We start from the raw sequence: 144,179 nt of genomic DNA, 5'->3' as shown, positions 1-144,179 counted from the left end.
GAAATTTTGCATATATGCCTATACACACGTAGAAATTTTTAAACATACTCAACAGTGATTGTCTCTCAGAAGAGCAATGCAAAAGTTATAAATGAAAAGACCTTGATTTCATTTATGGTTTTAAAATATCTGAATGCTTTTTGTATTTGTATTTTTCATGCCTGGCATGAAAAATATTATTTGGCATAATGTTTTAAAATATTTTCACTGAGGTCTGATTTAGTCACAGTATAATTTGCTCATTTTAAGTATACAGTTTGGTGACTTAATAAATATGTTTGTGCTCTTAATAAAATTTGTAATTAGAAGAGTGCCAGCCATGCATGGTGGAACATGTCTGTAATCCCAGTACTTGGGAGGCTGAGACAGGAGGTTTGCAGGTTTAAGGATAGCCTCAGCAAGTAGTAAGACCCTAATCAACCTAGTGAGACCTGTTTTTAAAAAATGTAAACAGCAAAGAAAAGGTTGTGGGTATAGCTCAAAGACAGAATGCAACTGGGTTCAGTCCCCAGTAAAACACACATGTGCGTACACACACACACACACACACACACACACACACACACACACACAACCATTCTCTCCCATATACAACAACTTGAGTTAAACGCCTGGGACAAGTGGAGATCACAGACTCCCAACTTCTCCACCCCAAGTGGGAATTGGAGATTCTTCTTACTACCCTAAACATGCATGAGTCTGAGTAAAGGGGTTTCTTTCCGTCACCCAGACGCTGCGACAGCACCTTGCACCTATAAACTACTCAGATCATCACATTAGGATGCCATCTCCCCCTCTCCCCAGGCCCCCGCCCCAGAACCGGCTTTTGGAGAAAGAAAACTCATGGAGAACTTTCATCTGACTCTTGTGAAATGCAGCGTCATAAAAGCACTATGCCTACCTAGGAAAATGAAGGGAAGAGCAGGCAGAAAACCTCAGGCCAGGAATGTCCTTCCTTTTACACTGGGACCTGGGAGGACGGCAGCATGCTCTGCACAGCAACAGCTAAAGAGACACAGGCTAAGGATGAGACGATGTGAAACAAACCCAAACCAGTGATCCTTCTCACTTTTAGAATGAGGGACCAAGATTACATATTAAAATAGTGCCTTCTATAGGGCCTTATTGGTGTCTATGCTCATGCATGTCAATTTGAGAATGCTCTAGGTTTTATCTAAATCTTTCCTGGGGAAGACAGGCTTATACCCATAATTAGCGACGAAAAGTCATCTCTTGTAAGTTCTTGGAGGACTGGGGGTGTGGCTCAGGGGCAGAGATCTTGCTGCTACACATAAGGTCCTGAGTTCCAACCCCAGCTCTGCCCCCCCCCAAATGCCTACTGTCAGCACTGTGGGAAAACTGATGATTTTTATACGTAGGGGTAAAAGTAGAAGTAGAAAGAGAAAAAAAAAAAGAATTAGATCTGGTACAAGTAATAGAAATAGGTGCATGAGGCAAATTGAGTAAAAGTAAAAGTAGAAGTGGTTGAAAACAGAGTAAATGTACAGCCAGGTGTGGTACATGCCTGTAATCCCAGTACTTGGGAAGCCGAGACAGGAAGATTGCAGGTTCAAGGTCAGCCTCAGAAACTTAGCAAGATCCAGTTTCAAAATAAAAAGGGCTGGGGGTATAGCAGAGGTAACATGCAAAGTAGTCGAAAAAAAAGTGATACCAGTAGGAGGAACAAGAGGAGAAGGAATAGTAGTAGAAATAGTAAAGTTATGATCAAAAGCTTGAAATTTAAAGCCACATAGACCTAAGTTCAAGTACCCGCTACAAAGCTGATCTCAATGAAGATTCTAACTCTGCCAGGCCGAACGTCCCTCATCTCACTGGGTGTCATGAAGATAAATACAACAGACTGCACATGGAAAGCACTTAGGACACTGCCTAGTCCATCACAAGCACTCCATGAATGCAGTCATGCTGGTAGCACAGGTATTACTGTTTCTTAAAATTGCCTAAAACTAAAACTCTTCTCCCAGCTTGGGTTCTCCAGCATCCGGCCCCTGCTTGTTCTCCCAGCATCATCCCAGGCCACACCCCACCTCATCCAGTGTCTCCAACCACTCTCACTGGCCATCATTGGCTTCTTGAACACACCAAGCTCCTGCCAGGCATCCACCCTGAGGCTTCCTCTGGGCAGAAGCGTTTCATGTGCCTGCTTTGTTTGCCAACTTCTCCTAGTTCTCTGAATCCCAGGAGATATGTTACCACTTCAAATATCCTTACTAAGTCAGGCATGGTGGCAGCTGCCTATAATCCTAGCACTTGGGAGGCTGAGACAGAAGGATTTCAGGTTCAAGACCAGCCACAGCAAGTTAGTGAGACCCTGTTTCAAAATAAATAAAAAAAGAAAGGGTTGAGAGTATAACTCAGAGTTAGAATTCCCCCAGGTTCAATCCACAGTAGCACAATAAATGAAAAGATAAATAAAAATAAATGAATAAAAATAAATGAATAAAAATAAATGAAAAGATAAATAAATAAATAAATAGGCCTGAGAGTGTAACTCATAAGTTGAATACCCCTAAGTTCAGTTCCCAGTACTCAGTTCCCCAAAAAATATCCTTACCATGTGTGCTCTGGTCTCACACCATATTATTCCCATGTATCACTTATCGTGAGTACAATTAATTGGTTATTTATGAATACCTCCTCTTTCCCTTAAATCATGAGTTTCTTGAGAACAGGGACCTTTGTTTCTTGTTCTCTGCTCTATCCCCAACAACAAACACTATTTTTTAAATTTCATAACCAGTCTCCAAATTGTGTTTTTCATACACACACACACACACACACACACACACACACACACACCTTTGAAATAGCTGCATATATAAGCATCAAAATTATTTCCATTTGAATTAAATTCAAATGTTGGTTCTGTATCTGCAACAGTCATATTCAATAGCCAGAGGTGGGTAGAGCTCATGTATTGATGTTATTAAGTTATTAATGTAATTAAGTTAGGAGGGTTGTAATCATATCAGTAAATAAATTAATTATAATGTACTCCCTGGATGGTAACTGAGACAGGTGGAGTGTGGCTGGAGAAGGTGGGTCCTTGGGGTGTGATCTTGGGGATTGTGCTTTCGTCTTTGAATCCCCTCACTTGCTTTCTTGCCTCCAGCCTCCATGATGTGAGAGCAGAGCCTTGCTCTTTCCCTCTCGCTGCATCCTTCTGCCATACCCTGAGCTCCACAGACCCAGCCTAACATGGACTGAACCTCCAAATCTCCAAAATTGTGAGCAAATAAATCTTCCTCTAAGTTGTATGGTCAGTTGTTTTGAATTATAGCAGTAAGAATGTTAGCCAAGACGAATGCTTTAGATGTCTCAGAGTGTAACCTCTCTACATATGACATGAGTTTGTCCCACTTCTGAAAGGCAATGTCTCCTCTTTCTGTATTAAAAGTTAATAAAAGAAAAAAGTCAATAAAGGAACCTTCAGAAGGTATCATCATGTACTTTAAAGTGTGCCTTTTCAATTTTTCAATAAATGAAACAATAACAAAAAGTCCCAGCAGGTTAGTCCAGCAGAACCCAGAGTACAAGAACAAGAACAGAGAATTATAATTTATTATCTGTAGCCTTTGGAAGCCAGTCATGTGGAGCTCCCTCCTAATGCAGGAATCTTCTCTAAGATGCCTCAGAAAAATAACAATTAAGCTGCTGTTTATTTAGCAACTACTATCTCCAGGGCCTGAATTACAACATTCTATTCCCCATGAAGCATCCAGAGCAATCTTATGAAGCTCAAACCCTCCCACCCCAGAAAGCCATGGTAAAAAGTCCTGAGAGGCAACAGATGCTAACTGAATTCCAAAACTGCTAAAAGTACCAGACTTCCTGAATGTCAATTGCTAACAAGATCAAAAGCCTCCTGAGAGTTACCATATATTTACAAAACTCCAGTAGTTCCTGCTGATAAGTGATCCCAGGAGATTCCAGGAAATGGTTTCTGGGACCCCAACCACAAGGAGACACAAAAAGAGCACAAAGTCCCAGAAAACAGCCTCTGAGATCCTGGATGGGAAAGGAAACTCAAAGAAGCACATAAACTCTCAGAAAAGCCACTCTAAATGGTTACCCACTTGGGAACCCTCCCTCTGGAGCCTCTTTTTTCCATCTCACAGGTCATGTTGGCTTTGAGAAAAAGTGGCATGTAACTATCAGCATGTGGCCTGGGCAATTTCTGGGTAGTGTCCCAAAGACGCCCACTGGACATCGCGGCCTGCCAAAGCCCCTAAGGGTGGCCCGCAACTCTCTGTATTATCGTGTGGACTTTGGGAGAAAGTGATCTGCAAATGATAGCCTGTGGCTTGGGCAACTTCCAAGCAGTGTCCAGAAGGCAGGTAGACACCAGGATCTTCACGGCCTGAAAAGGTGATCTGTCTCTTTTTCTCTTCTAATCTCTTTACAACAAACTCTCTGCTCACTTTCTATTGTTTGTGAGTATCATTCTTCCTACTTCATAGACAAGAACCTTCCTTGGTAAGGAAAAAGGTCTGTTTCACCATCACATCTGGAACACAATAGAAATCCTTTCCCAGGCTCACAGAGCAGGGCACAGGCCTCCGCTTTGCCCAGTGCACCTCTTTCATCTCTTCTTGCCACCTACACTCCACACTGTGGTCCTCCAGACCTTCAGAGATGCCCAGCTCATTCCCTCAATGCCTCTATATTAGCTGTCCTCTCTTCTGAAATGCTTCTCAGGCCTGCACATGGACAGCTCAACATTCAAATCCTCTTTGCTCAAATGTCCCTTCGTACGAGTGATCACCCTTGACACTGACCTCCTTCCCTGACCACCCTGAGTCACACATCCTCTGTGCAGTTCCCGTTCTGTCCCCAGTTACTACCCAGAATTATCTTATACAACTCCAGTTGTTCCTTCTGATAAGCCATCCCAGGAGATCCCAGGAAATAGCTTCTGGGACCCCAACCACAAGAAGGAGACACAAATACTAAGTCCCAGGAAACAGGTTAGTTTCCCTAGGAGAGCTTGGGGACTCTTGTACAGTTGACAAACTTACCAAGAGACTGAGAGGAAGTAGGCTAGGACACGAAACAGAAGAGGAAAATGCAGTTGAGAGGACAACTAGCCACCTTCAGCCCTCTGGGAACTTAGGAGCATGAAGTGCTTCACAAGGCTGTCCTGCCACGTGCGAGGGAGCCGGTCTCTCGTATCCCCACAGCAGTCAGCCCAGTGACTGAGGGCTACCCTGGGGTGAGGGACAAAAACTTTGAAGCAACTCTAATTGGCCAATGGTGAGCTTCTGTACAAGAATGCAGGCCTGAGCTATGAGGCAGGCAACAGCTGGGGGCTGAATATGCCAACTGAGAGACTCCAGGCAGGACGCCCACAGCATCTGTCACATCTTTAATTGATTCATGTCTGTCTACATTGCTAGATTTTAAGTTCCATGGGGGCAAGGATTCTATCTACTTTATTCACTGGGCACTATTCCTTAGCACATAAGTACTCCGTACATATTGGCCACATGTTTAAAGAATTAATTAATAAGCTCAGACACTTTACTGATTCAATCTAGATAATCCATCAGCCTTACGATCGCCCTGGGAGGTGGGACCTTCAAGTCAGAGTTCTTTCTAGGCTCAGATCCAAGAATGTCCATCTGAGAGCCAATTAACCAGACAGGTTGGATAAAAATAAATCACAAGGGCAAATTTTTCTGTCGTCTCTACCTCAAGCCTTTATCCCAACTCTCCATGCCTTCTGATGCGCACGCAAAGGCTTTGTTTTATATTTCAAAATACTTATTCCTCAAACTCCAGAACCAAGAAACCAAAGAATCGATGCAGGAATTGTTTCCTTGATGCTTCCGTTTGTTTCCTTGTATGATAATATTTTATAAACAAACACAGTTGAGCCAAGCATGGTGGTGCATACCTGTAATCCTAGTACTTGGGAGTCTGAGACAGGAGGACTGTAGATTTGCAGCAAGCCTCGGCAAGTTAGTAAGGCCCTCTGCAACTTAGTGAGACCCTGATTAAAATTAAAAAAAAAAATAGGACTGCAGGTGTAGCTGAGAGGTACAACACCTAGGTTCAATTCCCAGTAACACACACACACACACACACACACACACACACATACACACACACACACACACACACACACTAGTTGGCCACAGCATAGCTGACCCAGGCTTTATATGCTGGTTCTAAGAGTATGAGGTAACATGCGTTAAGGTTACATACTATTTTAATATTAAAATTCGCATGGAATAAATTATAGGGCCAATAGGCATATCTGAGAATTCTGTATCCCTATCCATTACTAGGGAATTGGTCGGCTATCTTAAAGCAGAAGGCTTTCAGACTTTCACCCCAAAGTTGCTGAGCATAATCTGCATTTTAATCTGGTCCCCAGATGACTCATGTGTTAGAAAGGTGTAAGTGTTGTATAGCACCCCTGTTCATTCCCTAGACACCTCTTGCTTGGAAGTGTGAAAATCACAATAAAAACCAGATCCCTCCCCCGATGAGGAAAGGTCCGTCCACTCGGATCTTCAACAGCAAGGCCCTTACTGCTATGCGTGGATGTGGGTTGTCCCCCGGGGCTTCCTATGCTGGGAGCTTGGGTCCTTGGTGTGGTGCTGAGATGTGGTGTGGAGCTTTAAGAGAAGGGGCTTGGTGGGAAGCAACTGGGTTAGTAAGTGTACCATGTTCCGAAAGAATTGCAGTAGTTCTTGAGGTTAGACTTAGTTCATTCCCACCAGAGCAGCTGATAGAAAAGAATGCAGATCTCAACTACTGGGGAGGCTGACACATGTGAGTTGACAGGAGGAACTTGAGATGAAGAAGGAGAAACCATAGATGAGCAAATAAGGTGAGCTCCCTGAGAGGAATGGGAGGGAGAAGAGGGAACTTCCCTAATGGGCATGATGTACATGCACAGACATATCAAGGTCAATCACTAAGCCAAAATATGAGCAGGAGGGAGGGAGAGGGAATGGGGTGGGAATTGGGCAAGGGCTAAATGAGTGATGTGTGCATGTATGCCTCTACCATCTTGTACCCCATTAAGATGTATGACTACGCCCCGGGCGTGGTGGCGCACTCTTGTAATCCCTGTGCTTGGGAGGCGGAGATAGGAGGATCGCACAGGTTCAAAGCCAGCCTTTCTGGCTTAAAAGACCCTGTTTCCAAAAATAAAATAGGTCTGGGAGTATAGCACAGAGGTAGAAGGGCTTCCAGGAACCCCAGTACCATAAAGAAAAAAACAGATGTATGACTACAATGCAGCAAATAAAAAAGAAACAAAGAAAAAAGAAAGTTCGAGGTCAGCCTGGGCCACTAGCAAGACACTAAATTAAATTTAAAAAAAAAAAATTTTAGCTGGGTGCAGTGGTGCACGCTTGTAATCCCCATGCTTGGGAGGTGGAGACAGGAAGATTGCGCAGGTTAGAAGCCAGCTGCACTGGCTTAAGAGACCCTGTTTCCAAATAAAAAAATATAAAAATAGGTCTGGAAGTGTAGCCTGAAAGTAGAAGGGTTTTTAGGAACCCCAGTACCACCAAAAAAAAATTTTTTTTAAAGGGTTGAAGGTGTAGTTTGGTGGTAGAGCACTTGCCTGGCATGTACTAATCCCTAAATTCCATCCCCGGTACTGAAAAAAAAAAAAAACAGGCTGGCCTTTCCCCATGCTTCTCTCTGCCTTTGTGATCTCTGCTTATCATACACATTCCTGCCTCCATGATGAGCCTGCCCTGAGGTCCTCACCAGAGCCAGCCCAGGCAGCTGCCATATCCTTGAACTTCCACAGCTATGAGCTAAATAAACATCTCCTCTGTATGTATTGCCCAGCCTTGGGTATTTTGTTATATCAGTAGAAAATGGGCTGATATACTTGCCTTGGACCCGAGTTATTAGAAAAGGACCATAAAGACTAGCTGATTTTGGAAAGATGCCCATCAATGCATGTCACAACCTCTACCTTCTCCCTTCTCTTGAACTTCAGACAGGGAAACTTGTCTTTTTCCTTTTTCTGGCGACACAGTGGCCCTCCAGAGGCCAGCGGGCTAGACACAAATTTTGAGTCTTGTAATCAGAAAGGAAAGGGCTGGCTGGCTCTTGCTGTGTGCCTGAGGGGACAGGGACAGTGCCCACATCAGTCATCAGAGTGAGTACTTTCAAAGTCAGTACAGCATCCAGACAGCCCACACAAAGGATTTCAAAGTGTCCCCTTCCTTAGGGACGTGGCCAGAGCAAAGCCTTGGAATATGAATTTTTTCTTGTTTTTTTTTTTTTTTGTGTGTGTGTGTGTTTGTATGTGTGGCGGGGATTGAACCCAGGGGCATCCTGCCTCCAATCTACACCCCCAGCTTTATTTTATTTTTTTATATGAAAGCAGTGTCTTACTAAGTTGCTGACAGCCTTGCTAAATTACTGAGACTAGCTTCAAACTTGAGATCCTCCTGTCTCTGTAACATCTTTAAGTAGGATTATATGTATGTACCACCATGTCCAGCTGGAGTCTAAATATTTTTAAACAAGTTCCACATTCATATTGAAAACCAGTGAGCTTGGTAAATAATGGGAACTAGAACTTTTAAAACAACTTGTGGGGTGTGTGTGTGTGTGTGTGTGTGTGTGTGTGTGTGTGTGTATTTTATTGGAGATGAAACCCAGGGGCATTCTACATTTGATTTACATCCTCAGACCTGTCCAGGCCAGCCTCAGCAATTTAGTGAAACCCCCTTTCAATACAAAAATAATAATAAAGTAGGACTAAGGGTGTATCTCAGAGGTAGTATGCTCTTGAGTTCAATCTGTAGTAAAAAAAAAAAAAATCTAATTTTCAACCAGCTTCATTGTTATGTCTCTTTACTCATATCCTGAATCAATTAAATTGTTTTCAGGGTCCAGACCACAGTGTAAATGTGGGGTTCCTTTTTGAAAACTTATTAATAATTCAAAGATGGTAACAGCAAGTTATTAAACCAGGTATGTGCCCCTTGTAAGCCAGGGGTCTTGTACACATCACAGATTCATGGAGTTGGCCCTGCTTATATAATCTGACTTTGGAAATCGATCCCGCCAAACATGCTAGTTAGTGAGAATACAACAATCACGGGAGATCGGCTTTCAAGTAGCTCTTGGAAGCTCACAAAGCTGTTCTGGACTCTGGCTCAGTGTGTCTCTGACCAGCCTGGTTGTCAGACCCACCCAGGGAGCTTGCTAAACACCTGTCTTCCAGGGCCGGGATACAGTTCAGTGTTAGAGCACTTGAATAGCATGTGTGAGGCCCTGGGTTCCATTCCAGGGCCACTAAACAAAAGGATTCCATATTAATGTCCTCTTCTCCTGAAGTCTTCAGTCTGGGATGAGGGCTAAGAATTGACATTTTTAATATCAGTTTCTTTAACACATCTTTAAGACTAAGAAATTCTAGAACACTTTCAGTCACCCATGTGCTTCTCACATGACCCTGTGAGGTGAGGTGGGCACCATTAGCTCTACTCTTGGAGGGAGGACACAGATTCAGAGCCTCCATGCTGGAAAAGGTCAAAACTAGGATGACAACCAAGTCATCAAACGAAAAACACCAGCCAATAGTCTCAGTACTTGGGAGGCTGAGATAGGAGGTCTGGAGGGTAGAGGCCAGCCTAAATTTAGTGAGACTCTGTTTCAAAATAAAATTATAAAGGGTTAAGAAGAAAACTCTATTATGTTTTTTTTTTTTTATATCATGATGTGACATACAGAGAGACGACCAAAAGAGTAAAGATTCCCACATACCATCTAGAGGTACACCCTCTAGGGGAGCCTTCGTGCTTCTCAGAAGCCAGTGTTTCCTTCAGAAGACTTCCTTGATGGTTTCTGGTCAAGATCATATTCTTTTAATCTCTTGCTTCTTTATGTCATGAAGGAAGAAACGCAACCTGACTCACCTCCTCTGTATGTGTGCATGGTGTGTTTGTGGCACTAGAGATTGAACTCTGGGGTATTCTTATTCTGAGATACACCCCTCCTCCTTTTTATTTTTATTTTTTGTTTTGAAACAGTGTCTGGCTTTCTCTTTGAGGGAAAGAGGAGGAGCCCTTCCCATAAGAGAAGGACCAGAAACTCCAAAACACAGAAGATGCACATTGCATTCAGCAGAACAAAGCATGTGAGTTGGCCATAGTGGTAAAAGCAGGGACCTGGAAGTCCGCTTGACCAGGGTGAAAACCTCAGCTCAGCCCATCTCACCTCTGGCTGAGTTCCCTACAAGACTCTCCCTTCCATTATGTCTTCTCCCAGGATCCTTTGCCTGTAGACCTTCCCCGGTTTGACAGAGGAATTTGGCCTTAGGCTTATCTTCATATTCAGAAATGGGAAAAATTCTCTGTTGAAACCAAATGCTGGATATCATGAGATTATACCTCCAAGAGGGATGGGATAAAAGCTTTACATTTTCATATACCTCCTTTGGCCTGCTACACCAGTCTATCTAAATGGAAGAGGTTTCTTCCACGCTTCCTACAACATAGGGAGCCACCTTATCCCCATCTTTCAGGAGGCTAAGTAGTGATTGTCAGCCTGAGTATGTAGGTTTCATAGTATTTTTCATGGTATGCCCTAGGTTGTTTTTCTGCATCTTCAATGCACCATATAAAAACAGGGATTATTATCCCATTTTTCAGAAGAGGAAGCTAAAACCTATCACAAAGAACCCAAGTTGCAGGGCTGGAACTAAAGCTCAGGTCTGTCTGGGTCCCAGGACAAAACTGTTCTTGCCCCACATGAATGAGAAGTAGAAGAGGGTTGTGTCTATCTCATAATCAAGAGATTAAATGTTGATATCTTAAGACTATTGAAGATGCAAAACCACAGCAGTGGATAATGGATTCTTCACTCTCTCCTCCCCCTCTAGACACATTAATTATTAATTTCCTTTGTCTTGGCAAATTCAAAAGTTGACTGAGACACACATCATAAAAAATGCAAGGTAAAGTTTCTCTCTAATTTCAGGTTTTGGATTGGAAAGGCATTTGGATAACCTTGCCTGCTGCTGCACTGCACATTTGATTCTCTTTGACCTTGGTCACTGTCCTCTAGAAGAACGTGGGTGTCCATGGGCAAGCGAGAGATCAAGGACAAATTCCCATCAGGAGCCTGATGATCCCAGCTCTGGGCATCAACAAACAGTGCCTTAAATATTTTTAGGAAAAAAGAGGGCCTGAAGGGGAGTTCTTCCTGGCCAAGGGTATCTAGATCTGGGGATAAAGGTCAGAAGGGACAACTGGGACCCCTGGAGTCAGAGGACCCACCAGGTCAAAGGAAGATCACTGGCTGTAAGTTCCTGAAGGGGCCTTGATTTCAACATCTCTTTGGGGTTTTAAAATAATATCTTCCCTGTTCTATTTTTTTCTCGAAAGGAATACATGCTCAGGGCAGGATATTTCAAAGAAATAGGCATGCAAGAAGAAGATAAAAATTAACTGGGATCCCAAAAATGCAAATAAATGATCAACACCCACGTTACAGCAGTATTTATCCCTAAGGGGAAGAGAGAAGAGGTAAAGAGGAAGTGGTACATAGACTTTCAACTCCTATAGTGATGATTAATTTCTTTGGCTAAGTGCTGGGTACCTGGACATTAATTATACTTTTTTCTTACTACTTTGTTAGTATGTTGGAGATCATTCAGGATACATATTTTAATGACATCTGTTTTATCCAACCTTGAAAACTCGGTGTCTTGAACAGCCCCTGCTGCATAGAAGATTCCTAATAGAAATTTCTTGAATGAATATATGATTGGCTTAATTGGCCTCTGAGTTTCAGTTTTCTCTCATCTGGAAGATAGGACTGGCAGTATCTACCCTCAAAATGATCATGAGAGTTATCTACACTGGCTCCTGTAGCCTGTCTTTGGGCATCTACCTGAGCATACTTAAGACATGAACAATGGCCGCCTCTAGCATAGCTGTTCCCCTCATCCCCAGTCTTAGTCTATCAAGTGGGCTACCTTCTGCCCTACTTGACTTAAAAGCTTTTTCTTTGCTCTTTTGAAGGCAAGTACAAATGAGAGCACTGGAATATTTATTTTAATATAATCCCTTTGAACCTCAAAACAAGTATGATAGAAAACAGGAATGACACATGCAATTTTCCCTTTTCTTCCATCTAACTACTGTTTACGAAAGTTGGTGACTCTGGTTTTAGCACGGAGAACCTTTTCAAGGCTCTGGCAGTTAATTATAGCTACCTGTGGGGCTGTGGAACCTGAGCCCCACGCGGATCAATAGCTTCGACTAGACTGAGAGGGAAGAAGTGTCGCTCAGGCAGGAACAGCCAAATGCTAGCCACCCCAGGAACTGCCTCTCTAAGCCAGTGGTCTTCTCCCCACCTTCTGTTTGCTATAGCTTGTACAAACAATAGTCAGGGCAAACAGGTCTTGTACTTCCCAAAGAAAATCCGCCTTAGTAGTTACAACTCTCCAGAGAAGCAGAAATAGTGTGAGTGTGTGGGTGTGGGTGAGTGTGTGTGTGTGTGTGTGTAACATTATTAGAGAGTCCATTATAAATACTATAAATATGTAAATATAAGGTATTGGCTCAGAGATTACAGAGGCTGAAAAGTCCCAGGATCTGCCCTCTGTCAGCTGGAGAGTCAAGGTACAGATTCCAGCCTGAGTCTGATGTTCTGAGATCAGGAGCACCAAGTGCAGGAGAAGGTCAAAGTTCCAACTAAAGAAGTCAGGTCAGAGAGGACTATTCCTCTCCTCTTCCACTTTCTATTCAGAGAAAGAATAGAATCTTCCCCTTTGGGAATGACCTGTTTCTCTTGAATCTTCCAATTCTAACATTAACTCTCCCAGAAAGACACACTCAGGAATAATGGTAAACCTGACACCTGAGCAGCCCATGGTCAGTCCTGCTAACACATAAAATTAACCAGCACACCTCGTCTCCCATCTCAGGACAGAGGAAACATAATATACATGAAAGGGATGTCAAGCTTTGTCCTGCTTTTATTTACCCATAAGACATCTGCAGGTTCAAATTAAGAGTCAGTGCTTTTTATAAAAAGCACCTGTTAATTCCCTGCTGTACTAACAGTTATCTGAGACTCAGAGTTGTCAGATAAGTCGATGCAGTGTGAGGTAAGCACTCAATAAACAAGAAGCGCACTTATGCAAAAAGATCAGTTTCCTACTGCAGACCAACTTTCCCTTACAGTAGGAAGGTTATTAAGATATGTTCTCTGGGAAGCTAAGACTGGAGGGTGGCAAATGCATGCAGATAGTTTGCAAATCCTTTCTCACAATCCTTACGTTCTTTCTCTACTCTGTGGATTATTTCCTTTGCTTCTGAGTTAAACGGAGTCCCATTTGTCTCTTTGGGCTTTGGTTACCTATGCTTTTGATGTCAAACCCGTGAATTCATTGATGAGACCAATGTCATGAAGACTTCTCCCCATTTATTCTTCTAGGAGTTTTATTTTTAAAAAAAAAAAACCTGAAATCAAAATCTTGAAGAGCTCTTAGCACACCAAAGTCCAGAGAACACTTATTATCCAGAACTACTGCTTGCATGAGGATTTCTTTCTCTAGCATCACAATGGTCAAATTAGATTAATTAGTTTTTTATTATTTGTCCTACAGCTGCTTTAATGGACTTTAAGAGAAACTGAAAAGAAATCCCCAAACAGTTGATTTTCTATTAAGTAGCTACAGCCTTGGTTTTATTTAGTAAGAAATAGCCCAACTGAGACCTGGAGAATATTATTATTTTATCAATGCATCTAATACCCTAAATAGTTCACTACTGACTTGGGGAAGTTATTTTCATGTGATAAAGAAGGGGGCGATTCAAGTTCTAGATGACTTGTATCCAAGCATTTCTTGTCAGAGTTAAAATTAATATTTTACTTATATCCAGATGAAATAATATAACACCCTTATCTTTTCAATGCTTTCATTTGGTCCCCTTTACTTTTGATAGCAGACCCATAAAACACAGTTTTTTTAAACTGAGTTTAGTATTAATTCCACTGGAAGTTTTCTATTGGTAAATACCATAAAAAAAATTCCCTTCCATGTCAGCTAACATAAAGTACAAGAACATCAACCTGTTGAAACAAAAGTTCTGTGTGTGTGTGTATGTGTGTGTGTGTGTGTGTGTGTGTGTGTGTGTGTGTGTTACTGGGGATTCTTTAATATTACTTTATTTTTAATTTTGAAAGAGGGTCTTATGAGGTTGTGGAGGGCTTCACTAAGTTGCCTAGGCTGGCTGTGAACCACAATCTTCCTGCCTTGGCCTCCCAAGTACTGGGATTATAGCCATGTACCATCATTCCTGGCTTGAAGCACAAGTTCTTAATCTTGAGCAAATAAAGGTGGTAGTCCACGAATGTTTCAGAAGTCTGAGAATGTTCTGAAAAAATGTGATGCACTTTCACTGAAAATTTGCCTCTTAAACCCTTCCAGGAGCAAAAGCTCACAGTTTAAATAAAATCTTTAAAAATTTTTAGAAACTGATATAGTATTTTTTATTCTACTGATTCAAATGTTTTCATTCATGCATATTGATTATATAGAATAATAGGTTTCATGTGGTATATTCATATAAGATACCTTGGTCATATCTCTCGAACCAATATTCTCCTCTCCCTTTCCCCTCAGCTACTCCTCTAACCTAAGTCTTGCTTCTCCTTTCATGTCAATTTTTTCCTTCTAATTCTATATATATCAGAGAAAAGATGCAATACTTTTCTTCCCAAGACTGGTTTATTTCACTTAACATTATGGCTTCCAATCCCATCCATTTTTCTGCAAATGGTAAATATGTCATCCTAGCTAATTGAATCATTTTAAGTGGACGCGGGATTCCTGATTCTAACAACAGAATCTTGAAGTCGTTTACAGTAAATCAGTCCTTTAAGGGGAAGATGGCACGTGAACCAATGATTTATAAAAATTATAGTCAGTGATGAGCTAAACATTTCTCAGAACTAAAGATGAAAAGTCTCAAGGAGAAGATTTTACTTGGTTGAGAAGATCTTGGGTAACTTTTGGAAGTAAATTTGAAGATTTACAGTAGATTTGAGTCTGTGGACAAATGATGGGAAAGCAAATTTAAAAATAAAATAAGGGTCTAACAAGAGTCATGAAGGCAGGAAAACAAGTCACCTTGGGTAGATGGTTGGATTTGGAATGCCCCCGAAACAGGCTTATGTGTTAAAAGCCTTGCTTCCCGGTGCAGTAAGAATCAGAAGGTTCTTTAATCCATTTGATGGATTAATCCACTGATAGCTGAATGGACTTATCAGAGGCAGGATTTGGTTAGAGGAAGCAGGTCACTGGGAGCCACTACTCCCCAGCCCTCTCTTCCTCTCTCTCTTCCTCTCTCTCTCTCTCTCTCTCTCTCTCTCTCTTCCTCTCTTTCTCTTCCTCACTCTCTTCCTCTCTCTCTCTTCCTCTCTCTCTCTTTCTCTCTCTCTCTCTTCCTCTCTCTCTCTTCCTCTCTCTCTCTCTCTCTCTCTCTCTCTCTCTCTCTCTCTCTCTCTCTCTCTCTCTGCTCTCAGTTGCCATGAGCTGAGCAGCTTTCCCCTGCCAACCCCTTCTGCTACAATGTCTCTGGAGCCAGCAGAGTCTGGACTGAACCTCTGAAACCATAACCCATAGTAAACCTTTCTTCTAAGCTGTTCTTGTCAGGTATTTTTAGTTTACAGCTATGAGAAGATGACTAACACAACCTTCAGTAGTAGCCGAAACCTCCAGGCAAAAGTGGAAAATAAGACAAGAAATGTAACTCTGGATCTGTTAAAGATGGGATGGGTCCTATTCACTGAGGAACATAAGACAAGGGTAGCTATTGAATATCAAAGGATGATGTGGAATAGTCAGATCCTTCCAGTATGGAGGCAAATGAAGGATTAGAAGTGGGAGGGCCTTTCTTTGTAGAATAACTAGGGCAGGGGTGAGAGCGTTAGCCCTTAGAGCCAGCTGAGGCAAGTGGAACATCACTGAGGGACACAAAGGACCTTGGAGTTACACAGGACAACTGTCCTGTGGTCAGAATTTCTGTCCAATATGATTTCCTTTTTAAAATCTTTTGTCAACATGTTAATAAAAAGACACATCATTGGACACTTGCTGTATTGATTTCTAGAAGGATGCATCTGCAGTATTACATCTCCCAGTAGATTAGTCTTTCTTCTGGTTTGTTCTGGTTTTCAGTCCAAAAATATGTGGTTTTAGCGCAAATACCAAAAGCATTATCTTCCTAGACTCTATTTCTTGGTTATATTCTTGGCTTTTTGCCTCCTTCACCAACATGGGACATCGGTAAATGTTGCCCTTGGAGATACAATGCTATGTTTCCGAGCTTGTGTGGCCCTTTCTGTCTTTACCACCCATTTCCCTCTGGGTCTCATTCAAAAAATTAATATCACACGCTCAGAGGTACACCCTGAGGGTGTAGAGAGGAAGCTGTCCAGCTGTAGATGATCAGCACCTGCTCTGAGCTGGTCACCCACAGGGGCATTTGAATCCAGAGGTGAGATGGAGACGCAGAAGAATCCAATACAATGACTAAAAACAAATGACATGATGGAAAGGGGGATCCATCCGGATACCCCAGAAGGAAGCAAGCCGGCCCTCCCGGTGTGGTCACTACCAGGTGTTGTCAATGGTGACAGAAGATCCTGGTCACCAGTTTCCCCATTTCTAATAACCAGAACGAGATGGAATGGCAAGTGGTAGATCTTCAGAGAATTTTGTTTATAACTTGAATTGAATTAGGTTCTGCTGCTCTCTCCCCTAGTATTCCAAGGGCTGCCATAACAAATGGCCTTCAATTTAGTAACTCAAGACAGCAGAAATATATTATCTTACAGTTACTGGAGGTCAGTAGTCTGAAATCAATTTCCCTGAGCCAAAATCAGGACTCTGCTCCACCTGGAGACGCTAGGGAAGATACTTTCTTTTTCTTTCTTTCTTTTTTTTTTTCTTGTCTTGCTTCTGGTGGCTCTTAGTATTCTATAGTTTAGGGCTATCACACTAATTTCTGCCTCTGTGTTCACATGACCTCTTCTCTGTATTTTGGACCTTTCTTCTTCCTATAATGATACAAGTCACTGGGGTTAGACCCACCCTGTATCCAGGATTTCATCTCAAGATCCTTAACTTATTACATCTTCAAAGACCTTATTTCCAAACTAGGTCATATGGTGAGGCTCTGGATAAACATGAATTTGGAATCAAGAACTATTGAACCCTACATTCTCCCCTCATCCTCAAAGGAACAGTAAACCAGAATCAGTCTAGGGGTACAACGGGAGGGCTGAGATTAGGGAAACTCAGGGGATGATTGAAGAAGAGGCATTGAAAACCTAAACTAGGTGAGAGGCAGGTGAGGGAACATGAGCGTTAGGTTTCAAGAAGCACTACAGAAGCCAGGCATGGTGGTGCACACTGTAATCCCAGCATTTGGGAGGTGGGGACAGGAGGATGGTGGTTCCCGGACAGCATCAGCTGCTTAGTGAGGCCCTTTGCAACTTAGTAAGACCTTGTTTCAAAATAAAGAATACAAGCCAGGCATGGTGGCACACCTTTGTAATCCTCGCGCTTGGGAGGCGAAGACAGGAGGATCACGCAGATTCAAAACCAGCCATGCTGGCTTAAGAGACCATTTCCAAATAAAAATATAAAAAATATAAAAATTCTGGGAGTGTAGCCTGGAGGTAGAAGGGTTTCCAGGAACCCCAGGACAAAAAGAAAGAAAAAGAAAGAAAGAAAGAAAGAAAGAAAGAAAGAAAGAAAGAAAGGGAGGAAAGGGAGGGAGAGAAGAAAGGAAGGAAGGAAGCAAGCAAGCAAGCAAGCAAGCAAGCAAGCAAAATAGGGCTAGGGTATAGCTCCAAGGTAGAATGCCCCTGGGTTCCATCTCCAGAACTGGGGAAAAAAATTTAAAAAGAAGCACTACACAGAAGGGAAATAAAAAGTGACCCTGAGCCTCTAAACTCAAGTGAGCAGGGAGGTGGAGACAGGACCATTTGTGCTCCAATGAAATTACATCCTCTTAAGAGCACACTTTGCAGGTGCTATGAGTCTGCAGAACTAGTTTACAATCATGAAAGTTGTAGATAACTGATAATAATGAGAATAATCCTAGTTTATAGACATGCAAATGAATTATGTCCAAAAAAGGAACAACCATAGACACACACACCCTGTAAGAAAGGCACATTCATTTCAACCTTCCTTTGCTGCTTACAAATGGGTGCTTCTTTGACTTCTGCTTTGAACTTTTTACTGCCTGGTTACCTCATTTGATTAATAAACAAAATCTTTAAAACATTGGTATTGAGCCTGGCCTGGTGGTGCATGTTTGTAATCCCAGCATTTGGGAGACTGAGACCAGAGGATCATGGTTCGCAGACAGCCTCAACTACTTAGTGGGGCCTGCTGCAACTTAGTGAGACCCTGTTTCAAAATAGAGAATAAAAAATAGGGCTGGGGGTGTAGCTGGGAGTTCGATTGCCCCTGGGTTCCATCCCTAGACCTGCAAAATAAATACATAAATAAATAAAATATCAGTATTAGTTTGCTAAAACTACTCTACCACAAACTGAATGGTTTAAGATAACAAAAATGTATTATCTGGCAGTTCTGGAGAATTGCAGATGGAATCAGGGTGTGAGACTGAAGGCCATATTTTCTCTAAAATTCTAGGGAGGGAACCTCCTTTGCCTCTTCCCCAGGCACAATGGTTGCCACCAGTCTTGGGCTTGTAGGCACATGACTCTAATCTCTGCTGCCAGCTCCACATGACTTTATCACTCTGCGTTTATCTTCAAATTTCCCTCTTCTTATAAAGACACTAATCTTGGATTTAAGACCCATCCTAATCAAGTATGTTCTCACTTTAGTTTGGCTATATCAGCAAAGACTATCTCTAAGCAAGGATATATTCACAAGTTCCAGGTAAACATAAATTTTGTGGGCACAGTATTCAACTCAAAACACATGTTTATTTTGTGTCAATATGGGAGCTATAATTTTACTCTTTTTTGATTTTCTATAACAATAGTGATGCTATTAAAAGTAAAGTTAGGCCTTGTGTGGTGGCACAAGCTGATAATCCCAGTACTTAAGAGGCTGAGACAAAGAATTACAGTCTGGAGACAAGTCTCAGCAACTTACTGAGACTTTCAGGAACCTAGTGAGACTGTGTTTCAATACAAAACACTAAAAGGGTTGAAGTTGTAGTTTGGAGGTAATATGTCCTGGGTTTAATTACGGAATTAAATAAAAATAAAAAGAGCTGGGCGTGGTGGCGCACACTTGTAATCCCCACGCTTGGGAGGCAGAGACAGGAGGATCGCACAGGTTCGAAGCCAGCCGCGCGCGCTGGCTTAGGAGACCCTGTTTCCAAATAAAAATGTAAAAATAGGTCTGGGAGTGTAGCCCAGAGGTAGAAGGGCTTCCAGGAACCCCAGTACCATCAAAAAATAAAAAATATAAAAAATATAAATAATAAAAATAATAAAAAGAAAGGTTAGCAGAATTGATGAGTTAAAATAGGAGTGGAAAAAGAGAAGGTATTTGTAGTTGACCATGTTGACTTGGTCTAAATTCAACTAGAGATGGAAGGCACAGAAGCAGGGACCAGATGGAAAGGAGGGTGGGCAGCTCAGTATGGAAGGCTCTGTCCATTCAACATGTTACAGGTGAAAAAACTAAGGTCACTTGCCCATTTTTGTATTGGGTTATTTGTTTTCTTAGTGTTGAGTTTCTTGAGTTCTCTGTATATTCTAGATTAAGTCTTCTATTGGAGGAATAGTTGGCAAAAATTTTCTCCCATTCTGTTGGCTCTCTTTTGAGGTTCTTGATAGTTTCTTTTTCTGTACAGAAGCTCTTAAGTTTAATGCAATCCCATGTATTAATCCTTCCTTTTAATTTCTTGTGCCTTTGCGGTTTTGTTGAGAAAGATTTTACCTGTGTTGCAGTGTTGGACTTATTCCCTCTTCAAGAAGCTGCAAGGTCTCTGGTTTGATTTCTAAGTCTTTGATCCATCTTGAATCGATTCTTGTGCAGGGTAAGGAAGTGGGGTTTATTTCTATTTTTCTGCATATGGTTAACCAGTTTTTCCAACACCATTTGTTGAAGAGGCTATCTCTTTTCCAGTGTTTTGGCCCCTTGGTCAAAAATCAATTGGCTGCAAGTCTGCAAATTTGTTTCTGAGTCTTCTATTCTGCTCCATTGGTCTGTGTGTCCGTTTTTGTGTCAATACCATGCTGTTTTTATTACCATTCCTCCAATAGAGGACTAGAATATACAGAGAGCTCAAGAAACTCACCACTAAGAAAACAAATAACCCAATCAAAATATGGACAAGTGAAGTAAATACACTTCACAAAAGAGGAAATTCAAATGTATAAAAAAGTTCAACATCATTGGCAAACAGAGAGATTCAAATGAAAACTACCCTGAGATTTTATCTAACTCTAGCTAGAATGGCAGTAATTCAAAACACAAACAACAACAAATGCTGGCCATGATGTGGAGAAATGGTAACTCTAATACATTGTTGTTGGGATTGAAAATTACTGCAATCACTTTGGAAAAGAGTATGAAGAATCCTTAGAAGAATGGGAATGAGCCTACCATATGACGCACCAATGCCACTTTCGGATATCTACCCTAGAATAAAACCAAACTACCAAACTAAAGCATGAGTATCTATGTTCATAGCCACAATTCACAATTGCCAAACTATGGAACCAGCCAAGATGTCTATTAACAAAACTATGGTATGGACACAATGGAATTTTACTCAGCCATAAAAAAAACAAAATTACATAATTTGCAGGGAAATGGGTGTAACTGGAGAACATTATGCTAAGTGAGATTAGTCAGTCACAAAAAGTAAGAAATTAGATGCTCTCCCTAATATGTAGAAGCTAGGGAAAAAAAGGGTCATGGGAGAAACTCAAGATGGAGGAGAAACCATAGATGAGAAAATAAGGAGATATAATTGAGGAAAATGTGAGGGGGAAGAGGGAAGTTCCCTAATGTACATAATGTACATTCACAAACATATCAGAGTCAATCACTAAGCCAAACATGAGAAAGCAGGGGGGAGATTGGGGAAAGGCTAAATGAGTGATTTGTGCATGTATTTTTCTACCATTTTGTATTCCATTAAAAGGTATGACTACAATGCACCAAAAAATTATATAAAAAGTAAAGTAAAAAAAAAATACTAAGGCCCAGAAAGAGCTAACTCTCCCAAGGGCATGCTGAATAATTTGACACAGAATACAACTTGGACTTTTGGACTTACAGCCCAGAATCTACAAACTCATTGAAAAGCTTTTCAAGAGTTTCAGCATTTGGACAGAGACCTTTCACAGTTTCCCTGGATAGCTCTGCACGCAAAATATCCTTCACATTTCCACCTGCACACACATGTACATAGACATATGTGAAAAAAGTTCCACCCACTCAGTGTTACAAAGCCTCTTCATAAAAGCTCTTATTAGAAAGCTGAATCTGAATGAAGACTCAACCACAGATAATTAGCTTACATGCCTTCCTGATTACACCATTGTGTAATCTTTTGGCTGCAAGGAAATGTCTAAACTGGAGACAACACTACAGCGATGCGTACAATGAAACAGATTTTGAGACAAGGATTTCAGTCCTCGATAATGGTGCAGGTACAGAGGATCTCGAGATTCTTAGAATTTACAAAAGCAGGAGAAATTGTGAAAATGGAAAGTGTCACAGTCTCGATGTGGTTTTTTTCTCCTTAATTATTGTACTGACACTAGAGGCCTGGAAATATCATAATCGAGCATCATTTTCTTGTCTAACCCTACAGTGATATTCCAGCTCCCAGGAGTTTATAATCACCAGAGCATAAAATGTAACATGTTTCTGACTTTCTTTTACTCTATATCCTTGTGTGCATGAGTCACATAACGATATTTCTCTAGCAGCCAAAGAGGCTTGCAAAAATTTTGTCATTTGTTTCATAAACTTGCTCAAAACTTTAGTGCTCCACAGAGGTGTTCTTCCTATTCTGCACAAGAATTTAAAGTTGCACCAAGATGATGTGCATGCCCAACTGTCATCGAACACTTTGAGAACACATATAAAAATAGCATCAATGTAATTTTTTATATTCCTATACTATGTTATACCATGATCCTCACTACTACTCACTCAGCTATCATCTTTCCTATTTCAGAGATGAGAAAACTGAGGTTTCAGCTGGATATGATGGTGCAAAATTGTCATCCCAGTACTTGGGAGACGGACAGGAGGATTGCAGGTTCAAGATCAGCCTCAGCAACTTAGTGAGACCCTTAGCAACCTATGGAGACCCTGTTTTAAATTAAAAATTAAAAAGGTAGGAGTTGGGGTATAGTTTGGAGGCAGAAAGCCCCTGGATTCAATCAATACAAAAAAAGGAAAAAAAAAGAAAACTTAAAGTCAAAAAATTTAATGAACTTGTCCATTGTCCAAATAGTGCAATGCTGTGTAATTATCTGATCTGGAATTTCAATATCAAACCATTTCTTTCTCCAACCTATCACCTTACTTGAGGTCAAAAACATGTTCTACAATAACATAGAATTTCTCTAAAAATGAAAACATACTGGTAAAATGACATACTTAGAGTTGCTTAGAACTCATAAATGATACATCCAGCGAAAAAGATAATGTCATAAACCACAGAGTCATGTGTATAATAGAAAACTAGTGAGTATATACTATAAAAAAAATCCATTGACTGCCTCATTAAAATGAGTATCAAAATGATACACATTTAGATCACTGTATCTGAAAAGGATACAACTATCTCCATCAGTGGTTCTCCACTGGGGTGAGGGCTGACAGCCATAGGAAGGGGGGGGGGTTGCTGTTGGCAGCCATGAGTGTAGGCTAGGAATGCCGCTAACAATCCTTCCACCAGCTGGGTCTGGTTGGGGATTGGTGGTCCATACCTTTAGTCTCAGTACTTGGAAGGCTGAGACAAGAGGATTGCAGGTTCAAGGTCAGCCTCAGCTATTTAGTGAGGGCTCCAGCAACTTAGTGAGACAACTCTGTTTCAAAATTTAAAAATAAAATAGGGCTTGAGGGTGTAGCTCTGAGGTAGAATGTGCCTGAGTTCAGTACAGAGGGAGAGCGGGAAAGAGGAAAAGAGGAAGAGAGAGACTATATATATATATATATATATATATATATATATATATATATATATATATATAAAATTAGATTCCAACTATAGAAAATTATGAAACCCCAAATATCAATATTACTCAGATTGAGAAACCCTGATCTAGACCAAGGTCTGCAAAGATTTATGGGAAGGACAGAGAATAAATGTTTTAGCTTTGTAGTTTGTAGCAAAAGAAACCATATGCCATGCACACCTGAAGAGGTATGGCTGCAAGTTAGCAAATCTGTGTTTATGAAAATAGGCAACAGCCAAGCATGGTGGTGCATGCTCGTAATCCCAGTACTTGGGAGGCAGAGACAGACAGGAAGATTTTAGGTTCATTGCCAGCCTCTGCCACTAATAGGCTCTCTGCAACTTAGTGAGACCCTGTTTCCAAATAAATAATTTTAAAAAATAGTTCTTAGAGGGTGTATTCATTTCGAGTCACCCCTCCATGCCAGTCTGGTATGGACCTGTATTTCTATTTTCTGTATTTCTATCTTTCTAATAAACTTCTTTAAATCTTAAAAAAATAGTTTTTAAAGTATAGCTCAGAGGTAGAATGCCCCTGGGTTCAAACCCCAGTATTACAATATATATATATATGAAAGAAAATAAGCAGCTGTCTGGATTTGGCATATAGATTGTAGTCTTCTAACCCCAGTTCAGAATAAAGGCTTCCTACCCCCCCCAGTGGTAAAAGGTTTCATTTATCTAGATATAATAGTATATGGAATCCAAGATGTAAAATAGATTCAAGGGATGCTTCTTTGGCTGCAGCAAAGGTGCACTGGAGGTGATCCTCATTACCTGTAATAGCCAGGACAAGCCTGCTCCAGGTAGAGTTGGGAACACTCTAATTTCACTCAAATGCTTTTCAGAACAATCGAGTCATCCTCTGCTCAAAATCCTTCCATAGCTTCCCATGGTTCCTGGGATAAGTACTTCCCCACTTCCCCCAGATTTGACCTCACATGGCAGTGTAGCTCAATGGCTCCAGACCCTGATGGAGAAGCTTCCAGGTCTGACTACAGCGCTTACCAGCTTTGTGCCCACCAGCAACTGACTTCACCTCTCAGATCCTCCATTTCCTCATCTGTGTACAAATAGTTATTTATAAAACCTACCTGATAGGATTGTTTTGAGGAGATACAAGAATGAAATGATAACACAGCCTTTGCTCGATATCTAGTATATCATTGCACTGAATAAATAAATGTGATCGTCACGGGAATACATCCTTTTTATTGGGCAGCTGAATCTCTCTAGAAACAATATGTAGGTATAAGCTGGTTGGTATTCTAGGCCTAAGTAGACAGGAGGTGGCCTGTGGGTGGAGAGAGTTTCCAAGGAAGACCTTTATTCAGGTTCTAGATTGTCACTGTCCTTATTTTATCCAAACAGCAATCATGGGAGAAGGTACAATTGGGCTCCTGTTGCAAGCCCTGTTGAGCCCCAGGTGGCTGAGGGTATGGGCAAGTTTATCAGTTAAGCCTTCTGAGATGACCTGTCCTCTGTCCTCTGCTTCTTGGACATTGGGTATGGACCCAACGGGAAAAAGAAATGAATAGAAGTAAAATACCTCTTTGTGGCCTTATATCATCTTCTACTAGGATGGGATAAAGGCTACAATGATTTCTGGAAGACACCGTTAGTTACTTCCCTAACAGCTGTGACGATTCCTTTCTTTCCTCCGCACAGCAATATCAGGAATGGTGGGCCATGTGTTCCAGGAGAGGCTGGCCTCCTTCCCCAGCCCAGAGGCTACGTCTTGATCTGCCCAACCCATTCATTGGAAGTTCTGCTCACCAGCGATTGGTTGAGATGTGAGCATGTAACTAATACACCTCTGACCAATGAGATGCGAAGAGAAGGAGATGGTAGTTGAGGAGTCTAGGACACTGTCTTCATTTTCTATGAGAACTGTATGACTGGGAGCCTCCAAGACCACCCCAAACTTCAATTATTGAGGAAGCACAGACCCCAACAAAGTGGCAATCCTCACAGTGGTAGCTTAAGACAAGAAAGGGACTCAGGCTGCAATCAGCCAACGGAAGAGCACATAGGCAGGGGCCTGCAGACAACGCAGGGCACTTCTATTCTTACTGTCCTCTCCAGATGCAGTCCTCAGGGTACCGCCTGCTTCTTCCAGCAGGGGAGTGTGATGAAACACCTGGAATATTACCAACCAGGGACCTGGAACTCGGCACCCAAAGCTGGAACTGAGGTTTAGTCACAGAGACATGGTATGGTGTGGATATAGAATGCCCCTTGGAAGAACCAATGTATTGGTAGTGCAAAAATGTTCAGAGGTGATATCATTGGATCATGAGGGTTGTAATATCATTGGTGGATAGATACATCATTGATGAGTTAGTGGATTTGTTGGGTGGTAAGGCAGGCAGGGTGTGTCTGGAGGAAGTAGATCATGGGCGTGTAGCATGTGCATGTATGATAGGTCTGGGATGGCGCTAGACAGGTGAGCAGGTCTGCCTCCTGTAGGGAATTTCTATGCCGTGCTGAGACTTTTAACTTTGTAGCATCCCTTTTGCTGCAGAAGAAGAGAGAAAAAACTCCCCTTCTGCAGATTTTTAAGCCGATTTGGCACATAAATGAACAAAAGCTGCTGTCATTCTCCTTTCTATGCTTAAGGCTCCCACGATTTCCCTTCAATTTCACTCTACTTTCTTTGACTGTATCCCCATTCAGCAGGTAAGTACCTTTTATATATACTTTATTGGATTTTCCTTTCAAGCTACAAAATGCATGCTTATAGCAAGAAGTCAAAAACAGAGATCTACAAAGAAAAAGGGAACCCATTCCTCCCTTCTCGCTCAACCTATCACTCTTCTACCAGAGAAACAAGGCTCACTTTGACATTTGAGCTACTCCACTCTCTCTATGTTTATCCAACCACATGAAAAAAAAATCTATCACCACACAGGTAAAGGCTTTGTCTTTGTTTTTCTACTTTAAAAAAAATGTTAGTCTTATTACAGTATGCAGTGTGCTTAGATTTATACATAATACATTCAACTTTCTAAGGTGATGGGATGTAATTCATCTTTATAAAAGCTGTATAATATTCCACAGAATGAGCAAACCACTCCATTAATTCAACCATCTCAATCAGTGGACAGGATGAGTCTGCTTGTACCATTCTTAAATAATAGTGGAACAAACATGCTAGTACATCTGTCTTTATGTGTTAGTATTTAAGTTTTTATGAAATAGATTCCTCAAAGTTGGACTCATGGATGGAGGGTATTTATCTTACTTAAAAGACATGCCAGATTCACTTCTTTTTAAAAAAAAAACAGCATTATGTTTGAATTGCAGCACTGTACCCATTTTCCAAGTGAGTAGTCAACTAGCAGACAGTATTTTTGATTCACCAAGTTAGTGAGCACCACGCAGGTGAAGGTTGATCTTAGGCAGAAGATGGCAGTGTAAAGGCCCCTGGGGACAAATGGAGGACTCCCTGGTGCTGGGCTTTCTTGGCTCTGCCCGGCAGTCTGGATGCTCAACAACTGGGCTAGAGCCTCATTTTAAGCAGGTGAGAAGAGTTGATGGCTCATTCAGTGAGCAGGAAGACCAAAGGAATCACTGCAAAAAGTGGTCCTGAAATTTTCACTAGCTCAAGGCTCTTCCCAGTTCCCTCTTCCTGCTCACTGAATGAGCCATAAACTCTTCCTACCTGCAGATCTGTGTCTGTTCTCTTCCAGGATGCCTTTCTCCTCCACCCACACATATGTCCATCCATTGCTCCTGGTTCAAGGAAGCACAACCTCTGCCTGTTCCAAGAAGCCTCTGGATGTCATCCTTGCAAGTCACTGTTACCTCTAACATTTCCTTTAAGGAAAATGATCAATACCGCCCTGATTTATGATGCCAGGCACCACGCTATGCACTTTATACGCACCTTCTTACAAAACTATGGGGTATACTCACAGTGAAATTCTACTCAGCAATAAAGAAAAACAAAATGATGTCATTTGCAGGAGAATGGGTGGACCTGGGGAACACTATGCTAAGTGAGATTAGCCAGTCACAGAAAGGGAAGGGTGCTAAGTTTTCTCTTCTTTGTGGATGCTGGGGGTAATTGGGATACAAGAGGGACTTTGGATACTGGCGGAGAAACCCCAATGGAGAGAAGGAGGTGGTATAGAGAAGGGTGAAAGGGGGAGAGGAAGAATTAATGAAGGAAACACTTCCATTGACATTACCTTTTTACATTACCCATGTAAAACTAACAATGCCAACCTCAATCTCTAGTATGGGGAAGGGGAGAGAGTGGGGAGGAGACCAGAAGCAGCTCACCAAGTGCTGTGTGCATGTATGCCCCTCTCACTCTGAACTACATTATGACATGAAACAACAATGCACCAATAAAGATATATTTAGAAAAACCCCTATTTAGATAGGTCACATTAGGGCTGGGTGTACAGCTCGGTGGTAGAGCACTTGTCTAGCATGTGCAGAGCTCTGGGTTCCATCCTCAGCACTGAAAAAAAAAGTCATATTAGAATCCACATTTTTGAAGGCGAGAGAACTAGAGATCAGAAAGGTTAAGTCACTATCCCAAGGGCACACAGCCCATATGTACTGAGGCTGAGCTTTCCTTTCTAGTCTGTGGGACTTCAAAGCCCAGACTCCAGTCATCATCCAAAGCTGTGTAACAAAAGGATTCTGTTGAGCAAGCTCCTGCGTCCGTGGCAATCAGATGGTCAGACCATTCATTCGTAAACACTGCCTGCTACAGGTGAATTCACTTGCTCCATTTTTCCAAGCAGCCTCACCCTTCAGTGGATATTATGAACAGAAGAAAGTTGTCAAGTTCTACAATAATTGGCATGCGATGTGATGTTACCAGAATCCTAGCTTTCTGCTGCTAATTTTTCACTGGGCTGCAAGCTTTAATTTAACTGTCAGACCCTGGGTCCTTTGCCAGTGCTAATGGAGGACCGTGGCAGGGATGATAATTATTTCTAGAGTTTAGTACCTCCTTCGTTTACCTTCTGGTCGCAAATACTCAGCAGCTTCAAACTAATTTCCTTTCTTATTTTCTTTATTAGTTTGCAAACTCCCGCTGCCAACAAAAACAACCCATCTGATAAAAATGTCAACATGGAGTGCTCCAAATATTAAAACTGTCAAATAAAAATTGTGTTTTTACAAGGCAGTCCAAATATGTCACACATGTGGAAACCACTTTCCCAAGATAAATTGCCTAGGTCAAAAAGTTGTTGGGATTTTTTTTTAACCCACCAAAACAAACCCCACTATGACAGGTGCTTGTTGATATTGGTTTGGTGTCTTCAAAATCAGCTTCCCCTCTCCTCTGGACAACTTTGATAAAAATTCTAACATCAAATCTCCTTTCCTGAAATAAAGACTACAGGTTTTCTGCTCCCTGGTGAAATTAATAGGAGAATTACCCGAAAGAAGATACTAGGATTTCGCTGTTTATTATTTCATCCTTCCTACCATTAAACAATGCAGACAGAAAAATGGGGCCTGTCAAGGAAAGCTTATTATCAGAGGTGCTATTCTTCTGAAAAATCTCAGAGGCTGAACACCCTGATTCAAATTGCTAGGTAGCAAGTGAAATTGTAGATGGGAATAAAAGCACGGAAGATAATTGAAAAGCAGAGAAGAAAGGTGGCTGACCTTGGGTAGGGCTGAGTCACAAAAAGAGACAAAGAGTGGGGTACAAATAGATAATTGTAAATGAGGTCTCAAGGAGGGGGAAGAACCTTCCCAAACAGAACACCGTTCCAAATAAACACCAGCATGTTTACAAGGTGGATCTACCGAAGAGAAGCCTTGGAGAGGAGCCCTTATTTTCCACTTGGATCAATTCAAAGGAAACTCAGGAGGAAAGGACAAGGGACGGATGTGTAGGAATTACTGAATCCCACCTCCTCATGAGAAAAGGAGAGATGAGCTAGGATAAGATAAAAGAAGCAGGCCGGGCATGGCGGCGCACGCTTGTAATCCCCACGCTTGGGAGGCTGAGACAGGAGGATCGCACAGGTTCGAAGCCAGCCTCAGCTACTGAGGGAGGCTCTCGGAAACTTAGTGAGACCCTGTTTCCAAATAAATTATAAAGTAGGTCTGGGAATGTAGCCTGGAGGTAGAAAGCCTCTGGGTTCAACCCCCAGCACCACAAAAAAATAAAATAAAAAGAAGCAGGCTCAGTCGTGTCTATCGTGTACACACACACACACACACACACACACACACACACACACACACTGTATGCATTGTTGTTGAGTCTGTACAAGAGACAAAAAAGAAAGAGGCAAAGAAAGTCAGACAGACAAGGGACAAATTACAAAGACAGACAGAGGTCAAATACAACGAGAGGCAGAGAAAGAAAAAGAGAATATATTCTGCTTCTAAATAACAATTTCACATTTACGGAACCAGGGCTTAATGGTTATTTTGCATATTTTTTAAAGTTTCAGTACTGTTCAGCAGGAAGGAATAAAGAAACAAAGGTCTGGCTGGGTCACTCATGTGTTCACGGAAATGAACAAGAGAGATTTCAAAGCCACCCAAGAACACTTCCTGGGAAGGAGATCAGAACTCCTGTTTGCTGCCACCAGGTTGAGCCCCATTGCTTTTTAAAGTTGCCAGGGTTGAAGGAATTTGAACATCAAAGTTCTATTCTGTCACTTATTTTTTAATTGAAAAACACAAGCATGCAACCACAACTAACAGCTACTGAGCCCTTAATGTGAGTCAGACTTCTCATGTAGAGATATTTATAGATTGGCCCATTTAATAGATGAAACATTTAATATTCATGATAACTGCATGATATAGGACCTGCTGTTATCATTTTCATTTTCTACATGAGGAAACTTAGTCCCAGAAGGATTAAATAGCTCGCCCAAAGTTACACAGCTGGAAGCCAAAAGGCCAGGACATATTTGAGGTAGACCTGGCCTCAGAGTATAGATACCTACAAGATCACATGGATTCCCTGCTCTGCTGTATTGCATATTTGCGTATTCCTATTTATTCCATTAAAATCAAGTGCCATGAGGATTTCCAAAGCAAAGCATGAAAATCAGAAAATTATTAAGCCATGTAAAACTGTTTTATGGTAGATTTTACTTACCCTATTCTACTATGCATTATAATTCCCAGAGGCGTTCTCTTCAAAGTCCTTCCATTCCCTTTCCATGCTAAGTTCCCAATTCATTCAAGAAATCTCAGGGCTGGACTCAACCAGGCAATCTGACCATTATGTCTGCCAGTCCAATGTCCTGGCTGGGATATGAGAGGATGTCTGTGTGGTCTCAGGCAGGTGTGAGTGAGGTGACTGGAATAGAGAAGAATATTACTGTGCTGTTTATCTCAATGTGACCATAAAGTTTTGAATTTTTATTGCCTGAACCCTTGCAAGGATACTGCAAAATGGGCAGCTGTATTGAGAAATTAAAGGAGGACTCTTGGCTCCAAGCTTTAAAGCATTCAGAATTACTAATGACTTCTCAGTGCCAACAATAAGAAAACATCAACAACACTTTAATACAAAAATTTACTAATTAAGGGCAATCTTTAAGTAGAGACAGCCTCCAGTCCTTGGGCTGTACTTTATCCTCTAAATTCAAGACCCTGAGAATGTCAAAAAAAAAAAAACACTATTCCAGTACCATTAAAAAATGGGTAGTTTTTCTTTTAATTACTGCAGTTTGCAGCTTCCTTCATTTATATGCATTATTTGAGAATTTTCTCTAGAACATGTGAAGATCAAAGAGGGTCTCTGAGCTTGATCAGAATTTATTCCCTTCCACTGTTAACAACAGTGCCGAGCTTCTCTACAGGAAATCATCCAGCTCTTGTTTTGTCAACCAAGTTCAGAGAAACTTGAGTTTGTTCATTTTAATGTCAAATGTAGATAGATAGGAAGATAAATGATGTAAAGATAGGTGTACAGAGAGGTGACAGTAGTTAGAGATAGACACGCAAACATCTGGTTCCAAGCCTAAAGGAAAACACACGGTATCACTTTGTTTAATCCCCACGGTGACTATGCATAGACCATACGTTCTGACCCCCTCTCCACCTGAACAAACTGAAGCTAGGGATGTTATCTGTTGCAGGTTCCCTCAGCTTGAAAATGAAGGAGGCACTGAAGATGATAATGACGACAAATATGATGATGAACCGTGAGAGCAATCATCATTTTTCAAACTTCCCATGTGCTAGGCGCCATATTTGTTATTTATAAGCATCGTGTCACTTATGAAACGCAGTGCATCTTTAATCATCCCTATTTAAAGTAGGTAGTGTAGAGACCAGCGCAGTTAAGTAGCATGGCCCAAGCCACAAAGCTGTGAATGATGGAACCATAATTAGACTCCAGGTCTGTCTGATATCAACAGCCAACATCCTTCCATCGTGCCAGGTTCCTCCCTGCTTGTGTGGTCTCTTGAAATTTTAATTAAACATTTGAGCCAAAAGCCATCAACTCTGCCTAGGCAGACCTCAGAAGTCTACAGGGGACTTCCGGGAAGATGGCAACCGAGAAGAGCGGGGCTTAAGAGCCCCGCTAACAACCGATCTCCATTACCACAAAATCAGCGCCTTTCATAGCCAGAAAACACCATCACCAGAGAAACAAAAAAATCACCAGGCTCCAGAGAGAAAGCTGACTGAGAACAGAGCTCAGAGCCACAGAGGAGATACACCGAGGACATGGCAGCAGCACCATACTGCCAGCGGCAGCGGCAAATTCACCGGACGGCTACAGCAAGCCGAGGTGAGCCGCAGCGGAACAGCCAGGCGGGATTTCTCGCCTCAGGTAAAATCTAAAGCTCCCAGTGGCTGAGCTCAGCACATGCTGCAGGGATTCAGAGTGGAAATCAAAACCAACAAGAAATACGCCAGCCTCACGGCCGAAGGTGTAGCAGCGGCGCCATATTGCCACCAGCGGCAGCAGCAGAGAATTCACCGAATCCAGTACAGCTACATCTGTGTACTCAAGAACAGTGAGTCAAATTGCGGGCCACAGAGGAGAAATCCCAGTACTGTACTCCCTGGGACTTGACCCAGTGGGGAAGGGGCGGTGGCAGAGATATCAGACCATAGGAGAACGTGCAACCTGGCACCCCCCATAGTCTAAAGCAGCCTCTATCGACTCTCTGGGTCGGAGACTCTGTGATACAACCCAGTAAAGGAGTAGTGGGGTCAGAGATACTACAGACTCGAGATCCAGAGCACCTTAAGCGAAGTCATAGTGACCCAAGGGAAGAACCCAGAGAAAAGAGAAACTTCCGAAATCATGGGAAAGAGGAATAAAAAAAAAATAATAATACTGGAGCAATGAATGCCCACAACCCCACAACATCAGAACCCGATAAAACAGAAAATCAGAGATTTCTAGAAGATCAAATCAGGAAAATAACTGTAGAAATAATAGAGGTGCTTCAAAAAGAACTCAGAGAGAGCCAAAAAGAGATAAAGGATGCAATTAATGAAGTAAAGGCCTCAATTCAAAGCACAAACAACCGATTAGACCACATGTAGAAAAGAATCTCTCTCTTAGAAGATGATCATTCCAAAAATGAACGCATAGTTTCTAATCTAGGAAAAGATATCCGACAGCAGGAATCTGATATTGAAGAAATATGGGCCCATTTTAAGAGAGCTAACCTAAGAATAATTGGAATAGAGGAGGGAAAAGAAAGTGAAACCAAAAGGGATCAACAATCTCTTCAAGGAAGTAATAGCAGAAAATTTTCCAAACAGAGAGCAAGAGGTTGATACACAGGTCCAGGAAACTTATAGAACTCCCTTTAGACATGATCGGAGAAGAGGATCCCCACGCCACATAATTGTCAAAATGACCAATGTGGAAGCCAAGCAGAGAATCTTAAAGGCAACAAAAACAAAGGGCCAAGTGACATTCAGAGGCAAACCAATTAGAATCACTCCAGACTTCCCAAACCAAGTCATGAGAGCCAGAAGGGCTTGGAGTAACATATTCCAAACTCTGAAAGAAAACAACTTCCAGCCAAAAATTTCCTACCCAGCAAAACTTTCTATCAAATTAGATAGAGAAATAAGAAGCTTCCATGACAAACAGAAACTGAAGGAATTTATGTCTTCAAAACCAGCGCTAGAGAAAATACTCAAAGAGATTAACTACAAAGAAGAAATAGGTAACACACACCAGAACCAGAGAAACAAAAGTTTCCATCCAACAGTCAACTAAGATTGGTTATCTGTGGAGATTCATTACTTATGTTAGTCTTTTACCTATCTCTAAATGGTATTGTTTGCCTTTATAGTTGTTAATTTTTAGGATTTCTAGTTGGAATATTAATATACCTTCAGATATAGCATTTGGAAATATTTTATCCCATTCTATTAGTAACTGTTAACTCTGTTTACATTGTCTTTGGATATACAATTTTTTTAGGGAGTTTGTATACTCTTCTGTTGCCTGTGCCATTGAAATCATATCCAAGAAATCACTGCCAATTTCAATGTTGTGAAGTTTTATGACCCAGATTTTCTCCTAAAAGTTTATAGTCTTAAGATTATATTTAGGTCTTTTATCTATTTTGAGTTAATATTTGTATATGGGATTAGGTAAGGGTCCAACTTTATTCTTTTCCATATAATTATTATGTTTCAACAATATTTAGTTAAAAGATTATTATTTCCACCACCAAATGTTCGTGGAAACCTTGTCAAAAATAACTTGACATTATAGGGAAGAATTTAGCTCTAGGCTTTTATTTAATTCCAATGGTTTATATATCTGCCTTTAGAATAGTACTACACTGTTTCAATTATTGTAGCTTTATATAGTTTGAAATCAGAAAATATATATCTTCTAGCTTTGTTCTTTTTCAAGATCATTTTGGGTATCTACAGTCCATATTCCATATTAGGATAGATTTTTTTTCCTGAAAAATAAATATATAAATATATGATAGTTTCACCTAAAAAAAACAGAAAAAAATATTCTCTGGTAAGAAAGAAAGTAAAAAGAAATATTGAAATGTTATCTTTAAGTCATCAAAAGCTTGGTATCAGACAAATGAAACTGTTATGTGAGATTATCATTTTTAATTTTGGATAAATTGCTATAATACTAGATGTCAACCACTAAGCCAAGCATGGGAGGGAGGGATGGGGAGAGAATGGGGTGGGGATCGGGTGGGGGCTGACTGGGCGATGTGTGCATGTATGTCTACAAAAGTTTGTATCCCACTATGATGTATGAATACAGTGCACCAATAATTATATATATATATATGAAGTCTACAGGGAAGTGTGTGAGACTATCCCTGTGTTGTTTCTCTTTGTGTGGATTGCTGATAGAACACAGGAACCGCATCAAAAAAGACTCTGCTCAGAAGTATCTCCTGGGCATTCTATTTTGAGATTTGAGTAAATAAGAGCTTCTTTTAAAATGTAAATACCACCTGAAAATGTTAAGCCTATTAGAAAGTCACACCTTAGTTTTAACAGTTAGATAATCCAATTTATACTTGAGCAGCATACTGAATGGGCACTGAAACTGTGGAAGAATGAATCAGCTCCCTTTTCTTTAGTCTGGGACATTGCAAAAGAGAGGAGGGATTTTTTAAGATAAGTTTTTAATTTTTAAGTAATTTGATATTTACAAAATAAAATGTGAAAGTAGGATAGAATCCCTGTCAACCCCACACCAGGTCCTATAAAATGTTTTTATTAATATCTTACATTAGTAAGTTGCATCTGCCACAATTAATGAACCAATATTGACACATTCTAATGATCAATAGACTGTCATTCGTTCTGGTTATCTTAGTAGTCACCTAAAGTCCCTTTCTTGTCCCAGGTTCCCATCCAGAGAACCACAGGCACCGTTAGTCATAGTGTCTCCTTGGGATTCTCTGGCCTGTGATAGTTTCTCAGACTTAACTTGCTTTCAGTCACCTTAAGAGTTCTAGGAGTACTAGATAAGACTTTCATAGAATGCCCCTCAATTGCGACACCTTCATGATTCTACTGGGATAATAAAGGGAAGAACCTTGAAGTAAAGTACCATGATATCAAGGGTACCTGCTATCAACACCACTCACCACTGTTGATGTTGACCTTGATCATGAGGCCAAGGACTATTTTCCACATTTTCTACTGTGAAGTCACTCTTTTTCTCCCATTCGCTGCTATGGTATTCTTTGTAAGAAGTCTCCACATGTAGCCCACACTTAAGGAGTGGGGACTGATGGGCCTGTCCTTGAACAAGAAGTCTCTATAGAAATTATTTGGACTTCTTCTATATGAGAGATTTGTTTGTCTTCCTTCCCTCCCTCATTTATTTATTGAATTATTTATCTATATAAGTATGGACTCATGGGTATTTAGTTTACACCTTGGGCTTTATTCTTTTTTCTTTTTTTCTTTGCGGTACTGGGGATGGAACCCGCAGGGCATTCTACCTCCAAGCTACACCCTCAGCCCTATTTTTTTTTAATTCTTTATTTTGAATCAGGTCTCACTGAGTTGCAAAGTGCCTCACTAAGTAGCTAAGGCTGTCTGCAAACTGTGATTCTTCTGTCTCAGCCTCCCAAGTGCTGGGATTACAAGCGTGAGCCACCACGCCAGCTCATTTTATTCTTTTGTTGCTCATACTGTTTTAAGTTAGGGCATTGGGAGCTCTTTCAATTGACTCCTGTTTGCCTTCCCCCTGCCCCTACAGAAAGTGCAGTAGGGATGCACACTGTAAGGTTCCCCATGTTTATCCTAGGGCATCTTATAGTCAATCATTCACCTCTTCAAGGACCCCTGTCCTTTATTAGAGAATGACAATTACTAAAAATAGTATTAGAGGATAGAATATTGGCTCTTAGAGTGTTTGTTTTTATTGAAGTGTTATTGCTTCTAGGTCATCTCAACTGAGTTGAATTAATTCAGAGGGTTGTAATCTCATCACCGGATAAGTCCTAGTGGTAACCTAGGCAAGTTGGGTGTGGCTGGAGAAGGTGGGTCACATGGGGATGTGGCCTTGGGGATTCCTTATTGAGCTCTATTGCCTTGGGCCTCTGTGATGTGAGAACAGAGTCACTGTGCTACTATCTCTCTGCCTCCTGAAACCATGCCCTGAGCTCTACTAATATAACCTGGCCTAACACAGTCTGAACCCTTGAAATCTCTAGAACTGTGAGCAAATAAATCTCCTTCCCCTAAGCAGTGGTGGTCAGGTATTTTTGGATTATAGCAATGAGAATGCTGACAGAAACATATATGAACCATGTTTATACACTTCTCTGTAAACACTTCTATAAGTAGATAGCCATCTGCATCTATATTAAGTTAAACATAAGTTCATACAAATGGCTGGGTCTATTTTTAATAATACCAATGCTCAAAGCCCAGCCAAGATCAGTTGAATTGGAATCAGTTCAGTTTGAATCTAGGCAGGTGGGAGAAGATACAGAGCCCAAACCCTAATAATTCTATTAAAACTCTGCAAGAGACTGAAATATTCCACTAGAAATGAGCATCCCTGATAGAAACAAAACAGCAAATGTTAAAATGATGTGAGAGTTTCCTGGGAAATCACTTACCAAAATTACTGACAGATGAAAGAATTAGTGAGAACATTTACCCAATACTTCACACCTTTATTTTTTTAATTTTTTGGCAGTACTTTGGATTGAACCCAGGGGCATTCTGCCTCCAAGCTACACCCCCAGCCTAATTTAAAAAAAAAAAAAAAAACAGGGTCTCACTAAGTTGCATAGGGCCTCACTAAGTAGCTGAGGCTGGCCACAAACCTGCAATCCTCCTATCTGAGCCTCCCAAGTACTGGGATTAAAAGCATGTCCCAACATGCCTGGCAACTCACACCTTTATATCCTCAGAGTTTTCCTAAAATATTTAGCTCAATTCGATATTAACTTATTGAATCCAGCTGCAGCAACATTGATATATTATGAACAAGGAGAAACGGAGTTGTCTTAATCTGTCTTAAAAACCAGGTAAGAAGAAAAGTCCACATGCACAAATAATGTGGAGACATAATTTTATTCATAAATTCCCATGAGATTGAGAATAATCAAGGTAAAAATATGTCCTGGAATGTCCGTGATGTGCCAAATACTATTATAGATGCTTATCTTAGAACAATGTCATAACAAGCAAAAACTCACCATTAATGTGGTGTATATAGCAGTTTTTTGTCCTTTGTGCCCTATCAGCCTAGAGCTTCAAAATCCCTTGAACTCTTAAGTGACAGGGTTGCCTTTGAAACGTAAATGAGTTGTCCTACTAGGATCCTCTAGAGGCCTTCAGGGCCAAAGGCCTGAAAAAACAACCAGGTGACTAGAAGGCTGGGACTTTGAGCCACCAGACTTACTAGAAAGGGAAGGAGCCTGGAGGTTGGACTCAGTCAGATTTAATCAGTCATGCCTATGTAATGAAACCTCAGTATGAATTCTGAACACGAGGTTCAAGGGAGCACCATGACTGGTGAGCATACACTGATGTTGCAGGTGGCCGGTGCACCCCAACTAGCGGGTCAGAAACTCCTGTACTAGATCCCCCTCAAACTCCACCCCACACTTCTCATCATCTGACTGCTTATCTGTGTCCTTCATAGTCAAAGGGTAACATTAACAATAGTACTTCACCAATTTCTGTGTAGTGATTCTAACAAACTATTGAACACGGTGTGGAGAGGACCCTAGGTGTGGTCAGCTGGGCAGAAATGCAGGGGGTCTGGGGACCCCACCTGTGACTGGAATTGGGGGTAGTCATGTTGGAGACCTTACCACTTAGCTTACTAGAGTCTCTGTGCTTGTAGGTCACCTCACCTGGCAGAGAAGGAGGTATATAAATGTAAACTATTAGAGTTTAGATACAGAATTTCCCCTGAAAGAGCTCATGTTTTGATGTTCAGTTAGTATCAGAACTGAATGAAACTGTAGAATACCTAGTTGGTGTCAGAGAACTGGCTACAGAACACAGAGTTAAACAGAGAAACCTAACTGCATATCAAGTTGCTGGCATAATCATACAGAGCTATTTTAGGTGACTTTGATAGAATATTTTGACTTTCCATTTCAAGTAGCATGTACCTGAAAGCCAAAAAAAGATTTTTAGCTTTAAATTATTTATATACAAACATGTATAGACACACACATACACACACATGCATGCTCATGCATGACTGATTTCATTTGATACCTAAGTTTTCAGCATAAGAAAAAAGGAAGCTGAATGAGTAATGTGTGCGTGTATGCCACTATCATCTTCTACTCCATTAAGATGTGTGACTACAATGCACCAAAAAAATTTTTAAAAGAAAACTTTCCCCAAAAAAGAAAAAGATGCATATAAAATCAAGATAATCAAGTAAAATGATCAGTAACTTTTACTTGAATTGGGAATATCAGTATGAATTTAAGAATTCAGCATTCATTTCTTTCTTCCTAGAAATGTGTATTTCATAGCTCTGAGTAGTCCAAAGACATTGCCAGTCCATTAGCCATTAGTAACCTAGGTCCAGATTTTTTTTTTTTTGGTGGTACTGGGGTTCCTGGAAGCCCTTCCACCTCCGGGCTACACTCCCAGACCTATTTTTATATTTTTATTTGGAAACAGGGTCTCTTAAGCCAGCATGGCTGGCTTTGAACCTGCGCGATCCTCCTGTCTCCGCCTCCCAAGCGCGGGGATTACAAGCTTGCACCACCACGCCCAGCCAGATTTTGGTGTCTAAATACCATGTCTTATGAAAAGAAATTAAAGCTTATTGGGGATGTGATTAACTCCAGAACAAAGTAGGAAATGAACAAGAGGAATTTTCAAACACCATTTGTAGCTGCAAGCAAGGAAGATAGCAAAAATAAACATCTATTTTGAAAGAAAACTAAAGTTCATATGAAGAGGCTTCCACTGACCAGAGGCAGAACGGTTTGAGGATACAATATAACTACAAAAACAGAATTATAAAAACTCATAATTTCTTATTTATATTAAACCCAAAATATAAGTAGTTACATTTGGCAGTTGCTAGGGCACAAGATGTTTTTTACACTAAAAATAATATTAAAATAAATCAACCATTTATTCTTTTTGCAAATAGTCTCTACTTCAAAGTCACCAAATATTTATTACAGAGTTTTAGCTAATACATATAAAATTGAGATTACCTGAAAAATCATTATTTCAACTGCAAAAAAAATGTAGGACAACTAGTGCCTCCCTATGTACACAATATGAAACACAGAGTATTATCCAAGAGATCTTTTTTTCCAATATATGAACAAAAAAATAAGGTCTCTAGCTCTGGTAGTTAGAAAATAAACTGGGCGTATGACACATGACCATAATCCCAATACTTGAGAGGCTGAGAGAGGAGGATCACTGGTTTAAGGACAGCCTCAGCAAGGTAGCGAAACTCTCAGCAACATAGTGAGATCCTGTCTCACAATAAAAAAGTAAAATAAGGGCTGGGGATGTAGCTCAGAGATAGAATGCCCCTGGTTTCAACCCCAAAAGTACCACACAAAAAAACCAAGCAAATAAATAAGAATTAAGAAAGAAAATAGAAGAAGGTATTAAAGAACCTCAAGATTATTATTAGCCAAATCTACAACTTTATATGACAAACGAGAAATTCTACCTAACAAATGACTTACATTTTTCCCCATAAATAACACATCAAAGCAAGGTGACTAGAACCTGGAAGTTTATTATATAGAGATATAGATAGATTTATAAACATATTTACATAATCACTCATTTTTTACATATGTCAGAAATCTTCTGTTAAAAGATTTTGAAAATTGAAAAATCCTTATTCAGAGATGCATCCAACTAACTCTTCCTGAGCCCCCGCCCCTGGTCCGAGTCCTGTGCTAGAATTAGACATATATAGACAAGCAACCTATGTATTCTAACCTCAAACACTTTATGCTGGAGGACTGGAGCCCAGGAGGTAAAGAGGTAAGTGCCTTAAAAGTACACGCCAGTGACCGTCTCACAAGAAGGGCTCCAGAAAGTGATGTCCTACTTGTGGGTATCCTCCCCACTATCAAAAAAAATTCAGCCAGGAGCCTCTAATGGTCTCAAATTCCACAGTAGAGAAGCCTTGGAGGCCACATATGGGCCAAGTAGTGAGTGGAAGGCAAGCCTGCGTTGCCCAGAGTGGACCATCTCAGCTTCGAGGCTGTTGCTTCTCTAAGTCATCCGGAGAGTATCAAGCTGTAATGGCAGCTGGCAGTGGGCATCCTGGGGTAGTACGTGACTGTTAGGTAGACTGGATATGCCATCAGCAACACTTCCAAACTAATCAAGGTAGAGACTGATTCACTGTGAATCAGTCACGGGAAAGACTCCAACACACTCAATAGTGGAAAACACAGGATTCATTAGTGCGTTTGCTCTCTTTATTAGTGGAAGCCATGGAACACTTAGGCTGCTCCCTGTTTTGTGCCTGGCCAATGTGATGTGATCTCATTTAGTGCACATTACAGATCAGCAAGTGTTTAAACCTTCTTTTTTTTTTTTTTTTTTTTTTGCAGGTCTGGGGATGGAACCGAGGGTCATTCGACCCCCGAGCTACACCCCCTGCCCTATTTTTAGTCGTTTTATTTATTTATTTATTTATTTATTTATTTATTTATGGTACTGGGGATGGAACCCAGGGGCCTTCTACCTCCGGGCTACACTCCCAGACCTATTTTATATTTTTATTTGGAAACAGGGTCTCTTAAGCCAGCAAGGCTGGCTTCCAACCTGTGTGACCCTCCTGTCTCCGTCCCCCAAGTGCGGGTATTACAAGCGTGCGCCACCACGCCCGGATTTTATTTTGAAACAGGGTCTCACTAAGTTGTTTCAGAGGGCCTCACCAAGTAGCGGAAGCTGTCCGTGAAACACGATCCTCCAGTTTCAGCCTCCCGAACGCTGGGATTACAAGCGTGCGCCACCATGCCCGGCTCAACCTTCATCTTATGGATGAGAAAACTGAGATTCAGAGAAGTGATATGTCCAAGGTTAAACACTATTTAGAATTTTTTAATCAACCAAAAGATTTATAAAATTGCACAGATCAAACAAAGCACATATCTATAGGCTAGTTCAGCCCTTTAGTTTCCTATGAGACACCTGCTCTATTTCACATTACGGCCAAATGTACCTCTTACTAAAGTTAGTTCTGAGTCAGTAGCTAAATTGTTAAGGGCTCTAAGGGTCCTGCATCCTAGAGCAATGGACATAAACTCACTCTATAACATTGTGATTAAAAAAAATGGCCAAGTTATGTATGGTCATACATATTTCTTGGGGAATTAATATATAATATATAAACACATGCATATATATATAAATGCTTTGTATTTTGCTATCTGCAAATATATCTACGAGTTGAGAAAAGCATTACAAGGTCAAAAAAACGCAATGTCAGTTGTTCACGAAAATTTTCCAACACATCTAAAAGTTGGGAGAGTTTGTACTGATGGTTCTTTTAAGTAATCTTCTAAAAATATAAGCCAAGCTGGGCATGGTGGCTCATGCTTGTAATCCCCGCGCTTGGGAGGCTGAGACAGGAGGATCGCACAGGTCCGAAGCCAGCCTCAGCTACTCAGTGAGGCTCTCAGTAACTTAGTGAGACCCTGTTTCCAAATAAAGTATAAAATAGGTCTGGGAGTGTAGCCCGGAGGTAGGAAAGCCCTTAGGTTCTACCAACCAGTACCACCAAATAAATAAATAAATAATATAAGCCAAGCAGATGATTTTTAAAATAAAAAGTACAAAAGGATATAATGCATAGCTTAATAATACAAATGGCAGTTAATAATCGTCACACACAATTCTATGTCTAGGACTTTGTTCTGAGTACTTTTCACGCATTAATTCATTCATTCCCACTACATACATCCCTTAGGCAGGTTGTGTTATTGCTACCTCTTAACAGGTATCATGGGAAGGCGGACCATAAAGAGCTTCCCAAGTTCAGCTGAAATGACTTTCTTTCCCACCTTAGGCAGCCCCTATTAGACACCAAAATTCTTCCCCCAAACACTTACTATGGCCCATTTCTTCAGCTTTCCAGAAATATTCCATGTATATCTAGGCATTACTTTAGACGAAAATGTACAGAAAATATAGTTAATAATGTAGCCAACATACTACACTTGACATCTAAAATTAATGAAAGTGAATGTTTAATTATCTGTGAGCCAAATTGTACTTAAATACTTTTTTTTTGGTGGTGCTGGGGTTTCTGGAAGCCCTTCTACCTCCAGGATACACTCCCAAACCTATTTTATACTTTTTTATTTGGAAACAAGGTCTCTTAAGCCAGCCGCGCTGGCTTCGAATCTGCGCAATCCTCCTGTCTCCGCCTCCCAAGCGCGGGGATTACAAGCGTGCGCCACCACGCCCGGCTGTTAAATATTTTTTAACAGAACTCAGTATCATTAAAGCCTCCCTTTTAATCCTTTCTCAATTCCATTCGCTCTTTCCAGACAACTATCATCTTGATCAATGAACATCCTTCTAATCCAAGTTTTTATTCTAGATCTCACTAAAGTCATGTGAAATACCCATTACTGATGAGTAATTTTCTACCACTTTTATTTTTCCTCATCAGTGTGGGGGGGGGCTACTGGGGATTTAATGCAGGGGCATTCTACCTCTGAGCTATACCCCCAGCCTTTTTATTTTTTTTATTTTGAAACAGAATCTCACTAAGTTGCTGAGGCTGCCCTCAACCTGTGATCCTCCTGTCTCAGTCCCCCTCCCCAAGTTCTGGGATTATAGGAGCAGGCCACTGTGCTCAGCTATTTTTCTTTGACATTTTTTTGAAGATCTGCTTCTGTTTATACAGACCAGTATCTCATCCATTTATCATCACAGGTGTACAGGATTCGATTCTATAAAGTCATGTTTTATTAATTTACAGTCTTACTTTGAAGTGTGATGTCAATATGCTTTTTAAAAATTTTAAGGTAAAACTCATATAACATAAAATTCACCATTTTAAAGTACACCGCTTTTAAAAAGGACTAATTCTGAAGTAAGTGAAGGACTTCTGATTTGACTTACAATGAGCCTGCCAGGCCTTTTCCTTTCAATGACTTTCCTTTCCTTCAAGGTTATCTTCTCAAACTCCCCAAGCCAGTGCCTCCCGGCCACCTCTAGCCATCGACTGCTCCATCCCCTCAACTCTGCTCAGGTCAGTCACTGTACAACCACCTTTGCAAAGTCCAAATGGATCTGTGCATCTGGGCTGGCTTATCTGCCCAAAGAGTAGTGCAGCTCCCAGCTTAATCTGCTTGGGGTGACACAGTAGAATGCCTTGATTGGCTGGCATAAACCAGAGATTCAGGGCTTAGTTCTGGCTTCCAGAAATCTGAGATCAGGAGCCAGCATGACGGGTTCTACTGAAGGCTTGCGTCCTGGCTGACAGACCGCAGTTACTTGTTCTGTCCTCCAGTGGCAAAGGGGGGCCTCTGGTCTCTCTTCGTCTTTTACAAGGACACTGATCCTATCGGCATGGGTTACTCTTATGGCTTATTTAACCTCAATTAACTTCATCAAAGCCCTGTCTCCAAACATCACCCCAGAGTGAGTTAGGTCTCCAACACCTGACTGTTGGATGAAGGAGGGGATACAAAATTTAATCATAGCATCCTCTATACGTGTGATTGTCACAGCTGAGCCCGATGGGTATGCAAACCCACTGGCACGGATGCCAATTATGGGGTTAATATCCACATATTATGCAAATCCTGCACCTGGACACCTATATGGATACAGAGGAGCCAAGCCATTGCTGTGTCAGGCCCATGAAGAACATCAAGCATCTGCCGATTGAGACACAAAACCTGGTTTCTCTAGTTGTCTCTGAAAGCTGCCTCATATAAATAAGAGGTCAAACGAGAAATGCACATCAAACTTGATGCAGCAGGAGCTGAACCAGCTAGGAAGGAAGATGGTGAACTATAAAATCTCCAGGACAAAAGGATGCCAGCTCTCTTGAGCTAAGGAAGGAAGACACCGAACCATCAAAACACCTGAGCCATGTGCTGCCCAGAGGCTGGACCATCCAGTTCAGTTCAGTAGCTCCTTTGAACAAGGGAACTTCTGAAACGCCCTTCCGGAATACCACCTACTTGGCTCCCTTTCTCCTTCGCTGCACAGATGAGATAAGGGATGGACAAAGGAATTAAAGTTTTATAGTCAGTGGAGACTTAAGTTTTGAATTCCACTTTTGCCACTTACAAATTACCTATAAAACACACCTTGGCACCAAGCGTGGTGGCGCGCGCTTGTCATCCCCACGCTTGGGAGGCGGAGACAGGAGGATCGTGCAGGTTCGAAGCCAGCTGCGCTGGTTTAAGAGACCCTGTTTCCAAATAAAAATGTATAAAAATAGGTCTGGGAGTGTAGCCCGGAGGTAGAAGGGTTTCCAGGAACCCCAGCACCACACCCCCCCCAAAAAAAACTCCTTGGCAATGGATTTCACCCATACAAATATACTTTCCATATCTGTAAAATGGAGATACTAGTGTATTTTTTCTAGAGTCCAATGGAAAGAACCTGTGTTGTAGCTGGGCATGGTAATCCCAGTACTTAGGAGGTGGAGACAGAAGGATCCCATGTTCCAGACCAACTTCTTCAGCCTAGTGAGACCCTGTTCCAAAAAATAAAAAGTAAAAAGTGCTGGGACCATAGCTTGGAGGCACCTTTTTGGTACTGGGTTCCATCCCCAGTACCCCAAAATTAACTAATTAGATAAACAGATTATACCTTGTGTTTACTATGGACAGGGGATTAAACGAAGCTTGTATAACTTTATCAGTAATCAGTGACATTAGTACTATGCTTACCTCATGTTACAGACAAGGGAATTGAGTCATGGAGAAGGTAAATACCTTGCCTGCCCAAGATCACACTACCAGTGAAAGAAAACTGAGCTGTAACAGTTAGTACTTCCCAGACACTAGGAAGGCTCTTGGTAATTGTTCCCTACTCACCCTATCTATCTTCACTCACACTAATACATGTAGAGTCCTTAGCAATTGAGGCGCCTTTAAAATGTAAATATTTTAACTAGGACAGATAACACATCAAAGCATTTCAGCCATGAAATCCAATTAGCTCAGCATCATGTTTACCAAATTTCCCTGAAGATAAAAATCACCTGGGGCACTTGAAGTCTCTCCCTTTTTCCCAGGACCCTGCCCTGGAGATGCTGAAGCCCTGGGTATGGATCAGGCTGAGAATTCCTCTTGTTAACAAGCATTGAGAAAATATGGGGGAAACACACAATGGAATTCTACTCAGCCATAAAGAAGAACAAAACTATGTCACCTGCAAGAAAATGCATGGAACTAGTATGCTAAGCGAGACCCGCCAGTAACAAAAGATGAAGGGCTGTATGTTTTCCCTCATAGGTGGATGCTGGGGAGAAACTGGGATGCCAAGGGGACTGCAGACAAAGGAGGAAAAACCCAGTGAAGAGATGGAGGGGGTGAAGGGGAGGGAGATGTTTTAATTTTTTTTATTGGTGCATTGTAGTCATACATCTTAATGGAGCACAAGATGGTAGAGGCACACATGCACACATCATTAGATTAGCCCTTACCCAGTTCCCACCCCGTTCCCTCTCCCTCCCTCCCTCCTTCTCATGTTTGGGGGAGGGAGATTTGCTGAAGAAAACATTCAATCGACACGATGTATGTATACAGAATCATCAGTGCCAGTCTCAGTACCCTGTACTGGGAGTGGGAGGAAGCAGGGGGACAGTCACCAAGTGTTGTGTGCATGTGTGTCCCCATTACTCTAGATTTCATTATAATATGTGATTACAGTGCACTGATACAAAAAATAAAAAAACAAACATCTCTGGCAGTTCAGAAACCCAATAAAGCTGAGGAAGGCACGTCCATCTCACGCCTCGCCAACAGGGAGAAGAGGCCTGTGGGGCTACAGGTCCATTTACATAGCACCAGTCCTGGGGAGGAAGAACTCCAGGCTTAGTTTAACTCTGCTCCTTCCTTCTACTGATGGAAACTTAAGTGCCAGTGAGGGAGGGTGGGCTGCCCAAGGTCACACAGCCTAGGTACCAGCAGGTTTGGGATTTTAATGAACATTTTCTGACTTCCAAGCCACTTTCTTTTATTCCAGTATCTTCAGGAAACCACCATGGTTAGTGGGGTACAGAGGGGGAAGCCACTGAGAACACTGAGAAATTCCCAGGTAGAATACGTGTGGACAAAACAACAAGACAACTCTAGTTGATACCAACGTGCTTACACTTGAAATTTGCTAACAGAGTGTATTTTTCATATACTTTTGCTTGGGCCTGGTGGCACACACCTGTAATCCCAGTACTTGGGAGGCTGAGATGGGAGGATTGCAGGTTTGAAGCCAGCCTAAACAATGTAGTGAAACCCTGTTTCAAAATAAAAACTGAGGGTAGAATGCCCCGAGGTGCAGTCCCCAGTAACGATACATATACACACATACACATTTTTTTTTGTTTTGTTTCTTTGGATTTTTGTTGTTGTTTTGGTGCCGGGGATTAAATCCTAGAGCATTCTATCTTTGAGCAACACCATTAGCCCTATTTTTTTTTTTTTGGTGGAACTGGGGATTAAACCCAGGAGCATATTACCTCTAAGCTACACCTCCATCCCTATTTTTTATTCTTTTTATTTTTAAACAAGAGTCCCAGTAAGTTGCGGAGGGCATCAGTAAATAGCTGACGCTGGCCAAAAACCTGTGACCCTCCTGTCTCAGCCTCCCAAGTGGTGGGGTTATAAGTGTGCATCACCATGCCCAGCTGCATATACTTTTATTGGTGTATAGAAACCATACATCATTTTGAGATTTAGTGCCCTAGAAACATCACACATGCACACAGTGCCCAGTGCATTTCTCTCCGGATCCCACCCCATTCCTGCCTGTTCCCATTCAGAATATTGAAGTTGGTATTAACAGCTTCATCCATGTAGGTAGGATTGTTTGAACTGTCTCCTTCATCAGGTCTCCCCATGCCCCATCCCTCCTTCCTCCCCAAATCACCTTCCACTATTTTACTGGTATCTCTGCCCATTTATTTGAAGAAAGAGTATATTTTAGGTGCCCCCACTTGAATATACTGATTGATGTTAAGTCAGAGGATGCATATGCTAATTGGCTTGATTTAGTCACTCCACAATATATACGTATCTCAGAGCAGATTGAAGCTGGGCATAATGGTTCACGCCTCTAATCCCATGACTCGTGAAGCGGAGGCAGGAGGAGTGCAGGCTGGAAGCCAGTCTCAGCAACTTAGCAAGGTCCTTAGCAACTCAGTGAGAGCTTGTTTCAAAATAATTAAAAAATAGGGCTAGAAGTGTAGCTTATAGAGTGCCCCTAAGTTCAATCCCCAAGCAAAAGACCAAGAGCAAAAAACAACAACAACAAAAATTGAAAACCATAAATGTATGATTTTTGTCAGCTTAAAAATAAAAACAAGCCAGGCTGGAACACCTGTGTGGACGACCCTCGGCATTTCACAAGGAAATGAAGACAGATAAAAAGAGAGAGAGAAAGAGGCAGAAAAAAACCATCTCTGACATGTTCCTTAAGACCTGGCTCTCCTGTATTCATTCATATGCATAGCTTCTCTTTCCCTGTCCTCCCTCCACTTTTGTCTTTCATCCTTTCTTTTCCTTTTTGTTCTCTCTGTGCCTTTTTTCAGATATATTTCCAGCAAACTACAAAGATACTTCACTTTTTTTTTTCTTTTGGCTTTCAGGAAATCTAGGTTTCTCATTCAGTCGATGCCTAGAAAGGGTCAGATTTTTCTTTCCCTCAGTGGTGACATCTCTGCTCAGGAAAACCAAAAAACAAATAAGAACACTCTCCCCCTTCCCCACAGTGGCCTCTCATTCTTCACTCTACCCACATGTGTCTTTAGGAAATCTGCAAGAGCAGCCAGCCTTTGTGGAGAAGATCAGAACCGCTCATGAAGCCTGCATGTGAGGCCAGGGAAACCCACTCCTCGTTTGCCGGGCAGACTTTGGGTTGCACAAGAGGCCTGTTCCCCCATAGGGATTTCCTTGTGGTAGGGCATTTCTTGGCCTCAGTGAGGAAAGTGTGTTGGAGGAAGGTTCACACTAAAGTAAAACACCTTAGCTTGGTTTTAACCTGTTCAGGACACACGAAGAAAATAATTTCTAGGCTTTAGAAAGAGATGGCTTCTACCAGGCTGGGTGAGGAGCAGTCACTGTGGGTTTGTAACAGTGTATTAAACCCTTGGATGGCCACCCATAGCATAGGATAGCACCACAGACAGTATCTCCTGAAGCCACAATCCTGCTGACCCTGAGGATAAATATCCATTTCCCCAGCACCCACATGACCCTCTGGTCCCCTGGATTGGAGGTTCCCAAAGAGTGGGGACTGTGATGTCCCATCCCACTGAGGCACTCTGATCTGAACACATGAATGATAGGACGAGACAGAAACTGCACTTTCACTTTTAATCTCCTGCAAATAATCTTTAGTTTTTAGTTAGCATGATCATATTAAAGGCAGAGGACCTCTTTCCATTAGAGAAAGATGGAGGAACATTTGCTAAGCTCTGGTGTAAAACTCGCTGAGATTCAAATCTGGCTCCATTGTGTATCAGCTGTATGGCTGGAGGAATTCACTCACCCTTCCTGGGCCAGAAGGTCTCATCTGTGTGGGAGAATGGTGCTAATCAGAACTATGTTAGCTAGGTGTGGGGGCACAAGCCGGTAGTCCCAATACTTGGGAGGCTGAGACAGGAGGATCTCAGGATCACAGGTTCGAGACCAGCCTTAGCAACATGGTGAGCCCCTTTGCAACTTAGTGAGACCCTGGTTCAAAATAAAACAGGGCTGGGGGTGTAGCTCAGAGATGGAATTCCTCTAGATTCAATTCTCAGTACCAGAAGAAGGAGGAGAAGGAGGAGAAGGAGGAGGAGGAGGAGGGAGGAGGGAGGAGGAGGGAGGAGGGGGAGGAGGAGGACGACGACGAGGACGACTAATTCAGAGGAATTGGGAGGATTAAATGAGTTGGTGAATGGAAAGCACTTTGTACACTGGACAGAAATTAATAGGCCAGTTTGTCTATTATTATAGATATATCTAATTGGATCCAATTATTCAAATCAGTTACATTACATTACTTTGCAGTAAGGAAAAATATTCAAAGATCCAAATCATGGACCATGAGGGCTAAAGATTCTTTGCAACCATTTGCCAAATTAAGTAACCCAGATAATAGACCAAATATTTCCAATGCATGTGTGATGTGTGTGTGTGTGTGTGTGTGTGTGTGTGTGTGTGTGTGTGTGTGTATAGAAACTGAACCCAGGGACACTCTACCACTGAACTACACCCCCAGCCCTATATTTTTAAACAGGCTCTCATTAAGTTGCTGAGGCTGGCCTTGACCCTGCAACCTTCTCACCTCAGCCTTCCAAGTGCTGAGATTACGAGTGTGTGCCACCACATCTGGCATTCCTAATGCCATTTCATTGTGACTCTGATGTTTATTTTCACATGCACAGTGGCAGGTTTACCCTCTTTACTATATTTGGCTTAGTTAACATTAAAGCGAGTTCTTATTCCCAAACATGTGTGAATGACTTCTGTTTGTAGTGGCTCTTAGAGGGAAACCAACCCAAGAAACCTGAACTGGTAGATAAATTTAGGAATGGTTACAGAACATTCATCCAGCCATGGATTCCTTAGGTAATAAAATAAGAATGACCTAGATGAGAATTGTATTTGTTTTCTTTTTCTATTTTGCAAGCAATATTGAACAATTACCTAAACTTTCTGACCCCTTCTTACTTTCCCTACAGTGAAGCAAAGCCTTTCACAAAATGTGCTCCTGCTCTACCTTTTCTTGTAGCTCTACCTAGCCCAGGCTGTATCTACACAATTTCACCACCTGAATGCTTGGTAGAGTCATAAAGGCAGGGAAGATTTCCATCTTTTTCACCATTATGGCCCCAGTGCCTGGCATGGAGGAGCTCAATAAATATTTATAGAATGAATGAATGATTGGATAACCACCGGTGAAAGTCCTAAAGGAATTAAGAGCCCATTTTCACCCCTTCCTCCCCACCTCCCTCCTGATTCGATTCCCACCCCTTCCTTCAGCTGCAGTCATCTGAACAATATGCTGACAGTGGATATTTCTGGATAAAGATGCAGGGTTTTGAGCTCTTTCTCCATCTGCCTTTATTCCTGTGCTACTAATAGCTTCATGGATTTTTTTTCTCCATTAGATGAATGGCAGTTTTGGCTAGGAACAGCTTCTAAAGTGACCCTGGTGATATGAAGCTATTTTAAACCTGTAATATCACATCTATTGAGCAAAGATGAGCTCTATATGCTATCACAGAATCATACCAGAGACTAGCTGTTTGAGGAGCACAAAGTAACAGGCCCTATCTTCCATTCCAAAATGTGTCATACCAGGTCAAAAGGAAAAGATGATGTGCTCAGGTACAATGGGAAAAACTTAGTTCATGGTTGGCATTGGGTATCCAGGTCTGTGGACCCAACGATGGTAGAAAAATTAGCAAGAACTAATTTGTGCGTATCAACCATGTTATTCTAGCTTATAGATTCAGCCTCACTGACCCCCTCAAAATATCTAGAGTTCCCCAAAATAAATCCCATTTCATAACCCTATATCTCACTCCAGAGTGCTCCTAGATTTCATTTTGCTACTTCAATTTAATTTTATTTTTGATGTTTCTTTTTGTGCTTTTATTGGTGCATTATAGTCTCACATCATAATATAAATCATGTTGACAATGATATACATGCACACGTCCTTGGTGCCCCCACTCACTCCCTATTTCCCTCCTTTCCAATACAAACTACCCAGATTGATGTCGGTATATATCCACATGTATACACAGTCTATGGTAGTATATCTATTAATGAACCTAAGTCTTTCTCCATCCCTACCTATCTTCTCCCTATCTCCCCAAGGTTACTTCTCATCATCTGGAGTCTTTCCTGTATCCCAATTACTCCATATCCTGCACATATTAAAGAAAACATATGACCCTTCACTTTGTAATTAGCTAATCTCACCTAACATATTGTTATCCAGGCTCTTCCATTTTCTTGCAAATGATGTAATTTTATTTTTCTTTATTGCTGAGTAAAATTCCATTTTGTGTATTTCCCATAATTTGGCAATCCATCCATCTGTTGATGGCCAATAGATACATGAAAAAGTGTTCAGCATTATTAGCAATCAGGGAGATGGAGATCAAAACTATACTGAGATTCCATATAACCCCAATCAGAATGGCAATCATAAAGAAGTCAAATAACAATAAATGTTGGGGAAGCTGTGGGAAAATAGGCACTCTTCTGCATTGTTGGTGGGATTGCAAACTAGTCCAGCCACTATGGAGATCAGTGTGGAGAGTCCTTAGAAAAGTGGGAATGGGTCCACCATACATCTTGCCATACCACTACTGGGCATCTTTACAAAGGGGTTGAAACAAGAGAACTACATTAATGTATGCATACCCATGCTCATAGCAGCACAATTCACAATAGCCAAACTATGGAACTAATCTAATTTTAAAATTCACTTATAACTTGGTTCATGAATGAATTCCTTAAAAACCTGTTTTTTTTATATTTCCCAATGGGCAATTCCACTGAATGTGTTTATTATTCATCCCCCTTCTATCCCTGGAAAGTAGCACAGTACTAAGCATGGATCACTTTCTCAATAAATCTTTGTGGAAAGAGTAAACTCAAGAAGTTTCCTGAGATAAAAGGGCTAAAAACTCATTTTGACTAAAACAGAACCCTTAAATATCAATGGTTGAACCCAAATGACATGCTTCCTTTCACATAATTGTCTAAAGGTCAGAGTTTCAGGGATGATATGGTGGTTCTATTTCATCAGAAAATAGGAAAGAAAATAATTCCTAATAGAAAAAATGGAGGAGCCAGTACCTGTAGAAGTTATAAGTACTATTAAATTACTTACTCCAATAACCAAACTGCAGGCCCTTTAATCAGATGGAATCAAATTCAGGCCCATAACTTAGATAATGTATACCCATAAGTTCGTTAACTTGTATGAATGTGGGTAATTGATTTAGCTTACTATGCCTAAAGAAAGAGGAGAAAGAAGGGGAGGACTCTGTGGACATGAAGAAGGACTCATAAAAACATCTTGGGTGAAGATAAGGTCTGCATTCCATGACTTCCTAATAAAAATTATGATCTCCCAGACTATCTTTCTAATTTGTCTTTCTTCTGTACTCTCCTACCACTGCCTCTTTTCTACCACCATTCAGAATTCCTAAAAAAAGGTAATTCATCATCTCCAGAGTTGTAAAAACCAACAACATAACCACAACACAAGGATTTGGAGAAAGATCCTCAAATCTCTCCATTATTTCTATAAGCATATACTCATGAGGATGTACAAAGTTGACATGCTGAGCACAGGACCTGATTACATATCAGTAATCAACACACCCATGCTTTCTTCTCTTCTATTTTTAGAAATGAGTGCTGTATTTTAGACTTATTTCTTTTATAAAAGCTTGGTGAGCATTATATCTTCAGACTCAAATCCAGCATAATCCAAAATTCACTCATTTTATTCTCAAGAGTATGACTTCTTGATCTCTATAATACCTTTAAATGAATACGGGATGTTGCTAATTCCTGTGTATTTTAATAGTTAAGTGTTATTTTAGCATTGTGTCTTAATGATAGATCTCTAAATTGTGAGTTTAGCGGGACTCCATGGATCTGGATGCCTACAATAATGAAATGTTTTAATCCCCTGTATCTTAAATTCCCAATCTATAATGTAAAAGAGAATAGGTCAGTCAGGGTCAGAATTTCTGGTCTACTCTAATCTTTTTCTTTCCCAGAGTGGGGGAGAGAATAAATAAGAACATAAATCAGGAAAATTTAGAGAGATTTTCTTATTTCATTATATTTAATAAAGACAACCCTCCAATTATAACCTTCTATCTCTAGTTATAAGCTAAAATTGTCAAGGTTTTGGTATTTAAGAATCTTAGAAATCATTTTTTATTAACCTTTTCTTCTCTTCCTAAGATGGAGACTGTGTTTCCTGAATTCAATTTTTTTATTAGTTTACTCTTTGGATTTAGAAGAACACATTCTCATTACTTTCAAGGAAAGATGCTTCTGAAATAAATTTAATTAAAACGTATGTCTGAAGATTTTTCTTCTGCAATAAAATTTAATGGATCATTCAGCTTGGTATATATTTTAGAATAAAAATTACTTCTCCCTCATAATTGTGAAGACATCCTACATTGTCTGCAATATCCAATGTTTAGACTGAAGCTTTCATGCTGAGAAGCCCACATTCATCATGTGGATACTCAATGGGCCTTTATTTTTAATTCATGTTATGAAAGTCTGATAGTTTAGAAACTTAATCCCTTTCCCCTAACTTTTTAATATTCTTGTCTTCCTCACTTCCATTTTTCTATCACTTTAAAAATATTTTGTGTTGATTGCTTCAACTTTCATTTCAAATCCCTATACTAAAATTTGACATATCTTTTCATGTTTAATTTCCAAAAAATCTTTCTTAATATTTTTCTGTGACTTTTTAAAGTATCCTGTACTTATTTTATAACTTTAATAGTTATACTCCATTATCTCTCTAGGGATATTAATTGTTGCTCATGTGATATAGGAACTATATATTTCCTCTGCATTTTTCTCTGTTTATTTGAGTCATTGGATTTATGTAGTGTGAAAAAACTTTTCTTAAGTGTCTAGAAATCTGAAGATTTTTTTTCTGTTTAGTATTAAGAAACTAAAATGATAATTTAGAGTGCTTTAGAAATTGTATATATAAATGGTATACAAAATGATATTTTGGACTTCTGGGAAGATGGTGACTGAGGAAAGCAGCACATCTAAGTGTGCTGGCACTCAATCTCTATCGCTGTGAAAACAGTATCTTGACAAAAAAAGCAGCAAAAATTGAATAAAGCAAAAAAGTTTAAAAGCAGTTGGAACAAAGCTAGAAGACAGAACTAAAAACAGCAAATTATACTGTGTTATTTTTTTTTTTATCTTGGGAAAGGCTGTGGCTACAGGGGCTATGGCAGCACCATCTTGCCTAACACATCAGGACTGCGGTACTGCGGCCTTCAGAGACCTCCGGCAAAAAAGCCATCAAATTGATGCAAAGTAAGTGGCTGAGGATCATCAAAAACAATTTTTTTTGTGTGGTACTGGGGTTCCTGGAAGCTCTTCTACCTCTGGGATACACTCCCAAACCTATTTTATATTTTTATTTGGAAACAGGGTCTCTTAAGCCAGCACAGCTGACTTCAAACCTGCGCGATCCTCCTGTCTCCACCTCCCAAGTGTGGGATTACAAGTGTGCACCACAACGTCCAGCAGATCATCAAAATTTTAAGTGTTTGGCATCTCACTCCACAGAGATCCTACTGCCTAGATGCCTGGCTAGAACCTGGGCAGTGGCAGCCCAAAGCAGCAGTCAACAACACTGTAAGTGAATTAACCATCCCCACTGGAGACCACCCAGTGCAGCCACAAGGAAGGGCACAGAAAACAATAGAATTGTATGGTTGAAGACTTTGACTCACCCTGGTGAAGGTGGTGGTGTGGTCTTTTGTCAAACACACCAGAGGTATGAATTAGCAGACATCCCCCAGGGCCAATCAAGCACAGAGGCCTGCAGTCTGCAGAGCAGAGTGCCCTAGTATAGAAAGTAAACCTTTTTAGAAAATATCCATGCAGACTTAGGAGGACTGCAGAAGCCAAGTCTGTTCAATATTCATATATTTGTAGGGTTTTTTTATTTTTTTATTTTTTTTATTTTTTTTATTTATTTTTTATTGGTGCAATGTATTCATACCTCATAGTGGTATAAAGAAAATACTTTTGTAGACATACATGCACATCTCGCCCAGTTAGCCCCTACCACGATCCCCACCCCATTCCCTCCCCATCCCTCCTTCCCACGCTTGGCTTACTGGTTGACATCTAGTATTATAGCAATTTACACAATATTAACATTGATAATCTCACATAACAGTTTCATTTGTCTGGTACCAAACTTTTGATGACTTAAAGATAATATTTCAATATTTCTTTTTGCTTTCTTTCTTACCAGAGAATATTTTTTTCTTTTTTTTTTTAGGTGAAACTATCATACATTTATTTATTTATTTTTCAGAAAAAATCTATCCTGATATGGAATATGGACTCTAGATACCAAAAACAGTCTCAAAGAAGAACAAAGCTAGAAGATGTATATTTTCTGATTTCAAACCATATAAAGCTACAATAATTGAAACAGTGTAGTACTGTTCTAAAGGCAGATATATAAACCATTGGAGCTAAATAAAAACCTAGAGATAAATTCTTCCATACATTGTCAAGTTATTTTTTGACAAGGTTTCCATGAACTTTTGGTGGAGGAAATACTAGTCTTTTAACTAAATACTGTTGAAAAATAATAATAAATGAAAAAGAATAAAATTGGACCCTTACCTAACACATATACAAATATTAACTCAAAATAGATAAAAGACCTAACTATAAATCTTAATACTATAAGCTTTTAGAAGAAAATCTGGGTCATAAAACCTCACAACATTGAAATTGGAAGTGATTTCCTGGATATGATTTCAATTGCACAGGCAACAAAAGAGTAAATAAACTCCCTAAAAAATAAAAAAATATTGTATATCCAAAGACAATGTAAACAGAGTTAAAAGTTACTGATCCTCTTCCAAGAGTTCCTCCTATGACCCATTTCTCCCTAACTCTCACATATTAGGGAAAGCATCTGATTTCTTATTTTTTGTGCCTGACTAATCTCACTTAGCATAATGTCCTCCAGTTCCATCCATTTCCCTGAAAATGATGTAATTGAGTTTTTTTTGATGGCTGAGTAAAATTCCATTGTGTACATATCCCACAGTTTTGTAATCCATTCATCTGTTGATGGACATCTTGGCTGGTTCCATAGTTTGGCTATGGTGAATTGTGCAGCTATGAACATAGATACACATGCATTAGTTTGGTAGTTTGGTTTCTTTTCTTTTGGGTAGATACCCAACAGTGGTATTGCTGGATCAAATGGAAGATTTGTTCCCATTCTTCTGAGGATTCTCCATACTGTTTTCCAAAGTGGTTGCACTAATTTGCAATCCCACCGACAATGTCTTAGAGTTCCCACTTCTCCACATCCTCGCCAGCATCTGTTGTTGTTTGTGTTTTGAATGATGGCCATTCTAGTTGGAGTTAGGTGAAATCTCAGGGTAGTTTTGATTTGCATCTCTCTGATTGCCAGTGATGTTGAGCATTTTTTCATGCATTTATTGGCCATTTGAATTTCTTCTTTTGTGAAGTGTCTATTTAGTTCATTTGCCCATTTTGTTATTGGATGCTTTGTTTTCTTAGTGTTGAGTTTCTTGAGTTCTCTGTATATTCTAGATATTAGTCCTCTATCAGTGGTATAGGTGGCAAAAATCTTCTCCCATTCTGTTGGCTCTCGATTGAGGTTCTTGATAGTTTCCTTTGCTGAACAGAAGCTCTTCAGTTTCATGCAATCCCATGTATTGATTCTCCTTTTAATTTGTTGTGCCTTTGGGGTCTTGTTGAGGAAATGTTTGTCTGTGCCTATGTGTTGTAGTGTTGGACCTATGCCCTCTTCAAGGAGCTTCAAGGTCTCTGGTTTAATTTCCAAGTCTTTGATCCATCGTGAGTTGACTTTTGTACAGGGTGAAAAAGTGGGATTAACATCCAATTTTCTGCATATGGTTAACCAGTTTTGCCAACACCATTTGTTGAAGAGGCTATCTTTTTTCCAGTGTATGTTTTTGACCCCTTTGTCAAAAATCAATTGGCTGAAAGTGTGTGGACTTGTTTCTGGGTCTTCTATTCTGCTCCATTGGTCTATATATCTGTTCTTTTGCCAGTACCATGCTGTTTTTATTACAATGGCTTTGTAGTATAGTTTAAAGTCAGGTATTGTGATTCCTCCTGCGTGGTTTTTGTTGCTGAGAACTACCTTGGCTATTCTGGGCTTTTTGTTATTCCAGATAAATTTAAGGACTGATTTTTCTATGTCTGTGAGGAATGATCTTGGTAGTTTAATGGGCATTGCATTAAATCTGTAGATCACTTTTGGGAGGATGGCCATTTTAATGATATTAATTCTGCCAATCCATGAACATGGAAGGTCTTTCCATCTTCTAAGATCTTCTTCGATTTCTTTTTTCAGTGTTTTATAATTTTCTTTGTAGAGATCTTTTACTTCCTTGGTCAAGTTTATTCCTAGGTATTTTATTTTTTTGTGGGAGATCCTGAGTGGAAGTGTTTTCTGAATTTCTTTTTCAGTGGATTTATGGTTGGTGTACAGGAAAGCTTCTGATTTTTTAAGATTGATTTTGTATCCAGATACCTTGCTGAATTTGTTGATCAGTTCTATAAGCCTTTTGGTTGAGTTTGTTGGGTTTTCTAAATATAGTATCATGTCATCTGCAAATAGTGAAAGCTTAAGTTCTTCTTTTCCTATTTGTACTCCTTTGATTTCCTTTTCTTGCCTTACTGCTCTGGCTAGAGTCTCTAATACTATATTGAAGAGAAGTGGTTATAGTGGACATCCTTGTCTCGTTCCAGTTTTTAGGGGGAATTCTTGAAGTTTTTCCCCATTTAATATGATGTTGGCAGTGGGCTTATTGTAGATTGCCTTAATAATGTTGAGATATGTTCCTTCTATTCCAATTCTCTGCAGTGTTTTTATCATAAATGGATGTTGAATTTTATCAAATGCTTTTTCAGCATCTATTGAGATGATCATGTGGTTTTTGTCTTTGATTCTGTTTATATGATGAATTACATGGATTGTTTTTCGTATATTGAACCAGCCTTGCATCCCTGGGATGAACCCTACCTGGTCATGGTGAATGATTTTCTTGATGTGGTTTTGAATGCGTGTTGCTAGTATTTTGTTTAATAGTTTTGCATCCAAGTTCATCAGAGATATAGGCCTGTAGTTTTCCTTCCTTGAACTGTCTTTATTCGGTTTGGGTATTAGTGTGATGTTGGCTTCATAGAATGTATTTGGGAGAGTCCCGGTTTTTTCTATTTCCCGAAATAGTTTGAGTAGTATTGGGATTAGTTCTCCTATAAAGGTTTTATAGAATTCACTTGGGAAACCATCTGGTCCTGGGCTTTTCTTTGATGGTAAGCTCTTTATTGCTATTTCAATCTCTTTGATTGTTATTGGTTGGTTTAAGTGTTCTATATCTTCTTGACTCAGTTTAGGGAAGTTGTATTTATCTAGGAAGTTGTCGATTTCCTCCAGATTTTCCATTTTGTTGGAGTATAGTTTTTCAAAGTAGTTTCTGATAATCCTCTGGATTTCTACGCTGTCAGTAGTAATGTCTCCTTTTTCATCCCTTATTTTCATAATTTGGGTTGATTCTCTCTTTTTTTTAGTTAGGTTGGCTAGTGGTTTATCAATCTTGTTAATTTTTTCAAGAAACCAGCTTTTGGTTTTGTTGATTTTCTGTATTGTTTTTTTATTCTCTATTTCGTTAATTTCTGCTCTAATTTTAATAATTTCCCGTCTTCTGCTGGCTTTGGGGTTCAATTGTTCCTGCTTTTCAAGGGCTTTGAGGTGTGTCATAAGGCTATTTATTTGAAGATTTTCTGTTTTTCTTATGTGAGCACTCAGTGCTATAAATTTTCCTCTTAATACTGCCTTCAAAGTGTCCCAGAGGTTTTGATATGTTGTTTCTTTATTTTCATTTGTTTCTAGAAATTTCTTGATTTCACCTCTTACATCTTCTATGACCCATTCTTCATTCAGAAGTGTGGTGTTCAGTCTCCACATGTTTATGTTGTTTCTCTGTGTCTTCTTATAGTTGATTTCTAGTTTCATTCCATTATGGTCTGAAATGACACAGGGAAGTATGTAACATTTTTTAAATTTGCTAGTGCTCATTTTGTGTCCCAGGATGTGATCTATTTTGGAGAAGGTTCCATGAGCAGCTGAGAAAAATGTAAACTCTGCTGTAGTTGGGTGAAATATTCTATATGTGTCCAAAAGGTCCATTTGGTTAATGGTGTTCTTTAGTTCTGAGACATCTTTACTGACCCTTTGTCTGGAAGATCGGTCTAGTATTGTGAGAGGTGTGTTGAAGTCTCCCAGTATTATTGTGTTGGGATTTATGTGTGACTTCATGTCACAAAGAGTTTGATTTATGAAAGTAGCTGCCCCTATGTTTGGGGCATAGATGTTGATTATTGTTATTTCCTCTTGCTGGACTATTCCTTTTACCAGTAAAATGTGACCTTCTTTGTCTCTTCTAATAAGTTTGGGTTTGAAGTCTAACTTGTCTGATATCATAGTTGCTACTCCTGCTTGTCTTCGAGTACCATTAGCATGGATTACCTTGCTCCAGCCCTTTACCTTGAGTTTGTTCCTATCTTTACTTGTGAGGTGTGTTTCTTGTAAGCAGCAGATGGATGGATTCTGGCTTTTAATCCATTTTGCCACTTTATGTCTTTTTATTGGGGAGTTGAGGCCGTTTACATTCAGTGTGATTATAGAGAGATAATTTTTAATTCCCAACATGTTAAGATCTTATTTCTGTTTGAGATACTGTTTATTCTTCTTTGCTTAGTTATCTGCTGGATGGGAATTCTTGTTTCTTTGGTTCTGGCATGAATTACCCATTTCCTCTTTGCAGTTAATCTCCTTGAGTATTTTCTCTAACGCTGGTTTTGAAGACATAAATTCCTTCAGTTGCTGTTTGTCATGGAAGCTTCTTATTTCCCCATCTAATTTGATGGATAGTTTTGCTGGGTAGGAAATTTTTGGCTGGAAGTTGTTTTCTTTCAGAGTTTGGAATATGTTACTCCAAGCCCTTCTGGCTTTCATAACTTGGTTTGGGAAGTCTGGAGTGATTCTAATTGGTTTGCCTCTGTATGTCACATGGCCTTTTGTTTTTGTTGCCTTTAAGATTCTCTCCTTGGCTTCCACATTAGTCATTTTGACAATTATGTGGCGTGGGGATCCTCTTCTCTGATCCTGTCTAAAGGGAGTTCTATAAGTTTCCTGGACCTGTGTATCGACCTCTTGCTCTATGTTTGGAAAATTTTCTGCTATTACTTCCTTGAAGATATTGTTGATCCCTTTGGTTTCACCTTCTTTTCCCTCCTCTATTCCAATTATTCTTAGGTTAGCTCTCTTGAAATGGGCCCATATTTCTTCAATGTCAGATTCCTGCTGTCGGGTTTTTTTTTTCTAAATTAGAAACTATGCGTTCATTTTTAGAATGATCATCTTCAAGAAGCGAGATTCTATTCTCCATGTGGTCTAATCTGTTGTTTATACTTTGAATTGAGGCCTTTACTTCATTAATTGCATCCTTTATCTCTTTTTGACTCTCTCTAAATTCTTTTCGAAAGTCCTCTATTATTTCTAAAGTTATTTTCCTAATTTGATCTTCTAGAGATCTTTGGGTTTCTGTTTTATCAGATTCTGATGTTGTGGTGTTGTTGGCATTCACTGCTCCATTGTTATTTCTCTTTCCCATGATTTTGGAAGTTTGTGCCTTCTCTGGGTTCTTCCCTGAGTCACTACGAGTTCACTTAAGATGCTCTGGATCTCTAGTCTATGGTATCTCAGTCACCACTACTCCTTTATTGTGTTGTATCACAAAGTCTCAGACCCAGGGAGTCAATCAAGGCTGCTTAGACCATGGAGGGTGCCAAGTTGGGCATTCTCCAGTGGGGAGTTGTGACTATGGTATGATATCTCTGCCACTGCCACTCCCCCACTGGGCTGCACTGCTAAAATCTCCGACCCAGGGAGACTATCTGCGCAAGTCCCTGGGAGTGCAGTACTGGGATTTCTCCCCTAGGGGCCGCAATTTGACTCACGGTTGTTGAGTGCGCTGATGGAGCTGTAGTGAACTCGGTGGATTCGCTGCTGCCGCCACTGGCAATATGGCACCACTGCCACGCCCTCGGCCGTGATGTGGAGTATTTCTTCTCTGGTTTTGAACTCTGCTCTGAGTCCTTGCCAGTTGTGCTGCGCCCAGCCCTTGGGAGCTTTAGATGTTCCCTGCACCAACAAAACTGCTGACTGCCGCCCGGCTGTTCAGCACCTGCTCACCTCGGCTCGCTGTCCACCCCTCCTCTCAGGCGCCTGGTGGCTGGTTGAGTGGGTTGGTCTAGGGCCGTCCAGTGAACTCGCCGCTGCCGCCAGCAGTAAGACGCTGCTTCTGCATCCTAGGCCGAGAGGCCAGAGTACCTCCTCTCTGGATTTGAGCTCTGTTTTGAGTCTCCCTCCTCTCTGGAGCCTGGTGTTGCTAGGGGAGATGTAGGCCGCGCCGCTCCGGCCGCTCTGTGCCGCGGCTCTGGCTGCTCCGCACCACGGTTCTGGCCTCTCCGGCTGCTCCGGCCGCTTTGCACCGCAGCTCTGGCTGCTCTGCACCGTGGGTCTGGCCACTCCGGCCGCTCCGGCCGTTCCGCGACGCTGCTCTTGCTGCTCCGGCTGTTCTGGCCGCTCCGCTCCAGCTGCTCTGGCCGCTCCGCTCAGCTGTTCTGGCCACTCTGCTCCGGCTGCTCCGGTCGCTCCACTCCGCGGCTCCGGCCACTCCGCGCCGCCGCTCCAGCCAATCCACGCTGCAGCTCTGACTCCTCCGGCTGTTCTGGCCGCTCCGCTCAGCTGCTCGGAACCTCGACTCCAGCTGCTCTGTACCGCGGGTCTGGCCACTCTGGCCGCTCCGGCCGTTCCGCGCCGCGGCTCTGGCTGCTCCGGCTGCTCAGGCCGCTCCGTTCCGCGGCTCCCCCCAATCCGCGCTGCGGCTCTGGCCGCTCCGGCTGCTCTGGCCGCTCCGCGCCGCGCGGGCGCGGCACTTCAGCTGGTTTTTTTCCGGTGTCTTGTTTTTCCAGCCCTTTTTCTCTGTCCCTTGTATTTACCGTTTTTATTTCTTTGCTGTGGTGTTTTCTGGCTCTGAAAGGCGCTGGTTTTGAGGTAGTAGAGTTGGATTGTTAGCGGGACTTGTAAGTGCCGCTTTCCTCCGTCGCCGTCTTCCCGGAAGTCCGGGTTTTTTTGTTTTGTTGTTGTTGTTTTGATTATTTTGTGTGTGTGCTTGTTTGTTTGCTCTCTTCTCCAACCCTTTTATAAGCTTCTTCTCCCTTTCATATCTATTCTCTTCTCTCCATCTCTTTTTTCCCTTCTCTTTTCTTTGGATTTTATTAAATCAATTTCATATCACTATTCCTAAATACTCTACACTGGTTACTAGAATACACCTATATATTCACTATCTCTAATCTCTACTATATATTACCTTAATACACCCAAACTCTCATTATACTTTATGCTATCTGCTATTTTACCCTATTCTTGCATACACCACTCCAACCTCTTCCTCCTCACTCAACCTTCACCACTGCATACAACACAATTTGCCTTTGTATATACCAGCTGACACCTACAAAGTGAGAGAAAACAATAAGGATACAAACTTAAGAAACCTGAAATCATGAAAAGGAAGAATAGCAAGGTAGCAATGAGCTCTCACAACCCCACAATAACAGAACCCAACAACACAGAATTGCATAATCACCAGAAAGACAAATTAAAACTTTAATAGTGAAATGATATGGAATTTCTGAAAATAATTTAAAGAGAGCCTGAAAGAAACGAATGAAGAAATAAACAAATAATCTGACACCCTGAATAGGATTCATAAAGAAACTTTGAAGGAAGTAAAAGATAAAATCACTGAAATAAAATCATCAATATAAACTATTAACAGCTGACTAGACCACATGGAAAATAGAATCTCACTTTTAGAAAATGACCATTCCAAAAGTGAACACATAGCATATAATTTAGGAAAAAAATTTCACAGCATGAATTGGATGTAGAAGAGTTTGGGGCCAATTTTAAAAGAGCTAACATAAGAATAATAGTCATAGAAGATGGAATAGAAGTAAAACCAAAGGAATCAATAATCTTTTCAGAGAAGTAATTTCAGAAAATTATTCAGACATACAAAAAGAGGTCAACACACAGGTACAAGAAACATATAGAACCCCCAGTAGACAAGATCAGAGAAAAAGTTCAACATGCCACATAATAATCAAATTGGCAAATGTAGAGGTCAAGGAGATAATCTTAAAGGCAATGAAAGTAAAAGAACAAGTGAAACAGTGCATGGTGGTGCATGCTTGTAATCCCAGCATTCAGAAGGCTGAGATAAGAGGATCATGGCTCACAGACAGCCTCATCTACTTAGTGAGGCTCTCTGCAACTTAGTGAGGCCCTATTTCAAAATAAAGAATAAAAAATTGCATTGGGGTGTAGCTCAGAAGTAGAATGCCTCTGGATTCCACCCCTAGTACTGCAAAAAAAAAAAGAAAGAAAGAAAGAGCAAGAGAGCTACCAAGTAACATTCTTAAGCAAACCTATAAGAACACTCCAGATTTCCCAAACAAAGTCATAAAAGCCAGTTAGGGACTGGAGTGGCATATTCCAAACTCTGAAAGAAAACAACTTCCAGCCAAGACATTCTACCCATCAAAAAATCAAATTCAGTGTGGAAATAAAAACCTTCTATGACAAACAGATGAAAAAATGTATGTCTTCCAAACCACCACTAAAGAAAATACTCAAGAAATTAATTATAAGGAAGAATAAATGCCCAAACTGGAGAAACAATAATTTTCACCAAACAACTTAGCAAAAAAGAACAAACACTACCTCAAACAGAAGCTAAAACTCAAAGTGTTAGAAATTAAAAATCATCTCTCAGTATCATGCTAAATATAAATAGCCTTAACTCCCCAATAAAAAGGTATAAGGTGCAATATTAATTAAAAACCTTAATTAATCCATATGCTGCCTACAAGAAACACTATTCTGCCTATCCAATAGCAAGGAAGATCTTTCCATCTTCCAAGATCTTCAATTTCTTTCTTTAGTGTTTTATGATTTTTATTCTATTTGTATAAAAATAGAACCAAATCCTTACTTCTCATCCTGCACAAGAATCAATCCAAGATGGATCAAAGACCAGAGACTGTAAAGTTATTAGAGAAGGCACAGCTTCAACACTGCAACATATAGGCACAGGTAGAAATTTCAGCAATAGAGCCCCAAAGCTTAGGAAATTAAGACAAGAAGTAATAAGTGGAATGGCATAAAACTAAAAGGAACTCATCTATTCATCAAAGGAAATTATCAAAAGTCTAAAGAGAAGCCAGGCATGGTGGCTCACACTTATAATCCCAGCATTTGGGAGGCTGAGACATGAGGATCATGGTTCGTGGACAACCTCAGCTACTACTTAGTGAGGCCCTTTGCAACTCAGTGAGAATATAAGAATATTTCAAAATAAAGAAAACAAACTAGGGCTGGAGGTATAGATAGAAGGTAGAAGGAACCAGGGTTCCATCCCCAGTACCACAAAATCAAATAAAAAGAGTCTAAAGAGAAAGCCTATGGAATGGGAGAAGATCTTTACCAGATATCCCTCTTACAGAGGAATAATATCTAGAATATATAAAGAACATTAAAGACCTTTCATTAGGAAAACAAACAAGTCAATTAAGAAATGGGAAACTAAATTATATAGACATTTCACAAAAGGAGAAATACAAATTGCCAAAAGATGAATAAGAAAGTGTTCTACATCATTAGCAATCAGGAAGATAAAAATCAAAACTATACTGAGATTCAATCTAACCCCAATAAGAATGGAAATCATCAAGAAGTCAAATAACAATAAATATTAATGAGCTGTAAGGAAATGTTTTACATGTTTTAACGTACAGAGTTGATGTAATTAAGTCAAGATCATTGTAATCTCAGTGAATAAATTCATTGTAACGGATTTTATTGGATGAGTCTAGTAAAAATTTTACTACCCTATGAAGGTGGGTGTGGCGAAGATGTGTCCTGTGGGCATGGCCTTAAGGACTGTAGTTTTCTCTTAGAGCCCCCTTGCTTAATGGTTCTCTACTTCCTGGCCTCTATCCATGATGTGAGAGAAGAGCCCTTGCTCTCCCTCCCTCTGCCTCCTGCTGCCATGGTCTAAGATCCACAGAGTAACCCAGCCTGACATAATTAAAACTCTGAGATCTCCAAAAAAATGAGCAAATAAATCTTTTCTCTAAATTGTGTGGTCAGATGTCTTGGATTATAGCAGTGAGAATATTGACCAAGGCTTTGCTAGAAAATAATATCTTCTTCCAAAGGGGGGGAAGTATAGCAAGGTGACTTTGAGGTCTCTAGTACAGGTGGAGATCTCATGGCTTAACTTCCACCCTAAAAGAACTTCTAATCAGTTCTCCTCTTTTCAGTCCTTTCCCACAACCATGGTTTTAGCCTTCCTAATATTCTGCACAGCCATTATACTTGCTTCTTATTAGCTACCCCATACCCACTATCCTTGTGAGTAACTAGCTTTCAGCTGCCCCAGTGTATTAGGTCAATTATTCCTTATTAATCTTTTTTCCAAAATTAAAAATTATGTTGGCCCCTCTTACTATTACATCTTCACAGGTTCTTCTTTGTCCTTGAAGGGATTTTGTTTGTTTGTTTTACTTTATTTTATCATTGTATTGTTATTTGGGGATTTTAGATGGATAGACATAAAGGAATATAGAATGTGTTCAATCCACCAAATTAACCTCAAGTGACTTATTTAAAAATAATGGTCAGGCATGGTGGCACATACTTGAAAGCCCCATGTTTGGGAGGCCGACAGGAGGATCGCACAGGTTCAAAGCCAGCCTCAGCTACTTAGTGAGGCTCTCAGCAATTTAGTGAGACCCTGTTTCCAAATAAAATATAAAATAGGTCTGGGAGTATATCCCAGGAATAAAAAGCCTCTGGGTTCCACCTCCAGTACCACAAAAAAAAACAATAATGGGCAACACTATTCTCTGGTAGGGTCTCAGAACCAAATACAAAGATTAAGAAGATCCAGTACTAGGTCCCAAGATACCCAGGGCAAATCCATATCAGAACATATATACACAGTAATAGAAACTGTACAATAATTCTTACCTAAAATAGGCTTGTCAAGTAAATTGCCTCATCTAATGTTTACAGAACCCCTATCATTTTAAAAAATTAAGTTTTACTGCCATTTTACACATGAAGAAATTGAGGTTCTAAAATACTAAGTGACTTCCCAAGATTCCATCATCGGTAAAAAGTAGGAATAGTCAGATTTTCCAACTCCATGTGCTGAGCTCCTTCCACATCACTAGTGTAAGGGTCTGAAGGTTTATGTTGGCCCAGATTCATATGTTGAAAATTAATTCCCAGTACAGTAGTCTCTCCTTACCTATGATTTCTCTTTCCATGATATCAGTTATCCACAGTCAACTTTGGTCCAAAAATAGTAGATGAAAATTTCCACAAGTAAATGATTTATAAATAAATGAATTGCATACTTTTATGTGAAGTGCAATGAAGTCTCTCATTGCCCTGCTCATTTCTACCTGGAATGTGAGTTATCCCTTTCACACTGGATACATTATCCAACCATTAGTCACTTTACAACTGTCTGTTACCATGCTATCACAGTATCCCACTGCTTGTGTTCAGGGGACCCTCGTTTTGTTTAAAAATGGTTCCACAGCACAAAAGCAGTGATACTGCCAACTCAGATAAGCCAAAGAGAAGCCATAAAGTACTTTCTTTATGTGAAAATGTACACTTTCTCAATTTAATAATAATGCAAGAAAAAATCATCCTCTGAGATTGCCAAGATCTATAAGAAGAACACATTTTGATGTATAAAACTATGAAGAAGGAAAATAAATTCTTGCTATTTTTGCAATCATACTGCAAATGGCTAAAGTTATGACCATGGTGCTTGATAAGTTACAATAAAAAGACATTATATGTATATGTATGTGCAAGGCAATGCATAGTGCGTGCAGGGTTTGAAACTGTCCACAGATTCAGGTATCCACTGGGAGTCTTGTGATATGTCCCTCATGGATGAGGGTATGACTAGTAAGAGATAGAAACTTCAGGAGATGATTAGGCCATAATAGGCCCAACCTCATGAATGTAGTTAGTGGGCTTATGAAAAATGCTTGTAGGAGACGGGCGTGGTGGTACACGCTTGTAATCCTAGTACTTGGGAGGCTGAGATGGGATCATGGTTTGAGGACAGCCTCAGCTACTTAGTGAGGCCCTCTGCAACTTAGTGAGACCTTGTTTCAAAATAAAGAATAAAAAAATAGGGCTGGCGGTGTAACTCAGAAATAGAATTCCCCTGGGTTATGTCCCCTGTACTGCAAAAAAAGAAAAAGAGTTTCAGACTACATTTCCCCCTCTATTTCTGGAGGACACTACCTATGACTTTATCAGGCCCTCACCAGACTTCAGATCTACTAGCCCTTGAGTTTGGACTGGCCAGCCTCTAGAACTTTTGTTTATAAATTACCCAGTCTGAGATATTTCATTATAGCAGTCTGAATCAACTGAAACAATCACCCACTATGAAATTTTTCCACAATAAAACCCCAAATCCAATAGTGTAGACTTGGGGGATTAAGTGTAAAAGTCCCTGACTCCCTTTACTGATGATGCCATGAAGCTCCCCCATAGGCTCTTCTGGGTGCTCTCCATGGTGCTGATCAGCATTCCTGGTTTTCTACCTTGGGCTGCACAATTCATCTCTAAATGAGGTCTTTTAATAGCTGGGTCTTTTCAAGTCAGATTTCTTAAGTCATGATTCTCTGAATATTTACTTCTCACCTCCTCTATGACATGAGAGGCTGGGAGGGGTTGCAGAGACAAGGAACCCTAAAACCAGCTCTGTAATTAACACTTGAGAGAATGTAGGTTCTCTGTCTCCTTTTCCATAACCATTAGGTTACAGCAGTTTCCAAAGTGCTTTTCAAATGTTTTTTTTAGAAATAATTGCACATATAGGCTCTTTACAGAATTACAGAGAGGTCTTCAAGACATGAATCAGAAATTGTTTTTTAAAGGATTCATTTTCCACAATGTTCTCTCAGTGAGTTGAGCAGTGTATCAAACTGGAAACCTTTAGGTCACTTCTGTTTCCAAACTGTATTGCAGATGCTTCCTATAACTGCACCTATAAGTAAAGCTTCTGTGAGTTGTAACTAGTACATGAACTTAGCTAATCATCAAACACTGTCATCCATAGCTCTTAATATACAGTGACTCCTGATTTTTTTTTTGCTATACCCCCTGCCCTATTTTTTATTATTTATTTTGAAACCAGGTCTCACTGAGTTAGTTGCAAAGGGCCTCACTAAGTAGCTGAGGCTGTCTGCAAACTGCAATCCTCCTGTCTCAGCCTCCCAAATGCTGGGATTACAAGCGTGCACCACTACACCCAGCTCGACACCTGAATTTTTTACAAAAAAAAATTGATATCATCTGCCAAGAAATTCAACTGCTAATGCTGGTCTGAAAGAGTTCAGTGTGAAGAAGACTAAAAAAACGGATGGCCTTTTTTGCAGTACTGGGATGGAACCCAGGGGCATTCTACCTCTGAGCTACACCCCAGGTCTATTTTTTATACTTTATTTTGAAACAGGGTCTCATTGCATTGCAAAGGACCTCACTAAGTACCTGAGGCTGTCTGCAAGCCATGATCCTCCTGTCTCAGCCTTTCAAATGCTGAAATTACAAGTGTGCACCACCATGCTTGGCTTAAATCTGGGTCATTTTTTAAATGAACAACTCAGGTCATGTATCCTAAAAAAGAGGCTTTAATATAATTTTAATTATATTTTAGAGTAGTATATAATACAAACCTCTAAGTTTAGGTGGCTTTTAAAATATATTTCCTATTGATTTTCAGTGCCCTTTTAATTCAATTCTACTTTTCACTCAAATTTAAATAGGACACCTTCTTCAACTAAACCAGAATTTCTAAACTTCAAGACTAAAATTATCTTAGAAATATGGGCAGAGTATGTCTACATCTTTTGTAGGTATTCAAACTCCTTTTCTTTGCTGTAAGCTTGGATTTTCCTAGGAAGAATATCTGTAACAGCTGAGCATGGTAGCACACACTTATAATCCCAGTACTTGAGAGGCTAAGACAGAAGTATCACAGCTTCATGGCCATCCTCAGCAACTTAGTGAGGTCCTCCATAACTTAGTGAGATTTTGTTTCAAAATAAAAAATGAATGAAATACAATAGGGCTGAAGGTATATCTGAGGGGTAGACTGCTACTGGGTTCCATACCCAGTACCCCCAAAATAAATAAAGCCTGTACCATATCAGAAATGTTCTGAACCTTTCCTAACATAGTAAATATCTCCAGGACTTCTAACTCAAAAAATATTTATTATGATGTTCATTTAAAAATGAGATGTTGCCAGGCATAGTGGCTCATGCTTGTAATCCCCACACTTGGGATGCAGAGACAGGAGTATCGCGCAGGTTTGAAGCCAGCCACACTGGCTTAAGAGACCCAGTTTCCACTTAAAAAGGTATAAAAATAGGTCTGGTAGTGTAGCCCATGGGAGTGTATCCAGAGGTAGAAGGGCTTCCAGGAACCCCAGTACCACCAAAAAAAAAAAGAAATGTTAATATAAAAATGACCCAGATTTGACAATTCTAACCACTTCTCTTTTTTCACTCATAAAACTATGTTCTGGTTAGAGTGCATGACATTCCAAGAGTCATTTCACCTCTTGAAATACATTTCCTTCATCTATCACATGGATAGGGCAAAAGAAAGAGATTGAACTAACTCGCCAGGCTCTAAAGGTCCAGCATCTGAAACAGCAATTCTATATTTCAAAGTCTATAATTAAAAGCACAAAAGTGTGTGTGTGTGTGTGTGTGTGTGTGTGTGTGTGTGTGTATGTATGAGACAGAGAGAGAGAGAGAGATTTGAGTTAGACTATTAGCCCCGCCATTCACTATTCATCCTTAGAAAGTTCCTTAATCTCACTCTGCCTCTATTTCATTTAAATGAGATAATACGATTATCTGCAGGACGTGACTATATAAGAATTAAACAAGATAATTTATGGAAAACAATTAACATAATGCCCAGGCCATGATTAGTCTTTAATAACTGCTGGCTATTATGTGTTATTATGATTATGAACTGTGGCTGTAATAGCGAATGTTCCTGGCACAGGCTGTGTGTCAGCCCTGCCAACCCCTCCAGGAGACTGGAAGTGTTTGCACACATTCTCGCCGACATTCATTTCTCATGGTGTTTTCCCAACTATTTCTCAATAAAGGGCAGCGTTTCTTCTTGTGTACCTTTTCTTAGAGATATATCTCATTGTTTTCCAAGAGGTTTTGAGGTGATCCTGAGACTAAAACACCAAAGCGCAATCCCGTGTGGCAGTAGTAGTCATTTTAGCCTGTTGAATTAAACTCCATCATCTTTAAGATCCTTAAATTTCTCCCTACCCTTGTCTGTGTTAATATAAGTTACAGCCATTCTAAAACACAAAATGATTCTCTCTTTCCTGCAGATTAATGGGCACCCAATAATTTAGTCTGATGCTTATGCAAATGCTGGTGTCTGCCCATGGACAGTGTGATCAGGAGGGCAGGCAGTGAAGGGGAGCTTGTTTCATGATCATTTAAGTGTCTCTGTGGATTATTGCAGCCCTCAAACCTCATTTGCAAATAGAAAAATCAAATTCAAAAATCACTGCAAATATAACACAATTCACTCTTCAGTTTCATCCCTTGCTCAATATGCAATGATGTTTTATGAAAAAATGACCAGCCAGGTGCAGTGGTGCTCACCAATAATCCCAGTACTGCTGAGGATGAGACAGGAGGATCATGGATTCAAGGACAGCCTTAGAAACTTAGTGATACTCTCATCAACTTAGCAAGAGCCTGTTTGAAAACAAAAGTTTAAAAAAAAACTGAGGATATAGCTCAGAGGTGGAATACCTCTTGGTTCAATTCTCAGTACCACCAACCAACCAACCAACCAACAAAAGGAAAAAAACACTGACCAGCTAGCATGCAGAATTTCATGCTGGATTCCTTTTGAAACCTTCCAGGAAAGGCTGGCCTTCTCCTGAAGATCGTGTCACCAGACATATAAAATGACTTCCCATCCCAGTTGTACTTGGCAGATCTTGGCTGCAAGCAGCAGCCCACTTCAATCCACAGCACAGATATGAATGTGCCAGGCTTACGGAACCACCCCTTTACCTTTCCCTGAAACTCTTAAGAAAAAAATACTGTTGGCTGACAGAATATTTTTAGTATTCTCAATTCATGATGTCTACTATCTGGTTCACATGACTCTTTTACCCTCATAAATGAGAGAGATGGAAAGGGGAGAACACATTTGGGTCTGAATTCCCTCCACCTGCAGCATGCCTATAGATGTTTATTAGCAGCATGACCTGAAGCAAAACCATTAACCTTCTGAAATTGAAATGCCCCTGGTAGGCACTTGCTCCCATCAGTATCTCTTATCTTTAAGTACGCCTCATGTCCATTCCTTTCTTTCCATCACTATTACCACCACTGTTTCAGCCCAATTCATCAACATATCCTTACTGAACTTTACTAGTGGTTTCCAATATAGCATCCCAGCTGCTTCTCCTGATCTTCAGCAACCCAATTTCCAATTTCCACATAGAGTAATCTTTTGTATTTTTTATTTTGATACTGGAGATTAAACTCAGAACCATTCTACCTCCAAGCTACACCCCCAGCCCTATTTTAGCCTTTATTCTAAAACAGAGTTTCACCAAGTAGGTGAAGGTCTGGAGAAGTTGCTGAGACTGCCCTCAAACCCATGATCCTCCTGTATCGGCCTGGATTACAGGTAGACAGCACCACAATCAGCTCAGAATTATTTTCAAACAAATCAGATAATACCTCTCCTGATTAAAATTAGTCTTTGGCATCCCTCCCTCAGAGATCCTTACCATGATTTTAAGTCCCTGAATAACCTGCCCCCACCTATCTCTCAGGTCTCATTTTCTCTTCTTCTCTGCTTTTGTGACACTAGCATCTTTTCTGCTCTTCAATCACTAAGGTCTTTCTTACCTACATGCTTTAAAATTTGCTGGTCCATCTTCATGGTATACTCTTCCTCTGTATTTCTATGTTATTGCTCTTTTTCCTCCACAGCACTTTGTATAAGTGTGATCCCACCTAAACATCACCCTTAAATTAGCATTTTTATGTGAATCTAATTTTTATAGCATTTATCATACATTAAAAATGCCTGTTTACTATTCCTGGGCTCTCTAAGAAAATATAAATGTTATCAGGCTAAGAAGCATGCATGTTTCACTCAGTTAAAGCTCTACTAGAGGGCGTTAGTTGGCAGAATTCTAAGATGACCTCAAAGAGTCCTTTATACTCCCTCCCTGTAATACACACCCTGTTTTACCGCTTTACCTGAACATAGGCTGGATCAATGTGTAAGATCAGGTTTCACTCCCATGAAAAGGTTACATTTTATAAGAAAGGTGCCGACCTTCTAAAGATGCAATTAAAGTCCCTAATGAGTACACGTTGAGTTCATCACATGGGAGCATTGTTCTGGGCAAAAGTGACCTAATCATGTGAGTCCTTAAATGGAGACAGGGAGTTAAGTTGTAGTAGCAGGTGCCTGCCCAGCATCTTGAAGAAGTTAGTTCTCAGCTTGTGAGAGGAGGAGGTGATGTGGCAAAGATCCAAGGGTGGCCTCTGAGAACCAAGAGCAGTCCTCGGAGAACAGCTAACAAAGAGGATCTCAGTCTGACAATCACAAAAACATAAATAATTCTGCCAACAACTCATGAGCTTGACAACTGAGCTTCAGAGAAGACTGTAGCTGCTGACATCTGGACCTCAGCCTGATGCAATTCTAGCTGAGGACCCATATCAGCTTGGTGTGAATTCTTGACCCACAGGGAGGGTAGGATAAACAGTATGTGTTGTGTGAACCACTTAGTTTTTGAAGATTTGTTGCACAGAAAATATCATGCCCACAGGAAATGCTGTTGAATTGGCATATATACAATTTTGGTTGTCTATGCATCCTGGGGTAGCCTATGCATAATTGGAGTACTTAGGTATGAAAAAAGGGGAAATACTAGGGTAAATAAGCATCTGAATGGAAAAATGAAAAAAGAACAAGGGAGAAACCAAATGCATTAGTCAGTTTTTGTTACTGTGACAAAATTCCTGAGAAAAACAACTCAAATAATGTAAGTAAGACATTTGTTTTGGCTTATAGTTTCAGAGGTTTCAACCCATGGTCATCTGAATCCATCGCTTCTTGGGTCTGTGATGAGGCAGAACATCATGATGGGGAGCATGGAGTAGGGCAAAACTGTTCACCTCAGAGAGGCTGAGCCATAGAGGGAGAGAGGAGAGAGATGGAGATAGGATAAACCCTTCCAGGGCATGTCCCCAGTGACCTACCTCCTCCTACAGCCTCCACCACCTTCCAATGGTCCACTCCATGATGGAACCATCAATGGATCAGCCCATTTTCATGAGATCAGAGTCCTCATGATCCGATCACTTCTCAAAAGCCCTACTCTGGACATTGCAGCATTTGTGAGGAGGCCATACCTTCAACACATGAGCCTTTTTGAGACATTCCTGATCCAAGCCAACACACCAAGGATGGACAAATGCTTCATAATTCTTCCAAGGGTGAGCCCAGCCATTAAATCTCAGAATAACCCAAATCAACTAAGATTTATTTTCCCCAATGTTTGGGACTATTTGGAGAAGGAACTCATAAAGAAGTAGACATGGAAGAAGGAGATTTGTTCCCTATCTGTTAAAGAAGGTTGTATTCAGTAGAACAAAGCAGAAGACGTTTGATAAGAATTCCCATCAAGAGTGGCAAAATGCAAGTTGTATCCCTGGTATTTCCAGAAACTAAAACAAAACAGAGGCTTTTGCTCAGGTAAGCCCCGGTACACTGAAACTTTAAGTCAATGCACAAAGCAGAAGCACACCGGAGGTTTCTTTGTTTGTTTGTTTTGTTTTGTTCCTCTTTCCCACGGGAGTACAAATCTATTATGCACACCTTAATTACAGAAGCAAACACTATCTCCTAAAATTTATCAAGCTGCTTATGGAGGCCTCAAAGGGCCCCAGCCTGCATGTGAATAAGAACTGCCTCAAGGTTGAGAAACATCGATTTTCTCTGCAATTCCTAGGCTGTGAGATCAAGCGACAAGTCTTTTCACTTCTGAGTTCCAGTAACTGTAAAGGAGAACACTAATCCAAACTACCCATCACCACTCTAGAATTTGTGGAAAAATAAAGTTAAGCTATGCAAAATTAAAATCTAGCCATACTTAGGAGTCAGTAAAACATTTACTGGCACAGATCTTACCTTTCGTTGTCTTGTGTTTAGCAATCAGAAAAGGGCTTGGACCCAGAAAATAATCAATCTTCCATGGCTATTATTGAAGGACTTATCTCACCTGTATGCCCAGAGAGCTAGCCCATCAGGCAAAGACAGAACAGCTATTATTTTACCAACTAGCTACTACAATCCATAGGCTGTTTTCCAGACTAGAATGTTGTATTGCTGATGGCAAACTTTGACTTGTTATTTGTGTAATAGAAATATCTAAAATATTGAGCATTTTCTTCATGTCTGGCTATTGATATTAAGGACAAGATAATCTTTACCTGAAATACCTTTTCCTGGTCTCAACCTGCCCACATATACTTTCAGGTGTTTTTTTAATAATGACACATAGATGAAACATTGCCTTAATAAGGACTTCTTTCTCAGGGGCTCAGCTAAAGCTATCCTCAGCACTTCTAGTCACATCGAGGCAGGAACATATCATAAGCTCTCTTGTTATATTTGTCCCTTCTTCCCTAATTCAAGAAGTTTGAGTCAAATATGGAGCTTTCATCATTTTGGTATTACTGACAATACTTTGCAAAACATATCACCTAAACTCTGAAAACACTCATCAATATTAATGGTGCTCAACCCTGTTGGTTATATACATAGTATTTTATATAATTTCACTTTGACAAAATAATGTAAAGTTTATAGGTGCTTTTACTTGTAAAAACAAATTACAGGATATTGAAGGTCAACCCACAAATCATACTACCTTGATTCAAATAATTTTTTCTCTTGATTGGGAGATAAAAAAAAGGCAGCGCTATAACTTGGGAACTAATAATTATGTGTGTTCTGGGGACATCTGGGAGAGTTTGCATTTGACATTATCCTTATTCGTGATCTGTATCATGTAAGAAAACAAGTAAGCAAATATGGAGAAATGTTTTTTCTAAGACATTGAATAATATGTTAGCACATGAGTTATGTAAGTTCTATATCTGTTTATGTCTCTCTATATAAAATAGGAAGGAAAATTTTTCCTCCCTCTAAACTGCCCATAGCTAGCCATTGTTAGAGATTGCTTCAGAGCATTCCAATTTTTTCTGTGCCCATCTATGTGCCATTGTATTCTAATGTGGTCATACTTCAAAGTTTTACCCTATTCTATGCAATGCAAACATAGTATTCTTCTCGTGAATGGACAGCCATTTATTTAGCCAAGTCTTTCTCGTTGTACACTTAGGTTATTTTCATTTTTAAAAAATAAGGCAATTAAAAAATAAGGCAATTAAATGCCCCTTTCTATTAAAAATAACATTATTGAACATCTCTATACATGCACCTTTGTGCACTAATTTGACTGCTTTATGGAGGACAAGATTCTTAAAATGTTATTTGGCAATATCATGATTCAGAATGCACCTTCCCTTTGTACCTACAATGCTACTTCCTGACTACTTTTTAATATTGCCATCTCCTTGCTACTGTGTAGTGGTCTCTTCTTCCATCTGTCAGTTGGTCTTTTCAGTGGTTTTAGGTCCAAAGCTTTGGGAAGGAAAAGGAAACTGTTTTGTGATGCCCAAGAGACACAACAATTTCTCTTCTACCAAATTATCAAGGAGGGTGAGAAGCTGTGTTATCCACCAAAGAGAATACAAGACCAAAGATCACATTCGTCACTCTATTTTATGAAGCTTTTCTGAGGACTCTGATCCAAGGAAGCTTTAATAATTTGAAATATTTAAAACCTGCTTGCCAGAAAGTCAGAAATTGGCCTAGAAATGGTAAAAGACTGGGTCTGTTCTCATTGCTCTCCCCAGTTACTCACTTTCTCACATCCAGCCAGTGGTACATTGGGATCTGATGCTTTGGGATGGTTTTATCCAAGCCTTTTAGATTGCTTTCTCTATTACAGCTTCCCAGTAGGCTGTAAAAGTGGAAGAAAGGAAGCAGACAAACCTTTCATCTCTTCATACACTGGCCCCTAAGCTCGGCAAAGTCTTCAAAGATCTTTCCTAGTTTCTCTATCCCTGCTGCAGAGGCAAGCCACTTAGCACTTAAAAACAAATCTAAGTTTACTAAACCAATAAATGTCTTCTGTGAACCTGGGCTGTTCTTGGAACACCACTTGGTTGACCATATGAAAAAGAATGACCAAACAGAAAGAGAACATCCATTTTCAGCATGAAGCAACAGCCGAAGCAGGTACAGGTAGCCTTGGAGGCTGCCATCTTACAGAGAGAACCAAGCTGAGGATTGAGAGTTGAAATTCTGCTGTGGGTTAAGATACTGATGGCCTCTAACTCAATGGTCACAGACTAAATGTTTTCAAATCTGCCGACACGATGTAAAATCATTTCAAGAAAGACTCTAGTTCCCAAGTACAAATTATTCAAATCAAAACAGAAAAGAGATGCAGGCAAATCCCACCCTTAGCTCCTAATGCTCCACAGAGTGATTCTGAGTGCAGCTCAGGTAGGAAAATAATGTGACTCATCAAACTACTTCAAAAGAAGAAGAAAAATCCAGAGAACCCATGATGTGAAACTAAAAATTGACTTATAATCCACCTAATCACCTTGCCCACCACAACCATCAAGGGACCATCTATTCTATTGTGAGTAGAAAATGGATAAAAATTAACCTTCATCTGCCGCAGATGAGGGGGATGTGTAATAGTGTTACACAGGAAGTGACACAGTGGGGGATCTTTTTTAGCCTGGACATGATGCGAATGTTCTTTCCTGCCTTAAAGATAGATAGAAATGAAAAGTCCTCCTCCTTTCACCCAAGCTCAAACAGAATTCAGAAGCAGCAGTAGGTGAGACACAGAAGATTCCATAGAAATAGAGAAGTTATTTCTGGATAATTGGCAGCAGACATGTTGCAGAGCACATGGGAGGAAGAATTTCCATAGCAACACCATTGATGATAGCTTCATATTTAAATTAAATGTTGAGCTTTTATGCTTTCAGAGACAGGATTTTCTGTAATTTTGGTACTAAATTCTCTAAATCAGGTAAGCAAGCATTCCAGCAGAGGTCCACATAAGGCAAGAATAGCATGAGATGTGCGTAAAATACTTTACACGTCCTACAGGCTTTATATGAGGTAGATAAACTCAGATAAACAAGAGCAGGACCACTGGCAAAAGCTGTCAGCAGCTTCTTATAAAGATCAATTGGTTATTAATTACAAATAGTACTCTACTACATTTATAGTTTCTATGTTCAATGATATCATGTCAAGTATATAATAAAAGCATCTATAATGTTACATAACATTTATTCTTGGTGAATATTTTAGGATTTTTCGGCTCCCTGAAGCCGTACATGGTAGTGAGATTCATGGTGAAACATTCATATATGTGCATAACATTATTTAACCTGTTTTCAGTTGTTGTTATTGCTGTTGTTATGGCTTTCATAGAATTTTGTGTTGCAGAGGGGGTAGAGGCCCATCTCATACACAAATTTGGCATCTAGGATAGGCTCAGATTAATAGCCTCCCTGCAGAATTATTTCTTCTTCGCATCCCAAGTTAGCATGGACAGTGTTCTTCTACTGCAAAGCACCATGGGAATATCTTTGTTCTTAGTGTTTGGTTGCATATTCCATAATCTGCTTGAAATTATGATGATGAGGTGAAGACATAATAGTGAGCCTGATGCCCTGGGCAGTTCACTTCCCTATTCATTTCTTTTTTCTCTTTCTATTTCTTTTTCTGTTTTTCTTTCTTTTTTTGATGCTAGAGATTGAACCCAGGAGCATTTTTACCTCTAAGATATACCCCTAACTCCTTTTATTTTTTTGGTTTGATATAAGGTCTTAGTAGGTTGCTGAGTCTCACTGTGTTGCTAAGGCTGGTCTTGAACCTATGATCCTCCTGTCTCAACACCCCCAAGTACCGGGATTACAAGGATTATAGACATGTACCACCATGACCAGTTTCATTCTTCCTTTCTCTCTTTCTTTCTCTCTCTCTCTCTCTCTCTCTCTCTCTCTCTCTCTCTTTCTTTCTTTCTTTCTTTTTTGCAGTACTGAGAATTAAACTCAGGGGCATTCTATCTCTGAGCTACAACCCCAGTCCTATTTTTTCTTTATTATGAAACAGGGTCTCATTAAGTTGCAGAGAGCTTCAAAAAGTAGCTGAGGCTGGTTACAAACCTGTGATCCTCCTGTCTCAGCCTCCCAAGTACTGGGATTACAAGCACACACCACAATGCCTAGATCATTCCTTTTTAAAGACTAGACATGAGGTAGGCAGTATTATTGGATGTGGCATGCTATAATGGAATAAGCTCCTGGAGGTACCAACTTCCAGAATGTCCAGTCATTTCTTTTTATAAAGATTGGACATTCTGGAAGTTGGCCACTGGTACCTCCCAAAGCCCATCCCATTACAAGATGCTACATCCAATAACACTGCCTACCTCCTGATAACCAGTCATAGTATCCTTGACCCACCAGCTGTGCCAACTACAGCAATCAACTCTTGGTTAAAGATCCAGTAAAATGAAATCTTTTTTCTTACTCTATATTTTTAACTTATACTATCCCCAACAGTATCCATAGTATAACTTGAAAATGAAGCCATTAATCTAAGAAATTTAGGCATCGCCAAGCTGTTAAAGATTCTGTTAGTAAATGTATATGGTTGTTGCCAGCATCCAGGCAATGAAGTACCAGGAAATCTTTTAAAAATCTGACCCTGAGCCACGCATGTTAATAAATGCCTGTAATCTCAGTTCATGAGAGGCTCAGACATGAGGCTCATAGGTTTGAGACCAGCCTCAGCAACTTAGCAATGCCCTCAGAAACCTAATAAAATCCTGTTTCAAAATAAAATATAAAAAGGGTTAAGGATGTAGCTTAGAGGTAAAACTCCCCTGGATTCAATTCCCAGCATCAAAAAAGAAAAAAAAAATCTGATCCCTGACCCCATTCTTATGCTTAATTTTTTGACACCTGATTGACTGTTACAATTTATACATAACACAACAAAGGAAATTCTTAAAGCATTTTTATTATTTTATTCAGAGTTTCCATTTCTCATCATTTATCCTAAGTCATCCAAAATATGAAAGCGTTTTTAGCGATGTTAATCACAATGTCATTTTAATAGCTAAAAATTGGAAATAATCTAAATGTCTAGCAATAGGAGAGTGATTAAGTAAATTATGATACATTCATTTATGATGAGATAATATCTTGAAATATTAATCTTTGTGCTTTTTTCTGTACTCCATTATACATGACCCTTCTCCTTGTTAATCAGAGGCATTCAAAGGAAATTGGGATTGTTATGATAAGAATGGAAAGAAATAGTCAATATTCAGTCTTTTTAACTTCAAAAATAAGCCTTTTTATAATCCCATACATACAAAAAAATAGGTCTGGGAAAAAGTTGGCTGTGGAAGTTTAGACAACCATAATTGGCTGGTGAGAAAAGAGCAGGTAATTGTGGTGGCCATATTTGTTGGCAGTCAAGGTTGAGAGGAAAAATAAGACATGGTCTTGGAGGGGGGGAAGATTCTGCACAAGACTCAGGGAGTGGGTAATGCTTCTAGAGGACCACAAAAGAAAAATCAGCCTCAAGGACAGGCTGAACACCTTCATTTTAGGAAGCCCATCTTGGGGGAGGGCTCTCAGCAATGGCTACCCGCAGAAAGAGGAGTATCATGCTCTCTCTGAGACTCTGAACACCCCTAAACTATTCCACATGGATCAGTGCCTCTAGGGACACACATGAGACCCTCAACCCAGACTTTCGTGTCCTCCCTGAAGAGACGAGGATGAAAAGACAGCAAGGAGATGCCCAGCATTGGCCCTTGAGTGGGGAGGAAGGGTGGTAGGTGAAACACACCCCTTTATACACACAGTAAAATAATAAGTCTCAGTTACTACTTTGCAAGCCTAATTCTACACATTTTATAAGTATCAAATACCATTTTCACAACAGCCTTCCTGTGAGGCAGGTATAGTCCATTTTACAGATGGGAAAACTATAAAAGCAAGAGATGTTCGAGAGCTTATCCACAACCCTCCAGCTGGTAAGTGGAGGGTTACCAATTAAAATCTAGGCAGGGTCTTGCTAAGTTGCTGTGAGCCTCACTAAATTGCCAAGGCTGGCTTCAAACCTAAAATCCTCCTGTCTCAATCTCCCAAGTACTGGAATTAAAAGCATGCACCATCATGCCCAGTCTCTTTATCTATTTGTACTGCAAATAGGCTACATGATGAATATATATTACATGCAAACCCTGGAACAGAAACTTAAAATTTTCTGTAAGCTACACATCCATCCATCCATCCATCCATCCCTCCCTCCCTCCCTCCTCCCCCCCCCCACACACACCTATGAGTTACACCCCCACCCTTGCTGGTTTTTTGAAAACATTATATATTGTGGCAACTATATTGTAGCAACGATCTGGTAAAGCATGCTTCTAACTAGGGTAGTTCCAAGGTGCTTTGGACACATAAGCTGGGAGTGGCGACATCCTAAATGTATCCTCTGAGACAATGACTTGGATAGCAGGGCCTGGGGCACAGACACAGATGAGGGCAACAGGTCCTCACATCTGAACGCCCAGCCATTTCTCCACACTCTGCAGCTTGGGATGCTCTTGACAGACCAGCATCCCAAGGAGAACCAAAGGAGGTCAGCGTCAATTTGTTTTCACCTTTCTCTCTTCTTCTGATGTCTCTGTATGAGTGTTTATGCCTAGTTTTCATGTGATTAAATGCATCGATTGTGCTTTATGGCTCATACTTTTTTTATTTTTGCTTAAGAAAACCTTCTACAACCTAAGTTCACAAAACTATTCACCGATAGTCATCCTTTCTCACTTTTACATTAGGTATTGAACACGCTTGAAATTCATTTTTGTGTGCAGTTAAGTAAGGGGCTGCAATTCTATGCTTCCCCCATTCATAATAAATATTTCCACATCATTCATTGAAATGTTTGTCTTTTCTCCATTGATCTGAAAGACCACCTCTTCCATTTGGGCTCCTTATTTATTTTTCTGTTCCATAGGTCTCTTTGTTTATGTGTATGCCAGTTTAACTATTATAGATTTATAACAAGTCTTGAGATACGACTTCAGCACTAAAGATTGAAACACAGTGCCATGCAAAAACCAGCTACAGCATTCACATTGGAACCTCCAGTCTTGGAAACAAACAAAACTGACAGGCATTTGTTCTCTATCCATCATTATATTCAGTTTGCCCCCCCCCCATTTATTTATTTATGGCCTTTACACCCATCCCATGCAGCAGCAGGAATGTGTAACTATTATCAATGCATAGGTATATCATGCGCCAGATACAACCAGGTAAAAATACATGACAAGAAATGAGCAGACTGAAGATAAACAGTGTCTATAACAGAAACCCAAACATTACTGGGGCTTCTATCTCACACCGTCCAAGGTAAGAGTGAAGGCATGTCCACACTTTCTGGAAGCCTCAACATCTCAAATCTTAAAAATTCTGGTAGGTTTTATTGGCCTAATTTAGGCATATGGAAAAATTAATTTACCAACAATATTACAGAGACTGCCAAATCGCCCTCAAGGCTGGCATGCTCTGAACTTGGCACTGAGGAAGATAAAATATCACCTGGATCATCTTCTTTCTGTTCACTGGGCAGCAGTATGCATCCTGCTTCCACCTAAGAAAGCTATGGCACTTCATCCATTAAAAAAAATGAACAGCCCCAAAATTTATTTATTTTTTATTTTATTTATTTATATATTTTATGGGTCTGGGAGTGGAACCCAGGGGCATTTGTCCTCCAAACTACACCCCCTGCCCCATTTTTTATTCTTTTATTTTGAAACAGGGTCTCACTAATTTGCAGAGGGCCTCATTAAGTAGGTGAGGCTGTCTGCCAACCCCGATCCTCCAGTATCAGCCTCCCAAATGCTGGGATTACAAGCGTGCGCCACCATGCCCAGCTCTTTTTTTCTTTTTTTTTTTTTTTGGTGGTACTGGGGTTCCAAGAAACCCTTCTACCTCTGGGATACACTCCCAGACAACTATTTTTATATTTTTATTTGGAAACAGGGTCTCTTAAGCCAGCGAGGCTGGCTTTAAATCTGCGCGATCCTCCTGTCTCTGCCTCCCAAGCACAGGGATTACAAGTGTGCACCACCACGCCCAGCTTTTTTTATTTTTATGTGGATCATACTGAAAATGGCATACATTTAGACTGTGCTTCGTGCCCTCTCCCCCACTTCCTCTTACCTCCTCCCAACAATGAGTGTCCAGGTTAACCATGCTATATTTATACTTTTACACATGTATGGATGTAGCTCTTCCATTAATCAACCTCAGCCTTCTTCCTCTCCTGTCCTTCCATTTCAGCTTTGCTGAGGTTTCCACTCCATTATCTGGAGTCCCTCTGGTATACCTAATACTCCCTAGTTTGGGCATATTAGAGAAAACATACGTCCCTTCTCTTTCTGTGCTTGACTGATCTCACTTAATGTTCTCTAGGTCTTTCCATCTTCTTGCAAATGACATGATTTTGTTCTTCTTTATAGCTGAGTAGAATTCCATTTTGTATATTTCCCATAATTTTGTAATCCATTCATCTGTTGATGGAGACCTAGGTTGGTTCCTTATTTGGGCTATTATGAGTTGTGCTGCTATAAACATGGGTATGCACATGTTACTGTAGTTCTCTGATTTCAACCTTTTTGGAAAGATACCCAGGAGTGGTATAGCTGGATCGTATGGTGGATCCATTCCCAGTTTTCTAAGGAATCTCCACACTGATCTTCATAGTGGCTGAACTACTCTGCACTCCCACCAACAGTGTAAAAGAGTTCCTCTTTCCCCACATCCTCGCCAGCATTTGTTGTTATTTGACTTCTTTATGCTTGCCACTCTGATTGGGGTTAGATGGAATCTCAGCGTAGTTTTGATTTGCATCTCCCTGATGGCCAATGATGTAGAACATCTTTTCATGTATCTATTGGCCATTTGTATCTCTTCTTTTGTGAAATTTCTATTCAATTGAGTTGCCCATTTCTTGACTGGGTTATTTGTTTTGCTATAGAGGGCTAATCTCCAGAATATACAAAGAGCTCAAAAGACTCTACAGTAGCAAAACCAAGCATTTATTTTTTAAACATGTGTTGTGGTTAAATGTAGACTGTCCACTGAGAAGCTCATGTATCAATGTTCAGAGCTGACATCATTAAGCCATCAGGGATGTAATCTCATCCCTAGATAAATCTATTGTGATGGATTTACTGGGTGGTAACCTAGGCAGATGAGGCCTGGCTGGGAAAGGTGGTTCCCAGGGGGTGTGGGCTGAGGGACTGTGCTCCTGTCTTTGCTTGTTTGCATTTTCTCCTTCCAGACTTTGTCACGTGAGAGCAGAGCCCTTGTGGCTTCACATGGACTGAACCAGAGATCTCCAAAGAACTGTGAGCAAATAAATATTCCTTTCTCTAAGTTGTATGGTCAGTGGTTTTGGATTAAAGCCATGAGCATGTTGACCAAGACACATATGCACTTCAATCTTCATTAGAGGAGGACTTGGATGAAGAAAGAAACAAACAGCCTCTTACAGACACTGCTTTGGTACATTTGACTTCCATCTGCTAACAACAAGGTCACTTCTTAATTCCATCTTTCTAGGAATATTCAATGTATTTTTTCTTAGCAAAGTTTCCCCACTTATGCCTAAGAAGCACTGGGGATCACCAGCAGCAGGCAGACTTGTCTCCTGGAGACTCACCACGCAATGGCCCAAGAACAAGGAGGTCACACAAGGAAGCAAAGATACATTCCCTTAGTTTTACTGTGGAATCTTTACTGGAAAGAGCTAGTTTGAGCTCAGACACAATTGTTCCATATTTCTTTTTATTGTCTTTAAACAAAATGGGTTAAGTCCTTTGCACAACCAAATGTGCACTTTCCGAACTTGTCTTATTCTTGATAAAATATTCATATGGAAGAGAGTGTGGTCTGGATGAGTCCATTATCTGAGAGGAATGTGAAGCAGATCTGCTCACTTCTCTGTAATGTGTGGCCGGGGTCTCTCTGCAGAAAGCTGGCACATACAGGTGATGCTCACAGCTCCTCAGATCATGCGTCACTCTTACTATTTATCTAGATGGTCTCATGGTGGACAGGGAAGATGACAGGGATATTCTAACAAATATCTAAGCAAAGTGGTCATTTGGCTGCTTGTAACAGTCATGTCCACCCTTCCCTTCTTCTGATTTGCAACTCTAGCTTTTGTTAAATTTTCATTTTAAGAAAGTAAGAAAGTTTGTTATAAGGTAATAATACAGATGACACACACCTGTAACCACAGTACTTGGGGGGCTGAGATTGAAGGATCCCTGATTTGAGGCCAGTCTCAGCAACTTAGAGGAACCCTTAGTGAGACCCTGTTTCAAAATGAAAAATAAAATAGAGATGGGGGCATAGCTGAGAGATACAGCATCCCCTAGATCACTCCCCCAGTATTATAGGAAAACAAAGTAATACTACTAATAAAAAATCAATAAAGAGTCAATCTATAGAATGTGAGAAAACATTTGCAAACTATGCATCTGAAAAGGGAGTGATATGCAGAATATATAAGGAACTCAAACTAAACACCACAAAAGAGTCTTCAAGCCGGGCATGGTGGCACACAGTTATAATCCCAGCATTTGGGAGGCTGAGACAGGAGATCGTGGTTAGAGGACAGCCTCAGCTACTTAGTGAGGCCTTTTGCAACTCAGTGAGACCCCGTTTCAAAATGAAGACTAAAAAATATAGGGCTGGGCATGTAGCTCGGTGGTAGATTGCCCCTGGCTTCCATCCCCAGTACCACACACACACAAAAAGTTCAATCACCCCTTTAAAAAATGGGCAGTCTGCATAGTCATTTCTCAAAAGAAGGCATACACATGGCCAACAGGCATTTGAAAAAACAATGCCCAACATCACATTAGGGGAATGAAAGTCAAAGGGACCACTACTGAGCCGTAAGGAAGGATGCAGCTCCATCCATTTTGAAAATGTGAGCGGAACAGGACACTGCGTTAAGAGAAGAAAGCCAGACACCGAAAGACAAATGGTGCAAGATCTCACTTCTTCATGGATTTTAAATCTGTTGATCTCATGGAAATGAGGGAAGTCATGGAGAAGATGAGACAAAGGATACATAATTACAGTTAAGACGATACATTCTAGAGATCTATTATACAGCAAGGACTAGATAGTTAATTAAGATGTATTGTATTCCGGAAAAAATCTGAGAGTGGGTATTGAGTGTTCTAACCACAAATATGATAATTATGTAATCTGTTTAATAATTAGTAGATGTATTTATTTATGGTACTGAGGATTGAACCCAGGATCATTCTACCTTTGAGCTGCACCTCATCCCATTTTTACTTCTTGTTTTAAGACATGGTTTCATTGGGTTGTTGAGATTCTTACTACATTGCTGAGGCTGTTCTGGAACCTGGCATCCTCCTGTCTCAGCCTCCCAAGTATTGGGATTACAGGCATGCACCACCACATCCAGCTGAATTAGATAGATTTAACCATTCCACAATTTTTTTTCAAAAATTATGTTGTACATGACAAATACATACAATATGTCAATTTTTATGTGTGGTACTGGGGGTGGAACCTAGGTAGGGGCCTTTTTACCTCCAGGATATACTCTCAGACTTGTTCTATACTTTATTTGAAAACAGAGTCTCACTAAGTTGCTGAGAGCCTCACCAAGTAGCCAAGGCTGGCTTCAAACCTGTGCGATCCTCCTGTCTCAGCCTCCCAAGTTCTGGGATTATAAGTATGCACCACTATGCCTGGCTACAATATGTCAATTTTAAAATAAAAATTTGAAAAACAGGAAATCATGTTGAATTAGTGATTGCTATATTCCAAGCACAATGCTCAGGTGTTAATGTGAATTATCTCACACAATCCTTACGATCTCATGATTATTCTAAATAAGAATCTGGGGCTCAGTTGAGTGTTATGAAGCCCTGGGCCCTGGATGGGTTCCAGCAGCCAGCAGTCTATCAGTGAAATAAACTGATAAGAAGAAATGACCCATCTACATCTATAATCCATCAAGGTGACACTACGCTAATTTAAAATTCAGTTTCACTAATAATGAGTATCTCATCCAACACTTTCATTGAGCAGTTTTTGGATGAAGTGGTTGACATTTACCCAGAAATTCCACCTTTTCCAAAGAGAAAATAAAAGGAAGCAAATCCAGTTCGCTGTCACTTGCTACCCTGTACCAAACACCTGACCTCACCTTATTGATCCTCAGACAATACAGGGATTATTCTAAGAATTGCAACAGCACCTTCATTTTAAGGTAGACCCTGGACAACATATAATACTGTGTCTAATTACTACCTATTGGCAGAATTTTAAATCTAACTCCAGGTGTTAGCTGTCTCTGGGTGAACTACCTTTATCTGAGTAAAAGCAAGCATCTAAGCTCTACCCACACAGCTCTATACAGAACCAGACAGGAATTACAGAGCACAGTTCAACTTTGGACCAAGTGTTTTACTCAAAGAATCTAGCCATGCAGTATTTGCCTTTGGTAAAGAATGGGAAAACCCCAGGGAGGCTCAGCTTGGGAAACACCAACATCCCTACCCTGACCCAGCTCCATGCTGGTCCTGCAGCATGCATCATGACTCCATGGGCTGCCTCAGGGAAGAAGCCAAGATTCCATCTCCAGCCTTTGAAACAGCTCTTTATTTTGAAGAATGTCAGCTGTTTGCTTTGCAACACAACCGAGAATGAATAGCTTCACATCTCTGACTCCCTCACATAGTGGATTAGAAAAGAGAATTAAATCTCCGAAGATAAAGATGTGGGTCTACCACGGTAGCATCATTACTGCTTTTGAGCTCAAGTCTAGTTCAGGCTGGTTTATCCTAAAGCCATAGAATATATTTAGGCTTTGCATTAAATCAATAAAAAGAGTCTGGACCAACGTTTAGAGGGTTTTTGATGTAGTCATAATGGATCCCTTGATAACCTCTGAAATGCTCTGAAATTGCTCTGAGATTGGCTTGGGAATTCTGCCATGTTCAGATGAATTGGCTAGAGTTTCAGCCAGCTCTAATGAATTGATTGACTATCCATCACAGATGGGATTTCACAGGGTCTCACATGAAAATATATGGTGTCTCCCTCTGTGAATGTGTTATTTTCAGGTCCCATGACTGGCCTCCAGGTGAATTCTCATTGGACATAAGAAGCACATGTTAGTTTTAATTATCTTATACCTTATTTCAGGTATTTGAGGTTGTGTGTGTATGTGTGTGTGTGACAATCACACAAAGAAAATTAGATGAAAAAACCAAGGTGAATATACTATGTAAAAACACACACACACACACACACACACACACACACACACACACACACACAAAGTGTAATCCTCTCTAGCCATTAGAAACTATGATTTAGCCCTCTCTGTTTGGATCCAGAATGTTCTGCAAGCTACAGAGTTAGGTGAAAAGAACAAGGTGCGGAATAAAAAGCACACTATGCTATAATTTGATTTGCAGAAAGGGAGAGAGGAACACATACGGACCTTTGAAAAGATACACAAGAAGTTCTTAACAGTGGGTTATCCTTTGGGGAGAAAACGGAAGTCTGTGTATCTTTCTAGTTTTTTAATATATTTATTACTAATGAGATAAATATAGTTTTCAAAATTAAGTCTTTTCCAATTAAAAAAGGTTAAGAAAGCTCTGGTGGTGGACAGATTGGTGGACTCTGTTTAAAGAGCCTCAAATCTTGACCAGGCCAGTTGCCCACAGCTGTGGATATGGCTGCTGATGGACCACAGCGCCCCCTTCTGGTGCCCGCACTTGGTGGAATCTGCTCTGGGATGCAGTGCATCCTCTAAAGCACCCTCTGGGATCAGGCACAGGCCTGCAGCGAGGGTGCCACCTTGCTGAGCTCCTTCCCTCTGCCTTTTACGCCTTTTCATCGGCCCTTCCAGTAAATCACATGCACAGGCATCCCCAGCTTAAGCTTTGTTTCTAAGAAATCTTGCCAAAGACAGTATTATAGAAGGGTATAAAAATTAGCAGGGCTATGAAAACAAGTATATGCTGTCTCTACATTATGGTCAATAATGATTTTTTTCTTTTAAGGTTAAAAATAATAAATAAATGTTCCTTACCTTAAAAACATTTTACTTTTTTATTATTCGCTGGATAAATTTAAAAGGTCTTAACAAATTTTGTAGCAAGTTCTGCACAATCTGGTCTCTGTCCTTCCAAGTTCATCTCCTATACTTTCTTCCTTCTTTGGATACCTCTCAAATATTACTTGAATCAGAATTAATCTTCCTGTTTCAATTTATCATAATTCCATAGACTTACTGTCCAGAGAAGATCTTAAAATTATAAGATATATATAATGATATTATATAGAGAGAGATATATATATATAATGATTCTTTAATTGAGGACCACCTGAGAATTATAAACTCCATTAGGAGAAATTGATGCCTGGGTCTTGTCCCTTCTGTACCTCTAGTGCCTAGAATAGTGTTTTCTACATCAAAGTAGTACTCAATAAATGTTGCATACATAAATGATTTTTGTTAGTCAACATGGCCATCTGGAATTCAATGCTAAATTTCACTCTGGCCTGCTTTAAAAAAAAAAAGAAGGGGGAAACAATCAGTTATTTAATCCTTGGTATTCATAGAAAATAAAATGAGTTAATTATTCATGAGACAAATAATCTCTAGTGCTGAAAATAAGAGGAGATGTTCCACACCATGTGCTCACTGGGAGGCAGTTTTAATGAAACATCCCCCAAACTACCCCCACAACAAATAAAATGATAAATATGAGCTTTTTGTCTCCATCATTTATCCAGAAACATGTTTATGCTTTTATTGGTACATTATAATTATACATTATGGTGAGATTCAAAGTGATACATAAAATATATGCACACATCGCTTGGAATATTTATCATGAACCTACTGTATTCCAGGAATTATGTTATCTTCTGGGAACAAACACAGCAATACATAGGAATATATAAAACTTCCACTCTCAAGGATTTTAGCTTCCAAAGATAGAAGCAAAGTCAGCAAAGGATGGGAATCAGCATAGGTGCCATGTAGACACAAAAGATTATAGGATGATTGAACAGAGGCCAGGGGGTGAGGGATGTCTTTCCCTGAAGAAGCAGGGAGGGAGACTTGAGATTTGAAGGTTGGGTAGACATTTTCTAGGCGAAGAGAGGAGGAAAAGGTGGTCCAAGCAGAAGACATGGCATGCAAAACCACCCCTTCACGAAGGCAGCTGTTATGGTGAGTTTTAAACACAATGGCTACATGGAGGCCCTCCTGGAAGGAAATACTGATGGAGATAAGAGTCAGACAATGCAGAAATTTGTCCTGAGATCTATGGGAGATGAGATCTATGGTCAAGTAGATGATACAACTGGACTTTCATTCTGAAAAGATCTTTTGGCATCGGTGGGAGATAAGACTGTACAAAATATACAGAGAAGATGCAGAGACCAGTGTGCAGGGAGTTGAGGATGAGTGCTATACCAAATCAGATGAGAGATAATAATGGTTTTGCCTATGGTCATAGTGGGAAGATAAAAGGAAGGTGCATACCTGATGTAATTCAGTATCATAGGGCCAAAGTGTTTCTACCAAAGAGCAAAGAGTTTGTGCCAGGTACGCAGTTCTTAGATACACTAGTTTCAATTAATCTAAAGTTTAGAGAACCTGAAAACTTGTTTGCTAATAATCTAAAAATGCATCTCAGAGTTGAGCCTTTGATGGGTAATGGAGTTCGAATTTAAGGTTATTGACAGTCACACAGCCCATGGCGACATGTATCAGTTCCTACAGAGCTGGAGGTAGGTAGAAATTAGTATCCACTTATAAAAATAAAAGACCCTGCTATAAAAATTTAAAAATCCTGCTGTATACAATTGCATATATTATATGGAATTGAAATCAGAATATTATAGTGATACATGCCTATCCATGTTTATAGCAGCACAACTCACAACAGCCAAATTATGGAACCAGCCTAGGTGTCCATCAACAGATGAATGGGTCACAAAAATGTGGTATATGCACACACTGGAAATTTACTCAGCCATAAAGGAGAGCAAAATTATACAACTTGCAGAAAATTGGTAGAACTTGGAGATATCATGCTATGTGAAATTAGCCAGTCTCAGGAAATAAATTGTTATGTTTTCTCTCACATGTAGAAACTAGAGCTAATTAAGTAACAAGAGAGACCCCAGATATAGGAGTAGAGGTTCCAATGGAGTGATGGAGGGGGTTTAGGAGAGGAAGGATGGAGGATAGAGACATAATGAAGGTAGCAGTTTAAATAATGCTATATACTTACATAAAATTGCCAATACCAATCTGAAAGACATGTTTTGGGAAGTAGTACAGTAGGGTCTGGAAGGAATACACCAAGCATTGTGTACACACACACACACACACACACACACACACACACACACACATATATATATATATATATATATATATTCCTAACACTCTATAGCTCAGTATGACATATAATTACAATGTACCATTAAATGCACAAAAGAAAGTAGTATACACCTATAAAACAAAAAATCCTGCTATATATAACTGCATTTATTTATATAGATATCCATTTTAAATGCATATGCTTAAGCTAATCATAAGTAACTATAGTTATTCCAAACCATAAAAAAGATCTTCACAATTAATCTTGTTTTTGTTATATTTGTAAAGTGCTCTAGTTAAAAGAACATTTCCAGGTGTTGTTACAGAGACATGTTAAGTCAGGTGTATCTGCTAATATTCCATGTCAAAGTGATCTTTTCAACTAGCTTTACCTCTTGCACAATACTTTTCAAACAAGGATTATTCCTGTTCAAGTGTGCCTCACTTTATTTGGACAGAGTAGGAAGTTTTATAGGTAGCATTTTTAACAAGAAATACTATAGGTGGAATATTAGCCAGATTAATTGGTAAAACTATATAGGTTTCAAAGGGCAAGTTTGTGAATTTATTTCCTAGGTAGACCAACTAACTCCAAATCAGGATCACAGGATCTTAAGTTTAAGGAATTTCAGATGCAATCTTGTACAACATAAAGTTTTATAGCTGAGACATTAGAAGATTATTTCTCCAAGGTCACCATGAAGTCTAGTGATGGGGTTGTTTTTACAATCTAGTAAAGACCAGTCCACTTGACTCCTCAGAATATCACATAACAATATACTTGAGGTATATATGTCGGTCCTTTTATTTGGATTAATCAACTGATAGATGTCTTATTTTTATGGTTTGCAAGTACAGAGACTCATATAAGGCTGGGGAAAATAGGGTTTTTACAGGAACTCCACTGGGTCTGGATGAATGATAGCTTCAAAGGGAGGACCATTTTATCCCAAGGAAGCGCCATAACTAGAGTATCATAAGAAATATCAGCACCAGAATTCTCAAATTGTTTCCCTGCAAATTACCACTGACCTTTCCATTTCTGTGACTCAAACCAAAATTAAAATTTCCAAGAGGGAGCAAGAATATTGCCTCCAGCTATCATAGTCTAGCTTGTAGCAGACCAATAATCCCAACAAGAATAGCTAGAAAATCTGAAATTTAAAAAATATGTTTGATGCCATTGGAAAGCTCTCAAAGTGGCCAGTATGCAAGGGAAGGCCCATGATTGTGTACCAATTTTCCACTTGAGGTATCTTCTAACTTGGAAGCAAATTAAAGGTATAAGACTGAGCAGAAAATGATGACTACACGGTTAAATGAGACTTTATTCCCTCCGGTGAGAGGATAGTTGAAGAACAATGGAGTGCTCTTTCAGATGCCTAAGAGTGCTGGGTAAAAATAGAAATCATGACTATTGGAAGAGCCAAAGTCACAGACCAAGCTCACAGAGGATATGGGAGTGAACTTTATATTTGGCTTCAGCGTTTCCCTCTGAGGTATTTATGAATATGAATCCAGTAGCTGAAAGCCTGAGAAGCCAAGCAGAAAGCTGAACTAAAATCCTGAGAAGCTAAACAGGGTTTATAGTAGTCTTACAATGGTAAAATACAGAAATAGGAATTACTAGCCAGCCAAAAATGAGAGGCTCTATTAAGTATCCCAAGACTCCACACTAGAATTCAGGAAAACCTGAGTATAGTCCATCCCTTACAAAAACAAACCCCGCTTCCACTCGTGGCCATCATCTCCCATTGAGCAATGGTAATATTCTTCTATTTTCATTGCCTTCCAAAATCAAAATTGTGTCCTAACAGGACATACTTTTGATTTGGAATATAGTTAACATTAAAATTTTAAAGAGTTTACTTGAGCAGAGTGTGATTCATGAATCGGGCAGTGCCAGACTGCATACAGTTTGGTTCCCCACTGAATGGGGCTGTGGAGAAGGTGTTTATGGGGTGAGCGCAGAAGTCTGGCAAAGAGAATATCTGCTCAGTTAAAACGAAGGAGCAGTTCTTTCTCTCCCTCCTGCTCGGATATAATTTTGCAGTTCCTGTATCTACAGTCACCGCCTTGCCCAGAGGACCCTCTTCCAAGCCTGCAGGTCTCCCCTGCTTGTGACTTGGAAAAATCCTAATTCTTAGATTATTAAAATATGGCTTCTGATTGAGGGGGATTTTCCAAGATGGCGACGGAGAGACGCAGCGTCCCTCACTAGCTGAAGCAAACTAAGTTCAACTACTGAGACAAAAGTGTCTTAATAAAGAAAAAATTAAATGTATGATCCAAAACAGACTTGGGGAGTATGACAGAAAAAAATTCAGCAACTGAACTGCAAGATTCACCACAACACACAAAGAAAGCAGATAGTGAGCTGAAGACTCGGCGGCCGGCGGAGCGCAGGCGCAGTGGCCTCAGGACCGCTGGCCCAAACGGGATTTTGGGGTCTTTAACATTCCCAGAGAAGATCCAAAGTCTGAAAGTGACCAGAGAGTTCCAATACCTGAAGTTGCTAGCTAACTGGAGCTCCTGAGCAGCACCCAACAAAGGCGGCCCCGCAGACACGCCCGGAGATCAGCAGGGACCGGGAAGTGGACCTGCTCACTGCGGGAGTGAAAAGTCAGCAGGATACGGGAGAGCTGCCAGAGCTTCAGAGCCACAGATTGAACTGCCAGCATGAATTCAGAGGAGCCACGGACCCAGCGAGCACACAATGAGTACGATATATGTGAGTGCCAGTGTGCGCAAAGTGGGCCAATTCAACTCCAGGACCAAAGAAGAGCGCTTAAGGTGCGATACCTGCACGGGGCCACAAGGGGACACTCCAAGCAAATACAAGATTCACCATATATCGACAACATAGTAGGACTGTTATCTCTTTTATTATTTTTTTTTTTTTACTATTTTTCTATCCTTTTATATTTTATTTTTTACTATTGTGGTATGGTATTGTTTGTTTTACTTTTTGGGTCTTTGGGTTTGTTTTGGTTTTTGGTTTTCTGGGGGGATAAGTTTTTTTGTTTTTTTTTTTTTTTCTGGGGGGATAAGTCTTTTCTAAAGTCCTAATACAAAGACTGGGTTAAAAATAATACCCACTAACGATGGGAAGACAGCAGAAAACCAGACCTGAGAACTCTGAGAATATGAGAACTAGGAACAATGGAGAAATGACAGAAATCACGAATACTGACTCATAAGAAATGCAGGAAGGGGAGTTCCGAATCTTGATCTACAATATGATGAAAGGATTTAAAACAAGTTTAGAGGAGATGAAAGATGAATTAGAAATACTAAAAAAGAATCAGAAAGAGGCTTGGAGTGAAATGAAAGAGTCAATAAATGAAGTCAGCAATAGAAAGAAATTCGGGAAGATTAGAGGAAATGGAAAGTAGAATATCACTGTTAGAAGACAGTTCATCCAACACCAAAAACACAGTCAGTAGTATGCAGAAGTCATTACAGCAACAAAACCTAAACATACAGCAAATATGGGATAACATGAAACGCCCTAACTTACCAATAAAAGGCATTTAAGAAGGGATAGAGGTACAGACCAGGGGCATCCATAATCTCTTCACAGAAATAATTTCGGAGAACTTCCCAAACATGGAACGAGAGATAGATCTTCATGTTCAAGAGACATACAGAACACCATTAAGACAAGATCAAAGAAGAACCTCCCCACACAACATAATAGTCAAAATGACTAACATAGAGGCCAAGGAAAAGATCTTAAAAGCAGTGAGAACAAAAGGTCGGGTGACATACAGAGGCAAAATAATAAGAATCACCCCAGACTATACAACCCAGGTCATGAATGCCAGGAGAGACTGGGACGTGATCCAGACCTTGGAAGAAAATAACTTCCAACCGAAGCTGCTTTATCCAGCAAAACTACGATTCAAAGTCGACGGCGAAATAAAAGTATTTCAGGATAAACAAAATCTTGAAAAATTTATGAATTCAAAGCCAATACTAGAGAAAATACTTCAAGAAATAAACCATAAAGAAGAAAAAAGAAGCAGACTTCAGAACTAGAGAAGAGAGGAAAGTGATCAGAGGGGCTTCTAAGTAAGGAAGAAAGAAAAAGCTACCAAACAGATGACAGAACACAAAATAACAGAAAACAAAAATCATATTTCAATAATAACTCTTAACATCAGAGGACTTAACTCACCAATCAAAAGACATAGATTGGCAATGTGGATCAAAAAACATAACCCAAATATATGCTGTTTTCAAGAAACTCACCTAACAGCCAAAGACACTCACAGACTGAAAGTGAAAGGATGGAAAAAGATATACCATGCTACTGGAGAACAAAAAAGGGCAGGGGTAGCAATCCTGATATCCAACAAAACAGACTTTAAACTAAGACACATCAGAAGAGACAAATCAGGGCACTTCCTTTTATTAAAAGGAACAATACACCAATGTGATGTAATGATAGTAAACATTTATGCTCCAAATGTGAATGCAACCACGTTTGTAAAACAAATGCTTCAGGACATCAGATCTCAAATAGACCCAAATACAATAATTCTGGGAGACTTCAATATGCCTCTCACACCACTGGATCGATCTTCAAGGCAAAAGTTGACTAAAGACTCTTTAGAACTAAAGAAAACTATAAACCAAATGGACCTAATAGACATATACAGAACATTTCACCAGAAACTACAGAATACACATTCTTCTCATCGGCCCATGGAACCTTCTCCAAAATAGATCACATCCTGGTACACAAAGAAAGCACCAGCAAATTCAAAAGATGTAATATGATTCCTTGCATCTTTTCAGACCATAATGGAATTAGAGTAGAAATCAATAACAGGAAACTCAAAAGAAACTATGCAAATACATGGAGACTGAATGATACACTATTGAATGATGAATGGGTAAGAGCAGAAATTAGGGAAGAAGTAAAGAAATTTTTGGAAATAAATGAAAACAGAGACACAACCTACCAAAATCTCTGGGACACTATGAAGGCAGTATTAAGAGGAAAGTTTATTGCATTAAGTGCTCACATAAGAAGGACTCAGAATCACCAGGTTCAGACCCTATTGGCACAACTCAAGGATTTAGAAAGACTGCAACAGTCCAACCCCGAAGCCAGCAGAAGACAGGAAATTATTAAAATCCGAGCAGAAATAAATGAAATAGAGAAAAAAAAACAATTCAAAGAATCAACAAAACAAAAAGCTGGTTCTTTGAAAAGGTTAATAGAATTGATAAACCCCTGGCCAACCTAACCAAAAGAAAAAGAGAATCAATGCAAATTACTAAAATTGGAAATGAAAAAGGAGACATCACCACAGATAGAGAAGAAATTCAAAAGATTATTAGAAACTACTTTAAAAATTTATACTCCAACAAACAAGAAAACATGGAAGAAATAGATACATTCCTAAACACAGTTAACCTACCTAAACTGAACCAAGAGGACATAGCAAGCCTAAACCAACCAATAGCAAACAATGAAATAGAAATGGCAATAAAAATTCTTCCATCAAAGAAAACCCCAGGCCCAGATGGGTTTCCAACTGAATTCTACAAAGCCTTCAGTAAAAAACTAATACCAATACTTCATAACTTCTTCCAGGAAATTGAAAGAGATGGAACTCTCCCAAATTCCTTCTACGAGGCCAGTATCACATTAATCCCCAAACCAAATAAAGATACCTCAAGAAAGGAAAACTACAGACCAATATCTTTAATGAACATAGATGCAAAAATTCTAAACAAAATACTAGCCATACACATTCAAAACCATATCAAGAGAATAATACACCATGACCAAGTTGGTTTCATCCCGGAAAAACAAGGTTGGTTCAACATATGCAAATCAATACATGTCATCCACCACATAAATAGAATAAAGAATAAAAACCACATCATCATAGCAATAGATGCTGAAAAAGCCTTCAACAAAACCCAACACCCATTCATGTTAAAAACACTACAGAAAATTGGAATAAAAGGAACATACCTCAACATCATTAAGGCAATATACAACAAACCCAAAGCCAACGTTATACTGAATGGGGAAAAGCAGCAAGAAATCCCCCTAAAATCAGGAACAAGACAGGGATGTCCACTATCACCACTCCTCTTCAATATAGTCCTTGAGACTCTTGCCACAGCAATAAGACAAGAGAAGGAAATCAAAGGAATTCAAATAGGAAGAGAGGAATTAAAATTATCCTTATTTGCAGATGACATGATCCTTTACCTAGAAGACCCTAAGAACTCAACCAAAAGACTTCTGGAGTTAATTAACAAATTCAGCAAAGTTGCAGGATACAAAATCAACCTAAAGAAATCAGAGGCTCTTCTTTATACCAACAATGAATCCACAATGAAAGAAATAAAACAATCAATTCCATTCACTATAACCTCAAAACCAATAAAATACCTAGGAATAAACCTAACCAAAGATATAAAAGACCTCTACAACAAAAACTAAAAAACATTAAAGAAAGAAATTGAAGAAGACCTTAGAAGATGGAAAGACCTACCGTGCTCGTGGATAGGCAGAATAAATATCATCAAAATGGCCATTCTGCCAAAAATGATTTATAGATTCAATGCAATTCCCATCAAAATACCAACTACATTCTTCACAGACCTAGAAAAAGCAATCATGAATTTTATATGGAGAAAGAAAAGACCCAGAATAGCCAAAGCAATTCTCAGCAACAAGAATCACGCAGGAGGCATTACAATTCCAGACTTCAAAATATACTATAGATCAATAGTAGTAAAAACAGCATAGTACTGGCACAATAACAGGTACACTGACCAGTGGAACAGACTAGAAGATACAGAAACAAATCCACACACCTACAGTCAATTAATCTTTGATAAAGGGGCCAAACTCATACGCTGGAGAAAAGACAGCCTTTTCAACAAATGGTGCTGGGAGAACTGGCTACCCATTTGTAGAAAGATGGAACTAAACCCCTATATCTCACCATGCACAGGAATCAACTTGAGATGGATCAAAGACTTAGAAATCAGACCAGAGACTGTGAAGTTATTAGAGGAGAACATAGGCTCATCACTACAACATATAGTCACAGGCAGTAACTTTCTCAACAAAACCTTCAAAGCTCAGGAAATTAAAGCAAGAATCAACAAGTGTTATCACATCAAACTAAGAAGTTTCTTCTCATCAAAGGAAACCATCAAGAACCTAAAGAGGAAGCCTACAGAATGGGAGAAGATCTTTACCAGCCACCACTCTGATAGGGGGATAATATCCAAAATATACAAAGAGCTCAAAAGAGTCTGCACTAGCAAAACAAACAACCCAATCAAGAAATGGGCAACTGAAATGAATAGACACTTTACAAAAGAGGAGATACAAATGGCCAATAGATTCATGAAAAGATGTTCTTCATCATTAGCCATCAGGGAGATGCAAATCAAAACTACACTGAGATTCCATCTAACCCCAGTCAGATTGGCAAGCATAAAGAAATCAAACAATAATAAATGATGGTGAGGATGTGGGGAAAGAGGAACTCTTTTACATTGTTGGTGGGAGTGCAAAGTAGTTCAGCCACTTTGGAGATCTGTGTGGAGATTCCTTAGAAAACTGGAAATAGATCCACCATACAATCCAGCTTTACTACTCCTGGGTATTTTTCCAAAAGGGTTGAAAACAGAGAACTACAGCAACATATGCATACCTATGTTCATAGCAGCACAATTTGTAATAGCCAAAATTTGGAAACAACCTAGGCCCCCATCAACAGATGAATGGTTTGCAAAGTTATGGGAAATACACACAATGGAATTCTATTCAGCTATAAAGAAGAACAAAATCACGTCATTTGTAAGAAGATGGAAAGGGCTGGAAAGCATGTTAAGTGAGATCAGCCAAACACAGAGAAGGGACATATGTTTCCTCTAATATGCCCAAACGAGTGAGTATTGGGGATACAAGAGGGACTCTAGATAATGGAAGGGAAATCTCAGCAAAGTTTGAATGGAAAACTAAGAGAGGAAGGAGGCTGAACTTGACTGATGAGCGGCTATTTCCAAATAGCTGTAAAAGCACGAATATAGCAAGGTTAGCCTGTGTATTAAGTATCGGGAGAGGGGAAGGGAAATGGGGGGAGGAGAGGGCACCCAATACAGATTAAATGTATAACATTTACTTTCAATAAAATAAATTTAAAAATAAAAATAAAATAAAAATTAATTAATTAATTAATTAAACAAAGGAGCAGCCTTATTTAAATCATGCTAGTGGCACATCTCCAGTCAAGGGTTAGTTAGTGATTTCTAACTGGTTAAGCTTAGGATTTGTTTTACTGTTAATGCTGAGTTGGGGTTCATTTTGCTTATGTAGGAATGAGGGTGGTAAAGTTAACTCAACCTAATGGTTCCCAATTACTTATTTTAATAGTTTTTTTTCCTAGAGAATGAAAACAACATTCAGAGTTTCTGCAGTGTTTCTACACTTGTTTGGCACTGATTAAAAGGTTATCAGGCACATTAAGAAATGAGAAAGAGGGAAAACAAAACCAGATACTAGCTCATCAGAGATTTTAAAGAGATTTTAGTATTTTAAGAAAAAAGAAAGATGAAGCATTTAATCAAATTATAATCTGCATTGAAGAATGTAGTGGTAATTCTTGAACCAAATAAGTACAAAAAACAACGTTAAGAATTCAATAGATATGTAACATTAGATTACACACAGAAAAACAGAATTAGTTTATCCAAAAGCTTATCAGTAGAACATGTCAAGAATGAAATATAAAGATAAATAAAATTATGAGAAATGTATAGAATATACAAGAGAGTTCTTGAAAAAAATCCAACATCCGCATAATCAGATTACCAAAAGGGAAGGAAAAAGAAATTGGTGGAGCATAGCAGAAGCAACTTTGGGGGAAATTTTTCCACAAATGACATAAGACATAAAACCACAGACTCAAAAAACTCTATGAAGCCCAAATTAGGATAATATATAAAAAAGAAAGAAACAGAAAACTCTAAAAATAACAGATAAAACTTGTAAAAAATATAGTAACAATGAGAAAGTTTTAAAAACAGCCACAGGAAAGAGAAGAGTTGCCTTCATAAACACAAAAGTGACTATCGACGACTTCTCAGTGGTAACAATGGAAGCCGGAAGATAATGGAATTGTATCTCTAAAGTGCTTGGAAATTTTTCCATCAATAAAATATTGTTTAGACTTTCTTTGACCAAATGTCCACCCCTGTGGAGGGCTGAGCATTATGGAATGGATGTTTTCTAAAGGAAACAGAAGCTGTAGCCAGTAGAAGGGACAGAGAAGTAATACACAAGACAGAATGGAAACAAAAATGTATAGGCTAATCTAATCCTCGCAGTTTCCAATGGAAAGCAGAGATGTTGTTTGTCTGAGATCACACAGTGAGCTTTCAAGACGAGACTCAAACCCAGGTCTAAATTCCAACCCATTCTCTTAGCTTCTATTTCTCATAAAATGCTTTATAGAGAGAAAAGGAGGCTGGTAGTGAGATCAGCTGACTTGAATCTGACAATCCTGGAATGGCAGATTTTGTAGTCTGATTGCCCATCCATCCAAAGGGGGATCTTTTTAGCCTTTCATGAGAAGAAAATCAGTATGTATTTGAGATTATAAAAAGCAACATTTCCTGAAAGAACTGGCAGTGCTAACACTCATATATAAAACGCTTAGCTCATCAATTTTTTAGTTAATGTACAAAATGATCCTTCCAACCAAAGACCTAACTCAAGACAAGGGAATCGTGATTGTACTACTTACAAACAAACCAAAGACAATGCACATTAGCTGAAAACCCCAAGTAAATTAAATTTCCTTCCCTGAGAGAATAGTGATAATAAATAGTTTGGCTATAATAAACCCATTCACCCAATTTGGTTGATATTATGTCAACATACCCACCAAAAGAAAATTGGATGGAGCTCTGTAGCTGATGAAGTTACTTTAAATTCTTGCAATTTTGGGGAACTATACTTATGGCAATATCCGATAAATAACCAGGTAAAGATTTCTAGACCTTTTCCAACCACTCTTCTTTAATGTTTAACAAGTCACAGAGGGGTTGTTTTTTCAACCCTCCAAATCAGATTTAATGAAAATACATTAAAAGAGGATAGCGCTTCAAAAAAATTGTACAGGCCCTTTGGAAGAACTCTAGTCCTACTTGTCTGGCAGAAATGATTCATTTAGTTTCTGAGTGGTGTTTTCTTATTTTGAGCATCCATTTTACCATCCAAAAAACACCCTGTCAAATCAGCCTTCGACACTGCCTATTAAAATGTTAAACTTCACCTGATAAAATATAATTATAGCATTCCTGACATTTTCACATAGCACACACATGCTTCAAGCCAATTTTGCTGGAGTTAAGATTATTCCTTTGGATGTGTGAACGCATGATGAAGCTGTAAGGAAATATCAATATGTCAAACTCTAATATAGTTGAGAAGCTGGATCCAAAATAAATACAAAAACTCAACCAGACTATGTATAAAATGAGTAAAAGTGGATGAAATGGTGACAGAGGTCACCAAAACATCCCTACCCCATATCAGACCACTTGAATCAGAATTTCTGGCGTTAGGACCCAGGTATTATTTTTTTTAAGTGGCATTCTCCCTAGTTCTTCTAATGCAAACATTGGTCATGTTTGGCCATCGTCCACGATCACTATATAATAATCACTGTGTGGTTAGTGCCTCGGAGTGCTTAGATGTTTAGCTCCTGTTTATATATTACAGTCAAGTCTGCATTCAAACCTATCCATAACTCAAGTGACAAAGCCCTTCAGTTAAAGTGGGATGTAGTGGTATAAAAAGATGTCCACATGTTCTTTGGTACTCCTCCATTAAAAGGATGGGAACTAATTCTCCTTCCCCTGAGTGTGGGCTGAACTTTGTCACTCATTTCTAAAGGACAAAATGTTACAGTTACATATAGAGTGTACAACTTCTAAGCTTAGGCCATAAGAGGCATTAGAGCTCCCCTGCTCCCTGGTTCTTTCTAGGATCACTTACTCTGGAAAAAGCCAGATGTCATGTTGTAAGGATACTCAAACTACCCTATGGAGAGGCCCACACATTAAGGGACAGAGATCTCCTGCTTAGAGCTAAGAAAGTGAGCCATCCTAAAAGTGGATCTCCCAACCCTCACTAAGCCTTCTCAGAACCACGTCCTCAACCAACATCTTGACTTCAATCTCATAAAAGACCCTGATGCAGAACATCACAACTAATATGCTCCTGCATTCCTGACCCACAGGAGCTGCCAAATAATGGATGTCCAGTGGTTTAAGTTAATCTGGGAATACTTGGTTACATTGACATAACTAATACCAGGGCTCAGTCTTCAAACAGACACCAGATAAGAGACTTACCTGCCCGTCTATCGCTGGGTCTAGCATCATGCCTAACAAGCGATTGCCAAACATTAAGTATTTTTAAATGAATGAATTAAATAATGATTAATTAATCACCTCCCACTTTTGAAAAATGAAAGTTTTCCTTCTCTAGCACTCAAAAGAAAAGGATAAATCACTAACATTTCTGTCTGTACAAAGTCTAAAGCTAGAAAGAATTAAGGTTCCAAATCACCAGAAACACATCTCTGTTACTAGAAACAGCATATAACATGCCCTTATTTGGCTCATTAGAAAATAACTTCTTGTTATTTTTGCTCCTGTGGGAAATCTTCAATGATCTAAATACTGTTTCCTTAGCTTTTCGCTTTAAAATTAATGTGTTTTCCTGTCTCCAAATATTCTGAATTTGGCATTAAACAATTTAATTTTCTTGAACACTAATTAATTGCCTACATATTTTTGCCAATGCAACATTCTTCAGTTTTTCCATTGTAATGGGCCTCTCCTCCCACCAAGACTTTGGGGGACGTTATTGTTTTCATTCATGACTCAACCTGTCTTCTTTCTTACCCATCCCCTAGATGGAATGGTTTTTGTTCATCTCTTCCATTTGGGAAGCAGGTGAGCTCCCCAAAGCTGTGGCTACTGAATCTCATAAGAGACACCAGGTAAACCTGATAAACATGTAGACATTTGAGCCTTGCTTCCAGAGATCCTAATGTTATAAAATCAGAAGATCCCAAACCCATAGTGTGTGTGTGTGTGTGTGTGTGTGTGTGTGTGTGTGTGCGCGCGCGCGCGCGCGTGCACATTCCTGAAGATTGAACCCAAGGGCTTTTACTTCTGAGCTATATACCCTTAGCCCTTTTTAATTTTTTTCCTTTTTCTTTGAAACAGGTTGTTAGTAGGTTACTGCGAGTCTGAGTTTCTTAGGCTATTCTTGAACCTGTGATACTCTTGTCTCAGTCTCCCACACACTAGGATGACAGGCATGTGCCACTGTGCCTGGCCCAAATCCATATTTTCTAAAACACTCTAAGTTGTTGAAGAAACCATTCCATTTAAAAAAAAAAAAAAACCCTTGTGCTTTTGCCATTTAAAATGGGTTACACTTGCCAAGACATTTATTTCCTCCTTCAGGCTAATGTTAATTCTCTGTATGAGTAGAGGTATTTTTTTCCTCCTTAACCCCCAGGTCCTGGAAATTCCAACAATAATTTAACGAATGGAGGGCTCCTTTGGTAATGTAGCTCAAAGTGGGGAAAAAACAAATGGATACACTTTTAACATGTGGCAGACCTCTTCCATTTTTTCACTCCTGGACCAGACAGGTTTTTGACCTTCCTGGTAAACTCACACAATAATCCCTATATGCTTACACTAAAAATAACTACTTAAAACATATTAATGTAGATCATATGATGAGGATCATTGTTATATCCCCTGAAGAACTCATGTATTAATATCCAGAATTGATGTAATTATGCCATGGACATTGTCATCTCATCAGTAGATGGATCCAGTACAATGGATCCACTAAGTGGTAATCTAGATAGGTGGGATATGTCTGGAGAGGTGGGCCCTTAGGAGTCATGCTTTGGTCTTTTAATCCTCTTGCTTATTTACTGTCTCTCGCTTCTGACCTCCACGATGTGAGAGCAGAGCCCTTGTTCTCTCCCCCTTTGTGCTTTCTGCTGCTATGCTCTGGGCTCTGCACACCCTGCCTGACATGGACTGAACTCTGTAATCCCCCAGAACTATGAGCAAACAAATCTTCCTTCCTCTGTGATGTGCGATCAGTTGCTTTAGATTATCACACTGAGAATGCTGACTGAGACAACCATAATGGCAGAATAAATGGATTAACTGTCCAGTGCCGAAGATGCTCTGCCCACAGGTCTCAAGGCCCCATGTTCCTTCCACCTGGCCAGCCCATCCCTGGCCCCATCCTTAGCAGAACCAGGAGTGGCTGAGCTACCGCCATCCATTTTTTAAATGCTGAAGAGGCAGGACAGTAAAGGAGAGAAGATGCTGGAGAAAAACTGAAAGTGGTAACCATAAAGAGAAGGTATTCATGCTGATATCACAGGACTCGTCTGTATTGAGATGCTGGGAAGAATCTGAGAAGACAAGGAAAGCCCCACCTACCCAAGCCAGCTGTCAGCAACCTTCATGTGGGTTGTGATGTGAGACTTGAGCTACAAAAGCTATAGTTTTTAAAATACTCTTCTGGGTTCTATGTGTATGATCTATTACTATTGAGATTGGTTACTGATGGACTAATCTTCTACTCTTCTCTTCAGGGGTTTATTGTGGGGTCTAACACCCTACAGTACTAGCAACCAGAAATTACCTACCAGTATTCATGGTGACTTAACTATTTCCATGAATTCTATCATAAAAGATTGAAGATATTTGTAACTTACTATTTTCAAAATTATAGATGTTTCCAGGGGCAACCACTTGCTTCAAAACTGGCAAAGAGACAAGAAACCAGCCAGGCACCCCAAAGATCCACCAACCCACACACGCGAGTCCCCCGCCTGACTACACCTGGAGATGTACCACACATGGAAAAAATGAAGTGTGCCAATAGCTTGTCTTTCTAAATTTACATTTTTCCCAAGCAAGCACAAAAGAGAGAGGCTGTTTTCAAGGAAGACTCAGGTTATATATATTTGAGGCGGGCCAGCATGCTGTTCCCCCGTGAGCCTGGCAGGTAGGAGGTGGGGTACCCTCACAGCCTACATGGGTTTGGTTTCCCACCCTCTGCTGGTAGGAAATTGGCTGCTGGAATGTGACTGGCACATGGACATGCAGCCTCCCCTGCGGGAGGTAGATCAAGTTGACTTTTAAGAAATATGCTTGCTGTCTCTGGTTGTGTTTGCTTTTTTTGGCAGACTTGCAGAATGCCCAGGCTCCCAGGGAGCTGCAGACTGGCTGGCTGGCTGGCTGGCTGGCTGGCTGGCTGGCCACTGAGGTTCTTGTGGGGAGCTGCCTCCCTGAGGCCATGAAAGCACACACCTCTGCCCCAGCCACATGCACAGGCCTTCTCCCCTCGCCACCCTCTCTCCAGAACGCTTGGTAGTGCTGTCTTATTCGGGATCGACTGGGCCCTTTGCTTCTCCTGTGGAGTTGGGGATTTTGAAAGTGAGAGATTTTACTCTCCTTCCAAAGCCAAGAGCTCATGATATCTTTTTTCCAAGGGTTTCCAATGTTTTTTAAGTAGCAAGGGTATGAGAACATTCTGAGATGACAGGAATGTTCTACACCTGGGTTGGGGGTGATGTTTATATGGTACATCCTATGGGGGTCTGTCCACATGACATTCTGAAATGGGCAAATGGAGGCAGTGGAGACAAATGAGGGCTTGTCGGGGGTTAAGAGGAGGCTGAGGACTTGCCTACAATGGGAAAGCATGCGGAAATTTGGGGGGTACCTGAAATATTTCATAACCTGACGAAGGGGCACAAACCTATAATAAGTGCTAAAATTCATAGTTTTATGCGCCAACAGAAAGTCAATATTACTGTAAGTTTCAAAATCAAGAAAAAATGAATCTTTTAATCCTCATTGAAATAAATGCATTATAAAATATACCATATGATAGGGAAAATTGGAACAATGCCTAAAATATTTGATAAAATTAAGAAATTATTGAAGACCAAAGATATGGTAATGGTACTGTGGTTATATTTTTCCAAAGAGTCCTGTTGAGGAGATACTGGGGATTGGACCCATAGGTATTGGACCCCTGAACTATACCACCACCTGTGTTTAGTTTTTATTTTGAGACAGCATCTTACTAAGTTGATGGGGGTCTCACTAAGTTGTTGTTGCTGTCCTCAAACCTGCAATCGTCCTATTCTCATCTCCCAAGGGCTTAGAGTACAGGTATGTGCCACTATGCCTGGACAAATAGTTCTTTTTTAATTCTATTTTTAAGAAATTGTTATTAACCTGTCTAAATTGTGCATATTAATTGATTTAATGTGATATTTCCATAGGTACACAGTGTGCACTGAACAAATCTTGCACATGTTTTGGAAATTCTTATTAAAATATTTTACTAGTGAAATAATGTTATATTTGAGATTCATTTCAACATAATTTCAAAGAAGGGGAGGAATGTGAGTGGGTGTGTTAGTGAAATAAGATTGGCCACGAGCTGATCAGTACTGGAACTGAATAATGATGTGAGGTTCATTACACTTTTTTTAAATTTTTACATTTGAAATGTTCCATGATTAAAAGCTAAAGGAAAAGAAAGGGACCCTTCAAATTGAAATGAAGCTGGAGGCCACGGGCATGCTCGTGGGCTCCCTCTGTCCGACAGTCCCTATTTGGGTTAGCTTTAATTGATCCTCAATACTTCACGCAGTCCAACTTAATTTAGATAGTTACGGGAAAAGCCCACATAATCTGCCTTGCTCAAAATACCAATCCCCTCTTCAGACAGCAAGCTGGGGCCCGTCTGCTCATTCTTCCTTCCACGGTTTGGATGGGGCTTGAGTATGTCCCCAAAGATTCCTCTTGAAAGCTTGGTCCTCAATTTGATGATGCAGGCCTTAGTGCAAGGTAATTAGGTCTTCTGAATCCTAACCCCTTCCACTGGAAGAGGTTAGCATGGTTCTCCTAGGCCCTCAGTTAGTTCCTTCAGTTCCTTTGAGAGTGGGTCGTTATAAAGGAGCATGACACGCCCCTTTCAGCTCTTTGGCTCACTATCTCGCTGTTAGACCTCCCTCTCACACATACACTCCCACCTCGATGCCGTCCACCATACTGTGATGTAGCCAGTGGGTCCTTACCAGAGCCAAGCAGAAGCTGGTGCCATAACTCTCGGACCTCCAGAACTTGTGAACTAAATGAACCTCTTCTCTTTGCGAATCACCCGGCCGAGGGGATTATGTTACAGCAATGGGGAAATGAATATACTAATACTAATACTCTTCCCTCAGTGACAATCAACTAAGATTTTCTGAACACCTGCTCGCCAAAGACTTTGCATTCCATTCTTCATCTGGTATGAAGAACATCATCAAAGCACACGCCCAGACTGTAATCAACACAAGAGGCAAAGTTTGTTTTCGTGTCATTTTGGAAGAGGGTGGTGGTTTCTCCCTTTTTTGTTTTTTTACTGTCCTTGATGGAGGGGAAGAGGCTGCTTTTATCCCTGTGGGTTTTATCCTTCGTGACATATAAGTAAGTAATGTGACCTCTGCAGAGGCTCTCAGGTCAAATCATGACATGGAAAAGGTGCAGGATCTGCCGAAGGGAAACTGGTGCATCTTCCTGAGCCAAAGCAGCCCTCTGAATCACAGCTCAGGTTAGATGCCCTCGATGGTCCTCTGAGAATCCATCCAAGAAATGAGCCCCATCTGCCACCCGGCCCTGCTGCCACGAAGTCCCACTGCATTGAAATGTCTCAGAACTCTACATCAGCGGTGATCAGTGAGAATCTCCAGAGTCTCCCGATTTTCTTCGGTGCCCATTTTAAGCTTCTGTTTTATTAGCACCAGGCACAGCAGCCCTTTAGGGTTGTGGACACCAAGACCCGTAAGGGAACTCGGAAAGTCTTTTCTTTATATTACCCAATAATTCTCACTCCCGTGCTTGCTATAGCTTTCTCCTTCAATTAGCAATGTAAATGTGATTGTCTGGGCTTGCTAATGAGCTTGCCTGATCACTGGGGAGGCCATCATTCCCCTGGACGGCAAAGCCTTCTATCTGCTGAGGTCCAGCCAGGGGGTATTCTGTTTATGAGAACGATGTCACAGGGTGATTGCTAGGCATTCCCAAAGAGGACCATCCTCCAAAGACTATGATACAGGCTTTCTGTGGCTGGGACTCCTATTACCCTTAAAAGAGCATAATACAGTACTGACCTGGGAGTTGTCTTTGTTCCCTCAACTTTCCTTCTAGAGTCAGAAGTAGGAGGAATGAGCTCATTCTCTAACCTCTCTAAGGGAAGTGCTTGGACGTGCACTGAGTTCTGAGTCTGTGCATTGATTTAAGACTCAGGCCAGCCTGTACCCATCAGAGAAAATGTTTCTGATGACCCAAGTGAAACAGAGCCAGTGCTGCCTACTGGTGTTTTGCTTGCTTTTGGGGTGTCATCTGGCTCCATGTTATTTCTGGAGGACACTCCTATCAGCCTCCCTGGTCAAGAGCGATGTTAACTGGCCAGCCGTCCAGCAGGTGCATCTGCGTCCCTGCTCTGTGCCCTGCACATTTCTCCACATCTTCCCTTCCCTCTCTGTCCCACTGCCATAATCCAGCCCTTCCGACCTGTGTTTCATGCATTTCCCCCTCCAGATCTACCACCCACCAGCAAAACTGCTCCTTCCTGTCATCTGGAGAGCTCCCAGCCATCCGTGACGCTGGTAAACACCACCACCTCATGGAGGCCTCCCCGCCCCTTTGGGTTTATTTAGTCTATTACAGGTTCTCAGACACTTTCCACTCTGGAATGTAGCAGTGGCAATCACACAGATACCTGTGTAATCATTTCTCCCTCACCTCTCTCCCAGGAGCTTACAAGCTCCTTCAGGGTATAAACCCCATCAGCCATGTCCCCTAACCAGAAGATTCCATGCCCAGCACATGGAAGGTATTTAGTAATGAGTTGCTGAATGGATTTAATGGGAATGGAGACAGAGAAAAGGGGATAAGGGGACAAGTGTGGACGTAAAAGAATTTTAGCACAATAATGTACAATGAGAAGGGCCTCAAACACAACAAGCAATGTGCTCAGTAAGCAAAACACTACATTTATCATTAACTTCATGCCCTCCGGTCCTTCTCAGTTCTACAAAAATAAAAAATGTAAGAGCTTTTCTTCTTTGTGATTCCTTGGGTCCTACGGTCATTTCAAATGTTCTACCAAGCATTATTCCTTTTTTGTGGTTGGTGGTGGTGCACTGTAATTGTATATCAAAATGAGGTTCGATGTGATAAAGCATACATGCACACAGCACCTTTCGGTCAGACTTCTCACCCCAAGTGCACATCCACTATCTTCTAGTGTCGCCCTTTATTTATCTGAAGTCCCATTTCTTTTCCAATTTCTCTCTAGCTTCTACATATAAGTGAAAACCTATGGCCCTTCACTTTCTGAGACTGGCTGACCTCACTTAGTATAAAATTCTCTAGTTCCATCCATTTTCCTGCCAACAACATAGCTTTGTTCTTCTTTACGGCTGAGTAAAATTCCATTGCGGTATATACCCTACTTTCATTATCCACTCATCTGGTGATAGATACCCCAGCCTGGTTCCATAGTTTGGCTATTGTGAATCATGCTGATATCAACATGGATTTGCACGTATCACTATAATATTCTGACTTCAATTCCTTCGGGAAGATCCCCAAGAGTGGTGCAGCTGGGTCATATGGTGGTGCCATTCCCAGTCTTCTGAAGAACCTCCACGCTGGTCTCCCTAGAGGCTGAACTCATTTTCAATCTTCATTTTATTGATAAGGTAGCTGAGGCTTACCAGGTTCCCATGACCTACTTGAAGTCACACTGTTAAAAGGTAGCCACCAGACCTGAACCCAACATGCAAGGGCGGTGTGAACCACCATCTCTCCTGGCCTGGTCTCCATTCTGCGCCCAGAGGAAAAAACCCACAAATATTCTTTATCACTTACCCCTCTTGCTCCTTTGAGAAAGAGGTTTTTGCCACTGAAGGAGTTGTTAAAATTAGGAGGAGCTGCTTGATTTGCAGGTCCTGTAAATAAAGATGAGACTGTCTTGGTCCCAAAGGCGATTTAACTTTAATTGCAGCCAGAACAGACCAGCGAGTGAGAGGTGACTCAGATGTGCTACTTGGGAGGAAAGGGATGACACAGTATAATAACACTTATTCCTTCCTTCTCTGCACCGATTGCCACTTAAGGCTGGTTCGCACCCAATGACAGAAAATGATAGTGTTTTGAAGTGCGGAGGGGCTTTCATGCCAGGACACTCAAAGTGGCCATCCAAGAAAAATGGAGGCACTTGACAACCTGCCCAAACACACTTTCGCCTTCGGTGACTCACCTGCACCAACTGCTCCCGAGCAGGCAGGAGGCTGCGGCAGGCGCAGCACATGCACACACACATTTTTATGGAGTGCCTGCTCTGAGCCACGCAGCACACAGCATGGAGACAAGCGACATCCCTGCCACTTCCAACAGAGCCACTGCACGCAGCTGTGCCTGCTGACCCCTCGGGGTGCCGTCCCTACCACAGATATGGGAAGGTGTCGACTAGCTGGGCCGTGTCCAACCTGCTGGACTGCAGCCCTGAGCAACCTCCCGCGCTCCTATCCTGGGCTGGCAGAATCGATGCTGGGCCCTCCCAGCTGCTCTCCCTGATTCTCCCCTGTCCCTCCGGAGTCTTTTATCACCATAACAATCTATTCTGCTAAAAACTAAGTGGGATCCTGTCACTCCTCTGCTCACACCCTCCAGAGGTTCCCTCTCTAGTTCACAGAAAAAGTCAGCCTCCTGACCACTCTGACTGCATCTCCTGATCCTCCCATCACACACTCCTGTAGAGACTGGCTGCCTCCCTCCTCCCTGAACACGTCCAGCCTTCTCCTGCTGCCCCTGTGCCTTTCCCCAGCCTCCCTGTGTCTGGCGATCTTCTTCTCAAGATACCTGCAATCTCCTTTTTCTCTACCAAGTCCTTCTTCAAATGCCATGCGCCCAGCGAGGCCCGCTATGACCACCCTATCTAAAGCTGCATGCACGCCCAGCCCACCCCCTCACTGGGCTCCGTTTCTCCTCCTCCTCCTCTTCCTCCTTCTGTGTGTGCTATGGGGATGGAACCCAGGGCATTCTGTGTTTCTTTTTGCACAGCACTGATGGTCTCCTCACAGGCCCTATGATTCCATCACACCGTAGTTCATTCACTGCCTACTTCTTGCAGCACTGGTATGAAAACCCCACAAAGGCAGGGGTTTGTTTTGTTTTGTCTGTTTTGGTTCCTGATGAGTCCCCAGACCCTAGAGAAGAGCCTTAAACACAACAGGTGCTTAGTGAAGAAGAACTGGATGAAGGGATGAGGCAGACAGACGGCCAACGAGCCAATACACACGTGTCTAGATACAAACATAATGTATGCTTATGTTATGGTATGAATTACACATATACAGATATTATTATATTTAATACATATCTGTGCATATTCATTCATAGCTGACTAGAAATACAATAAGCACACATATATGTATATGCGTATGTATATATATGCATATATATATATATATATATATATATGTGTGTGTGTGTTGGCCTATATGTCTCCTAGCTGTAATACACTTAATTATTTAACAAGTCTTTGCTGAGCACCTACTATATTATACAGTCGGTCCCCAATTTATGATGGTTCAACGTACAATTTTTTCAACTTTATGATGGTGCCAAGGTAATAGGCATTGAGTAGAAACTGTATTTTGAGTTTTGGAATTTGACCTTTTCTTGGGCTAGAGATATGCAATAATACATATACTCTCTGAGAATGCCAAGCAGTCGGCTAATATAAGTGTTTTGAACATGTTTGCTGTGGACTAGACTGAGCCACGATGTTCGGCAGATTAGGTCTAATAAATGATTTCTTTTGTTTGTGCTACTGGGGATTGAACTCAGGGCCTTTTTCCCTCTGAGCTACACTCCTAGTCCTTTTTACTTTGTTTCTGAAACAGGATCTCGCTAGGTTGCTGAGAGTCTCAATGTGTTGCTGAGGCTGCAATCCTCCTGTCTTAGCCTCCCAAGTACTAGGACTACAGGCATTGCTACATCACGTAGCTTAATAAATGCAGTTTTTACTAAGGATATCTTCTACTCCTGATATGTGTGCGCATGTGGAAAATCATGGGGCGGTATAGTCCCCCTGCCCCCTGGGGTCTGGGAGAGGTGGCCGCAGCCTTCACTGGAATCCCTCCTTGGCATTATCTGACTGGATTCCCTTGGTCCTCACAACCACCCTGACAACGGGGACTGTGATTATCACCCCCAGTGTTATGGAGGAGTAAACTGGGTTCAGACAGGGTTCGTGAGTACCCCAGGTTAGAGTGACTCAGTGTCAGAGTCAGGACTCCAAACCCAGTCCAATGTCAGAAGCTCTAAATCTTTATTCAAAGCATCATCCCTGCACCATAGTGTCTGAATCACTTGGGAAGCCGAGAAATACAGAGTTTTAGGCCTTCTCAGATGCAGTGAATCAGACCCACGTTTTAATAGGACCCCCGGGTAATCCAAACATGCATTGCAATTGAAGAAGCATGAACCTAAACCAATGGTTCTCAACTGGGCTGAACATTAGAATCACAGGGGAAATTTTAAAAATCTAAATGCCCAGGCTGTACCCTAGGCCAATTAAATCAGATACTCTGGGGGTGGGATTTAGACATTAGTCACTTGTAAAGCTCCCCGGGTTATTCTAATGCAAAAAAAAAAAAATTACTCTAAACCAAGTTCTCAAAAAATCCATAGAATCATATTAGTATCATATCTATAAAATCTAAACCTTTAGGGACCTAACAGTAGGCATATTTAATAAAAAAAACAGGTCATTCTTTCGTGTGGTACTGGGGATGGAACACAGGGGCATTCTACCCCTCACCCTCAGCCCTATTTTTTATTCTTTATTTTTAAAATAGGGTCTCTTACTAAGTTGTGGATGGCCTTACTAAGTAGCTGAGGCTGGCTGCAAACCTGCAATCCTACTGTCTCAGCCTCCCCAGTACTGGGATTACAAGCGTATACCACCACACCCATCTCCAGAGGTCATTTTTAAGATCTTCCAAGTTTGGGAAGCACAGGTCTAAATACTAGGATAAACTGCACTTCAGTATCTATGGTCTGCCTTTAGGAAGCTGAAATTTTAAAATGCATTCTATTGTGAGAAATAATAGGTATACAGAAAACTGCATGAAGGCACAGTTTTTAAAATTTATATAAAGTTCATATATATGTGTAAATACCACTCAGGTGAAGAAACAGAATATGGCCAATATTTCCAAATCAACAATGCCCGCCTCCCTCCCTCCCTCCCTCTCTCTCTCTCTCTCTGTCTCTCTCTCTCTCTCTCTCTCTCTCTCTCTCTCTCTCTCTCTCTCTCGATAACCTTCATGTTAGCTTCTGCAGCAACCATTTTATTTTCTTATATTCATAGTTTTTCTTCCTGTGTATGCATACCCAAATAATATATTCCACTTTATTTTGAATTTTATATAAACAATATCATACTATATGTTCTCTTTCATATATTTCATATATTTTTCCTTTGCTTAACATCTTGTATATGAGTCATCCAAGCTGCTGTTTCATTTATATTCATTTCTGTATAATATTCTAATGTATAAATACTCCATATTGTAAAAAAAAAAATACCATTATGTTGATAGATATTTACTTGTATTCACAGTCTGTGCTGTTCTAAACAACGCTATCCAGAACTTTGTATTCTTTGTAATCTGATGCATAAATGCATGCAATTCTCCAGGGTAAAATCTTAGGACTCAGATTGCTGGGTTATTGAATATGTACAATATCAACTCAGCTACATCATGCCCAATGCTCCCACCAAAAGTGCTTAAAAATTCCTGTAGTTTCAGATCCATCTGATTTTGACCTCTCTTATCTACCTCCTAAAGACAACCTGCAGATGACAAAGAGTATAATTAGGTGGCAACTTTTTCTGTCTTGAAGTCTAAAGACCTCTTCTTTCTCTGCCCAGCAAGGAAAAGATGAATGGAGAATGGCAGAAGTCTCGGGAGTTGTTTAACGATGAGTTTGCCCCAGGTTCAGCCTGGAAGAGCAATCATTTCCTGAAGGTTCCCACCGACTCCATAAATGGAGACCATCCATCACGGGCAGAGGCCTGTGCAAGGACAAGGTATTTGTGCCATAATGATTTTCCTTCCGGTTTATCACAAAGAAGATGATCAATCAAGGCAGAGTCGTTCTGGGCCTGTTACAGAGTATGTGCCAGCAGAGGGGGCAGATCAGACAGGCCACCAGCAATGGAGTCGCATCGGATGCTACAGTGAGCAATGTCTCCATTGTGTGGATCTGTTTATCTTCTTGTGTTCCATTCTGTTACAGTGAAAAGCAAAACCATTTTTTCCTCCTCATCTCTCTCAGGCACTCAATCTGTAGTTACTGCAAACCTACCAAGCCACTGGGATTCAACACTGAACAGCAAACATGGCCCTTCGAAGACCTAACATCCTATACAGAAACTAAATGAAGCCACAGGCCTGCATTCAACTAGTGTTTATGGACCACCTACACTGCGCTGAGTGCTCTAGAATCAGAGGTGCACGGGTCAGGTCCCTTTCTCCTAGGAGCTCACAATCTTGTTTAACTGAGTTCCATGCAGGATGCATGGGGGATGTAACCAAAGCAGGTCCAAAGCACTAATGTGAGCACAGACAGAAACATCTATATCAGAAGCCCATATATCTATATCAGAATGCTAGCCCATTCACAGGATACAGAATTACTTGCAAAATGGCAAGTAATTCTACTTATATACAACTAAATCTCAGTAAAACAGTCTATGAGTACTAAAATAGATGATGTAGATCCTATGTATTGGCCAGAAAGAAGCTTATGATGCGCTAATTTTTAAAGCAGATAGCACAATGACATTGTTTTATATAGCAGCATTTGTTGTGAACATCTTCCATGTCTATATATCACATAAAAGGAATGAGGTGTAAAGCATTTTGAGGGCAAGGATGTTTCCTCTGTATCCTGAGCACCGTAAGCAGCTTATAGATGGCCGCTTTGTCTGCATCAAGTAAATGAATGATTCCTTCATGAATACATGAATGAGCAAATTAACAATAGAATGAATGACTGGGCCAAAATGTAAGCAAAGGTAATCTCCACATGATGGGAATTGGAGTCACTCTCCTGCGTGTTTATCTGAATGTTTTCTTTTTTTTCATCAGTGAGTGAACACAGATCAGTTGTGTAATCAGTGAGGAAAAAGACATCCGGTTATCTCCAGGATTAATTACATCCTGTAAGAACAGGAGTCAAGAGGCTGATGTCTAGCACTGATTCCATCACTAAGTTTAGGTTGTAACTTGCTTCGTTAACTTGCAGAGATGCCGGTGTCTGATCACAATATGGAAGTGTTCAGTCGCGATGCCTTGGTTCCATCATTGGTGAAGTGGCATTTAAACATCTCTGCTCAGCCTCTCCTAAAAGGCAGTCCCAAACTTCAGCTATCCAAAAACGACATTCATTATCTTTGTAACTTTTGGGTTCCTCCTGCACCATTATTTTCTTAACATTTTTGTCTTTCAGACAACTCACTTTCTGAGACTTAAATAATTTATTAAAACATTAAAATCATTACCATAAATGCCATCAGAATTACTTGCTATCAATTTTACTAACAGAAAAAATTTAAAAATAATAAAAACGCTGAATTATTTCTAGATATTGTTGTCTGCTAACAGCCAAAAGCCTGTACCCTAATTTTCTCTTTATTAAGAAAAGAGAGATTTGCAAGTGTTGGATTCGTAAATACATTTTCACTATGGATTCATTCATAACACTGTGCATGTGTAACACTTAAATATCAAGGACCACAGCACCATACTTTGCACCTCCAACCCTGGAAAACACTGCCTTCAGTTTTCTCATTGGTGGATAAAAATAGGTAGATGAAAATTAATTATAATAGCAGCTCTCCTATGTTATAATATTTACCATAGTAATTTTATATCCCTAGTCTGTAATTTTCAGAAACATGGCAAAAAGTGGTTATTTTACTCCATCTTATACATGAGAAAAACTGAGACTCACAGAAATTGTCTTAAGATTGAAATTTGGAAATAAGGGTAACATCGGGTAGAAGCATAGAGACACCGGTGGAGAGATAGGTGGGGCCTAGGGAAGGGAGGCGTGGGGATGGAGACAGAAAGAGTGTAACAGGTGAAATAATGCTGTCTACCTATCCAAAATGACTAACTCCAATCTCAAAGACTGTATGGGGAGGAGAACGAAGAGGGTGGACCCAGAGGGAAGCACTCCAAGAGCCGTGTACATGCCTGTTTCTATCACTCTACACCCCTGTATGATGTATAATTACAATACACCAAACAAAAGTACATTTAAGAAAAGATTACCAAGCTATTAAAGGGTAGATCTTGGATCTACACCTGGGTCTCTCTAACATTAGAGAACATTAGGAAGTCTAAGAAGAGCAGCAGGGTTCTCATCTACTGCCAATGATGGCATTAAACCAACCAGTCACTTCAGAAAATAACTTGACTATCTGCTAAAGCTACACAAACACCTATCCAATGACCCTGAAAGTTCAAGCCCTAGTTGAAAGGATTGGGTGCTCATATGTACACAAAGACTAAGACACAGATGTTCATTGCAGGGTAATTCAGATAGACAAAAAACGGAGGACAACCTAAATGTCTACCAAAAGGTTAAGAGATAAACAAGTGAGGTACAAAAGAATACTAATCAGTGAGGAAAAAGTCAACTACCAACATAATTAACAAAATGGATGATCTTGAAAAATAGTATACTAGGTGAGAAAAGAGTGTGCACTATATCTTTCCACTTACATAAAGTTCAAGAATAATAAAAACCAATTTAGCAGGATAGAATTTGTAATAGTTACCTCTAGAGAGGAGACTTCATGGGAAAGAGACACAAAGGACCTTTCTGAGGTATAGGTAATAATCTATATAAAATATACCTATATATTACTTGTACAGATATGTAGATAGGCAAAATTAGCCAAGTTATATATTTAAGATTTGTACATATTATTCTATACCTCAATAAAGTCCTGGAAGGAAACTGCACACTATACAGCTCTCTACGAAACCAAACATGCCTCCCACAAGAACTCTAAGCAAGTTTGCAAGTTTCCTTAGAATTCCACCACGTGCTGGAGGCAGAGTGCCTGATGGGGCTTAAGATTTCATTGCCTTAAACTCTGGTCTTAAGTAGGATTATGTCAAACTAAAATGTTTCTGCACTGTAAACAAAATAAAGGGAAGAGATAACCTACAGAGTGCAAGAAAATATTTTCAAGCTACACATTTGATAAAAGGTTAATATCCAAGAAATATAAGAAACTCAAACATCTCAATAGCAAATTACCAAATAGCTCAGTTTTAAAAGGGGAAGCCTTAACCTGTTAATGTGCTAGATGATATTAACGGACCTTCTGAGATTATTCTACTAATATTGCATTTTTAGAAGAGGTCAACATATTCAAAAAGTGAAAGGGGGCAATAGGCCTATACAGAAATTTCTCAAAGAAGATATACAAATAGCCAACAATGTTCTACATCACCAATCATGGGGGAACTGCAAATCAAAACAAACCACAATGAAATACCATCTCCATCCAGTAGGAATGACTATTATCAAAAAGACAAAAGGTAACAGCTGAAGGTAAGGATGTGGGGACAAAACGAGCCTTTGCATATGGTTGGTAGGAATATAAATTAGTGGAGTGATGATGGAAAACAGAATAAAGGTTCCTTTAAAAATTTAAAATTGGAGCTACCGTATGATCCAGCAGTCCCTCTACTGAGTATAGATCCAAAGGAATCTGTCCAATGTTCATCAAAGCTCTATTCAAAATAGCCAAGAAATGGAAACAATCTGAGTTCCCATTAATTGAAGAATGGAGAAGGAAAGTGAAGTACGGACAGACAATGGGATGCTATTCAGCCATAAAAGGGATAAAGTCTCCTGTCGTTTGCGATGGAGATCATTATGTTAAGTAAGCCAGATACAGAAAGAAAAGTACCTTGCGATCTCACTCATTTGTGGGATTCAAAAAATGTTGATCTCATAGAAGTTGGGAGTAGAATGGCAATTACCAAAGGTTGGAGAATGTAGGAAGGACAGAGGGATGTGGAGAGGTTGACCAGCGGGTAGTGAATTATAATTAGATAGCTGCAAGAAGCTTTGGTAGGCTCCATAGGGCAAACACAGAAAACAATACTGTTTTGTGCATTTTACAAAAGCTAGGAGAAAGGATTTTGAATGTTTCTGTCATAAAGAAGGGATGGGTGCTTGAGGAGACACATATCTTTTACCTGACTTAAACAAATACAATGTATACCTGCACTAACATATCAGATGATACCCCCCTCCTTTTGGTGTGTGTGTGTGTGTGTGTGTGTGTGTGTGTGTGTGCACGCGCGCGCACGCGCGTGTTCCTGGAAATTGAACCGAAGGGTATTCTACCTCCAAACTACACCTCCATTCCTTTTTGTTTGTTTGTTTTTGTTTTGAAACAGCATCTCACTAGGTTGCTGAGAGCTTCACTACTTGTTGAGGCTGTCTTTGAACCTGTGATCCTCCTGTCTCTGTCTCCCAAGTTACAGGCATGTACGACCACTATGTCTGAATGATACCCTTTAATAGTACAATTTTTCTGGTTTTATCTATCAGCTAAAAATAAAATCCATTTAAATGAGAAAAAATAATTATATATAAATAAAACTAGAACCCAGTCATGGGCCTCTTTCTTAATTACACCTCTCCTCTCGTCTTTAAAGCACTTGAGACGAGAGCCTCCATCCAATTCATCTTTCCGTCCTCAACTGAATGTCCCATGGAGCTGTACACATGGTAGTTCTCAATAAATATTTGCTAGTTTGAATTTTTATCATTTTTTTTCTTTTTGTGGTACCAGGGATGGAACCCAGGGACATTCTACCTTCGAGCTACACCCCCAGCCCTATTTTTTATTCTTTAATTTGAAACAGGGTCTCACTGAGTTGCAAAGGGCCTCACTAAGTATCTGAGGCTGTCAGCAATCCTCCTGTCTCAGCCTCCCGAATGCTGGGATAATAAACGCGTGCCAGCTGAGTTTTTATAATTTCAAAAGCTACCAGCTGTGATAGTTGACTAAAGAGTTAAAAATCAAATTTAAACTCAATAAATCCTGCTTTATTCTCCTTAATCTCAAAGTCACCCTCCCACCCCAGCATCCTCCAATTCAGCCATGTGGTTAACAGTTAAAGGGAAAAAGAAAGTCGGCTGTAAAGGAAGGACAAGCCAGTCTTCATAGAAACAGCGCTCTAGCTCTGTGTAAACAGCTCCTAAAAAGGGAGCTGGGTGTTGGTAACGATCGTACAACGGAAGATGGAGATAGAAGCCCAAATATCAAGTTCTATTACTGATTATAAGCCCTATGGGAATGAAAGGAAGACAGAGTGGCAAGGCTCTCCCGGTTACTGCCCACCAGCCTCTCAGGATGCTTTAGTTCCACATGCTAAGGAGCTCTGCAGGAAGAAAAGATGGAGCCAATAAACAGTGGACATTGAGTTTATGATGAGTGGCCACGCTTGGACAAAATACCCCCCAATGCTTCAGTAATGAACTTGGCAGACACGGGCACGTGCAAAGGCGAGATTGTGGTGGGGGGCCCGGGAGGGATGTTGCTGCTCGGCCAGTCTTAGATAGGACCATACATTCATGTTTGGAGTTGATGTAATTAGTCATGAGGGTTGTAATTCCCAGCAGTGGATTAATCCATCAGAATGGATTTATCTGGGTGGTGCCCTGGATGGTAGGGTGTGGCTTGGAAAGGTGGGTCCTCGAGAGGGTACAGCCTTGGGGATTATATATGGTTCCTCCTCCACCTGCTCTCTGGCTCTCATGCCTGACCTTTATGCTGAGATAATCAAAGCCCTGTGCTCTTCCTTCCTCTGATTCCAGCTTCCAGGATCTGAGATCCACAGCCCCAGCCTCACATGGACTGATCTCTAAAACTATGAGCTAATAAATCTTCCTTGCTCTAAGTTATGTGGTTAAGTTCTTTCGATTATAGTTGTGAAAAGGTTTACATACACGGGGGTCCAGTGGAAGCCATCAAACACATGGTCCAATAATCTCCTAATCCATCTCAAAGAACTCTTAAATCATTAGCACACCTCAGTCTGGACCCAAGGTGGACACTGGGGTGCGGAGAAGAGATGCTGGTATGTTCTTCTTTAGATTGTTTCTTTTTCATCACTCTACCCAACGTGCATGCCTGTTTTCTCTTCTAAAGATCCCTGTGTCAGAGTCAACTTAATAATACTGAACATCTACCATGTACTGGGTACCAGGTACCGTAAAAAGCAATTTACATCATTCCATGGAATCTTCACAGCATCCCTGTGAGTTAAAATTGTTTCCATTTTGTAGGTGGGTAAATTAAGGCACGATATTTTTTAAATTGGTCTGGGAATTGAACTCATGGGAATTCTGCCTCTGAGCTATACCCCCAGCCCTTCTTTTTTTTTTTTTTTTTGAAACAAAGTCTCTATAGGTTGCTAAGAGTTTCACTAAATTGCTGAAGAAGCTGCAAACCTTCGATCCTTCTGTCTCAGCCTCCCAACTACTGGGATTACGGGGTCTATATCACCATACCCCACTTCAAAGGCTATTAGCTAGTAAGTGATGAGATATAAACCCAGTTTCCCTGACTTCAGAGTCCAATTCAGTAAAATAAACTATTTTGCCCATCCTAAATCCCTCAGGTTACCGCAGGAACCAATGGGATTTCTATTATAAAGAAATAGAAAGATGGAAAGTCTATTATAGAGGCCAAAGCATGAATTTCCCTCCACCACCAAAAATATAAGATAACCCTGGTTCCTCGGATAAGCTAGTATTAGAATGAGTGGCTCTGTTAAAGAATATGACTAAAGGAGCCATCTCACCATCACACCAAGGTCTCTTGTTCAGCTTCTCAGAATCCACTGGACTTCTAAAGGAAAATGATGCTTGTAACATCTTCACAAGGCATCGTTCAATTTTCAGAGCATTTATGGCAGATCACGGAAGCATCTTCCCCTGGAATTACATAAAGAATAGGAATTGTTCAGATTTTCTGATTTGTATTCTGAGCACTGCCTGATATAAGGTCAGAGTGGGAAAAAATTCACAAACTGATCCTATATCATTCCCTTTACAGGGAAATAAATAGAAATTTCTGTGCTGCCTTTCCTCTGCCTGGGGAACCGGACAGTATTCATTACACTCATTTCATTATAGACCCTGCGAAGTGTTTCACAGGTAATCATTTAGAGCATTTCAGGTTAACACAATACTGGGTTTTCTTTTCCTCTTTTTCCCCCAAGAGCTTCTGACCACCTGAGCTGGGGTGATTCTGCTCTTCTCATGACCTCTTTGGCCACTATCATCTAATCCCTCAGCCATATAGGTGACTTAGAAATGTTCTATGTAAGAGGCAATGCAAAAAATGCATGTCATATCACATATGCACATCCACTGCACATAAAGTCTGTATTTTCACTCATTCTTACTATTACATGTGAAGAAAAAGAAGCACAGAAGGAAGAAGACATGAGATGAGGAAAAGTGTGACCCCTCACTGTAGAGTATAAAACCTCAGAGCAATTGGCCAGGTCTTGCAACCACAATGCCCCACTCACTCCCTCTTCTGCTACCTAAAAACCCATCACTAACAATGCCATTTACTTAAGTTAAGAAGGAAAATGAATACTAATTGAACTTTTACTACATGGCAGATGTTATCTAATTCTCAAAACAATTCAGCTACCAATACTACTGATCACCATTATATATGTGGGGACACTAAAGTTATCTAGTTTGCCCAAGGTTACATAGCTGAGTCAGAATTTGAACTAAGTGTTTGAACTTTACACTTTGGCCCCTGTGAATATACAGTTTCCATTGAAATGTGCACCACTTAGGTGTTACCAGTAATGCGGCACTCTTATGAATTAGTAGAAGTCCAGTCTTTCAACACAGTAGCACAGGTGAATTGAGGATGGAAATAAAGGTAGCTCCTATATATAACTTCCAGAGACCCTAAGCAGATAGCCCCGTTGTGGCATAGAGTGAAAAATAAGCATGCAAAAATGGCTCTTGATTCTAACTGGAGAACTGTTATTAGTAGAAACTGGTACCAGGAATGGGGTCTAATTTTGCCTCTGGTCTTTTGACTAGAGCTCCCACCTAACAAATAGAACATGAAAGTCATCTTTGACTCATTCTCCTCCCTTGCTCTTTAGTCTTAACTAGTCATCATGTCCCCAGTTCTACTGCATACCAATGTTTCAAGTTGTTCTCTGCCCCAGATCACTCCCACTTAACTCAGACCCTCACTGACACCTGTCTGGCTCTTATCTCGTTTTGTCTAAACTGTCCTTCCAACTGTAGGCAGAAGGATCCATACAAATAGCCAGTTCCATCCTTTCTTTCCTATATTTATATATCCCTTAGCAGACTGACTAATGTCTACAGGATAAAATTCAAGTTTCTTTTCCTTGATTAAAAAAAAAAACATATGTTATAATTTCACTCTGCCTTGGTTTTCAATTTAAGGCCAGCTTAATCCCCTAGTCTATGCTCTAGAACTACTAAGAGTTTTACTGTTCTATATTACTATATAGCCATATCACGAGAGAGAGAGAGAGAGAGAGAGAGAGAGAGAGAGAGAGAGAGAATGAGAATTTTGCTTGTCTAGAATGCTGGAATGTTCTTCAGCTCTTATGTTTTAAACTGCTTTATTAAAATATTATGAATTTTTGAGTATATGTCGTACTAGGGATTGAACTTAGGGCCGTTTTGCCTCTGAGCTACACCCTCAGACTTATTTTATTTTTATTTTGAAATAGGATCTTGCTAAGTTGCTGAGGGCCTCACTAAGATGTGGAAGCTGGCATCAAACCTGCAAATCTCCCATCTCAGCCTTTCAAGTCCCGGGATTACAGGTGTGTGCCATCACACCTGACTTACTAAAGTGTTATTGGCATGAAAAAAATCTATATCTTTTTAAAAATGCATCTTGATAATCTAGGAGATTACACACACACACACACACACACACACACACACACACACACACAACCATCAATATAAACGATGCCAAAACTATATTCATCACCTCCAAAAGATTCCTCCTACATTATTTATTATTGAAGAAGGGTAAGAATACTTAACATATTATCTAACATCTTAGAAAAATTTTAAGTATTCCATACAGTATCCTTAACTACAGAAATGGTGTTTTATGAAAGATCTGTAGCCTTATTCATCTGGTATAACCAAAATTTTTCTGCACCCTTAACTAATACTTCCTTACCCCTCAACACCAGCCCCTGACAAGCACTATTCCACTCTATGTTTCAATACATTCAACTACTTTTAGTTGCTTACATAGTAGTATTTTTACTTTTTACTGGTGCACTGTAGTAATACATCTTCACGGGTACAAGATGGCCACGTTATACACGCACACATCATTCATTTAGCCCTTCACCAGTTCCTACCCCACCCTCTCTCCCTCCTCCTTCCTCATGTATGACTTAGTGATTGACTTTGATATGTTTGTGAACGTACATCATGTACATCGGGGAATTTCCCTCTTCCCCACTCCCATCACTCTGTTAATTCACCTGATTTGCTCAACTATGTTAAAGTCCTTACGTAAATGGAAACTTGTAGTTTTTGCTCTACTGTCTGGCTTATTGCACTTAGCAAAATGTCCTCCAAGTTCACCCATGTTGTTTTGAAAAGCAAGATTTTCTTCCTTAAGGCTGAATAATATTCTACCGTGTGTATTTACCACGTCTTCTTTATCCATTCAGCCGCTAATGAACATTTAGATTGCTTCCACACTTTCGCTACTGTGAATATTGCTGCAGTGTACATGGAAGGGCAGGTAGCTGTATGGTGGTTCTGTTTTTAATTCTTTGAGAACTTCTATACTGTATTGCATTGTGCCTGCACTAATTCTCACAATCTGTGTAAAACAGTTCCCTTTTCTCCGTATCTTTATCAATATTGGTTACCTTTTGTGTTTTTTAAATTCTACCCTAGCAGGGATGTAACAGTGATTCTGATTTGCATTTATCTGATTAGAAATTTTATACATTATTTTTCATAAATATTGGCTATTTACAGATTTTCTTTGGAGAAATATGTATTCAGTTCCTCCATTTTAATAGGGCTATTTGGAATTTTTTTGTTTATTTGGTTGGCTATGTGTTTGGTTTGCTTTTATTTTTGCTGTTGAGTTGTAGAATTTTTTTATATTCTAGATATTAAGTCTTTATCAGACATGCTTGCAAATATTTTCTCTCACTCCATATGTTACTTTTTGTCTTGTCTTGTTTTGTTGATTGTTTCCTTTGCTGTCTAGAAGCTTTTTAATTTGACCATTTTGGTCTTTGTTGCCTATGCTTTGGGTGCTGTGGTCATGAAGTAATAGTCAAGACCAATACCAGAAAGTTTTACTTGTGTTTTCTTCTAAAAGTTGTATGGTTTCGGGTCTTGAAATTAAGTCTTTAACTATTTTGGGTTGATTTTTTCTGTGTGTGGTATAAGTAACCAATTTTGTTCTTTTGCACATGGATATTCAATTTGCCCAAATCTGTTGACGAGGTTACCATTTCCTTTTTCTCTTGTGTTGGCACCTTTATCAGAGACCAGCTGACTGGATATGTATGGGTTTATTTCTGGGCCCTCTATTCTGGCCATCAGTCTGTATGTCTGTTTTTATGCCAGTATCATTACTGTCTTGATTACTGTAGCTTTGTAATCAATTTTGAAATCAGGAAATGTTATGCCTCCAGCTTTGTTATTCTGGTTCAAAATAGCTTTGGCTATTAGAGTACTTTTGTGCTTTCATAACAAATTTTAGAATTGTTTTTTTCTATTCCATAAAAATGCTATTAGAATTTTGATAGAGACTACATTGACTCTATAGATACCTTTTAGTGGTATGGACACTTTAACAATAATTTTTTCAATCCACAAACAAGGAATATCTTTCCATCTCATTAGCTTCAATTCCTTTCATATGTGTTTGTGAAGGTTTTTAGTGTACAAGTTTTTTGTTGTTGTTGCTTTTGTTTTTTTGTTTTTTTTTTACCTCTGTCACAGTCAACATTCTTGCTGCTGTGATCCAAAACTGACCACACAACTTAGAGGAAGATAGACTTATTTTCTCACAGTTCTTGGAGATTTCAAAGTTCAGTCCATGTGAGACCAGGTCTGCAGAGTTCAGGGCATGGCAGCAGGAAGCAGAGAGAGAGAGTACAAAAGTTCTGCTCTCACGTCATGGAGGCCAGAAGCAGAGAGAGCAGGATCATATGTAACCCCAAGGCTACACTCCAGGGCCCCTCTTAAACACCCAAGACTCACCTGCTGCTTTGATTCCATTGAAGGATAAGGAGATCTTCTAAATCCAAACCCTTACAGTCACCTTGGTTATATTTATTTCTAAGTATTTTACTCTATAAAATATTTGAAAATGCCTTTTAAGTCTTTATTTCTAGTATTATTTTCTTCTTTCGAAAATGACAGGTGAATGGGATTTTTTGACTTATTTTATTTTATTTATTTATTTATTTATTGGTGGTACTGGGGTTCCTGGAAACCCTTGTACCTCCGGGCTACACTCCCAGATCTATTTTTATATTTTTATTTGGAAACAGAGTCTCTTAAGCCAGCGAGGCTGGCTTCCAACCTGTGTGATCCTCCTGTCTCTGCCTCCCAAGCGCGGTGATTACAAGTGTGTACCACCACACCTGGCCAAATGGGATTTTTTATTAATTTCTTTTTTGGATGGTTTGTTGCTAATGCATAGGAATGCAATTAATATTTCTACATTTATTTTGTATCCTGTATCATTACTAAATTCATTTTCTTTTACCTTTTTTCTATCTAGAGTACCTAGAGAACTCCTATTCTTTCTTTAAGCCATAGCATAAATGTCACCTCCTCCAGGGAACCTGTCCTACCAAAGCTAATTGCTTTCTTCTCTATGCTCCCTCCAAAACTTATAATAACTTAGAAAGTACTTCATGCCATGCCCATCATGAGCACTCAAACGTTGCTTTATTATTATTTCACTGCAGCATTATAAGTTATCATTAATTTATAATTTTTTCTGCCCTTTGTTACAACTTATATACATACAAGTCCACCTCTAGTGTTGTCCTGTGTACAGTTTTAGAATAGGGATAATTTAGTTCCTTTATTTTGTTTTGGGTGCTAAGAACTGAACAGCAGGGCATTCTATCTCTCAGCTATACTCACAGCTCTACCTTATTTTTAATTTTGAATCAGGATATCACTAAATTGCTGAGGCTGGCCTCAAACCTGAGATCTTCCTGTCTCAGCCTCTCAAGAACTGGGATTATAGGTGTGTACCACCACGCCTGGCTACTATGTGCCTTTGTATGGCCACATGCCCATCATCTTAGTACAACACCCTGCACAGAGTAGGTACAACAAGAACAGAAGGTCCTGAACAGCTGGTTATTCAATCTTTCTCCACCCCACTCAAGAAAGAAGACTACCGCCGGGCATGGTGGCGCATGCTTGTAATCCCCGTGCTTGGGAGGCGGAGACAGGAGGATTGTGCAGGTTCGAAGCCAGCTGTGGTGCTGGCTTAAAGAGACCCTGTTTCCAAATAAAATATAAAATAGGTCTGGGAGTGTAGCCTGGAGGTAGAAGGATTTCCAAGAACCCCAGTACCAAAGAAAGAAAGAAAGAAAGAAAGAAAGAAAGAAAGAAAGAAAGAAAGAAAGAAAGAAAGAAAGAAAGAAAGAAAGAAAGAAAGAAAGAGGGAAGGAAGGAAGGAAGGAAGGAAGGAAGGAAAGAAAGAGAAAGAAAGAAGACTATTAATCTTATAGGAATCCATGCTGCAGGATAACTAAAAATCTGTGTTACTATTGAATACAGACACGCTTCCTCTGCCCGTGCCACCCAAGAAGTCAAATCCTACAGAGCAGTGAGTCAGGTCATCCTGAGCCTTTTTATTTAGCTACACAAGGGCAAGATCACCTCTGCCTCTGATGGCACCCAGTGAGAGCTAGGAATTTACAGGTCAGCAGAGGTCCCAGTGGATTTTTATATTAGGTCACACATTTATTTCAGCCCACTTCTACCAGCAAATTCTAAAATCACAGCTATCAGCCAAATCTCAGCAAAACAATGAAATAAAACCTTTTTTGTTTGTTTGTTTGTTTCCTGTCTATATGACTATTTCACTTCAGAACTCTTATGAGGAGGCACTGCTATGCTTTTGGGATAGGTTTCCCAAAACTACCTGTTCATAATGTCCTTTGTTTTATGCCTTGTAATAGCACCTTGGTCCCATTATTGCTTCTGAAACTAGATACCTAGTGAATGTCTGCTAATTTGCATTAATCAGGAAGCAGGCTCTCAGCAGGCTCTGGGCAGCGGTGAGACCTTCCCATGAGGACAGCACATTTTGAAGACTCTCCCCAGATGTCTTCAACACACAGAGAAAAAGAACATCCCGTTTCTGCCCAAACAAACAACACTGCCTTCCTCCACATCTCTCCATTCTTATATCCAAAGAAGATTTCAGAGGTCTAATGCTTAAGAAAGATTAATAATATATCAGAAACATAAAGGCAACAGGAGCATACACTTAATGGCAAACATATAATCAATGTTTCATAATGTTTTCAGAATAGAAGGATCTGGAAGGTCTGCTCCGTATAATTTATTTCCCAGACCTCATAAATAAACAATGACTCTTTTTTTCCCCGTGTTGGACTGATTTATCGGGAGATCTTTAAGTAAAGTGCCTCCATTCATTACTAATGCATTGCATAATGCACTGTAATAAGTGGATATAGCTTGAGTCTGGTCATTTAACATACTAATAAAGCATCGATGTAATTTGAAGCAACAATCCTCTTTACTTCACACAAACCATCCCTAGATGAGAAACAGGGGAGAATTAAGAGTGAGAAATCAGTGTTCCAAGTATGCGGACCCCCAGAAATCTCCATTAAACACAGTAGAGACAACAGAAAATAATGTATCAGTTACTTGAGACAAGTCTCAGGACCATAGCTGCACAGCCTGGGAGCCATTCTGCCCCCAATTCCTCCCATGGCAGCAGGAATCATCTTTGTTTTCTCTTTGCAAAACACAGCCTCATAAACATAGCCATGGTACACAGCCTTCCTGGTGGAAACCAGCACAGGCTATTATTTCAAGCCTGGTCTCTGACCTATTGTGCAACCTTATGGGAAATTAGACAGGAGAGCTCTTCGCCGAGGACAGAATTAACCCCTGTCATTTAATATTTCATGCCATCTGTGGCTCCCTAACAAGAAGAAATGGTTGTAGCTGAAATGAAGCTTATTTATCCTAAGTGGGATGTAAGGATAAGGACGGTAGAACAGTGTGTTTCATGAGACATGTCTTACCTGTGGTCACTGGTACAGTGTTGTTGTATCTGTCATGCCCTGGGAGAAACAAATGCCCCCATTTTCCTGGTTTGAAAACACAGGAAGAAAACAGCTCTTCCCCCAACTTAAAATGATACATAGCTAAACAAGAAAAAATGATCCCCTTCCCATGAGCAAGAAGACAGGAGAGAGATAATGTGAGTTCCTTTTAGGGGTGATGAGCTTCTTGTTTGAGGTAGGATGGCTACTTCCCTGGAGTTTCCATTTCCAAAACCCTGCTTCTCTCTTGCTCTCATCCACCAAAGGAACATGTGTTTTATGAGGCTGGCTCTGACAGCCTTTCCTCCTCATTTTTCAGATGATGAACTGCCTCTGCACTGTGATTTATGAACCTCAGAGCTCCTGTGGTGAGCTGTCTGGCTGGAGCACTTAGCATCTCTGTTTCAGCTAGAGGGGCTTCTTCTGGGCATGTAAGCCTTTCAATAAACAGCAATCAAGTCAGCTCTAATTGGGTAGACAGTGGAGTATAAAGTGTGATACTCACTGAAACATGCAGATTGTGGCATAAGTGACCAGCTGGTCACCAAAGATTTGTTCAAAAGAAGAATTTGTGGAAAGCATCAACCCATCCAAAGGGCTAACTATCCCAACATCCTGTGCAACTAGGTGGGAAAATATGAATGGAGTAATAGGGACAAAACTGCATGTATTTCTTCACCACAGAGTGGGCAAGAAGAGAGGTGCTGTCTCCACCCTTTCCTTTCCCATTGTCCAGAAGAACAGAGAGGATTCTGAAGCCCAAGAAAAAGGCAGAGCTACAATATGGAAGGAACCTGGATCCCTGATTGGCCTACAGAAAGGTTGCTCCTTTACAAAGGTCTTTTCATGAGCAAGAAATAAATTTCTAGTATGTGAAGCCCCTGAGACATCAGAGAACATCATCTACAGCAAGTGCTAGCTCTAGCTAATACTAGTTTGACTATTGCACAAATCAAAAGTAGAGAGGATAAAACTGGAAGGCAAAAGATAATGATTCTGTTTTGGCCCTGGTGATTCAGGACAAATCTGTTTACCTTTTACACTTTTCAAGAAACTTTGATTGCTGGGCATGGTGACACATGCTTGTAATCCCCGCACTTGGGAGGCAGAGACAGGAGGACCGCACAGGTTCTAAGCCAGCCACACTGGCTTAAGAGACCCTGCTTCCAAATAAAAAAAATAAAATAGGTCTGGGAGTGTAGCCCAGAGGTAGAAGGGCTTCCAGGAACCCCAGTACCACCAAAAAAAAAGAAAGAAACTTTGACTTTCCGTTCTCATGATGCCACCTCACCATCTCTAACATATCCCCTTCAACTCATCTCTGTCACCTTCATTACTGCTTTGCAAATTCAAGCACAACTACATAATCCTCCTTGCACATTATTATCCTGAATATCCATTAAATCTCAGTTCAATAGAATTTCCTCAGTATTGCCTGTTCTAGAACTTCATAAAAAATAAATCAGTAATTTTGTGTTGTTGTATAGATCAACAGATTTATTTTGTTGCTGTGTAGTATTCCATTGGATAGATATACCATATTCATTGATCTATGCACTTGTTGATGGACGTTTGTGCTTTTCCTAATTTGGGGCTACTATAAATATATCTATGAAAAATTTTGTATACACTTTTTAGTGGGCTTATTTTTTCATTTTTCTTAGGTAAAACCCAAAAGTGGAATTTTCTAGGTCATAGTCTAAGCATACATTTAACTTTTTAAGAAAGTGCCAAGCCATTCTGTGGAGTGGATATACCTTATTTCAATCACACTAGCAAAATATAAGAATTCTGAAGGCTCCTGCGTTCTCACCAACATATGGGGTTGCTGTCATATTAGAAGGTACAGTGACACTGCACTATGCTTTTTATTTGCATACCTAATAAATAATGCTTAGGATTTTTTCTGTTCTTATTCGCCATTTGTGTATCTTCCTTTGTATAATATCTGCTGAAGTGTTATTATCCGTTTTACTGGATTTCTTTTAGTCAACAGGATTAGAGGAATTATAGAAGAGAAGAAGGATCTGGGCATGGTGGTGCAGGCCTTTAATCCCAGTATTTGGGGGACTGACAGAAATATCACAGGTTCAAAGCCAGCCTCAGCAACTTAGCAAAATTCTCAACAATCTAACAAGACCCTGTTCCACACAAAAAATATAATAAGGCTAGGGATATAGCTTGGCATAGATTGCCCTTGAATTCAAACCCCCATAAAAGACACAGACAGACAGACAGATAGGAAGAAAAGAAGGAAGGAAGGAAGGAAGGGAGGAAGGAAGGAAGAATTGATTCTTTTATCAAGAAAGATTCTTTTATCAAGAAACTCCAGTGGCTTCCCACCAAACTGGAATCTGGGCCAGACTGAAGCTCCCACGTTCAATATTCTCTACTGGCCCTATCAAGGGTCTCCCTTTTGACTGTGCTGGGAAGAGTGAGATGTCAAGAACATGCCAGATGAAGAAAGAGGGCATCACGACCCTTAGAGAATCCCTTGAAATGAAGAAGTGTAAACCAGAGGGAAGCTGATATGGCCCTCCTCTCAGCCACAGGTGACTCCCAAAGTGGCATCTACCAACAAAATTCCTGGAAGGTCCAGCAGTGCATCCAAGAACAAGGATTTCTAACAACATACAGTAAAATAACCACAATCCTTGTGTGGAAACTCTAGGTCTCACAACTTCTTGCTTATTATTTCCATGCTCAGCTCCTGCTGAATGACACCAGTATGCATTTAGGAAAGGCATCCATGGCGGGCAGAGGCTTTTAATTCCAACGTGACACTCAAAAGTGCCACCTTTCCTAAAAGGAAACAAATCATGAGTGCCTAGCCATTTGAAGGCTCAATTATCATGCTTGCCCCTGCAATTAGGAAATGACTCCCACTAATTGGGTAATTGTGCACCTAAGTGCCCGATGTGTGTGGGCAAACTGAAGGCAGGATATATGCAAATGGACCTGCGTGTAAAATTCTTGTTCCATTCAACCTGTCGCCGAATGTCAATCACAGGAACAGCCAATCATATCCATCTCTTCAGAGTGAATCCTTTTAGTGATTTTGAGAGTTGAGTCTCACTTAATGATATTAAATAACAATGTATAGCTTATATTACACCTAATATTAAATATGAGTCATGTCATCTTCCTGGCAAAGGAATCTCCTGAGCTGTGGGTTTTTACAAATGGTTAATGCTGCCTTTCTTGAAGGAGATAAGTCAGAGCATATTGCTGAAGAAGGAGGTGTACGTTTTCAAGAAGAGGATGTTTAATAAGGAGTGAGGGACATCTAATATGCTCTAAGGTTCTGTTTGTGGCTTTCAATAGCTCCCATGTGCCAGACCGATGCTGAGAATTTGACATACCTTCTCTCGCTGAACCTTATGAAGTAGCTACTGTCATTAGCCTCCTTTTACAGGTGAGAGAACTAAGGCATAGAGACTTTGAGGGATTTGCTCAGGGGCACAGAACTATTAACTGGCAGGGTTAGCAGTCGACCCCACCTCCTTTTCTCCTACATCTCGTCTTCCAGTCCATTTTCAAGTTCTATGGATCCTATCTTCTTTCTAAAAAATACATTTATTAGTGCAATGTAATTATACATCATAGTGAGATTAAAAGTGATACAAACATGCACACACAGAAAACTTGTTGTGTTTCCTCCACACACCCGCCCTCTTCCTCCTTCCTCCCTCCCCATACACGTGAGTAAATTGGTAACGAAACCTTATATGGACGTGACCTTAATTGCACTGTTCCCTTCCTCAATCCTCCTTTTTCCCCTCCCCACTACCTTCCCCCAACACCCATCCATTATTGTACTGTTTTCTCTCCTCATTTGACTAAAGTTTTTTTTGTTTGTTTGTTTCTTATTTTTATTCTACCTTCCACTATGAGAGGAAACATATGGCCCTTGGCTTTCTCAGACCGGCTGACCTCACTTGGCATAATATTCTCTAGTTCTGCCCATTTTCCTGCAAACGACATAATCTTGTTCTCTCTGGCTGTATAGAACTCTGCTGTGTGTGAATCTTCTTAATTTTATTCTAATCAAGCTATTTTCTCCATCTCCACTGCCTGGCCTGGCGCTGGCCACTGATGACTTCTCATCTACCATATCAAAGCCAGGGTGATCTCACTGGTAAAATTCTGAATGTGACACTTCTTATCACTGAAATGGTATTGCCTTCACAATGAAGTCCAAACCCCTTTGCATGACAGCTGGATCTCATCCTGCTCCCTAGCACAGAACTTTGGAGAAGTTACCAGAACCCTGTTCTCCAACTAGGCTCTCATCTCCTACACAAAAGGCGGTGGCCCACGCTCAGCCCCACTGCACTCAAACTTTCAAGATCATCTGCCACAGTTGATGGTGTCCTCCTCCCTGAGCTCTCCCCCCACTCTGATTCCTAGACACCACTCTCTGATTTCTCTCTTTCTCAATGGCTTCCCCATATCACCATCCTAGGATCCAGCCCTTACTATCTGAACATTAAGAACTGCAAAATACAATTCTCTGACCATATCTTCAATTTTAACTTCAGATTCAAATTCCCAATGATGTGGCTGAGCCTCTATTTGAGAGTCTGCTAGGCGTCTCACATTTCACCTGGTTAAAAGTGACTGATTGTACCACTCACCCCTGGCCTGTTCTTCTGCGGCCGCCCTGCTCTGGGTAAATAGCAACAGCACCACTCCAGTGGTCCAGGAGTCATCCCTGCCTCCTCACTCTCTCGAGCCCCATCAGCTAGTTCTGTCTGTTCTACCTGCAGAATGCATCTGGAATCGGGCCACTCTTTACCCCATGGACACTGTGGTCCCGGCCATCACCACTTCTCATCAGTACTGCTAGCACGGTCTTGGCCCTCTCTCTGCTTGAACCTCTACTACCCATACTCAATACTATGGGAGCAAACAAGACAAAAATGTGACCATGTCTCTCTCCTGCTCGATGACACTCTCCTAACCCCAAAGGTTTCCCTTCACACTTAGGAAGAGAACCCTATCTCCTCTTCAAGCTCAGTTCCTTCCCTCCACTCTCCCCACTTGACCATGAAATTATAGTTATACTTTAATCAAGCATATCCAAACATAGTTTATATCCTTCATTGTGTGATTCCATCCCACCATGCACCAGATTTCCCTTCTGATCAGTAACCCCACCGAACAACAACTGACCCGCGTTACCATCTAGCAAGTACTTGCTGTGTGCTAACCGTCTCTCACCTGACAAGCTATCTTCTAGAAATGAGAAAAAGTCGGCCCTGTCTGGAACTGTTCTACTTCAACTCAGCTTGTTGCTCAGGTTTATTTTTCTTCAGTCAAATATAATGTCTCCAGTAAGTCCAAGCTCCCTAGTGACAAAAAGCAGACACAGAGGCAGCCATCTTAATTTTGCCTAACTTGGCATCAGCATCTCTTGGGTTCCTAAGGACAAGTTTGCCCCCGTCACGTGACATTTAGGGGAGACCAAAGCCCAGTTTCCGTGTAGGGACACATACATGGTTGTTTTACCAAGCTCTGTGCTGGTCCACACCCTGAACTGAAGCAAGTCCCACAGACAAGAGTGAGGCTGTGCGTTTATGCACACTCTCTAGCTCCCTGACATAGGCCTCCTCTCTTCACCTATATTATGAGGGACTTGTGGCAGGCTCTGCTAGCTCTCTATCCCCGACCATCACCCTTGTCTTATTTTTTTCCAGCCTGGCTGACTAACATCCTTCCCAGACTTTCTGGCAGTTAGAAATGAACACGTGACCCAGTTTTTACCAATCAGATATAGGTAGAAGTCGACTGAGCGAGATTTTTTTTTTAAAAAAAAGCCATTTTTACTGATAAAAATGGAATACACCCAACAACAGTGCTGTTATGGTTTGGATCTAAATGTCTGCACACTCTCATCTGGAGGTGAGACTTGGCTGGAGGTGGTTCCCTGGGGGCGTGGCCAGGCACAATGTTTACCCCAGGGTGGGCTCCCTACAGTTCTTCTCTCTCTGTTCCCTGATGTCATGACCTGAGGGTGACTGGCCCTCCTCCACCATGCCCTAAACTTGGCAGCTGTGACCCAGCCTAACACGGGCTGAGATCTCCAGCACTCTGAGCAGATTAAATCCTCCTTCTTCTAAGGTGCCCGTGTTGGGTATTTGGGTCACAGTAGTGAGACTTAAACAGTGGCCCTTCCCCTTTATTCCTGCCTGGGAAGTAGGCACAATGCTTGGGTGTAGAGAAGCCATTCTGTGTCTAATTTGATCCAGATAAATTAAAAGAACCGTTAACAAAGACAGAATGAGTCCCCATCTCTAGTTTGCCATACTAGCACTGGACTTCCTAAATATCTCTAATTTCAGTAAAGGAGAAAAATAAACCTATTCCTTACCTAAGCCACTGTGGTTTAGATATTCTGTTTCATGAACTGAATGCAAATCTTATCTGACATCTAATATTCCTGCCCCTCTTAATCATCTATTCCTCCTAACCACGTTATTGGGGAAAATATGAAAATAATGTCATCTTCAATAAGCATCCTGCCCTCCCCTGTCCTCACAAATCAATGAAGTTTGCCTGGGCACCAGCTACCTTAGGTTACCCTTCCAAGAGATATTTACTATGTGTCTACTATGGGCGGGCACTAGTAAAGGATTAAGTCTAAATGAACAGAATCCCTATCCCTGATTCTCATATAGATCTGAATGCTAACATGGTCAATTTTATTTCATGCTATGTTATATTTAGTTTTATTAGTATTTGTATTATTTTCGTGCTAAGGATTGGACTCAGGTGCACTACCACTGAGCTACATCCCCAGCCCTATTTTATGTTCAAACAGGGTCTCGCTAAGTTGCTGAGGCTGGCCTCAAACCTGAAACTCTCCTGTCTCAGGCTCCTCAGTACTGGAATTACATATATGTGCCTCTGTGCCTGGATTATGCTATTTTACTTCTTGGCTTACACAAAACAAATGTATAATTCAGCTGGGCGTGGTGGCGCATGCTTGTAATCCTTGCGCTTGGGAGGCTTAGACAGGAGGATCACACAGGCTTGAAGCCAGCCTCAGCTACTTAGTGAGGCTCTCAGCAACTTAGTGAGACCCTGTTTTCAAATAAAGTATAAAATAGGTCTGGGATTATAGCCCGGAGGTAGGAAAGCCATTTGGTTCCACCTCCATCCAGTACCACACACAAAAAAGAAGAAATGTATAATCTACAGTTGTGGAGGCTAGAAGTCCTAGATCACGAAGCCAGCATGCTTGGTTTCTGGGGAGAGCTTACTTCCCAGCTTATAAACAACTACCTTCTCACTGTATTCTCAAGTGGCAGGGAAGAGTGGGCAGGATCCTCCCTCCCTCTCTCCCTCCCTAACACACACACACACACACACACACACACACACACACACACACTCTCTCTCTCTCTCTCTCTCTCTCTCTCTCTCTCTCTCTAACTTTTATTCTTTGTTTTTATTTGATGAATAGTGGTCTAGCATGATCTTTATCAGTTTATCAGTTTGGCCAGAGCCTTCCTTAGGTCATAACACACCCGTGCTGACCCTCCCTCTGCAGTGAGCACCTCTGGCTGGTCTCCAGCCCTGGTGAGTTGAGGGCGGTTTGGGATGACTGCTCAGGTTGTTCCTGCTGGGAAATAAGAGTGTCATGCTGGTTGGAATCTCCTTAAAGTTGCAAATATCTTGGTATAAAAAGGTCAGATTAGATGACTTCTTAAATATTCCATGTTCTAAACAGTTTTCTTTTCCTCAACTGCCCTTTACTGTCCATCCCCTCATGGACTTCCCATGAAGGAAACCCTGGGGGCAGTATAGAAATCAATACAGAAATGCCATATGCCATATTCCCCTCTCATTTATTTATTTTTTTGGTGGTGGTGGTACTGGGGGTTGAACCCAGGGGAATTATATCTCTGAGCTATACTCTAGCCCTATATTGGTTTTAATTTTGAAACAGGTTCTTACTAGGTTGCTAAGAGTCTCATTATGTTGTTGAGACTGGCCTTTAGCCTGCCATCCTCCTTTCTCAACCTCCCAAGTACTGGGATTACAGGTATATGCCACCACACCCAGCTGCTGTATTACCTTTGAATTCATACATGAGACCAAGATTAGCGTGCTTGCTTGGTTCTCACGCAGGCAACAAGCCCCTTTTTACACCAGTAAAGAAAAATTCAATCGATTCCCAAGAAAACAAAAAATGAATGCCATTTCTGAGAGCAAGAGAGGATAACAGCCTTGAGAATTCTGAATAATTGAAACTAAATGTCACATTGGTGCTCTTGCCTTTATAATTCTCTCCCAAGACAAAGATCCTCTCCTCCCTCTCTCCCTCTCTCCTTCCTTCACTCTTCTCCCCCTTCTCTCCCATAAAAAGAGAAAGATCTGTATATCTGAGCCATGGAAATTATCCTGTGAGTTTCATTTTGTAGACGCCTGGAGATGCCCATGTGTGAAAGACCAGTCAAGGGAATCATTTCAATCAACTATTGTGTCTGGGAAGAGATGTTCCTTGGAGACAGGAACAGCTGAGTCTTTGGTTTGGCAGGTTTCCTTTCCTCCCAAGGAGGTCTTTCAGGAAGGAATGATGACATTTCAATAAGTAACTTAGCTCAGCACTCAGCATCTGGGCTTCTCAACCTCCTCAGGGGTGGCAGTCAGGCTGGGTGAAGTTTGTCATATGGGTTTTCCTGTGCCTGGCGGGAGGTTTTGCATCACCCCTATCTCCTACCCACTAGATACCAATAACAACAACCCACACCTCCTGCCACTCGGTCGTAACAACTGAGAATGTCTCCAGATGCGGCCAAGTACACCGCAGGGAACAGCAGTGCCCTAGTGAGCACCACTGCCTCGCCACCAGCCTGTTAGACTTGAGCTGTTCAGAGTTCATTTGACAGTTAATCAGAGCATTAGGTCCACACATTCCTGAATCACATCTTACAACACTCTCCTCTGCTAAGAGGGGAGACTGGTGTCACCTTGGAGAGAGAAATCCATTCACCCTTCACTACACGTAGAAAAAGAACAGAGAAGCAAATGCCTCAAAGAGACAAAAATGCATGCATTCACATGTATTGCTCTGCTTAAAAATAATTTCTCTGTAAGACAAACCCCACCCATGTTCTCCTCGTTGTTGTTGTTGTTGTTGTTCTGGGTATTAAACCCAGGAGCATTCTACCTCTGAGCTCCACCCCCAGCCCTGTTTTATTTTTTTGTTTTGAAACACGGTCTCACTAAGTTGCTAAGGGTCTCGCTAAGTTGCTGAGGCTGCCCTCAAACCTGCAATCCTCCTGTCTCTGGCTCTGAAGTGCTGTTGTTACAGGCATGTGTCACCAGACCTGACACATGCTCCTTCTTCGATGCTGCACCCTCTTTCTGCCTACCAGCTCAGGCAGCTCCTCCTCCATCTTCTGTGTCAACCACCCCATTCTTGTCCCCACCTATCAAGTCCTGACACCACAGACTCAGAGTCTCATTGCTTCTCTCTCTACATCCATGGTCTCAAACATCATCCCCTTCTTGATGACTGCAGACTCGGCATCTGGCCTCAACTTTCACTCTGAACTTGAGACTCGTGCACCCAGCTATCAAGTTGGCACCTTCCCTTGGATGTCTCCCAACAACTCACATATAACAGATCTAAGAAAAAGCTCTTGTTTTTTCTCCCCCAAATTGCTTTACATCCCATCTTCTTTCTTTTAGGAAATGCTACCAGTGTTCCTGAAGTGACCCAGGTGAGTAACCTGGGAATAAGTGCTTCCAGAAGCACCTCCTCTCTCCTTTTCCCTCTGCTCAGCAAATCCATCAGCCCATCTAAACCCAGCTCTCTGCTGCTGATGATGATGATCATAATGGTGGTGATGATGATGATGATGATGATGGTGATGGTGATGATGGTGATGATGATGATGATGATGATGATGGTGATGATGGTGATGGTGGTGGTGATGGTGGTGGTGATGATGATGGTGATGATGATGGTGATGATGGTGATGGTGGTGGTGATGATGATCATAATGGTGGTGATGATGATGATGATGATGGTGATGATGGTGGTGATGATGGTGATGGTGATGATGATGATGATGGTGATGATGGTGATGGTGATGATGATGGTGATGGTGATGATGATGATGATGATGGTGATGATGATGGTGATGATGGTGGTGGTGATGGTGATGATGATGATGGTGGTGGTGATGATGGTGATGATGATGATGATGATGATGGTGATGATGATGGTGATGGTGATGATGATGATGATGATGGTGATGATGATGGTGATGATGGTGATGGTGGTGGTGATGGTGGTGGTGATGATGATGGTGATGATGATGCCGCCACCATTCAAGTCTTGGGGCCAGTTGATATTTACACCGATGGATGTGTGAAGGACACTCTGGGAGTTGTGCAAGGATCAACTCACAGGACCATAAGCATCAGTTTGGCCTCCCTACACCAACCGGCCATCCCCTCCCATCAGGATAAGTGCAACACCTCTAACTGGTCCCTCTGCTTCTACTCTGTCCCTAAGAATCCACTCCTCACCCAACAACCCAGGGTGACCTTTTAAGATATGCACATTTCAAATCATGCCACTCTCCAACTTAGAGTCCTTCAAAAGTCTCTCATTGCTCTTCACATAGAATTAAACTATTTTCCATGATCCCAGGACTTGCCTGATCTGGCTCCTCTAAATCTCCCCAGCTTTATCCCTGGACTCCTCGGCTCTGTCCTATTATGTTTTCTTTCATTTCATTTTAAAGGACGGCAAGTTCTTTGCTGCCCCAGGGCCACTGCCCATGCTGTCTCCATCACTTATAATACTCCTACCAATCCCTGCTCCCAAGATTCTTCACACAGCTGAACCTTTTTCATCCCTCAGTCTCAGTGTGAGATTCAAACCACCACCATAAACTAGGTGCTGTCCCTTGTTTTAACCTTTACCAGAGTATACCATGTTTCCCAGAATACTACTCACATTTGTAACCACATTACACCCTCTCCTTTGTTTACGACTGCATTCACCGCACTTATAACAGTACTGAGATCGTATAATCAATGCTCAATAAGTGCCTCTAAGTTAAATGAGCACGTGAGCATTGCAACTAGGAGATAACCATTTACTGATACTTTGGAGTGTGCTGCTTCTAGACCTTAACTGCATTTAATGTTAATATTATTGTTTACTGAACTCTAGGACTTAGATACCATTCAGAAAATGAAGGAACCCTTAAAAAGTATTTATGATTCAAGTCTCAGTGAAAATATCTTCCTAGAGAAGATTCACCAGTTAAAGGTTGAAACCATCTCTTTGGGGACTTCATTCCTTTAGAAATTTAAGGACCCAGCTGGGTGTAGTGATACACACCTGTTATCCCAGTACCTGGGAAGCCGAGACAGAAGGATCGCAGGTTCCAGGCCAGCCTCAACAACTTAGTGAGAGCCTCAGCAACTTAGCAAGACCCTGTTTCAAAATAAAAAATAAAATGAAATGGAGCTGTTTATGGCTTGGAGGTAGAATATTACTGGGTTCCGTCCCTAATAGGAATAAAGAAAGGAAGGGAGAGAGAAAGGGAGTGAAGGAAGGAGAAAGGAAGGAGGCTGAGAAATGAGAAATCATCCCCTTTGTGAAGCAGGACCACAAATCCAAGTGCTTCTGGGGGCCAGGCAACAAACGGGTTATCACGTACACTCCCCAATCCCTGCAGTGACTGTTCAGATCTAGAGGAAGGAGAACAACAAGAAAATGAGGTCAATGAAAAGATATCCCTCTTTCACCAGATTCTAAAAATCACCTCATTTTAGTTTCTTCAAACTATCATCTTGAGACAAATCATCCTCTTATTGGTATATATGTCTCCTCGGGCTAGAATATAAGCTCCTTGGAGCTAAGAAACAAGTTTGTCTTGTTTTTTGTTTTTTGTTTTTTTGTGGTACTGGGGTTCCTGGAAGCCCTTCTACTTCTGGGCTACACTCCCAGACCTATTTTATACTTTTTTATTTTTTGGAAACAGGGTCTCTTAAGCCAGCACATCTGGCTTTGAACCTGCTCAATCCTCCTGTCTCCGCCTCCCAAGCATGGGGATTACAAGCGTGCGCCACCATGCCCGGCAAGTTTGTCTTGTTTGATGCTGAATGTCCAGTATCTCACAGTCCCCACCTAAAAGCAGGCACTCATAAATGCTGAATGCTGAACAAATGTTTGGCCTTCCTCTGCCCAGAAAGCATTCTGAGCCTGCAAACTGTCTTGTGGACTTAAGGAGAAAACCTTTAATTGCACTTAGCATTTTAAGGCCATCACCAGCCACACAAAGACACAGACATATGAAAGATGTACTGTGCCCAGAGCTGTCTCATGCACTCAGCTCCAGACCACCCAGATGCAGAGTGGCACTCGTCCTGATGCAGGACAAAGGCTTGGCCTTCCCAGTCTGGAATTGGGCCCCCATCTCATCTGTCTGAGAGAGAAGCTTCCTAGTTCCTCTGTCTGCTAATCAGACTGACAGCAAGCCTCAGCCAGAGTCCATGTGTTTGATACTGCAGTGCCCAGACCACATGACTCTAAAATGGAGAAGCTGCTGAGAAAAGGAAGAAAAAGAGGCCAGGAGTGTCTCCAGTCAGAGGCAGGGCAGGGCAGGGAGATAGGAGAGATGCCAAGAAATCCAAATACCACTCCTTTCAGGAGTTTTATTTTTCTTATTCTAATCCTTGGCTCATCGCACCAGCCTATCCAGAGTTTAAAAAAAAAGAAAAAAGACAAAGAAGAGAAGAGAAGAGAAAAAGATGCCTCATTGTTTTGACTAATGATGCTGCAAACTAACCAGATATCACAGAGGGTTGATGCAGCACATGGGTATGTTCTCCGGCCTGTGTACCTTTTTTTTTTTAATGTTGAGTGGAAACTTGTCAGAATTTCTAAATTGGAAATTTCTATGTTAAAAAAAAATTTTCTGGATTCTCTTAAACAATGATAACCCAGATTCTCATGAGTCAGCATCAACTAGATCTAAACAGATGCTGTAAGAATTGGGCTTGGTATGTGATACCTCATCTCCTACATAGCCCCTTCTCTATTTATAACACCTACCTGGACCCTAGAGGGCACTGGAATTTTGGGCCCTGCTTCACAAAGGGGAAGATTCCTCCTGTCCTGCTCCTCAGATTTCTAAAGGAATGAGGTTCCCAAAGAAAGAGTTTCCAACTCTGCTATGATTTGGATACAGAATGTCACCTGAAGAGCTCATGTACTGATGTTCAGGGTTCATATAATTAAACAATAAGGGCTCTAAACTCATCAGTGGGTAGGTAAATCCATTGAAGTGGATTTATTGGGCTGTAACCTAGGCAGGTGAGTGTGGCTGGAGGGGCTGGGTTGCTGATGGTGTGGTCTTGCAGACAGTACCTGGATCCATGAACCCCCCTTTAAACTCTTCTTGCTTCTGGTCTCCTTGATGTGAGAGCAGACCCCTTGCTCTTTCTCCTTATCTATTTTCATCTCTCTGTTCCCTGAGTCATTGTCCGAGATCCGCAGACTTCACCCAGCCTAACATTGATTGAACCCCTGAAATCTCCAGAACTGTGAGCAAATAAATCTTCCTTCCTCTAAGTTGTGTCCGTCAGGTGTTTTGGACGTCAGCAGGGAGAATGCTGACTGAAACAACCTAAAACTGCACCCTTTTCTTTCTCCTTTCCACAAAAGGAAAGGGAGCACGCTGCTTGGTGAGATTCCTGAGGATCTGCCTTCCAGAGGGCAGGCTCACTTTGCTTGAAGAGCAAGGAGAGGGGCTCCACCTACTCCCTTTTGATGGGCCCAACTGACCTGAGATCCAAGAGCAAGGCTTGCCCTCTGCTTCCTAGTAGTCAAGACTCCTGGATCAGATCCTAGGGTCTTCTCTGGCCCCCACTATAAAGAACATGAAGTACTAAAGAGGATAGGTATCCTCCTTGAGCTGTTGGGGTAAGGAGACTTAGGGGATCCTTGCCCCCCAACCCTGCCAGCATGTGGCTTAAGACCTAGGTAGGTCACAAGATTATAAGAAACATCAGATCCAAGCTTTGGTCTCCAATCCAGCTATACCAAGAAACTCAATAGGCTCTACTAATGACTCTCCTTCCTTATCCTATCCAGCTCCTGTGAATGTCCCCTTCAGTACCAGACAGCAGGAGGGGTGTGATTCAAAATCCCCCACCTCCACTATGTCTTGAAACAGTGTCCTTGGTGATATTTGGTGGTGGGGTGGTTCTTAAAGTCAAAATAAACATGGCATATCATCCTAAAGCATTTGCTTTACTCAAAGATCCAGGAAAGATGATGCTTTAGAACTATTTTGCTTTGATGCGTACCCAAGCGTAATTAATAAATGATGATTTTTTTCCAAGTTGGCTAGTCTCATGGGGGTTTTCATGAGTGCAATGACAGCACATAACTTTTTACGTGCAGAAAAGCAATTGGATATTAGGTGCTTTAAGTTAAGAGGGTATGGTCTAAAGATACATTAAATTAGTAGGGTCTACAGAGAGAGTGAAGATTACGGTAAGTTATTGAGTTCTTAAATGCCTGGTGGACTACCGCCACTAAAGAGCGCAAGCCAGGGTTTCTCTGCACGAGTCCAAGGATTCCTGAACATCTGGGTTTTCCCCCATTTTCACAAGTCTCTTTATTTTCATAGTTTTGTTTTATTGAGACATTACAATTGTATATCATACTGAGGTATTGTTATGTTTAGATAAAGAATGACCTCTGAAGAGCTCAGGCATTGGTGTTTAGAGTTGATGTCATGAATAGTAAGGGCTGTGATCTCATTAGTGGATAAATCTGTTAGTGGATTCACTGGGCTGCAACCTAGGCTGGTGGGGTGTGACTGGAGAACCCAGGTCACCTGGAGATGTGGCTTCGGAGACTGTGCCTTTTCTCTGAATCTCCTTGTTTGTGCTCCCTGTTTCTGGCCTCCATGATGTGAGACCAAAGCTCTGTGCTCTCCCTCTCTCTGTCTCTCACCACCATGCCCTGAGATCCGAGGTCCCCAGCCTCACATGGACTGAACCCAAAATTTCCAAGAAAAGCATGAGCAAATATATCTTCCTTCCTCAAAATTTTTTGGATTATATCAATGAAAATATTGAAAGAGACAAGTATAGAGTAATAGAAATACCCAGACACACAACACTTGTATTTCCCACTGGGTCTTACCCTTCTAACCTAAATAACCTAAATGAACCTAGATTTCTTAGATTACATCTATATACATCTAATTTTTTCAAAAAAAAAATACTATACATACCAGTTTTCCACCATTCAATTATTTTAAAAAACCATAGAACTTTCACAATGCAGACTCCTGCTACAAGTTTGATTCCCATTTCATTTCCCAACTTATTATCTAGTCCCCACAAGAGTGAGACCCCAATTATGCAAATATAACAAAACTTATATTTTGTAAGTTTTATGGATTTTAGCATCACTCTCCAG

The sequence above is a fragment of the Muscardinus avellanarius genome (genome assembly GCF_963383645.1).
Source record: "Muscardinus avellanarius genome assembly, chromosome: 10".
In the NCBI taxonomy this organism is placed as follows: Eukaryota; Metazoa; Chordata; class Mammalia; order Rodentia; family Gliridae; genus Muscardinus; species Muscardinus avellanarius.
Note: the sequence above shows the minus strand (reverse complement) of the source record.